General features: G+C 44.4%; 1 long non-coding RNA gene across 1 annotated transcript; it reads right to left on the reverse strand.

Moving 5' to 3' along the window:
* Positions 1 to 49790: 49790 nt before the first annotated feature.
* On the reverse strand, positions 49791 to 120141 carry LOC132250031 (uncharacterized). The gene is made up of 2 exons (XR_009461622.1): positions 120045 to 120141; positions 49791 to 50258 (listed from the first exon to the last, which is right to left on the reverse strand). It is a non-coding gene; the product is annotated as an uncharacterized LOC132250031 (long non-coding RNA).
* Between the last annotated feature and the right edge of the window lie 24038 nt (positions 120142 to 144179).

A 144179-nucleotide genomic window follows, 5' to 3' on the forward strand; every position in this document is an offset into this window, starting at 1 on the left:
ACATTGTGTTAGTGTCTTTTAAAAGTCTGAAGTCAAGCTGTAGAACTTCCAAACTGTGCTGATGGCTTTCTGTGCATTGAACTTGGGCTTCTGTTTTTGGTTTCTTTACAGTAACTAAGGGGGAAACTCTGCCCTTGCTTCCTTGGTTTAAGTTTAACCCTAACTATTATATACCACAGTGTTTTATGTTAAGCTAATGAACTGAATCCAGTTATTACTTAAAAAAAATATAATTATTTTTTTACATTAATGTCCTAAAATGGGCCTGATTCTGAATAACGAATTGCTATGCAAGTGTAACACTACAGCCTTCAAGGAAATTTCTTATTTCATTTAACTTCGGATCTTATATCACTTTTATACCAACGTGACTGCATTGCCTTTGTAATCATATGACTTCATATATGTCCACATTTTTTTCTTGTTCATTTAAAACTTGAGGTAAGCCTATATTATAATCAGTTATATCACAAGAGCATAAAATGGATGTAACTGAATACTGAACCAAATCCTGTCACTTGCAGTATGGATATAGTAGTGTCTTGTAAAATTCTTATAAATTAGTTTTGTATTGTATGGATGTCTATCAGGCTATCAAGCATATCTATATAGATGAAATGTAAAGATATGGAATCATCTACTGGACCTGTACATTAACAACACAGAAATGCAATTGCTTAACAAACAGTTGCTAAAATGCACCAAGAAAGCTTGGGTCATAAAAGTGAAATAAAGGAGGTTAACTCAATCAAAATAAAACTTGATATGTTTCATTTAGGAAGTGGCTGCAATTAGAATAGGAATGCAATCATTATGAATCTAACATTTTTCCATCATTAAGTATTTCATGTACAATAGCATCAGGAAAGACATTGTTATTAATTTTGACCAACAGAATATTATCTTAAAACCCACATTTCATAATCTGAAACATAATCATAATCTTGTTCCAATAACAGAAAGCACCACGAAGTAGCTAGTTAAATATAGTTTGGATGCAAGGAGTTTAAACTCTAGCTTTTTGTTTGTCTATGACACAAATAAGTTTGTTTCTTTCAAGAAATAAAGTGTGCCCTTTCAAAGCTTATGCCCACAGGAGTTAAACATAGAATATTTGCAAGCATAACTTGAAAAGGGATTATAAAGTGAACAAGCCCATTCAACAGCCTTGTAAACTTCGTACTTACTGTTGAAGATCCTACAAAAGATTACCTAAAGAGCTGACAAGGCCCTTGCCTATATATACCATTCTGACCTTTACACAATCACTGTGAATTGTGACTCTCATAAAGCTGTGCCTCCAGGTCAGAGCGGGCTTTTTAGTACCTCCAGGTGCTGTATCCTTCATCAAACCAAGTCATGCTTCAAAGACCTTCAAGACTCTGCAAAGCAAAAAGCTCCTCAGAGGACAGTAAAGTGCTGCAGACTTTTGTCTTTAATTTCCATCCTTGGGAAAAAGACTAAGTTGTATGTTTGGGTTAATGTATGCACTGCTTGCATTACCATTAAAGCCTATTAGGTTTTACCTTAGAGGACTGAAACAACAAATGTGTCATTTTTTCTCTCTAAATTCTTTTGTGTCTTATATGTCCTAGTATTTGGTTGAATAAGGGTCCTGCATTGCTGCATCAGGTGAGAAGCAGCACACCTTCCTCCCCATTCCTGAAACTACCTTGTTAGAGTCAGGTCACCCCTCCAAAACTTTCTGAAATTTGGTGAAATCCTTAATTGAGGGCCACTGCCTCTGCTTATTTCAGAGATTCTAAACCAGCTTGCTGCCACAGGTTCCTGCCTGTGTAAAGGTGATTTGATAAACCTAAACCAGGTAGTTGCAGTGGCATAACTAATGCATATTTTTTTCCCTGAGGAAAACTCTCTATGTCCCTGGGGGGTCACAGAGGTGGAGAAGGAGAGCTATCTTACCTGCTCTTGGTGTCACTGGGCATGTCTACAAGTTAATTTATTCCAGCTTAAATTTACTGCGCAGTAAATTACTGCACAGTCAGTGGGAATAGGCTGGCATCTACCTGTGCAGACATTAAAGCACCTTAATGTTGTGTGTGGACTGTGTGTGTGGACTGTGTGTGGACATTTTACACACACAGTGTTACTGTGCAGTAAGGCATCTACCTGTGCATTACTGTGCAGTAACTAATCAGGCATAAAGTTGATACTTGCACGATGCAGGTATCAAACTTATGCTCAAATTGGCATAAGTCACCATATTTACTGCTCATTATGGGTGTGCATGTGCAGACCCATGCCCATACTACACAGTAATTTTGGTTACTGCACAGTGAATAAGCATGTGTAGGTGTGCCCACTGCACTCAGTTCTTTCCACCAGGAGATGCAAATGGCTGCTGCAACCAAGCCAGACTCCTGTAGCCAAGCAGTGCACAGGGTGGTGGCTGGGGCATGCACTCTTTCCACAGCCCTTCCTACTACAACCCTACATGCTCCTTCTCAAAACAGGGTGGCACAGGATTGCCCACCTGTCTGGCACACCTCTGTTCCTGGGAGCAGTGTGTGGAGTTGAACTGGAAAGGACTATACAAAGAGTGTGTATGGCAGCTGCAGCTTTTTTTCTGATCTGGCTCTGCAGGAGTTGCTCAGGGGCAGTTCAACCTAGCCATGTTATCACCTGTGTCACAGCACTGCACCCCAGTTGAGAACTACTGTACTAGTGAGTGAAATCTGGCTTCCATTGAAGTCAGCGCCAGAACCCTGACTGACTTGGCTAGATCCAGAATTTCATTTAATGCTGTTTTATTCTTGAACTTCTCAATTTCTGATGTCCCTTTCTTTGGGTTAGTTAAACTGAACTGAAGATAGGGAGGTGACATTTAATATAAAATCATTTCAGTATTTTCACTCTTTTTTTCTCCCAGCTCTAACAGATCCAAATATTTTTCTTGCTTTTTCAAACTTAATTGTTCTTTTTCCTGAGACAATCCTGGCAGAAAAAGTCTATCAATATATATGAGAAATTTAGATTGTTTTGAAATATGCATTAACGTGTATTTATCAACATTAAATAATAATGCTGCCCAGTCCAGCAGTTTAATTAGAACCATCTGGAGTTTATCACTATCCCATTCTAGTGTGTATTAACCTAAATACCTATCTGTTCTCATGGGCAGATCTAGGATTTTGAAGAAGGGGGTGCACATGGTGAGATGTATCATCACAAATAACACAACACATTTCTCCAGGTAAAAAGAAACTAGAAGCCTCACTAATACACCAGGAGCCTAGGGCTGTATTATTCAGTTTAAGATTGATGCAAAAATGAATATAACATTATTGGAATGAGTTAAAAACAGTATACAAGGCTATGAAATAGGAGCTATATTATGAGGAGAAGCTAACAGACAGTAGAATTACAGAACAAAGGCTAGTTCAATTAGTTGAACATCAAGACCATTAAAAAAGAGAGATGGCCATTAACACCTATGGAATGAAGAGTTTAGAAGGAGTTAGGTAGATTTTAATGAGCTATGAAGTCAATTGATTCCTTCATGCTCTCTGAAAAGAAATGCTGCTGCCACTGCCAGGCAGTTGGTTTTAAACTTTAGGTGGCACAGGAATCAAAGGAGGGTGCAAACGGCCCACTGAACACCCCTGGATCTACCCCTGTCTGCCCTCATTTTTTTGTCCGTAATGTCCACCCCTCCTCAAGACCACTGATTCATATGTAACAGGAGTGGTCAACTTGTGGCATGAATACCACAAATGGCATGGGAAGCCTCTGTGCATGGCATGTCACAGATCAGGGAGGGGACAGGCAGCACGGCAGCTGATAGTGCAGGAAGCAAAGCAAGAGATCAGGCAGGGGGCACAGGGTAGAGTGTAGAAAGTAGAGCGGATTGGGCAAAGGAGGCGGACTACAATGGTACTTGGGGGAGGGTGCAGGGCTAGTTTATGGCACACCTATCAAAAAGGCTGGTCTCTATTGATATATAATTTATCCCTTTGGCAGCTGTGAAACAATATTTTTCTAGTGCAAGTAGCAGGTGTTTACTAGGATCATTGGTTAACTTGCTTTTAATACACAGCATAACATTTCGCCATGGATATTTATATTCCTTAAAAAAAGTCCTGCATGTGGTCTTGTCTAAAGCTCTTATGAAATTCCAAGTGTAATGCACAAAACTATATTCACTGTCTTAATTTTATCCACAGTTGCATTCTCTCCTGCAAGGAAATATATACCCTTCAGAAAGAACAGGAAGTTAAATTAATCATTTCTTGATGTTTATACTTCTGCACCTGCCTTCTCTCCCTCATCTGGCGGGCAGATGGGGGCCGGCAGCCCCAGGAGGACTAGCACAGCTCCTGCAGCCCTCCCAGGGTTGCGGGCCCCCATCTGCCTGCCGGATGAGAGGCTGTTTCAAGCTGTCATAGCATTTGGGTGAAACATTGAAACAGCATCGAAACAGCATCACTGTTTCAACTAAATGAAATGGAACAGCAGTTTTGAATCACCATGAAATTCGAAACGAAATGCTGTTTTACTGAAACCTCGAAAATCAAGTCGAAATGGAAAGGTGCCATTGCGCACAGCCCTATTATTAGCTCTGCAGTAAAGTGTCTACATCTACATGTGCAGCCCTATTAGGTCGCACTTGTGCGGGCCAGGAGCGGGCCGAGGCTTTTCGGGGGCACGCAGCGTGGGCCGTGGCCAGCAGCCCTGGCACGTGGGTCAGGGAATGCAGGCCGGAGGACTAGAATTAGGCACGGACGCGTAGCGGTTGATTAAAGATTATTTTACTTACACCGTAGATGGTCGTGGTACAGGCAGGAAAACTTGCTTGAGTTGCAGTTACAGACAGGAAAGAAGAGAAGTGGACAAGAGTTCCTTCCATGCGAACTCTAGCCCAATCCGGTTGAAGGCTCTAAAAATGTGAGCCCGTCGTGTCAGCCGAAGAAAACAACTCAGAGAAGAGCTCTGGATACACTCACACGAAGTTTGCTAGGCTCTGTGGAACTTGCGCGCAGGGAAGGGGTTCATCGAGGGATTGCGCTCGGCAACAGGGAGAGGCCAGAGGTTGATCAGACCCCTATAGCCTTCTTAAGGCACATGCTGGGTTCGATAGGCTCCGCAGCGCTTAGAGTTCTTCACGAGACGTGAAGTCCTCCTCCTCCAGATGGTTGTGGAGTCCTCCAACTTGGGCAGAAACTGCTCAAGCCTCTTATATGGCTAGCAAGCCAATTGCTAGCCGACACGTGGGAATAATTTAGAAACAGCCAATAGTGGGACACAAATTTGCATGCGGGTGGTGGGAACTCCTTTGCACCGTGCACTTCTCTTTGCAACTGAGAAATGCACCCTGCAAAGAAAGCTCCGAGTGGCAGGAAATAAATTAGCAGTGCTGAAGCGCGCGCACACAAAATGACACCCTTGGGTTGTGACAGCACTAAACTAATACATGCTGCTGTTGGTTAGTACTTATAAATACAAGTACTATTCTGCAGCAGCATTATTTATTATGCAGCAAACATATGCGTAGATGCTGACATGGCTGGCTGGGGCATGAGGGTACTTCAGTGCAGAGTCTGCCTGATGGCTAGCTCTGCAATGGAGCACCCTCTTGCCTGAGCCAGCCTTTCTGCAGCATGTTGAACCAGGTCAGAACAGTTACGGGTTAGCAGGCTGACCTGCCAGACCTCTCTGTTAGCCAAGGCAGCTCTGATCTGGTTCAACTTGCTGTGGTCCTGGGGCACATGTAAGCATGTAAGCACAGTGCACAGGAACAATAAACTCCAGCATGATATTTATTAACAGGCAGTAGAGTTTATTGCTTCACATTAATTGCACATATAGAGGCACCCAGTTAAAAATAAAGTTGTAACATATCCCTTCAGTACTTCACTGCATTGTTGATCAAATCTTATTGAAGTAGTGATAGCATCTTGTTAATGCTGATCTCATTATAGGTAAGGTATTTAATGACAAACATTATTTTTAAAATTAAAAAAAAAGAAATACTATACTTAGTATCTAATGTAATTATACCGGGAGGCATAATAGAGATCAGTACAATAAGTGACCTATCCTTAATAACACTATCACAAAATGTAATTGCAAAATTATCCACTATATTTTCAGTGTTCTGTACTCTAACTCATTATTTTCAGCAATTTGTGAAGTAACCAATTATTCTTCTAAAAAGACAAAAGGCAATTCCATTAATTTTAGTAATGTCCATCCTCCTCATGAAGTCCTCATGTCATTATATACTGCATACTTCTAAAATGCCTCTAACATGGATGAAATCATATACTATAAAAGGATGTCTTGGGTAGTAATACTATGATGTTTAGTGATAAACAGTCCTTGAAATGTTTAGGCCAAGGCTGGCAACCTATAGCCTGTAGGCTGGATCTAGTCTACGAAGTGATCAAATCCACAAAGATACAATCCCACATGCAGCAGCATAGGGCATCAGTGACATCTAGTTCAGCCTGGTGAGTCCCCTTTCTCTGCCCTGCAGCAGGCTGCTGATCTCCTTCACATCTCTCTTTGTGGCTCTCCCTCACCCCCTACACTGATGAATCTGCCCCTCTCCACTGATGTTGGGTATGGGAATCGGTAGCCTGTGGTGGTGGGGGAGGGCGAAATCAGCAGCCCATGGCATCAGCTGGGTCATAAGCAGTGACCCACTGCTCAATACAGTTGTCAATCCCTAGTTTTGAGGTCAAGTTTGGGTTAAGAACTGTTTGGGTTAAGAACTTACTCCTGGGAGGAACTCTCTGCAATACCTCACCAAGTCAGTTTATTGCCCTTCCTCAATTTCATCTCAAAATGCTTCTGCTGTCATGCTGAACAAAGCACTCAATAGACATTTAGGCCTCTGGTGTGCTGCCACTGCTCCTTGTGTGCATTTTTACACGTGCCCTCAATGCAGCACTGAACAATTTTAATTAGTGAGCCATGCTAATTAAAAGTGCCTGGTGCTGCATCAGGAACAGGTATATCAGTGGTTCAGTACACATCGGCACTGAGAAAATGATGGCAGTGTGCTTGGAACAAAAGCACATCCAACATGTTTTAGTTCGAAGTGCACCACTGCCATTTTCTCAGTGCTGACGTGCACTGCATCACTGATACACGTGACGCACGAGGCTGCCAGCATGTGTCAATTTATGTGCTTCGGAAATCCAGTGTATTGGAGCAGACTCCCCCCATGTGTGTGAGTGCTCTAACACAAAACATAATCCTTTCACATTTATCTTGATCTTGCTTCTGTTGCTCTTTTCCTCTCCACCTGTGTTCTTCTCGTCATGTTTATCTTGTAAATATGTTCTAAGAGAAGGACTTTACCTAGCACGATGGATATAAACAGTGGCTAGATATGGTGCTCCATGAAGAACAATAGGAATATTAGAGTTAGGATTTGCCATTTGATGGCAGAAGCTATGTAGTAGAAAAGAAAAGAAAAGAAAAGAAAGTTTTTTTAGTTTTAAATAGGAAGAATCTTCCTTTTTGCAGAAACCCTGCAGGCATGCCTTTCAAAAAGTTCCACTGGCTTATCTGGAAGCACAGTTAGGCAAATGTTGAGCTCTTTTAAAAATCCTTCGTATAATTATTTACTTATAATAATCATATTGCCCTTCAGTTATCTTTTCTCAAAACTGCATGGGGTCAGCTCTTTTACCAGTTCAGAGAAAAATAAAGCCTAGGAGGAACAATCTCTAATTTGCCTGTAAGGCAGTGCTACAAACTGAATGCAGTTCTCCAGCTGCCAGGGGTAGTTTCACTTCTTAAGAACTAAGAAGGAAAAGAATACCTGCATTTAATTAGCAGGGATGTTTTTACTTATAGAAATTGGGGGCCCGGTCTTGGAAACATTACTAAATGTAGCGCATGCTCTGTTCAGCAATACTGACTATTTAATGGAAATAAACACTACATTGGGTAGCATTTCTAGGCTAAGGCATCCACCTTGCCTTTACTTTCTGATGTACCAAAGACATTTGCTTTCCCAAAAGGTACCGTAGATGTGTACTTTATCCCCTCACAGTGCATGCACCTACATGTGCTGCTATGGCACCATTATTACTGTGCTGTCGTTGAGTATTTCATTTTGGAAGTACTAAAAGACGGTGCAGTAACAGCTGATACTGTGCGGTGTGCCCTGTGCCTGGTTATTTTTAGGCACTATGTCACTACAGCGATGTGCTATAATTGGGGAGTAGATCATTACAGAAACATAGCTGTGGCATCATGGGTTTTGCCTGCAGATGCTACATCACTGTAGTGCATTGCTACAGCGACGTAGTGTCGTTTAGATGTGCCCAACAATCCCTTCATACCGCCTGATGGAATAAGCCCTCTTCTTATGAACTCTTATGGTATACGTTTAAAATTTAGTTTGTCTATAAGGTGCAAATCTACTCTGCCTTCTGCCTGACTTCAGACTAACATGGCTAAATACTTTTCTTATTTCCTTCCCATGCATACTATGACACTTCTGGAATCTAAAAGAAGACATTGTACAGGAACTTGTAGTGCTCAATGCATCTGTTCCTCTAAATACTTCTAGTTGTTATTCTCAAAGCTTAAACAAGGTTACTTTTAAATTTAGAAATAGATGTACTGTTGCCCCCCTCTACAGAGTACAAGATTACTCTTCTAGTGGTGTGCTATAAAATATTTTATGTTGTTTCAATGTTTATTTATAAAAATAGTATCCTCTGGCTTTTATAATACAGGATATGATATAAAATAACATGTAATATGATGAGAATGAAGGCTGCTGTGTTGCTTCTAAAATTACATGTGATGTATTTATTGAAATGTATTGAATGATTAAACAATTTGTAAAGTTTGAGAATTGTTGTTAATTCAAAATTTTCTATATTTTTCATTATTTTATGAATGGAGTTTAGCAGACCAAACTCCATGTCCATGTGCTTTTTGTGTGTGTTTGAACTGTATAGATATTGGGCTAAATTAGTCTCTAGTGTAGTGCCATTAAATGTCAATGGAGTTACACAAGGGAGATAAACTACTTCATTTTTGGCTTTCACCAGCTGGAAATATATAATGCTACAGTAATGTTCTGCTTCCTGTGGACATACTCATCCTTTTTGTTAGAGTTAGAGAGAAAGATTAAAAATTGAAGATCACATTACCCACTTTGCACTATATCATCTTAAATTCCCTTGTAGGCTTTGTTATGCTTGGATGACAAGATGCAAATATGAATATTGTTTAAATAAGCATAAAAGTACAATAAAAAAGAGAGACAATGGGCCTCCTGAGGCAAAACAATTTCATGAATATCAACACAATACTTATTCTTTAACAGTAGGACACACACACACACACACACACACACACACACACACACCCCTACCACCCTTTTATAAATGTATAAGGGGTATACATATAGCACCCTTTTAGAAAAGAAGGTGGCCCTAGCACAGGATGCTTCTCCTCCAGAAAGATGTAGTATGAATGTACATGCCCAGTAAGGAAATCCCTGCATCCAGAATTCATCCTTCACTTTTGCTCCTTTTAATGATTGAGGAATAGTACTTTCTAAGCTACTAATCTGACAGGAAAGTTTTGGATTCAGTGGGCATGTCTACATGTTCATACTGTGCTGTAATTATGGCTCATTAAGTTTAGTACCTGGTACTAATTTAATGCACCCTAATTGGTGCTACTGCGCAGTAGTGCCAGCACACACTTTTTTGTGATGCTACTGTGCAGTACACTAATTCTACTGTGTATTAGCACAGTTTTTGCCTGCTGCACTAATGTGCAGTAGAAATAGTCTACTGTGCATTTAGCATTTCCTGTAGATGTGCCCAGTGTGAAGTGAGAAAAAAACAATAGACAGAGAGCAACAATATTATTTCCCAGTCTCATTTCAATCACAGATCATTCATAGTCCTTGCTATCACCTTACAAATGTAGGAACAAATGGAAGCTTCTTTCATTCCTTGCACACTCATAGATTCATAGATTCATAGATGTTAGGATTGGAAGGGACCTCAATAGATCATCGAGTCCGACCCCCTGCATAAGCAGGAAAGAGTGCTGGGTCTAGATGACCCCAGCTAGATGCTCATCTAACCTCCTCTTGAAGACCCCCAGGGTAGGGGAGAGCACCACCTCCCTTGGGAGCCCGTTCCAGACCCTGGCCACTCGAACTGTGAAGAAGTTCCTCCTAATGTCCAATCTAAATCTGCTCTCTGCTAGCTTGTGGCCATTATTTCTTGTAACCCCTGGGGGCGCCTTGGTGAATAAATACTCACCAATTCCCTTCTGTGCTCCCGTGATGAACTTATAGGCAGCCACAAGTTTGCTTCTCAACCTTCTCTTGCGGAGGCTGAAAAGATCCAGTTTCTCTAGTCTCTCCTCATAGGGCTTGGTCTGCAGACCCTTAACCATACAAGTGGCCCTTCTCTGGACCCTCTCCAGGTTATCCGCATCCCTCTTGAATTGCGGCGCCCAGAATTGCATGCAGTACTCCAACTGCGGTCTGACCAGCGCCCGATAGAGGGGAAGTATCACCTCCCTGGACCTATTCGTCATGCATCTGCTGATGCACGATAAAGTGCCATTGGCTTTTTTGATGGCTTCGTCACACTGCCGACTTATGTTTATCTTGGAGTCCGCTAGGACTCCAAGATCCCTTTCCACTTCCGTGCCACCCAGCAGGTCATTCCCTAGGCTGTAGGTGTGCTGGACATTTTTCCTCCCTAGGTGCAGCACTTTGTATTTCTCCTTGTTGAACTGCATCCTGTTGTTTTCTGCCCACTTGTCCAACCTGTCCAGGTCTGCCTGCAGCTGTTCCCTGCCCTCCGGCGTGTCCACATCTCCCCATAGCTTTGTGTCATTTGCAAACTTGGACAGAGTACATTTCACTCCCTCGTCCAAGTCACTGATGAAGACATTAAAGAGTATCGGTCCAAGGACCGAGCCCTGCAAGACCCCACTGCCCACACCCTTCCAGGTCGAAACCGACCCATCCACCACGACTCTCTGGGTGCGACCCTCCAGCCAATTCGCCACCCACCGGACTATGTAGTCATCCAAGTCACAGCCTCTTAACTTGTTCACCAGTATGGGGTGGGATACCGTATCGAAGGCCTTCCTGAAGTCTAAGTATACGACATCCACCCCTCCTCCTGTGTCCAGGCATTTTGTAACCTGGTCATAAAAAGAAACTAGATTGGTCAGGCACGATCTGCCTGCCATGAACCCGTGCTGATTTCCCCTCAGCATAATTTGTCCTGCCGGGCTCTCACAAATGTGAGCCTTGATAATTTTTTCAAAGACTTTGCCAAGAATGAAGGTGAGACTGACAGGTCTATAGTTGCCCGGGTCCTCCTTCCTCCCTTTTTTGAAAATGGGGACCACGTTGGCCCTTTTCCAGTCCTCCGGGACTTGGCCCATGCACCACGAGCTTTCAAATATTCCCGCCAGTGGCTCTGCAATGATGTCGGCCAGTGCCTTCAGCACCCTTGGATGGAGCTCATCCGGGCCCGCCGACTTAAAGGCATCCAGTTCTTCCAAATGACTCTGCACCATTTCAGGGTCTACGCATGGTAGTCTGGCGCCTTGCTGCTGCCTCTCTACAACCCCAGTGAGAGACTTGTCGTGCCTCTCACTTAGGAACACCGAGGCAAAGAACTCATTGAGGAGTTCAGCCTTGTCCCCCCTATCTGTCACCAATTGTTTCTACCCATTTAGCAGGGGTCCTATTCCTCTCTGGGACTTCCTTTTACTCCCTATATATCTAAAAAACAATTTCTTATTGTCTTTTACTTGGGTTGCCATCCTCAGCTCCATGGTAGCTTTGGCCCATCTAACTGCCTCCCTACAAGCACGAGCAGAGGAGGTATATTCATCTTTGGTGATCTCACCCTGTTTCCACTTTTTATGTGCTCCCCTTTTGGCCCTTAGGCTGCTCTGGATTTCTCTGGTCAGCCAGGGAAGCCTCCTGGCCCCTTTCCCTCTTTTGCCTCGTTCGGGGATCGTCTTGCTTTGTGCCCGAAGGATCGTTTCCTTAAGGCACAGCCACCCTTCTTGGGCTTCCATCTCTTCAAATCTCCTACTCTGCAGTGCGTCCTTGACTAATCACCTGAGTTCATTGAAATCAGCTTTCTTAAAGTCTAGCACTTTCACCCTACTAGTTACCTTACCCACTCGCCATCTTATGGTGAATTCTATTATTAGGTGATCACTGTCCCCCAGATGGCTACTGATCTGGAGGTCCGCTACCATGTCATCTCCCGTTGCCAATACCAGATCCAGTATGGCATTCCCCCTAGTGGGACCATGCACCTCCTGTGTCAGGTGGAGGTCCTGTACACAGGTTAGAAACCTGCATGAGCGGTGGGACTTTGCTGTCTGTGACTCCCAGCAGCTGTCCGGGTAGTTTAGGTCCCCCATGACTACCACCTCTTTAGCTTTTATGGTCTCCGAGATTTGCCTCAGGAGCCCCAAATCTCTTTCTTCCCCTTGATGTGGGGGTCTGTAGCAGACCTCTACCACCAAATCCCTTTCTCCTTGCCCCCCATGTAGCCTAACCCACAATCCTTCTACTTCCTCATCCTTGGATTCCGTCTTGATGAGGGTTGATGTATATTGCTCACTGACATAGAGCACAACCCCTCCTCCTTTCTTCCCCACCCTGTCCTTTCTGTACAATCTATAGCCCTCAATATGTACCACCCAGTCATGGGATGAATCCCACCAGGTTTCTGTTAGCCCTACTAAGTCATAGGTGTTTAGTGCAAGCAGGAGCGCTAGTTCATCCTGCTTGTTTCCCATGCTCCTAGCATTAGTATATAGGCACTTGAGCCCTGCGACTGGTGCCTTTACTCAGAGCAGCAGAGACTTCCTATGCCTGAAACTGGGTGATTGTGCCCAAAAGATTGCAAAGAACTTTTTTCCAACTACTCAATTGGTTTAATAAAAGATATCACATCTATCCAAAGAACCTTGCTGGAACAAAGTTTCTACACAAATAGTAACACTTCCACTACTAATAAAATATATTTCCACATTTAAAATCTACAGCTAACTTTTGTCTGTGGCTTTTCCCAGGCACACCTAACACTTACAAATGCAGTTAAAATGCAGGCAGATGTAAGTTGCAGCAGGTCAGTGTGTGTTAAGTGCCCTCCTGGCATTACACGGTTGTTCACTTTCAGGCAAGAGTAATCTCCAAACACATACTAACTTTAATAAGTCATTACATCCCAATAATTTGCAAGTGTTGCAAGTGAACATGTGGCAAGGCCCTAAAACTGTTCCAGACTTCCACTCCTTCACTGGTTAGAAACTTTATTATTTCATCTGGATTTTATTCTTGGCAAGTATTTTAATATGTCAACCTTCTCTTTTAACTTAAATACCCCTCCACCTCCTCCAAGAATGCTGGAGTTCTTTTTTAAAGGAATTCTAAGAATTAGACTGCCACTCAAAAGTCACTATACCCAATCTTAGCCAGCTGTCAGTGAAAAAAAAAATTAAACAGAGCTCAGGACCAAAGCTCTGGAAATGAGAAGAAGGGAGTAAGTGTGTCCCCTGTGGACTTGCTGTGTAACAGTAGAAAAAGTCATTTGAAAATAATGAAGCACTCCATTAACAGGGAAGAGGTCCAGTTTGGCAGCCTACTATGAGTAAAAATATCATTGCCATAACACATCTCAGTAATGAACCACCTAACATGGTCTTTTCCAGTCAATTTCTTGAGACTAATTCCATAATACAGAGTAGAAAAAAACTTGTAAGATGCCAAGATGAAGCAACTGAGGCTTCTACAGCTCTATGCCTTACCTCTTTTTCCCTGATATATGGCTGTTGTCTATTGCCTAGATCTACATGGGCTTTTAGGTAAGTATCGCTTACATAGCTAATGTTAGCTAGGGAGTTGCATTTTGGCCACTTGTGCGAATCTTAGATCCTATTTGGCTGGGAAATTTTCTTTGTCCTTCTGAACATGCTTGGAAGGGATCTGCTCAGACCACTTACATTCTCTTGCAATCCTTTTTGGCAGGCACTTAAATTCCTGAAACATTAGGTCACAGAAAACCCACAACTAACAATTGTTTGACACTAGAGAATGTCTTTCTACCTTTTAGCTCATATTCTAGTGGTTGGGACACTTCCTCAGGGACTGGGAAACTACAGTTATGGTCCCATTTATAGGCAAGGCCCAGAACCCAAACCTCCTTCCCACCCCTTCTAGGGCAGTGCTCATCACACATCTTCTGGCTTGCTTTCCTTCATAGTTCCCTCCTCCTTGGCTTCCTCATTGTCTAGCTGCAACAGGAAATGTGAAATGTTAGTCCATTGCCCGGTGGTTAGGACACAATGCTGGGAAGTGAAAGGTATCTTTCCATAGGTGAGGGGTGGAATTGACTTATTGACTTATTGGGCATCTAAATGGACTTAGGTGGCTAAGTGTGATTTTATTCCATCTTGTTGAAGTCCCTGAAAATCCATTAATGCATCTACTTTTGTAAGGTATCCAGGTTGTAGCCGTATTGGTCTAGAGGCAAAAGGAATCAAAACTTGTGTTTTTGGGTACTATCAAGGTGTGGGGTCCTGGGGATGGCTATGATGCCCCTAGGGCTCCGTGACCATGTCAGTTTTGCCCTATGGGCATCTTCTTTTCTCGTCTGCCTTGTCTTGTTGATATAAATAATAGGGAGGCTGCCCACAACTTTGTGCATAGTCATGGTCCTGTTGGACCCTGCTAAACCCTGTGGGTTCTTGGATCTCTTTCTGGATCCTGCTTTAAGTTGATGTTTCACAGAACACCCTGAGCCTTATGAGCTAGATGCATGGCTCCAAAATCTTCCCTTTACCATGCCCCATGCCTTGCAGGTGGTACTTAAATATTATCTTTCTAATAATGTCTTGGCCTAACTTAGCTTCCCATGGTTACTGGTCTCTGCAGCCCCTGTTAGTGCACCCTCTCTGGCACTGGGCCCTCTACACTCCTATAGCTGCACCCTCTCTGGTGCTGGGGCTCCACACAATTGTGTGCCCCAGTGAAGCCTCCTTCTCCCCTATTAGGCTCTTCCTAGTCCACCCGTATAAAAGACAACAGAAAAACAATGCTTGGGACCTGGGATATAACATAACAATAATAATGGAGACCATGCTTGGCCCATAGGTGACTGGTAGTGGGGGTACGGGAGGGCACCCCCCCCCGAACATGGCCATCCCTGCTGTTGCCACTGACAGCTTCTGTGGGTGCTTACCAGCCCTTTCCCCACTGCTGATGCTGCCGGCAGCTTCTGGGGGTGCTCACCAGCTCTGTCCCTACCGCTGATGCGACCAGTGGCTTCTGTGGGTGCTCAGCAGCCCCATCCCCATCCCCACCACCAAAGCCCCTGCCGGCTTTTGTGGGTGCTCACCAGCCCCATCCCTGCCGCCACCTCCAGTTTCTGTGGGTGCCACCCGACACTCAGGAGGAACATGACTTTACCTCTTTAAAAAGGTAAACTTCTCTCTTATTCTTGTGTGCCTTCTACCTCAGGTACCTTATGAGCTCTATAATCTTACAGGCAGCAGACCAGACCATCAAACATCTCTAAGTAGTTCTTTCCTGCAAGAGCTCCTTCCCCTGGCATCTGCCAGAGAACTAACTCCTGCTAACCCCAGCCCTGGGGTTTATATGTGCTCAGGACCCTGACTCTTTCCAGTCAGCTGACTGGGTACAGGTGCCAGCTAATTCCCTCATTAGCCTGCTGCCAAGGCAACCTGCAGCTGTGGAGCTCTGCCTAGCTCCCAGGGCTCTCTAGCTAAGTTGCCTCCGCCCTTAAAGGAGTAGGCATACCTTAGTGCCCTGCGACAGGTGCACACACCCTTCATCAAGCATAGGAGAGAGCAGAAATGGTAAAAGTTCTCCTGGGTAGAAATGAAAATTCATATCTCACAGGACAGTTGAAGGTGTGGTAAAATCTCCTGTTTGGAAACCTGGACAAAATGAACTATTCCAAACAGGAGACTTTACCACACCTTCAGCTTGCCTGTGAAATACGAATTTTCATTTCTACCTAGGAGAACTTTTACCATCTCTGCTGTCTTCTATGCCTGATGAAGGGTGTATGTGCCTGAAAGCTTGCAAATAAATAAAATAACTTGTTTTCAAATATCTAGTTAGTCTAGTAAAAGATATCACCTCTTCCACAAGTTTTGATTCCTTCTACTTTTGTAATGTCTTCATACATCATACTTTTGTATACTGGCATCTTACCCTTAAGACTGACAGAAAAGCAGTGAGAAAGTGGAGGATACACCCACCTTTTGCATTAACAGTTTTTCAGGGACATGAATAAGATGGAATAGGATTACACTCAGGTGCCCAAGTCTACTAACACATGGAATAGAGACTGGCTATGCCAGGCACTGCTTAACTACTAGGATAGTGGGCTAAAAGCAGCCAGGAACATCTTGTTGTTTTGTGTGTTACATGCTTTTCCAGAGATGGTTGGATCTGAAATGTGCATAAGTGGCTCCAAACGCTAGTTATGCATCTAAAGTTAACCATGTAAGTACAGTAACAAATTGGAGGAAAAAAAAAGATCCTGGTAGATGCTTCTCAAATAATTGCATAACAGTACTATATTAGTTTTTTACATGCATGCATAGACATGTTGGATAGCATATTGCTCTAGTCATTGGCAACATAACTTAAATGTGGCAGTATTATTTCAAATAAGCAATGCTAGTAAATCAGGCAATCAATTACATCAAATCCCATCTATGTCTAAGACTGTGGAGCTCTTCTAAGCTAAACTGGCAATGCACTAAGGAAAAAGAATCAGTCTCTGAGGTAATAAAACAACATTGATTCTCCTTCCCATGATTCATCAACTGAACCTGTCTCGGGAGATGGGGGTTCCTCATTTTGCTGCAGATATAGGCTGCAAGATCCTTTTTTCTTTTTTTTTTTTACTAGAATCACACTGGGAGGGGTACTTTGGATTCTAAATTACTGGCAATACTAATAAGTGGTGGCAGGATAAAGAGTGCAAAGGAAAAATTAATTTAGATACAATAATTATGCATGCTCTGTAGTCACTGATCATTGTATAAAAATCTAACTGTCCAGTGAACATGTAGATTGGAAAAAGAAGCTTGTATGTATAGATCTGTTGTCAATAACCAGTGATTTCTTAAGCGTGGTTCTTAAGAGAGGCAGAAAACATGCAACAATGCTTCTGGCATTTGGTTGTTGGGTTGTCGTGCTACGGGGTGGCTGATTCTATTAAGCGAGATTCAAATAGCGGGTTGGAGTAAGTGGAAGGGTGGGAATGAATGTTATCACCAAACAGTGGCAGTCCACAACACATCTTTAGGCTACTCTGGGAGTGGTACAACTTTCCCTTTTCTCCTTGTGAAGAACTGAGCCTAAAGGGCACTACTTAAGTTATAGTCATGAAACTGTAAACAAACAGTCTCTGGGAAGGTTTTTGGGGTCATATAAAACAGTAGGGAACATCCAACATGTTTTGTGTTTACCTCTCGTTAACTGATTGGCTAAAGACTGTACTGTATCATCTGGCTGCCTGGATCATCTTTTCAAGTTGAGTCCCATAGAATATTTGAATTTTTTAGTGAAAAAGTAGAGTGCTCCTAATTATTCTTATTGTAACAGAGAAGGAGTTGTCTAAATTTATACCATCATCTTTCCAAGCAGGGAAAATACCAAACATGTTTACTACTTTTTCTGTTGTTTAAAAGTTTAATTATGGGCAGTCACAGGGATTTTTTTTTATCACATTAGATGGAATTATGGAAAACAGAGACACTTAAAATTTTGCTATTGGAGGGCCTTGTCTGTGTGCAGCCAAAGCATGAAAATGTGCAAATGGACTCTCAAAAGACTTTAGATGCTGAAATAACTTACATTGCTAACATTCATTATAGCCTACAGGTTTTGTGCCATCCCTGTTCTCTAAAGAGAAATAAAACTCTGGGAGCTTTCTGAGTTCATTTTTAGGACACGAAAGGCTCTGCTAGCAGTATTGAGTCTACATCTGCAATCCTACCCAGTGCCATCTGTCACACAAAAATAGTTATTTAATACTGAACTGCCGTAAAAATTCAGGTAAAGGAGTTTTATGCATATGATTTCAACACAGGAAAGTAATTCTAGGAAATGTCTTGCTCAGGGTAGGAACCTCAGTGCAGATGCTATGACAGACCATAGGTTGCAGTAGCTTTCACACTTGTTTCCCTCCCTTGGAATGTAGTTTAGAGGATCTTTGCAATCTCTGTGGGTGACCACCAACCTAGTTAACATGCCTTGCTTGGAAAGGCCCCCAAGCCTTCTCTGCACTGTTATGCAAAGACCTAACTTGGAGCCCTGATCTGTGGCCCAAAGTGGGTCTCTATACATGGTCCATGATTTCTATAGTGGAACAACAATTGTTTGACTGTTTTAAGGGCCTGCTATGCTCATGGGGGTAGGGACTAGATTTGGCCTCAGGGCCACAATTGTATGCGTGGGTATAAAACTGTAATGATTCAGCTGTGAAACTGGCTGCAAACTGTTTGGGTCTTGAGTGAAATTGGAGAATCTTCTGGGTCTAAATACAGACATTTGCTGGGTTTAAATACATCCATTACTCAGGATTGAGCAGGTCTTTTTCTAGAGATGCTTTTTCTAGAGCATTGTATAGCCAATTCTGGAAATATTCTGCAATCTTTGAGGTATGACAATATGGTGTCTTCTGAAAGGAATTATTTGAACAAATATGATGTGGGGCAAGAATGACTCATATCACCTATACTTTAAGGTGAGGGCAAGGGACCAGTCCTTAGCTCCCTATGCTTTTGTTTCTTAGCAGCCTCTGAGCTCCTCATTCCAAGCAAATGGGCAGGCTGAGATGGGAGATGAACAGAGTCTAGGTTTTTTTCTCTTTCTAACAAGTGCATACCTGAGCTACTGTATAAGGATATAAACTGCTAATGATAGGTCCATAACATACTTCTGTGTTTTCTTTCTGCAATAGAGAGAGATACAGGGAGGGAACTGTGCCCTTTCCTTCAATGTTCATATGTATCCTCCCAAGATTTGTCATATTTGCTGCTTCAGTCTCCTACAAGTGAGAAGACTACGCAGTACCTCTGAGGCATGCTTCCCTCCCAGAACTGCTCCTGAGGCATCTCACTTATGTACCCCAACTTACATAAGGTAGGTTATAAAAGTCCATTGACTCTGACAGATTTACAATCAGATGTTAAAGGAGGGTGTGAGCAGAGAAAAGCATAATGCAACTCTCCCTCCAGTGTTAACAACAAAAGGAGACTCTTCCGCTAGATTTGATAAAAAGGACTTCCCTGGAGCTTGTGCTTTGGACTAGTGTCCTGAGAGCTCCTTTTTCTGTTTCAAAATTCTTTACCACTGATTTTACCAGAGATGAGTCCTCTAGACTTTGCCTGAATCTCTCCACCCTTCTTTACATTAATTAATTAATGGTTAACAAGTCCATAATTGGAAGCTACAAAGTGAGATCCTGTAGGTGGTTCTGAAAGAGAAATGCTAATGTCTGTCTCCTCTTTCATTTCTTTGCATGCAGTTCAGTATAGATGTATTTCCACATTTTCTTGCTTTCCATAATGTTTGAGTTTATGGACTGGAACTAGGGCCCTGTCCACATGTTACATATATCACTCAATTAATTGTGCCTTGAGATCAGCTACATGTGCAAAGTACCCATCATGTCATTAAAAGCTCCAACCAATTATACAGTTAGACCTTGAAAATGTGTACTCACGTGATAGGTGGTTGTTTAATTTGGTGTGTAGCAGGGTCTGTCCCGCAGCTGGAAGCCACTTCAACTCACAAGGCTCCCAGCCACAGAGGTGCACCATGACCAGCTGAGACTGGGAGTCCAGCAACTGAGGGGAATCTTAGCCCCAGCAGCTGCCAACTGTGGGTCTCGGTGGCACCCCGCAGCTGCCAGGAGAGTCTCGCAGCTGCAGATGCAAGTTGGATCTTGGCCGTCATGGAATATGGCTGCGATCTCCCAGGCCTGAGGCTTTCCTGCATCCCTAGGTCTGGGAGATCATGACAGCCACGAAGGGGCTCCCAGCTGTGGGCACTCGCTTCTTGCTGGTGCAGGGGAGCCTGGACGAGATTTGGCTCCCCCTGCATTGGCAATAATGCACAATGGGATCTAATGCATTATCTCACAACTGTGCATTAGATCCCAATGTACATTTCCCTGCAAGTATAGAGGGGCCCTGGAGGAGGAGGATTTTGTTCAGTTTTTTCCCTCCCCTCCCTTCTAATATGTACTTCAGCATCTGTAGCTTTGACAGAATAAAGTATCAGTGTGTCTCATTCACTATTCCCAGCTACCTCTTCAATATTCAACTAAAGAGGAGATCGCTGGGGAACAAGCTTATGTATTTTATTCATACCATACTTAATGATATGTATAGCCACATGTTCTGATAGAATTGTCCTCCACCACTTGAGCCACAGATTAAACCACAGAGAAAGGATGTCCTTCAGTCCTGCCACAACCTCCAGTAAAAAGTGAATAGGACAGAAAAAGCAGGGCAGAATATTGTTTGTTGTATCATGATATATGTGGAACAAGCTGCTTCAGTACTGTAGTAGTAAAGGTTGGGATTTTCAAAGGAGGCTGAGGGGGTCAGGTGCCCAGGTCTCAGCCAGTACTCTCCTCAGACATACTGATTTCTGGTACTGCAAATGAGAGCAGGAAGGCAGAGCTGGACCTGCAAGCATAGGGTCATCTTCTGGAACACAAAGGAGAAATGTTATGTATGAAAAGACAGTATTTGAAACAGTTCTGAGGAAATTAAGAATATTTGACATACCTCATGTAAAGTGTGGCAGAACCTTTTTTTAAAAAAAAACCCCAAACAACCCTCTCTTAACAGTTTTATTTTATACTATGAATTGACTTTGCTTTTGTATTGCTACTTGCAGTTTGTTTCAGAGGATTCATGTGACAAAGATGGGGAGTCACCTTGCATAACACACTTCAGTGGCAGTGAGCTGAGGAGATGTGACTGTCAAGTGAAAAAAAAAATAACACACAAATCAACAGCAACAGCAAAACCCATGGCATGGCTGGAGATGGAAAACTGTGGCTTGCCTGTGCCTGTGATAACTACACTGATACACAGAGCACCAACATTGTTACATTTCTGCCGTAGGCACCAAAGTGACGTCTGACAATGAGCTCCTGAAAGGTCTCACTTGAAGCCTATCCCTGACAGAAATATCCTTTGTTCTTCTCAATCACATGTATCTTAAACCTGTTTGTTGACATTATCCTGTGCGCCTGATATTAAATAAAATAATTCCATTTTGACTTGTGTTCTGAGAAAAACATATTGTCTGAGATTAGATTAACTACTTGGAGATAGGTAGGGCTTGAGATCCAGCGGGGGGGGAGTTAATTTGTTTTTTTATACACTTGACACAAATATTTTGGGCCTGATGCTCAGCTAGCATAGAACTGGTATAGCTCTGCTGATTTATGCCAGCTGAAAATCTTGAGCATCTTCAAAATGGACGGGTTCATACATTTTTTTAAACTATGCTAATTTATACCAACTAAGGACCAGGACAACATTACCATATTTTCTCACATATAACCCACACCTTTCCCCTCCCCAACCCAACTGGGGAAAGTTGGGGTGCACATTATATGTGAGGAAGAGCCTGGCTCCTCATTGGTCTGGATAGCTGGCACCTGGGAGGGTGCAGCAGTGGCAGTGTTAATTGCTGTGGCTCCTAGAGTGGCTGGTCACAGCAGTTAACACTGCCATCACTCTGCCACCTGCCCCCCCTACCCCTGCCAAATATTTGGACCCACTGAGAGCAGCACCTCCCAGACAGGACTGGCACCCCTAGTTAGCCTGAAGCTGGGCCCTACCCACTCTGAACCCATGTGCTGGGTCAGTCTCATGCAGGGGTGGACCCATTATGTAGCCCAAACCATGCTCTGGTCAGATTGGGCAGGCCCTGTTGCATGGCCCCCAGTCCCACCAGGGCCAAATTAGGCCTGACTCCCCACTGTTGCTGCAGCTGAATTGGGCTAGGCCTGTTGAGTGCGCCCCCCCCCCAACACCCTTAGTCCTGACACACAGCCTCTACACCCCCAAAACATGGTCTCTGGCCCCCCAGTTTCCCAGCCATGGCACATGGCCCCTGGTGTATAGCCCCCAAGCCCCTGGTTTATAGTTTTAGCCCCCATGCCCACAGCTCTGGCATCTGGCCCCCAGCCCTGGCACACAGCACCCAGCTCCCAAGCCCCCAGCTCTGGCCTCCAGTCCTCAGCCCTGGCATGCAGCATTCGACTCCCAAGCCCCCCAGCCCCAGCACATGGGCCTCAGCCTCCAGTCCCACCATGTGGTCTCAAGCTTGGAGACTCCAGACCTCAGGTACTTACTGTACTCCAAAGTAAGATCTTTTTTTTACTTCTTTGGGCCTTTCACAAATAGTGTCTGTGTTATATTTGGGAGAGGATTATATGGGAAAAGATACAGTATATAACAATGTTATGGACCAGACCCTCAGCTGGGATAAATCAGTATAGTTGATCAGAATCTGAATATAAGTCTTAAAATGGAACTTCTAAAAAGTCAATATCCTTTCTTGTCTCTCGTCTCCGCTCATGTTTTTTGGTTTCACAAAGTGCACGAGCAGGCCCCAGCTCAGCTGTCAGGGGAGCTTGGGAGTTAGAAAGGAAATTTCATCACAAGTATTTAGGTTTGTGAGAATTTCTTTGGTTGAACAGAAGGCAGGGCAGAGTAATACCTTAGGGTGCATTCACACATGCAGTCATGTGCACCTGCAGCAGCTCAAGTAACAGTGGCACAAATTTGTGACAGAGATTTGTGCTTTAGCACATGTGCCTGAACAGGCACTTTGGTGTGAGGCAAGTTGTGCCACTTGGGCCAAACTGACTCTGCCCAGCTCCTCCTGGATCTTCAACCAGCGGGAGCTAGAAGCTGCGGCCAGCACCTGTGCTGGTCCCAGCAATATAAAAACCTGCCTTGGTGAGCAGCTCAGGGCTACTTGCCCTCAGGAACTTCTGAGACTCAGCCAGTTAGTATGTGGGGACACTAGCCCCTTGTGCCAACTGGACTGCTGAAGCAGCCCTAACCTAGAGTGGCCCTTGTACTGTCTACCCACTGCAGCAGTCTGGAAGTGAGAGCTGCTGACTGTCTGTGACCTGCTGCCTCCTGTGACAACATTGACCCCCTTGGACCTGTGGTCCCATGACTATGCACCTGCCAGACTCAGATGGGGGCCACACGGCTACATGGGCTGTGGTATGAGAACTGCAACAGAACTGCCTGCACCTCTGGGCCAGCTGTTAGTGGGCCATGGCTTTCATTTATCGGTAAAAATTGGTAAAAACTGAAAACGCAAAACACTACATATATGCTATCACAGCACCTCACAAAGTAAGCTGTTGTGTACCAAAGGACATGCCTCTCTGAAACAATGAGTCTCTAAGGTGCCACCCTGCCTTGACTTCTGCCTAATTTCCAACTAACACAGTTAGCCACCTCTCTGGTTGAACCAGTGATCAGAAACTGGTTCAAATCTGTAACACAAAATAAGTTCAGTGCACATTAATCGCTTTCAAAATGGTTGAAACCAATTTAAAATAATCCTGGATGAATGTAGTATCAGATTTCACTGATTTAGGTTAAATCAGTTTATTGAACTTCTGTCCCAGATCCCCTCTGGATTCAAGTTAACTCACAGTCTCCCAGCATTCCAGGATGCTTTTCATCTCCCCCACAACTCCCGCCTCACAGGGTGGGAAGGTTAGCTTTGGCCCAAGCTGTCTGCTCCAACTGAGTAGAGAAGTATGCTGTAGCAGTCCCAGGCTTCTGGTCTGGGCCACTACAGGCATGTAGCTGCAATTCCCAGAAACAAAAGTGAATGTCTGTTCCCTTGTTTATCAGTTTAATCTATGCAGTTTAGACTAACCTGCAAAGATTGACTCCATCAGCTTCAGCATTTTTGACTGTCTGTATTTAGCCCTTGTAATTTAAGTGTCTACATTTTTCTTGCCTCACAAGTGCATAGTTGATTGATTTTGATCCACCTCACTGTCTTCTTTATTGAACTCTCTTATTCAAATGCCTGAAATTTGGTGTAGTCATATTTGATAGATTGCTGAAGATGGGGACTGAGCATCAACAATCACTGGCACATATTGCACGTAAGATGCAATTAACCAGGTAATCACATCTTGTTTACCTGGCCACGCATTAATGCAATTAATGGTATGATAAAACAAGGAATAAGTCACAATTAATGGTGTGATAGGTTCATTTGTGTGATAGGCTTGCTTCTATCATACCATTAATTGAACATATGGCCAGGCTGAGACTCCCAGCTATGCGGTGTATATGTTGATTCATTGTCAGTGACAGAATACAAGAAGGAAAAACAAAAGAAGTCCTTGATTATAACACTGCAATTTTACCTTTACATCAAAGGGTGCCAAAGGCTACATGGTTTTATGTAGGCCAAGCCTCAGAAGTTCCTGCGGGCATGTAGCCCTGAGCTGCTCGCCAAGGCAGGTTTTTATACTTCTGGGGCTTTCTAGTTCCCCCTGGCTGAAGATCTGGCAGGAACTGGGCAGGATCAGTTTGCCTCAAGTGGCACAACTTGCCTCACACCAAAGTGCATGTTCAGGCACAGGTGCTGAAGCACAAATACCTGCACAAATTTGTGCCGCTGCTACTTGAGCTGCTGTAGGCGCACGTGCCTGCATGTGTGGACATGCCCTAAGGTGCCCCTGCCATGCCTTCTGTTCAACTAAAAAAAATCTCACAAACCCATGGAAGCTTGCTCCTTGCTGGTCCAAGGGAAATTTGGGATGATGATCCCAGGATCCCCACCACTGGCAATAAGATGCAATGGGATTTGATGTTGTAGTCCACGATCATGATTCCTGCCATGCACCATTGCCATGGGCCAATAGTTTACTCTTTTGCTAGTGATTTGATCTCTCTATAAGTTTTACAACATTTTGAGAGATGGTGAAGGAAACTCATTCCATTTTCATCACATACTGAAAAGTCACAACAGGAGCAGCAAGGAAATGAAAAATTTATGAATAAAACATTGAAGATTAAGATGAAAGAGTCTCTTTACTGATCACGTTGCTTTCCTCAATTAAAAGATTGACATTAAATAATGTTGCAGCATTTAAAATGTCAGAGCTCACTGACAGTGAATGATTGTTTTGCATGCAAGAGACAAGAACTGTGTTTGCCCAGAGGGTGGGCAGCTACTAGCTCATGTGTGTCTGTCTATTGAGTTGTGTATAAAACCAAAGGAGACTCTGCTGCAGTTAAGGATCTGAAAGCCTGTTTAGACTCAGTAGAATCCTCCAAAATGAAAAGTGGGTTGATAACAGGGACCATCATCAGACACATGCAAACAGAGTGCAGAATGACACTTTAACTACAAAATGGTTGACACCATTGATTATGTAAATGGTGTAGCTCAATTGACTGTAAAGGAGCTACCCTTACTTAGACCAATAGAGATTTTAGCCCGTGGACTTTGAGGGACCCAAGCTGACTTACATAAAATAAAATCTGGCAGTGTCATAATCAGCCTGCATTTCACTATATTGTTTTAATAGCTGAGAGCAAGGCAATGGATACTTTGGAAACCAAAAGTACTTCAGTAATTTTAGTAACTGCAAATGAGCTTTATGGGAAGTAAGTAGCTATATTGAAATGGTTTTGCCATCATCGAATTGAACACATGAAAGAAATGGGAGAAAGTTGTATTGAGATGGATTTGCTTGCCTCCAAAACACAACAAGCCCATATCATAGTAAAGGTGAACTTTTTGAAAAGTAGGCCCTTCCCTCTTCAGCTGGCAGTAGGAAATGATTTTCAAATCAAGATCAATAGGTCTGTACTAGTGCATTGTAAGAACACTATTTCACTAATAAATCATAGTATAGTGAGTCCTTAGTTGTGGTCAGAACTATCTAATTCATTTTACCCATTTAATTATTTTGATGATATATATCTCTATATATAGATATATATAGAGATATATATCATGATAATTCAACATACCTCATGTGAATAAGACCCCCACTGGGGTAGACATTACAGGAACACTTTAGTAACACACAACCACAGCACCTATAATTTTACATTTCAAGCAACATTTCTCTCTTTTGCTTTATTCACAAATACAGGCATGTGGTTGATGATGTTTCTGGAACTAGAACAGACATAAGGCTCATCTCAGGGATGTCAATGTTCAGCTGACCAGATTTTAGACAGATTAGTTCGATAAACTCTAATATAACCAAGTGAGGCTTATCAGGCTCATTGGGATTTTAATGATGCTAAGGACATTAAACAACATGGCTGACACTCCCCCTCCACCCTCAACAAATGGTTTCTAACTAATTACTAGAATCAATCACCATTTTCTGAATATCTGAAATTTTATTGAAACCTCTATTTATTATGACTGTTTTTTTTCAGCAAAATATTTTCATAATTTTGGACCTGCTATAATAATCATCTAGAAAATAGATACATGACCTCTGCTAACTAACCTATGGCATGTGTGGAACTACAGATTCAAAGAGTAGTAACTGGATATTGGAAATCCTGACCCCAGAATCAGAGATTAGCCAATGACTTCAATGGGAGAACAGGGTGATATAACCTGAACCTGCTCTGAAGACTAACTCCTGAAAATGTTTGGTGGCACCCTTAAACTGCTGTATGATTTCCTGATCAGGTCTTTGAATTCATTATCTTCACGTGTAACACTTTGAGTATAAACAGATGTCATCGTTGGGGTGGGATCAGCTCTCCCAGAACATGTCTTGGCACAGCTGATCAACTTTATTGGTGTTCGCAGATGTTGTCCAGCGTCATTGTCCTGCAAGGTCAGGGTCCTGTTGTTTCTAGGGGTCTGATTCTGTGGGACAATGGCCAGGATGCTGGTCCCTAACCTGAGGTGTGTGCCTGCAAGTGGGGGCAGAAAGGCAACATCTGTCTGCACCCTTTGAAAAAAAATACATGGCAACAGAGACTCAAAGCTTCACTGTATGAGAATGATTATGCACTATAATTCTAGCTTTACTCAAAGGTTTGCTAATATAGTAGCTCCGTATCTCCTCCTCCTCCTTTTCTCCTCAGAGATTTGCATAATGTGCTCTTTCCCTGTTCTTACAATTTTATTTTCTGCACAGAACATTCATTTTTTTTCTAGCCTCAAATCTTAGAAGAAAATCACATTTCAGAAAGCTTTAAAGATATATTATTAGTTTCTAAAGTGAGCTTCTCACCTGGTCTCAGCTTCTACTTTTCTCTCTGTTCCTGAAGAAAACCAAAGAAGGGATATACAAAAGCTAATTACAAATGAAATGAAGATTAATCAAAGGCATGTCAGTTTGAGATTCACCAAGAGTACAGTTCACATTTGCTTGCAACAAACAGTTAAAGCAAATTGTTTTGTTTTATTAGAAGTGCAGAGGGTGGCAACGTAGTAAATAACTGGAAAGAAAAACTGTGGAGAAATACTTCACTGGTTTAAAAATCAGTGATGCTCCATTGGATTCAGTGAAAAAAATGGATGCACATCAGCTGAGGATCCAATCCAGCAGTTTAATACTGGAGGAAATGTGGAAAAAAATATCCGACAATAAATGCTTATATATCAATTAGTAGCAAACAGCTGATTAGCACTAATGAGTCAACATCAACAGCTTTTAGACATTGCAGTTGGTCACGACTCCAACAGGAGTCCAAGCTTCATTTTACTGGTGCATGCACATTATGATTTTCAAAATTAGCTCCAAAATTGACTTAGTATGTCTGCATAGTGTGGGTGAGCCGGTTGCTTGGCAATGAATTGTTCTATTCACTGCCAGTAATTATCCCTTTGAAAATGGCCCCTCTAATGAGATTGTGGAATGTTTAATTTTAATTAAGCATGAAAATTATGATCTTAGGAGTTTGAACTGAAGGAAATAATGTGACCTTTTTTCTTCACTTGCTCCATACAGCTACATTTTGATCCTTCAGATGCTCCCAAATTGGAGTCAAGATTACCTAACCAGACATATCTGTGCCCTGGGTTAGTAGGAGTTAGGCCCCCTTCTACAAATAGTATTTTGTGTAATGTGACTTCATGTCTCATTATCTGTAATAATATGATAGTAACCTTCTGGGTCAACATCAGGCATGGAAGAACTGAAACCATGAATCTTTTTGGGCTGAGCTAAAATGTCGGCTTCTCCAGCTGGGAACTGTAACAAGCTCAAATCATCTGTGAATTGGGCACAGAAAGAGATAACATACATAAAACACTCAGCCAACAGGTTTCAATAACTTCAAATGTATTAATTTTCTTAGTCTAATCAGGGTTGCAAGCTAACATTAGCTGGATGTTTTCTGACACACTAGAATGCTTTGTGAGCAAAAGACAAAGGTAGCCTTTACTTTCCCCCCACATTTTCTATGTGGGGGAGAGTCCTATGTGACAGGTTAACATGCAATCCATGCACAAAGTGCTGAAGGTCTATGATTCCTATGTTTACTATTTTTTTTTTTAAGTGGCTGGTTTCCCTGCTGCATACAAAATGTCTATGTCATTTGCCATGAAGAACCTTCCACAGACTTGTAGGAATCCTATAGAAGAGACTGCACTGGAAAATGCTGCTTGATTTGATTTTGCAGGGCAAGATTTAACCCGAAGAGTATTGTTAACTTACTTTCCTGTTCACAAATCCTACCCTATTACACACACAAAAGAGGAAATTATAAAATTTGGCAGTATTTGTAAGGTCCTCATTCTCATTTTTACTGTGACCACTTTTCACTGTTCTGGCAATCTAAAGCAATCACTTTAATGCCCCTTTACACAGAGTGTGTAAAAGGGCCCCATTGTAAATGAAAACAAGTGTCTCAGATACTTTCATACATTTATTTCTTTGGATTAAAGCTTTTGGTAATGTTGCATACAATTGAAAGGAGGCAAGATAGGGGGGAGGAAAGACCAGGAGAGAAAAAAGAAAGCAAAGCCAGAAATTCGTGACACCAGAGGGCAATGTTCTCTTGTGATATCAGTTACAGGACAGAGATAGAGGCCTGCAAATTCTACATCACATATAAGAGTTGTGCTTTTTTGTTTTTTAAATCTCACGGATTGGAAACACATAATCTATAGCAGAGCCCAGTAAGGTATAGTATTAAGTTTAATGTGTCAAAAGTTTACATGATTTATACCAAACAGTTATGCAAACTGCTTTTGTTATCCATGTTATGTTTCCGAGTAAATCACAAGTACAGTGTCAGCAGATGTGCAATATCAGACAGACAGGCTGAAAATCTCAAGTGTAGGCATACCTACTCAAGACAAACACACCCTAGTAAAACTATGTTTACCTTCTCTGTCGTTAAGTATACAAAATGTCTGTAAAACCTATCTAGACATCATGGCAAAATGCTGACAGTCTGTAAATACTGTACAGAAAAGGCAAATTTAGTATCTTACAATTAGAATGACAGCAAACCTGCCATAACTGTCATATGACAGTAGAGAACCAGTTACACCTGAACAAACAAAATTCTGATGTAGTTTCATGAACTCTTAGTATTTAGCTCATGGTTTTTTTCTTCTTTTTTTTCTACATATCATACCTTTTTTTTTAATTAGATTTAAAGCTGAATATTTTAAAGTAATAGATGAACCCACAAGAAAACAACAACTGAAAAACAAAAACCAAAATCCTACTACAGTCAAACTTAAGCATTTAGCCATGATGAAACTAGCTGAATTGTTCTGTGAGCAGAACTGAGTCTGTTTGGGCTGCACTTAGGTACCATTTGGATGACAATGTTCTATTGTAAGGATTTGCTGCAGTGCAGCACACCTTTCTGCAGCATAAGGAATATCCCACTTGCACTAGTCTTGATCTAAATTCCAAGAACTCCATGTAAACAAATGCATTCCATGGATAACCTACAATAACCCTGCTGCTTTGTAAAATATACCAGAGACTTTTCATTATGGTACACATGTGAATGTGTGTGAGGGTATGTACACATATGTGCATATGTTTTTGTTCCCATCTCTGGACAGAATGCTGAAGTACAAAGATTTAAATACTGATACTCATAAAGGAGTGCTTATAAAAAGAAACATGCTTGTAAATTTAGCCCTGTTACCTAAAGTATTTATACAGATGCCTGAAAGGTCTATAGAATTAATTGTTACTTATCCATTATCCAAGGAATAACACAGGAACAGATGGAACCATCTGGACTGCTGAGATCAGTCTTCTGCAATCACAAGCAGCCACATCAGACCTTAAGCTGAATGGGTCCACAAAAACATCCACTCCAGCCCATCCCTACACACAAAAACTTACATCCCAGCACTTTATATCAAACTTTACTGTAGTACAAAAGATGAAAAAACTTAAAAAATAATGTGCCACAGGAATAGAGCAGGTGATAAAATACACTCAGGTAAAATATGGCTAGAAAAGCACATTGAGTGACTATCCCTCCCTCCCTTTTCCCCTAGCAATCTTGTCATTCTGACTTGAAGGCCAATTCCTTCCTAAACCTGGCAATTGATATGACCTGGAGTATGTGATCAAGACCCACCTACCAGGTAACAAGAGGTTTTTCAGTTCACTAGGGCACCCACTACACCCTATCTCATATTCAGCTGTGGGCAATCATTATTTTTGTTTCACATGCAGACAACACTAATAAACAAAGAATAGATGCCAAATTATACATCAAGGAGGGGAAACCTCCTTGGTCACCCTACAAGTGACCAAAAGATGGTCTGAATCATAGAAAATTAGTACTGGAAGGGGTCATCTAGTCCAAACCACTACTCAAAGCAGGATTATTCCCAACTAGATTATCCCAACCAAGGCTTAGTCTAGCTAGGTCTTAAAAACCTCCAAGGATGGAGAGTCTTTGGGTAACCTGTTCCAGTGTTTTACTACCCTTCTACTGAGAAAATTCTTCCTCATATCTAACCTAAACTTCCCTTGCTGCAACTTGAGACCATTGCTTTTTTGTTCTGTCATCTGCTACCACTGAGAACAATCCAGCTCCATCCTTTTTTGAACCCCCCTTCAAGTAGTTGAAGGCTACTATCAAAGCCTTGCTCTGTCTTCTCTTCTCTAGACCAGTGTTTCTCAACCCGTGGGGAATTAACCAAAAGTTGGTTGCAATAATAGATGAAAAGGAGTTGTGAACAAATGTTAAAAATGGATTCTCTTTTAAAGAAGAAAAGCATGGGAAACCATGGCTTTTCCTTTGCAGGCTGGCAGAGTTCTAGCATGCAAGGGGCTGCTTTGGGCCCCCCATGTCCCCCACACAGCCCCTGTGCCCCACACACCCATCCCCTGCTGCACACACTGCGGGGCTGGAGCCTGGAGGTGGCAGGCAGCAGGTCAGGAGTGAGGGCCAGGGGACTATTATCTACTTAAAGTATTTACTGGGTTGGGATTGGTCATCAATGTTTACAAATGGGTCCTGGTACAAAAAAGGTTGAGAACCATTGCTCTAGATTAATAAGCCCAATTCCCTCAGCCTGTCTTCAAAGTCATGTTCCTCATCCTCCTCACCATTTTGTTGCCCTCTACTGGACTCCAATATGTCCACATCATTGGGGGGGGGGGGGCAGAAACTGAACACAGTACTCTAGATGTGGCCTCACTAGTGCTGAATAGAGGGGGTTGAAGCTGAAGCATGGGGTTAATTAATTAAAGACAATATAAATACCCTGAGCTTTCAAATAATTTTAGAATGTAAAATGTAAACATCTTGGAAGCTGAAGGGAAGAGGATGAACAATAAATGGGAACTTAACTTAGAAAGGACTGTTACTCTTAGGCTTTTCAGCTATTTTTACTTTATATCTTCATTTTTGGAATCTGAGAGATGGGTCTCCTTCTTGATCAACTCTGTATTTCTTTCCTTTTAAGTTTCCTACTTACTCTTAGAATTTGAGTCACTTGTTTATTTAGATGGGTAGCCCTTGGCCTACAATTTTTCCCCATCTGTTAGGATGAAATATTTGCACTTTTGACATAAAAAGTGCCACTTCTTCCTCATTCACCTTCTTGAGTTGCCCAGTCTCAACCTTAGCAACTAGTTTCCTTAACTTCTCAATATTTGCCTTTTGTGAAACCCATAAACATCAGTCCATAACTTGAAGTATCTATACAGCAATCTAAAACACAGTGAAGACTCTCTTTTATATTAGAAGAATAGATCTTTTACAAAAGAACATTTTTTGGTGTAGAAAATGAAAGTAAATGGATAACATTTTATAAAGAAACCATGGGTGCCTCCCCACATGCAGAAGCATGCACTTGCAGGGGCCAATAAAACAGTAGCACAAATCTGTACGCTACTTTTTGCTGCTGCGCATGCCCCTGCATGTGGCCTTTGGTGTGGGGCCAAATGCCCCGCTTTGAGGAAACTGCCATTTGCCCAGTCCTCCTGGCTCCCAGCTCCCAGCTCCCATCATGCTGTAGGAGCAGCAGCCAGAGCATTTCCTTGAATAACTGAACCTCCATGTCTGCTCCTGTGATGTGGACCCCGCTGCTTTTTTCATGGTTTTTTTCTTTACTAGGATTTCCCAGTAGCAAATATTGTTCCCATGCTGCAAATTTGCAGCACGGGGCATGCTTTAATGTGCTGGGTGTACAGTTTGTGGTGCTGCAAAGAGGTTTGCAGTACCACAAACCACACATACCTGTGTGTCTGGATCCAAACCATGTGTCTAGGGCTTTCAGAAAGCAAGCCAAAGTTCAAAGTAGGTACCTTGACTTAGACATTGCCTTGGCTTTCTTTTAAGCACTCTCCCTCAGGAGAGCCATTCAAAATTACCTGGTTTGGCATCAAGGATCCCCACACAATTAATAGACAGCCTTGTGGCATATCTAAGAGTGATTCAGATGTAGGTGCCTATGTGCTTTACAGAGAGTAAGGAGCAACAGGCACCTCTAAAGGGTGATTCACCTCCCTCCCTCTCTTCTCAAGAGCTTAGACCCCTGACTCAAGTTTTTGTTAGATGTTCCTGTTGCTTAGCAGTTCATAATATTTAGTCCTTCAGAAGTCATGGGTTTCTGAAGAGGAGTGGCTCAGATACAGTGGTGCTGCCATCTTTTGTCCAGTAGATAAGTGGTTAGAGCATTCTCTCAGGAAGTGGGATGCTTAGATTTTTGGTTCTTGTCAGGAAGAAGGGATTTTAACCCACAATTCCCTTTCTCTGGAGAATGCACTAATGACTAAAGAGTATTTAATGGTATAGGTGAGGGCATTATCCACCCTTTGTATTGGAAAAACAAGATCAAAGAAATATGGAGAATAAGGGAAAGGAGCCTGTTGGTGTAGCCCAGTGATTGTGGTACTCGCCTAGAAGTGGGAGTCTCCAGTTCCAGTTGCTAGGCTTGTTTCTGTTTTCCAGCCAACATCTGTCTGTAATGGGCACAAAGAGTCCTAGGAGCCAATGAAATGGGGTCTGTTTATGTAGTTTAGTTGTTATATCTCTCTCTAGGGCAGAGAGACCTGAGCTTCAGTCCTTTCTCTGTCTGATGCCATGATGTTAACACATTTTGCTGCCCATTCGGTGAGCTTCAATAGGAGAGCACTTGATAGATTTTGAGTTTCTTGATGTAGGGCCATTTTAAGTCCCCATTTGCACTCCTGCCATCTGAACACTACATAAACCCTGTTTAAGTGCCCCAGGAACACATTCAAATTGGATCACGTATTTACAATGCTGTGTGTGGCAGTGTATTCATGGATATGCAAATATAGATTCTCCAGCTCCAAGTCAGAAGTCTAGACTGTCTATTTAATACATGTGGAAAGTAAGATGTCTAAGAATTTGATTCAGAAAAGCCAGCACACTAAAAGGAAAATTGCCTAAATTAGTCAACAATAAAGCCCAAAGAGAAGGGTGTCATTTAAGCCCTATTCTTCTCAAGGACTTGGGCTCTTTGGTTTACTCATGATTCATGATCCTGAATGCTCTGGCTGCTTAATGTAAAGGCTTCTTACACACTTCTTTAGACACCCACACCCTTGTCCACTATGCACCTGCATAGGGTCCAGGCTGAACCATCATCCTTCTTCCTATCTAATTCTTCTACAAGTACCTTAACAATTTTTTTCTTACTACAAGACATACTGAGATAAAAAGTGCAACTAACTCCCATGAAAAAACACAGATTGTAAAGCTAGGATTGATCACCTAGGTCAGCCAGTTTGCCCCATGGACTTTTTCCAGGGTACTTACTACATCATTTCCACATCTTATCTCATAGCATCTCATCTAATATTGACTATTTGCAGGTGTCTTAACCATGTTCACTGGGAGCCAAACTGGATTATTTATTTGCAGCAAACAATTTTTTAAACAAAACAAAACAAAAAAATACATCACCACTTTTCCTGTTTGTGAACAATCTATACACACACAGTCATGTTTTTAGATAGGTTTCCTTCATTCCAAGGAATGCTTTACATAGACATATTTTAGCTTGTGATTTGTTTGCTCAGACTTTGCCAGGAATATTGCTTTGTTGTTTTTTTCACCAGTTGATTCTGATGTATGACAAACATCATAAGTCACAAGTTGTTAGTTCTGTTCTCTGATTGGATGAATCACAACTCAAATTATTCAAGAACATCACTGAAGACATCTGGAATAAACTGCAAATATGTATTTGGAGATAGATGTGACACAAGTTCTTTTTTTGGAAGCACTTCCACAGAAGGGTGTTTGTACTGCTGTTAACAGAAAGCAAAAAATTAGTATTATGGGTCAGAGGGTGGTGTTATTGCATGGAAGCCTGTGAACATTCATTTGCTGCAATCATCCAGCTCTGTTTTATAAGAATGTCTCTTGCTGCTAAAAGTATATTCCTAATATTTAGTCAAGCATTTCATTATTAGCTTCTGGCCATTGTTTATAACCTGGTCATCATCTGGGAGTGAGAAACTTGTCCCTTCTTTCCTAGAAAGTGTTCCCTTAAACAGATTATGATCAAAATATCTTCTTACTAGATAGTGGCAAACTTCTATCGTGTGTCCATTTTCATATAATCTGAGGATCCTGATATCTGATCTTTGTTACAATGGTACGTTTTCAGTATTTAAATCTATACTGATATAACTGACTCCTTTTCTTCCAATATTATATATGTTTTTTAGTTTTTTCTGAAGATTTTTTTTGGCCTTCTAAAGCTCTGGACACTTAATAATGCGTGCACAATGGGAACATTCTTGCTTTAGTTTTTCATGTCTATTGTGGGTCTAAGAACAGTGAAAGAATTGCACTAAATGCTGTTATACTATATTTGCCCAAAGTCTTCCTTAGACTAGCATCATCAAGAAAATAAAGTCACAGATACCAAAATGGAATGCTTTTTTTTAATGAGGTATTGCCCATAGTGTTGTATATAACTTATTAAAATATATTAATGAGAGTATATCTGACATTTCTGTGATGGAAAGCAGTTCAGACTAAGTGCTCTGCGCTGAGTCCTCTGAATAATGGAATGAACATCAGTGCAGGGCATCTTCCATTTTCTGCAAGAAGAAATGTGACAGGGAAAAGCAAAGGGAAAGCAGTATAACAGAACAACCGCGGGAAACCTCCAAATAAGGATGACATGTCCTGACTGGACAGTATGTGTTTTTGGGTAGATGTCTACACATGTGAAAATTAGGGAGAAGATTTGCTCCCAGTTCCCAGGAGCTCTGCAATGCACCCCTGTGGCCACCAGAAGGAGCTGTGGTGGCTGGCAGGAAGCACTGGGCCAGGAGACAACTGTTTTCTGGCCCTGAGGGGCTGCCTGCTGCTTGGGTGGGGACAGTGTCTCCCTGCCCCAGCAGCAGGGTGCTCCTGGCCCTGGCTCTCAATCAGGGGCACAGGGCTTGAAAAGAGCTGAAGGGGAGGGCAGGTCCCAGCCTTGCAGCTCTTTTTAAGCCCTATGCTTCCATCACCCAATTGGGGCATGGGGCTGGGACCTTCCCCTGACTGCAAAAATTCCCAGCCCTGGGCTGCATGGGGAAGTCTGAATGGGCAACCCAGAGCTGCTTGGGAACTGCCTGAAACAGGACAGTACCCAGCCACCTCCGGGCTGCATGTGGTTCCCTGCACAGGCTGGGAGCTGTCCCAGTCAGGGGCAGGTCCCAGCTAACTCCAGGGTGGGCAGGAAACTGTCCCCATGCAGGGAGATCTCAGGCCCTGTGGTTGCAGGGCTCAGGCTAGAAGACCCTTATCTCAGCCCGAGCCCTGCGGTTATGGGACTCAGGTGGGAGATAAGGGTCTCCTAGCCCACACCATCTGACTGTGGGGCTCAGGTTGGGAGATAAGCATCTGCCAGCAGCAGCCCCATGGTTGCAGAACTGCTGCTGGGAGACAAGGGTCTCCCAGCCCCCCCACTCACCAATCGTGATGGAGCAGGAGCTGGGAGATAAGGATCTCCCAGCCTCTACTCCATGATCACGATTTGGGAGAAGGGAGCTTGGAGCTCCCTGCTGCCATGGAAGGGGGACACTGTCCCCACCTGGGCTCCTGTGGTGGAGCCCACCCCAGCAGCAGGCAGCTCCTGGGGACAAGGAGCAATCTCCCACCCCCTCATGGACAGCTGATCAGGAGCAGATTTGGCTCCTGGTCAGGCATCTACGTGAGCACCATTACTAATGCCAAGTAAATTTGCTACTTGCATTTTCAGTTAGCAAATTCACTCGGGATTAGGGAGATTTACTGTGAAGTAAGCGTGTACCCATATAGACCTACATGCTTACTTCACAGTAAGCTATACTACTTCACCATTAAGCATTTCATGTAGATGAGCCATCTGTTCCCCATATGACAGCAACAGCTGGAGGCACAGAGGGATGAGAACACCAACTTGTGCTATCGCTGACACAGACAAGTGTGCCTGAGACATAGACAAGTGTTTCTCAGATACAGGCTTAAGATGTCTGGCTTGCAGCTACCTTACCCTGTAGCCATGTGCACATGAACTGCCCCTGTAGTTTATTCTTGTACTAAACATTGCAGTATTAAGGAGGGAAGGTAGTTAGCCCTTCATGGAATCAGATGTATGTTTGCACTGAAGAGGGAGGAAAAACGTGGTCCTTCAGCCTTCTTAGAGAAGACTGCTTTTCCTCTGTCCCTGCAAACAATATGAAATAATCCAATTTTCATTCCAAACCTCACCCTATCTTTGGAAATGGTGTATCACCCAGTGCAGTACCTCCATTTCCCTTCTAACAAATTATGGGCAAAACAGCATGGTTGTATTGGTGGTAATTGGCAAGAGTTAATTTTAAATTCCAAGGACATGAGAACATTAGTGTGGATACATCAGCAAATGGACTTCCACAGAGTTAACCTGGACCCTCAAGCCCCCTGTAAAGTTTCTCAAATTCTGTTTACCTTGTATTTCAGTGGAAATAAGAAGGCAGTGTGTTTCCATAAACAAAGGCATTTGGATGCACTGTTTGCTCTATGCTGCTTCTCGACATTACAGGTGCATCTCAACAGTCTGAAATGGCAGAGTGCCAGATGTGGAGTGCTGTAAAGAGAAGCTACAGGGAAGCGCAGGGTGCAAGGAGAGGCATCTTTTCCCTTGTGAGGCTTTGTGTTTTGAAAAAAAATAGTAAAGTATTTTTTACTTTTTTACTTTGTTTCTGCCAGACAGAGTATCAAATCTTTGACAGGATACACTGAGGTAATATAGAAAATAATGAGAGACAGAATTCAAGACAGTGCTGCAGCCATTAATGCATTATTTTACCTGGGAGCAATATGAGAATGTTAATTTATTTCCTTTTTTCCCCTTTTGTCTTTCAGATCCTGGTTCTCTCCTTTTAGAGTCTGATTCTTTTTCTTCCTCTTTCCCTATATTATTTCATCTAACCATATTTTTTCTATGGAATTCCTCAGAACTGGGCCCTTTGTGCCTGCTGTGCCAACCTGTGACTATTTTGTCTTCTGCTCTTTCCTTGTTAGTCAGTTTGGGTTGTCTTGGGGATTAGTAAAACTATGCCAGAAAGCATCTTGTCTTTTGTAAGAATTATGTTTATAAGAAAAAAAAAAGAAGTATACCGAGGAACAAAGACACAATAATAGAAAGGAAGAGGGGAATAGCTAGCTTTGGACTAACATTAGATTGAGACCTCAGACAAGTGACTTGACCTCTGTGCTGAGGGGCTCATGTATTCAGCAAATACATTATTTAACAGTATTTACCATTTCACACTGAATCCTTTATTCCATAAATATTTCAGGCTGTATTTGATTGACTTAACACATGGTCAAATACTTTCATTCAGTAAATCATTTGACAAACAATGGCAACATTTAATCAAATGAATGATTTGATTTGAAAAAAATATTGACCAACTCTACTTTTCTGGGTCTCAAGCCAAAGCCCCTTGCTTTTCCCATGCGTGTCAAATACTTAATTTTATTGTAGAAGTCACAGAGAAGTTAACAATAAATTGACAAAGGGAAAGGGACATGCAGAGAAAGGAATGAAAGGAAAAAAAAACAGTGGTGTAAAAAATAATAACATTTTTTCTGGCATCTTATTTCATACGCAGTAAGTACTGAATTCATTACAAAGATAATAAGAAGGAAATACTAAGAGATAACCTTGTTCATTCTCTAGACTTTTATAGAGCTATAGAAAGGAATGACACCCTTAGAGCCATTTTGTGCATTTGAAAACCTCCCCATACTTCTTTACTTTTGAGCTTTCTTATTTCAGCAATAATTAGCAATTTGCTATATTTGAAGAAACATGGTAAACCAACACTACTGAACCATGCTATTCTTAGTCAGTCAGTCTGCATTAAATTAAACACGGAAAAATCAGTTATCCTCACTGTTATAATCACATCGAAAGTAGAGCAATAACAAAATAAGAATGTCATTTTATCATCATTTTCTTATGAATTCTTGTTTCTAGATATATTGGTGATACCCATGTTCAATTAAATTGTACAAAAAATAAAGGTTTTTGCAACAGTTCATGAACTTGCAGAATGCCATCACAAATCCTATGGAATGTTTACATCATAATTAACCTCTGTTACAAAGGTTTCTACAATAGATGTACATACACATACATGCAGCCACCTTGCAGAGGGGTAAATTTAATTAATCAGGATCTTTAATAGTTAAATGTATTTATTTAGTATCTGTTCCTGCTCCCTTTGAAATCAATGGAAGATTTTCACTCACTTCATTGGCAGGATTTCCCTTAAGTGCACCTGTATAGGCATGATGATACACACCTACCAAAAGTCAACTTAGAAGGCTCCCGTGGAGGGAGAATTGTTTCAGAGTTGCTCTCAACTCTGGAAGTTCTTGGTGCTGACAGATGGTGTTTAGGGAATTCCTCTTGAACTGATAATCCAAAATCTTCACACACACAATTATTCTGCTATTCAGTTGCTAAGCACCTGTCATCTAAAATTCAAATTGTCAACTCAAATACAGTATATCAGGTAATAAATTACTGAACTTCAGCAACAAACTCTCCCCCTCCCCCAAAAGGGGCCTGACCCTGACAAAGGTCTCCAAATACTTTTGTCATACACATGATAATATAAAATAACAACCAGGCCATGTCAACATTCATGGGGTTTGCATTGTACAATTACTAGGAAATTGCCATGCAGTGATAATGTGGTCAGAAGCCTGTCAGCCAATGAAAGTCAAAGCCAGACTATTCCTCTGGTGTCCAGACTTGATTCCTGTGTCCACCTAGAGAAATTTTCACTCCATGGCCAGGCATACTCCATTTGTTGGGGCCTATTGAGAAGCAGCTCCATTGACTCTCACCATTCACATAAAGTTATCACCTGCTGCATCCCCTAGAAAGGACTTCCAGAAAGTTCTATCAGCATAGTCTCATTTCCAGTGACAACCCTCTTTTCCCTCATCAGACTCTTATTTCCCCAGTTGGTACCATTTCTGTTCTGCTCTCATTCCTAAGTTTCCCCATCTTCTCATCTGCAGAAAGATATTATCTTAGTCAATCTAACACTTACCAGAGATATGGAAAGTCATTCATCAAATCAAAGCTGGGAAAACCCCCAACTATGGAAGGAAAAGTTAAATAGGAGACTTGGGCTGGTAGGTTTGTGCCCTTATTTTATTCTCTCTCACACCTCATTGGGTTACCTTTACTCCCAATATGGGCCTGGTGAGTCTGGCTCTCAACAGATAGCACACCATGGGGACATGGCCTTCACCACAAGCCCATGTAGGTGGCTTTAGGTACTAGAGCCATTCAGGTGTGCTGGACATAAAAGCAGCCTCCCACTCCTTTGTTGGCATACTGCTCCAGTGGCAGGATTTGGTTCTCTCCTGTTGGGTTCATCTTGTTAATGATTGTCTTCTTGGCAGCCACCCATATTCCTTGCTGACTCTCTGAACTCTGGACAGCTGATGGTCAAGGCCTGATCAAGGCATGGGTGTAGGTACAGCCTTGTCCAGTGGTCCTTGTCTAGTGGGCTTTCTGTTAACCACTTCAGTCAAACTGTCATGCCCCTGGCTTTGGCAAGGCTCTCTCCCTCCCCTGGGCCCCCTAGTTTACATTCTGCCTCTTCCACTAGTCTTTACCGTTCATGGTGTAAGCCTGCTATGGCTTCTGGCTCATTGTTTTGACCTTAGTCTTCCTGGCCTTGGCCTAGTTCCACCCAGCTTTCAAAGATCCCTGACCCCAGGCTGGGCTGCTTTAGCCAATTCCCTGTTTTTAGCCCTCTGAGTCCCTGCCCCCCGATTGGGCTGCCTGACACTGGCCTGAGCTCTCCCAGCTTCAGCTTAACTCATCACACCAGCCTTATTCCTCTGGGTTCCTGATCCCAGTCTAGGCTGCCTACTATGGAATGCCCTGCTAGGCACCCCTCCACAGCCTCCACACCTCCCCTGTAGCCACAACCCATCCTCCAGTTAGTCTAATCAAAACATAAACAGAAGCACAGAAAATCCTCTCCGACTGGGTCATGACTCATTAATTCCCCACAAGCCCCCCTCAGCTCTTTCTTCACAGCCTTCTGGGAAATCAATGCCAGCCAGTCCATCTCCCTGAAGTCATCCCCTTTAGTCATCCCACTACCTGCAAAACTAGACTGACTGCTTATTCTCAGGCACTGGTATTATGTGGCCCTAAGCACCACACAGGTGCTTCCTGGCAGGTGGCTCTCCAGGACAGGGGTTTCCGTTTTGTCCTAATGACCAGTCTTCCCTTCCCTGCTGTGGCTTAGCTTAGCTGGTTGCCATTCTTTGCTTCTGGGCTGGTTAGCTGCCTGTCCCTTGCCTACTTACTGCAGAGCAACTAGATCCAGGACAGTCTTTCTCCAAGTGGTAGCTCCTATCCTGTTTTCTTCTGGACTGCCTTCTTTCTGATGGCTAGACTGCTTTCTAGCAGCCCAGCTGCCAGCCCCACACAACAAGCTTGATTTGTTACTCTCTCCTTAAAGTAACTGGTTCCTTGATATTTTTGCTTTACAGTTGTCTACAATTTCTTCCCATCTGCTAACCCTCAGTGGTAACCACTTCATAGGACCTTAGCCCAATGACAGCTTGGATGGTGTGGTTGCTTGTTTTGTGTGGTTGCTAAATGGTTGAACCCAGACCAATTGCCTTATGCAGAGAAGGCTCAGCTTTCTAGCTGCTCTGTTGTAATATGCTGCTTGTCTGTCTTACTATTCTATTAGCAGCCGTGTGTTGTCTGCTTTCCCTCCATCTGGTTGCAGTAGGCTATCTCTCATGGGAAGTAGTGTCCTGGTTCTTGGCCCTATCTCGCCTACCAGTGTCTGGGCTAGGCTACTATTAAGTCCTTTGTGATGATCCAACAAAGTCAGAAAAGGATTGTACCCAGTTCCTTTTCCTCATACCATGAAACTTTTGGCTGTCTTGACAGCTGATTCTGCCTTCCCATTGCTCTGTGGACACCTTGGAGAAGAAGTCTTGTGCTCTAACCCCCATTTTGTGATAATTTCTTTTGAATTCCTTTGCTGTATATTGTGGCCTGTCTGAGAACAAAGTATCAGCTGTGCCAGGAATGGGTAAAATATGGGCCATGGGCTGCATGCAGCCCACCAGGCACTTTCATCTGGCCTGTGGGCGCCCACCAGTAAGTTGTACCCCTACCAGCTCTTCCACCCATGAGGGGGGGGGTGAGGCGCCCACATATACACTCCCCGCCAACATACCCTATTGTGCCTTGCTCCCACCCTTGTGGACGGAAGGGCTCAGCCCATCCAGTAGCACCTTCTGGGTGGGGCTGCTGCTCCCACTGCTGCAGCCATGAGGGGACCTGCTTGGTCTCCTGCTGACTCCGAGCAGCAGGTAGGGAAGTGGTGGGGGCACAGTGGGGTGTGGGCAGGGGGGAGCTGCAGCTGGGCAGGGAGTGTAGGGTTGGGGATGGTGGCAGTATGAGCCCCATGCCCAGGGGGGCATTGGTAGCATGGAGCTTAGCTGGGAAGGGTGTGGGTGTGAGGGAAGGTAGGGGGTGTGGAGACCCCCCCACATAGCGCTCAGCCCCCACTGCTGGCAGCACCAGCAGGTGGGGACACTTGGGGTGCTTGTGCCAGGTACAGGCACTGTCACCTGGTGGTGCACACCTCAGGCCAGCACTGCACATAGGGACAAGAAGCAGCCTGCCTGGCCCACTTCTATTGCAGGGACTCTATGCAGTGCATGCGCAGCTCCCGCACTCACGCGCCACTGCAGGAAGCCTTGCGCTGAAGCCGGCTGCCTTCCCTGCCCTATGTCACACAGGTCCCAGGACTCCATGGGAAACATGGGCCAAGGCTCCCCTCCACTTCTGGAGGAGTCCAGGGACCTGCATGGCAGGGGGTGGGGAAGGCAGCCGGCTCTAGCGTGGGGCTTCCCCTAGTGGTGCATGAATGTCTCTGCATCAAGCCCCTGTGACAGAGGTGGGCCAGGCAGACTTTACTTCTTGCCCCCACATGCAGTGCTGGCTGGAGCTGTGTGCCATCAGGCAGCGGAGCCTGTGTTTGCATGAGCACCCCAAGTGCCCCTGCCTGCTGGTGCTGGTAGCAACGGGGACTGCATGCCAGGAGGGGAGTGTGTGGGGGGTTCCTCCATCTTCCCTCACACCCCACAGGCTTCACACACCCACACCCTACCCCCACACTCCCCCACAAATACACATACCCATAATACCTTATGCTCCCTCACACATAGCCATACCCCCTCACAACCCCCCCACACCCCATCATGCACACACACCCCTCACACCTCACCATACACCCCTCCACACCCCACCATAAATACACCACCTCCCACACCTCACCATACACCCCCCCACTATACACCCTCCAGCATACACCCCCCACATACCCGACACCTCACCATACACATATACACATACACCCTCACCCGAACCACACCCCACATCTCCACACACAATATACAAGAGTAAGACTTTATTTCTGAGTTATTATGCAATCACCTCTATATGTTTGCAAACACAAAACATGACAAATACTTTTTGTAATAAAATTAAAAACATTTATAGTAGGGGTTTGACTTCTAGTATATGATTTTTTTTTCTGGTTCCAAGATGGCAACAGTCTCCTCCCCAAAGAAGTATTTCTTGGGGTAAAGGGAGGGACTTCCGGTGGTAAAGGTCAGAGGTTAGGGGCAGGGCTTCCAGTTCCAATATGGTGACCAGGGGGTGGGGCTACCCACACAGCCCTCAGCTTACCAAAACTCATTAAGTGGCCCTCCAGCCAAAATAATTGCGGCCCCTGAGCTATGCTATACCTGGCAAAGTATGTCTTCAGCTTCCTGATCACTGTTCTTGCTTGAGTGTCCTTTAGATAGTCCAGCCACATCCCAAAAACTGGAGTAATAATCTACTGTGGACATATAGTTCCTGTCATTAAATACAGGTCTGTCCCAACCTTTTTCCATGGTCATGAGGCTGCAGTGTCTTCTGTTGCGTGTCTCCATATCGTTTGTATACTTCAGACTGCTGCCATTTTCTTGCCTGGAAACCCAATGTGCAGGGGGTCCGAGTCCCTCCATGCTGTGTGTTCTTGCTGTGTGGGGGATGTTTTAAATCGCATTCTTTTCTGTGAGTCTCATTTGCTGCTACCATGTTTCATGCACAGAACTCTGTGGGTTGTTACATTTACATCCTTCATGTACTGTTTTGCCTCATATCCTCTCCTGGTTAATCTCTGGCTGTTCAGACACAGGAAGAAGGAGCAGATATTTTGATAATGGTTTTCTAGCTGGTATACCAAAGCGCCAGAGAACAGAACATAGTGCACAAGAAATCTGACACAGGACTTGATGCAGTATGCTTCATGGGGCTGTGCACTCTCAACTTCCACTTTAAAGTTTAAATGAAATCAACCTGAAAACAGTGCTCAGGACCTCAAGGAATTGGGTTCACATCTTGCAATTTCCTCCCCAATCCCATCTTGCCCAGTTTTTTATTTAACAAAAGTGTCCAAGATAAATTTCTATGAGAAGTGCCATAAAAACTGAATCTGAATCCAAATCCAGGTCCATATTTTTCCAGTGTCAGCAGGTGCATCTGTGTGGGGGCAGGCAGTTTGCTTTGTTCCATCCGTTATAAGGCTAGGAGCCTCTTATAAGGTTCTAGTCTGGAAGCTAACATCCATGAAGGTTCAGGTGCTTAGATTCACAGTTTTATTTTATATACAGCTTTAATCTCCCCTACCAGGGGGCATCTACATAAGTACTTTACTGCTGAGTTGAGTAATTAGCTCTGCAGTAAAGCATCACCACCTGCACACGTGGCACTAGTAGGCCAGAGTAAACTAATTAACTCTGCTAGAGGATAGTACTGCCAAACACAAGTCCTATCCTATGGTGGAGTTATTTTCTCTGCCACAACTCATATCTAGACAGTAACCAGGGCTGGCTGGGATACAAGGGTGCTACAGTGTGGGGCTGCCTGCTAGCTAGCTCTACACTGTGGTACCCTTGTGCCCCCACTAGCTTCTCTGTAGCACGTTGAGCTGGGGTGGGGCAGTTTCAGGCTGGCAGGCTGACCCCCCAGGCACCTTGCCAGCTGGGGCTGTTCCAACCCAGGGCAATGTGCTGTGGTCCTGGGCTCATGTGAAAATGTGATGCCTGTGAAAAGTAAACTCTGGCACAAACTATGCTGGAATTTATTCAGCTGTGCTAATTGCGCATGTAGATGCACCCCTAGAAACCAAATGAACACACTGAAGTGGGATGTTTTAGTCAGGAATGATCTTGCCTTTAGCAGAGGACTGGACTAGATGACCTTGTGAGATCCCATCCAGCCCTACTTTCCTATGAGCCTGTAAAATGAACCAGAGATACACAGACATGTACATTTAATCAGCTGAAGGTATGCATGTCTTTGGCTGAGTGCTACAATTCCTATGACTGACAACATAGTAGTTTATTTGATTCTTTGAAGGATTAGACAGTTCCTTCTCCAGTAAAGATCCCATCCTAGGATGGTATACATCTCTAGAGTTGACTTTAAATGACATTTTAACTGAAAACACTAGAAGAGCAGATAGTTCCTCATCTAGAGTATTATGAGAAAAAAACCTGTTCTATACATTTCATATAAACTACATTTTATTCTGCTCACTGACAGTTTGAGATAGATTCTGCTATTACTGAAAAGCAGAGACACATCTAGTTATCCTGGAATGAAGATAACTGTCAATGATAAATAATAATGTTGATTTTTTAAAACCTAGATCTGTTACAAGTTACTTACCCTGAGGGTAAAATATGTCTAGGATATAAACAATTTCTTGTCTTGAAAACAATCCTCATATCAGGATGATGTGTCAGAAATTCACCTAATTCCTTGTCAGGAACCCAACCAGTTCTGTAAATCAGCTATTTTTGTGGTATCCTCCTTTCTTTTAAATGTTGCTAGAAAGATGTATTATGTCCTGCACTTACACACTATGTCTTGGTTAGTATGAAAAAAGATAATAACAGTCTTTGGCTTACTGCTTTTTCTTTTTTTTAGGTTAATGACCTGCCATTTGTAAGGTGGATTTTTTTTCATCTTTGATGAATTCCCACAGGGAATCAAGTAAAAACAAAAATATTATCTATGTGGCATCTGTAAAAACTGGGTTTAAAGTTTCATGAAAAACACTTGTGTTCATATTATTATTCCTATTTTAAACTAGTACTCGATACCTCAGCTTTGCAACTTCATGGTAACCAGGGGTAAATCAAATACCTTAGGGACAAATAGGGCTTTCAGTAAAACAAAAGCTACCTCAGATAATCAGTCAGAAGGCATGTGTGTACCTATAAGCTTAATTTTGTAGCCATTTTGAGTAGACCTTTGGTTCTTCTACATGTGGAATTGAGGCCTGTCTATGTCACAATCCTATGAGGTTATGAGCCCTTGCAGCTCTTGGACAAAGATCAGGCCTTTATAGGGAATAGCAGCTATAGCAGATGTGATATCCCCACTTCTTCCCCTCTTACCATTTTTCCACTAACTACAAACCACAGGGGTATTTGTTAAATTTCCTGAATTGGAAGTGTGAGCAAAAATGATATGTTCTTTTACCAGCAATTTGCTAGCTAATGAGTCATGCCCCTCCTCCGCCTAGTATACACTGCATTGTACACCTAGTTACAACCTAAGGGAAAAAAAGGGACTTGCAAGAGCTATTTTTGACCACTCTCTGATTAAAAACAGCTTACCTATATTTTTACAGTACTGTATTTCATAAATTCACAGTGAGGCTGATCACCTGAAAACTAAAGTTTCAGCCCCTTGCAATTAAAAATGGCAATTTAGAAACTCCACCTGAAAAAACTTGGCATATATTTTTGAGATATTTATATAAAACTGGGTTTTATACTTGAAATTAAGACAGAAAGACACTCTTAAAAGGAAGGAAAGCTGCCCAGCATCTTTACTGGAGCGACTTGAAAAAGTCTAGAAAAGGAAGGGATTGGCTTTTGGACAGAATTTCTATTGGCTATTACAGCTATATTATAGAGTTCTAAGGCCCCTGACAGTGATTAACTAGTTAATCATATCTTAAGTCATGACCTGGCCACATGTTCAGTCAAAAGATGTATAATAATGTTCTGGCTAGTTACTATCGCATTTTTACTTGAATGTGTAGCCCTTCAAGACTCCTGTGTGCTCTAGAGGCTGGGAGTGCACTCTCAGCTGCAGGGAGCATACTGTAGCCAATGCCTATCCTCCACTCCCCATCAGCTGACTGGGGTTCCCAACCATGGGAGCACATTGAAACCATGGGCTCCATGGGAATGCAGGGGAGCATTTGGCTCTGACGCATCTCCCAGACTGGGAGCCCTGGTTAGCTGATTGGGGCTCCCAACTAGGGGAGCAGGGAGCCAAGCATGCTACTTGCCATCACAGGGGGAGCCTGGGATCATGATCCTGGCCTCCCCCTGCACCAGAAACATGGCATAATGGGATCGGTTCTCTGTCTCAACAGTCATGCCTCTTACTGTGCATGTGTGGCATGGCAAGAAATGCAATTGTTGGGATTGTGCGTCAGATCCCATCACACCTTTAATTTAACATCTGTCAGGGGCCTGATGAACACATAAGGCCAGATCCAAATGATTCTTGTAGGTGCTTTCACTTGGGCATTGCAGTGCCCTGAAATTTGGCACTATGTTGCAGGTGAGCCATCCAAATCAATAGGGATAGGTATTTGGATCCACATAAAGTCAAGGCAGAGTGATCAGAGTTCCTAGGCACTGAGCAGGGAGGCAGCAAGAAATACTAGCTAGTGAGAAGGGTGGAGTGGTGCTAAGTGGTCCTTCTTGGAACTTAGGGGCATAATTCAGGGCTGCAACTGAGATGTTGCTCATCTCAGGACCCAGAGTGTGCAGAGGAGAGGCACTTCCCTCACACTGGGCGTGTCTATATGAGACACTTTATTGTACAGTAACTACTGCATAGAAAATGTCATTGTCTTTACATGCTGACCCTTACTGCACAGTAATTTCCTCTACTTGGCAGTTAATTTGCTACCTGCAAATAAAAGTAGCAAATTAAACTGCCAAGTAATTACTACACAGTACAGCACATGTAGATGGCTGACTGGGAGCAAACTTGCCAAGAATGCAAGAGTCACAAGGCCAAAAGAACAAAAAAGAGGGATTCTCCTTGTATGGCCCTGTAATTATTGCAGTCCCTTAAAACAGGGGAAACAAGGATCCTCTCTGTTGTTACTATGGGGGTTTTAAAATGTTTTTTAACCAATTATTGTCACAAAATGAATAAAACCATCAGGGACCAGAACCCAAGTTGCCTTTCTCACAGGGGATGTGCCCTCATTACACAGCCAGGCTCCCTCTTGCTTGCTCTTCTTCTGTTCCCCTGATTTGCACTCTTGACTGCTTAATAGATCTAGTAGAATTTTTCTTCAGGCTAAGACATACATACCTTTATTCCTGAGGTACCTCTGAAGTTTTCTGCCTATTGGAACAAGATAGATTTGAACCACTTGTGACTGAAGATAGAGTCTTTAGGGGAACAGGACTAAGAGGCCATAGGGAAGAGGACTAAGAGCAATGACCTCAAGGTACAGTAGGGGGAATTTAGACTGGAGATTAGGAAGAACTTTCTGACTCTGAGGGTGTATCTGCATGTGCATTAGATCCAGGAGTAGTTTACTCGCAAGCAAACTACTAGCAAGTAAACAACCGTGGGTAGGGGGATGTCTGCATGTGCAGAGAAGCTGGAGCAGATTTGTTGCTAATGGCAGCAAATTGTTCCTGCTTCCTGAGGCCCTGCAATGGGCCCCTGCTGCCACCAGGGGGAGCATTAGGATACCCCTGGGTGCTAGCCCAGGGGCTGGCAGGCAGCACCAGGCCAGGAGACAGTTGTCCCCTGATCAGGGTTGTCCCCTACCCCTGGAGGCTGCCTGTTGCCAGGGCAGGGACAATGTCTTGCTGCCCTGGCAGCAGGGAGCTCCTGGCCCTGGCTCCCTGATTGTGGGCAGGGGACTTGGAAAGAGTTGCAGGGGAGGGGCAGGTCCCAGCCCCTGCCCTGATCCACCAGTGGGGCACCTTGGATCTTAGAACAGCATGCTTGGAGCTCCCTGCTGCCAGGGCAGAGGGGCATAGTGGCAGAGTCCGCCATTTGCTCTAAGTCAGACATCTACATGAGTGGTACTGCACAGTTACTAATAGCAAGTAAATTTGTTACTTGCTTGTGCAGGTAGCAAATTTACTTGCTATTAGCAAGGTTTACTCCACAGTAAGCATGTGTACATGTAAGATGCACATGCTTACTGTGCAGTAAACTATGCTACTGTGCTGTAAGGTATCTCGTGTATATGCACCCCTAGACTGGTCAAACATTGGAACAGGTTTTCTAGAGAAGTTGTGGAATGTCCACCCCTGGAAGTTTTCAAGAGCAGGCTAGACAGACGCTTGTGATGGTTTAGTCAGGGATGATTTTGCCTTGAGCAGGGTGCTGGACTAGATGTCTTCACAATGTACCTCCCAGACCAACTTTCCTATGATCATAAGGTGTTTCAATTCTGCCTAATTTGCACATAAGCACCTACAATGATAGTTTAGATTGGATCCTTTGTCCTGGATGTAGTGCACTTAACTACCTGAGAAAATAAAAGCTTGCCCTAGTAATTCAGGGCTCCACATTCTGGCCCCATAATTCTTTCTTGATGTAGGTATAATGACCACATATGTATAATACAGTGTATCATAAGGATGAAAAATATTTATTCAGAACATTTTAGGTTGTTTACAAGAAAGAGAAATAATTATTTCTAAATCATATTAATAGATCTTTATCCACCACTTGTCTCTGTAAATATAAATGTATAATTACATTCTCTAATGAGAGTAAACTATTTTTTCATTAATCCATTTAGTTTAGATAAATCAGCTTTCTGACAGCTATTTAGTCTTCTGTGTCTTTTCCTTAGCTTTTTGCTCATCTTCTCTATGATCCAGTTTTTCCTTTTGTCTACCAGCACTCTTCTACGCAAAGCCTGAGTCATTTCCTTTCACATAAATCAGCTTTTTTAGTAGGTGAAGGAATGACTGTTAGGCTCCAATCATATTATTTCAGTGATCTTCTCCTTACTTATCATTTTCTTCATCTCATTTTCAAATCCCATACTTTTCTTCACCTCTGATCTTCAGTGTGTCATCTTTTTCAGGCACTGTAAAATAATAATATGAAATTCACCCCATTGTATAAAACAATTACAATCCTTACGCACCCTGTATATTACACATAAATCATCTGTAAATTGGTTTGGATAAAGTGTGTGTCTGTATGGCTATGTGTGTGCACGTGTGTGCACGTTTGTGTGCACGTGTGTGCACGTGTGTGCACATGTGTGTGCATGTGTGTGTTAAAAAAATTATGGTGAGCTATGCTGTGCAAATGCATTTATTAGACTTACACCAGATAGCTCATAATATTTAAGGACTAGTGCTAATAAGTGAACTGCCCTTTTATTGGCTCTGTACACTGAAGTACTTATAAGTAAGTCCTTATTGGTAAGGACTTATAAAGGTAGAAGTATTTTTAATAAAATGTTCAGCAGCACAATGGAAAGTCTGACACTGGGAATGTTTCCTCATGAGTGAATGACTTTGTTCAAAACAAAAGAAGGTCATAAATCAGGAGCTTATACATTGAGAACTTGATCTAGAAATGTGCCAGTTGTTCTTGCTTCAAGTCATAAAGTGTAGAGGATGCTCAGTCCTTCCTAGGCGTTGAGCATCTTGTATGACTGGGACCCAACTGTATTTGCTGACATAACAGAGGAGTACAACAATGTTCATCTTTTGCACTAGAATATCATAACTTCTTAGTTTTGGTGCTCTTTTAAAGATACAATTGCCAGAGTAGAGTAACTATGCAATGTACATATTTTAGGGACATATTCATAATTAACAAAAGATGTTATCAAATACTCATCTATTTTACACATATCATTAGATAAGGTGTTGCTTCAAACCAACTATCAATCTCTCTGAAACAAAAGGTTTAGTTGATCTTTTTTTTACACACTGTCATAAGCAACATTAAAATTAAGTTGTGTGAATAAAGTACTTGCAGTTATGTTGCCAACTGTCTCAATCAAACTATTTTTTTGAACAACACAATTTTGGATCACCCCAAAACATTGAAGTCAATCAGAAATAAAATGATCCATTTCTATTTTTTAATGTAATCCCTTGATTTGTAAACAAAACAAAACAAAACAAACAAAAACACAACAGGCCCCACACTTTAAAAAAATGTAGGTCACTAGAAACAAAGATGTTGTTTGGAAATATAAAAGTAAAAAGGTTTTGCTTTGAAATATCTATCCTCCCTCATTTTCTTCAAATGGAATTATTCACAGAATTGGGCTCAAATTTCCTCTTTTTTCCCCAGCTGAAGTGTAATTTATTTCCTGAAATTTTACTACTTTAAAAATGTATTGATAACGGAAAAAACATTCATTGAGCTCAGTGGTGCCAAAGCTTTTGCCCTGTGGGTTGGATGAGCAGTGCCAGGTCCATCCACAAGCTAGATCTGGCATGTGGTGCAGGTGTAGCTGGGACCCGGTCCAGCTGCATGGAAAGAATCCAGCCAGGACCAATGCAGCTGTGTGGGGCCAGGGCCCAATTCAGCCATGCAGGAATAGCCTAGTCAGGTCTCAGTCTGATCCAGCCATGTGGGAATGGAGCATTATCCTTTTTGCTCAGGCTGGCCCAGCTGGGGCTAATCCAGCCATATGGAGCTTGGAAATTTGGTGGCAGGGGAATGGCAGCAGTGTTATGTGTAGGATCTGGCCCATAGACTGGGGCTTGAGCACCCTTATACTAGCTGTATTCAGAATGATGTGTTTTTCTTCACTTTTAATAGAAAAGAGAAAGCAAAGCTATTAAACTTTACCTTTCACATTCTTAGAGCATGGACAGGGTAAAAGGCTCAAGAATGTAACTGAATATCAGGTGATCTGCTATGACAGACTATGCATATGCTCTTATCCCATGGTAAATAGAAGCTAAATCACAGCAGCTTATCCCTCTTCCACTGAGGAATTAGTTACCATGCATTGCCATAAGCGTGAGAGGCAGTTACTATAAATCAGCTGATGTGGTAAAATCTTGTTCCCTTTCATCCTACAGTTAATTGTTTATATGTCTGTATGCTCTTTTCTTCACATTGCACTGAAAATGCATGGTTGCGTGAAGGGCTGAACACCTCCTGGCTTCAGAAGGAATTGAATATGCCTGGTGGCACTCCATAAAACCAGGCCACATGCCAGTCTTGTTGATAAATTGGAAGCATTAGCTGATGATCACAAGTTTGTGTGTAGAGACCTCTTATGCCATTTTCCCGGAGTGAAATCAATATATCACAAAAGCAGTAAGATAAGAAAACAGATGAGGGAAAGGTTGTGAAAGTTAAAGCTTTTCCTGTCCCCACAGACACCACTATGAACAATATGTTTCATCTCATCCAGATTTACTGGCATTTTGTTTGATTAAACAAAGGAAATTCTATTTCTTTCATCCTTTATTTATTTATATTCTTTAGCTGACTCAGCCTTTTCCCTCTCAGAGCATAAATGAAGCTTTTCTATGAGAGTACAGTATTCAGACAGCGATTAATCTGCAAGTGTGAAATACTGGCAGTTATTGTAGACCAAAGCATATACATAGGAGAGGCACTCTTGGGAAAAGGTTGAGAATGATTCAGATGTGCCAAGTATCTCTTCAATCCCTCTCCCACCTTCAAGAGCATCCCTTTCTTTTTGTTGACAAAGCTGTAGTAACCAACAATTTTGCCTGGGTTATTACTGGATTTAAGCACTTCTGTCTGGTAAACTTACATCACACAATACATTTAGAGGGGTCTCTATGACAAGAAGCTTCAGAACATACAATTATATGGTTATGTGAACTCCGTTAGGTCCTGAGGGTGATGGGCCATGCAGCATGATCTTTAAACCTCCTACCCACCTTGCATTACATAGAAAGAGAACATTTACATTAATTAAATATCAACCTTTAATTAAGGGAGTTGACTATTACAGTAGTCATTTAGCTCTCCATAAGTCTAGGCATAGAGAGCCTGATTCGCCGTTGTGTAGTTATTTTGGTGCTTTACAACACAGTGTGATTTCCTGAGTCACAACCCCCAAAATTAGATTCACTTTCTATATGTGTAAATTGCTAGTTCAGGGGCAGAACAATAATGAATTGGCTCAGAGAGTCCAAAGTCACACAGACAGTCACTCGCCCACAGAGGACAAGAACTCAGAAACAATGAGTCTCAAGCTTCTGCAGTAACCACTGGACAGCTAGCCCTGCTTTCTGATTGGCACCTAGAGTAGATCTTCCCTCCCCTATAAAACAAGCATTAAACACTTAGGGTGCGTGAAGCAGGCCCTATTCAATTTGGATTCAGATTCGGCCTGAATCAGGGACAGTGATTCAATTCGTTGATTCAGATCACTGTCTCTGGTTCGATTCGATTGAATCCGAATCTGAAGATTCAATGCTGATTCAGAGAATCAGCAATTCGGACATAGACACAGCTTTAAACATTTTTTCTACGTACCTTGAGGTAGCAGGCATGGCTCGTGATTGCTGTGATGCTGGGGCGGATGAAGCGTCCCACACAAGTGCAGGGAGGGCCCTCCACATGATTGGTGGTGAACACAGAAGTGGCTCCAGGTCTGCCAGGGACCAAGCTGGGCCCCCCCCCCCATACCTCCCTGGCTTGTAATTGGCCACAGGGGGACCCCGGGTGCCTCTCCTCCAGACCCAGGAGGCATCAGTCACTGAGCGGGGGGGGGGAGGGGGGAGGGGAGGGGAGGGTGGACTGTGCACTCCCCGGCAAACCTGGAAGTAGACCGGAAGTGCTTCTGGTCCATTTCTGGGTCTGCAGCCAAGCGCTCTGGGGAGCCCCGTGTGCTCCTGTGGGACACTCCATGAGCCCCAGCATCACAGTGTTCATGAGCCCTGCTACATAGAGGTATGTAGAAAAAACATTTAAAGCTGTGTCCATGTCTGAATCACTGAATCTTTCCGAATCTCTCCAAATCAATTTGGAGAGTTCTGATTTGATTCAGAGAGATTAAAGGGTCCCTGATTCAATTTGGATTTGGAGATTCAGCTGCTGAATTGGACCTCATCTCTGCCAAATTGAATCAGGGACCAAAGCTTTGCACAGCCCTATTAAACACTAACTGGATACATGATAAAACACAGTTTTAACCTTGAAGAGCTTACAATCTAAGACAAGGAACAGGAATAAAAACATTGTGATTTGTTTAAGATCATGCATTGGCTATAGGCAGAATACTACTTAGGTTTCTTGACCTATACATAAACACTCAAATCATGAGGCCAAACTCTTTTGATATAAGGAGGTGGAGAATGAAGCCTGCTAATTCTCAGGAGCATCGAGATGTCATTTTCTTTTTGATGGGGGCAGTCCATGGCTGTTTAATTCTTTTTTAAGGCAAACAACCTAAAACAGCAAAGATCCAGGTCTGACCATTTGAGATGAAATGGACAATACGCCATTCTTAAAATATATCTTCAATCAAGAATTAACCAGCCCAGCCCCGCCCAAGTGTGAGCAGCCACATTGTATAGTTGCACCTGAGTTACTGTATGTTCACTGGTGCTGCAAACCACAATACTAAGGCTTCTGGAGCATATCACACAGCTCTTTGTCCTGCAGCAAGCTCCATGCTTTTTTCCTAGTGAATTGCAGAAAAAATTGTTTTCCCTACTGAGTCTGTAGGAGGAATTGTGGGAAGACTGTCAATGCATGGATTAGCAGTTTCAGTGAAAACTGAATCTTGGTTCTAACTCACACTCCTAGGCAGGCTAGCTAGTCCTGGCTGAAAGCACCACCTAATTCTGGTGAGAGGTTTCTGCTAAATATTAGTGGTAACAAGGCAGAAGGGCCCAAGCTAAACTTTGCAGTGAAAATATACCTTTTTATATATAATATTATGCCTTTAAACTATAAGCCCTTTGAGGTAAGGAAATGTCTGGCAGTTAAAAACTTAATATTTATTTACAAGATGCAAAGCAGCTTTATTTGTTATCCGAGTAGAGATTTATTTCTGTTTTTATGTTTAACACACACTAACTGCTTCTATTGTTCTGTATGCATTCTAATAAGATAGCAAAACAGTTAAGAGTATATCTAATATCTATGTCAAGAGGGAATGAAAAGTAAAATAAAATAAAATTAACATGCACAAACAAAGCCAGAACACAGGCACTGAACCCAAGAGAATGTCAAGCTAATTAGGTGCAGGCCTAATAAGCCACAGGTGTATCATAGAGATGACAGTTGTGACATTAGAGCATCCGACAGCGTGCTCACGTGACTCTAGAAGCTATAACAAAGCAAGTGAGTATATATACTCATCTTACGACCCTGAAAATGGAAAAAAAATATTGATGCACTATACGGGTGGCTCAAGATCGAGGGGGATGAATTATAGCCATGAGATTAAAAATTACAGCTCTCTGAGAGGTACAGTAGTGAATTATGGTGACTCTTTCAAAGGTCTCTGTCACAACTACATTGATCTTTGTCTCTTTTATTCACTGACTTTAACAGATTGGCAAATATGGAGAGTTCTCTTTTGTCCCTAAGCACCCCTGATTAATTCACCTTTACTCCAGCTTTGATCATTAATTAGATGTTTGAATAATAAAAAAATAAAAAATGGATTAGAGACTAAAAGGGCTTAGTTTAGCTTTCTTTGATTGGTGAGATCATCCTGTTAGTCATTTGTGAGGATTTTGACAACTTCTGGGTAATCACAAAAAGGGTTGTGAATCCCAGATGTAACTATGAATACTTATTTGTCAGAAAATGTGTGTAGTGAGTACTTTGCAGGTTTTCTCCATCTTTAAAATATTCCAGTTACTCATTCACATAACTAAAATAAGATTAGATCTGTTTGGTTCTGATTAACCAAACACTAATACAAATATTTAGTTTAAAGCATGTTAAATAAACTCATTGATATTGGTAGGACTATTCACATTCTTAAAGCTGAACACTTGATCAGCACCAGCTTAAGTGTCTTACTGAATGCACGTTTCTAACCCCAAGAATGGAGAGTAACTAATCAAAGCAAGCTGATTTTGAATAAATCACAATCATACTTGGAGAATAATTTATTTAAATTGTTCTCCTGGTGCTTACAAATATTAAAGAAACTCAAAGAAACAAAAATCTCTGTGAATGATTTGCTATCCCAAACTCTCCTCCTTCAAAACAAAACAACCCCCCAAAACAAACAAACCCAAAACCAAACAAACCTAGCACCCTGAAAAGCCAGCTAATGCCCATTGGAACTTTTTCATTGATGTCAATGGGTATTGAATCAGGCCGTAAAAATTTGAGAAAAAATATCTGTAATTATCCCCAGCACAAAACTGGTATTGGTGCATTTACACATTCAATTAACATTGAACAAAAATCTCTGGCATGGTTTGTGCTGGAGTCAGCTGCTCCCAGGCACAGCATCTACATGTATGCCCAGGACTGCAACAGTTTGAGCTGGGGTAGAGCAGCCCTGGGCTGGCAATAGGCTCGGGTTCAGCCTGGTGGTGTCTGTTGGCAGAGGGGCTTACTGGGGCACAAGAGTGCTAGAGTGTGAAGCCATGTGGCAGGCAGCCCACACACTTTAGCCCCCCAGCCAGCACCTGTTCCTGTGTACACATGCTTTTCAGCGCACATAATTACTCTGTCATAGGATAGTACTATGCCCAATAGTACAGTCCTACAGCAAAGTTAATTAATTTACCTCACCCCTATAACAGCACACGTATAGACAGTGATGTTTTACTGTGGAGCTAATTAGTCAACTGCAATAAAGCACACGTGTAGATGCACCCACTGAGTATCTTTGATACCCACCTTGCAAGAAATGCTCATTACTTCAGAAGACTGTTGTTGGGTACTTTTCCTCTCACACAGAATTTTTTTTAAAATGCTATAAAGGCATTATAAATTCTTGCAATATAAATATTTTGGCCATATATTTGGACATGTTGTGAGTTAACACAAATACAGCTTTTGTAAAATACCTTAATTAAATGCTAAATCAATTTTTAAAAGATTTCTTGATTTCTTACAGTGGATTAGCAAGAGTGGGTCATTTCCATCACTGAAAAGTCTGTTAGAACTGATAAAAAAATGCCAATTAATTTTCAAGAGATAGTTTGAACAGTTTTGTTCTTTTCAAATGAAAAATAAAACTGTGTTTATAATAAAACAAAAGTTTTCAAAAATGTTTTAGGAGAGTGCACATAAAATTTTTACCAAGAAAATGAAAACATGGGAAATTCGTACTGAAACCTAAACATGCTTCTGGAAACAGTGTTTTTTGTTTAAACCTTTCATTTAAAAAACTAGATGATGACCAAAGTGAATAAGAACTTTGATTTAGTTTAATAGACATGTTTTCATCAAAATACTGTTTTGATCAAAAAATCTGACCATCTGTACTTTTTGCCTTAAAAATATGAGAAGGTAAAAGTAATCATAGGCCAGTCTTTAATTGAAAAAATAGACCAAGCCAACATATTTTGGAAAGAAGAGCAGCAGAGTAAGGACCCTGAACTCCAGAAAAGCAGACTAACTTACTTGGGGAACTGATGGGTAGGATCCCCTGGGAGGCCAGTCCAGTGGGGAATGGAGTCCAGGAGAGTTGGGTTGTACTTTAAGGTAATCTTACTGAGGGGGCAGGAATGAACCACCCTGATGAGCAGGAAGACCAGAAATTATGGCAGAAGACCAGCTTGGCTTAGCAGCGAACATGTCAATGAGCTAAAACAAAAAAAGGAAGCTGACAAGAAGTGGAACCTTGGACAAATTACTAGGGAGGGAGTATAAGAGTATTGTTTGGGCATACAGGGATGAAATCAGGAAGGCCAAAGTGTAATTGAAGTTGCAGCTAGCAAGGGACATGGAGGGTAACAAGTATGTCAGCAATAAGAGGAAGATCAGGGAAAGTGTTGGTTCCATACTAAATGTGGGAGGCAACCTAGACAGATGATTCGGAAAAGTCTGAAGTACTCAACACCGTTTTTACCTCACTCTTCACAGGCAGGGTCAGCTCCCAGAGTACTGCACCTGGCAGCACAGTTTGGGGAAGAGGTGAGCAGCTGACAGTGTGAAAAAACAGGTTAGGGACTGTTTAGAAAAGCTGGACATCAACTCCATGGGGCTGGTCCCTCTGTACCCAAAGTTGCAGAGCGATTTCACTGATGTGATTGCAGAGTCACTGGGCATTATCTTTGAAAACTCAGGGCAATCAGGAGAGGTCCCTGAAAATTGGAAAAGGGCAAATATAGTGCCCATCTTTAAGAAAGGCAAGAAGGAGAATCCAGAGAACTACAGACCAGTCAGCTTTGCCCTGGAAAAATCTTGGAGCAGGCCCTCAAGGAATCCATTTCTAAACACTTCAAGGAGAAGGAGGTGATTAGGAACAGTTAGCATGGATTCACCAAGGGCAAGTCATGCCTGTCCAACCCGATTGCCTTCTGTGATGAGATGACTGGTTCTGTGGATGTGGGGAGACCAGTGAATATGATATACCTTAAATTTAGCAAGGCTTTTGATATGGTCTCCTATAGCATTCTTGTAAGCAAGCTAAGGAGGTCCATATTGAATGGATGGACTATAAAGTACATTGAAAACTGGCTGGATCATCTGGGCTCAAAGGGTAGTACAATGGCTCAATGTCAAGTTTGCACCTGGTGGAATGGAGTGCCCCAGAGGTTGGTCCTTGGGGCTCATTTTGTTCAATATCTTCATCAATGATCTGGAAGATGGGATCGAGTCCACCCTTAGCAAGTTTGTGGGGAGAGGTAGATACGCTGGAGGGTAGGGCTAGGATTCAGAGAGACCCAGACAGGTTAGAGGACTGGACCAAAAGAAGTCTTCTGAAGTTCAATAAGGACAAATGCAAAGTCCTAGACTTAGGAAAAAACAATGCCATGCACTGGTACAGGCTGGGGACTGATGGGCTAAGCAGGAGCTCTGGAGAAAAGGACCTGAAGGTTACAGTGCACAATAAGCTAAATATGAGCCAAGAGTGTACCCTTGTGCAAAGAAGGCTAATAACATACTGGGTTGCATAGTTGGCGTACTGCCAGCAGAATGAAGGAAATAATTATTCCCCTCTGTTCGGCACTGATGAAACCACATCTGGAGTACTGTGTTCAGTTTTGGGCCTCCCACTACAAGAAAGAATGCGGGCAAATTGGAGAAAGTCCAGTGGCGGGAAACAAAAATGGTTATAGGGCTGGGTAACATGACTTCTGAGGAGAAGCTGAGGGAACTGGCTTATTTAGCCTGGAGAAGAGAAGTCTGAGAGTGGATTTAATAGCAGCCTCCAACTACTTGAAGGGTGGTTCCAAAGAGGATGGAACTTGACTGTTCTCAATGGTTCTCAATGATGACTTTTAGTTTTGCCCGGGGGATGGCAGGCCCTAAGGGCATTTATACACATACCTTTTCATGCTGGGACATGAGACCTTACCATGCTGAGACATGCCGGAGATCAAGCACATTGGAGCAGGCTCAATTAATTAAGTCTGCTTCGTACGTGAGCAGATGTGCCTGGCACTGTGTTGCATGCATTTGTATAAATGGCAAAATGTGCGTCAGCAATGGGAAAATGGTGGTGGTACGCTTTTGAACTAAAACACCTTTGATGTATTTTAGTTCAAAAGCAAGCCGGCACCATTTTCTCAGTCCTGATGCACATTTTGCCATTTATACAAATGTATGCAATGCTGCGCCAGGTGCTTTCAAAAGCCCCCAACGCTGTGCCACACACACATTTAAAAATGCCCAATGAGGATAGACATGTGGAAAGTTTTATGCATTTCAGGTGACAGCCCTTTCCCTGAGGGGGGCCCCCATATATTCAAGTTTCTCTGGTGGTGGCAGATAACGAAGCAAGGAGTAATGGTTTCTCAAATTGCAGCACAGGTAGTTTGGGTTAGATATTAGGAAAAACTCTCTCACTAGGAGGGAAGGAAAGCACTGGAACAGGCTGGCCAGAGAGGTTGCGAAATCTTCATCCTTGAAGATTTTTAAGACCTGCGTAGACAAAGCCTTGGCTGTAATGATATAGTTGGGGATAGTCCTGCTTTGAGCAGGGAGTTGGACTAGGTCCTGAGGTCCCTTTCCAAATTTAATTTTCTATGATTCTATGATTTTTGGCCAAATATTTACAACTAAAAAAGTTTTTTATTGCTTTCTTTTTATAACCAAAAATCAAACTTTTCTAAATGCTTCTCATTTTTAAAAACAAAACAAAACAAACACTTTTCTGTCAAAAAGCAGTTTCAAAGGATTTTTTTTCCATCTATACTTCTGACTGCTCTGCTTCTCCCATCTGAATTGATCCTGCATAGATATGAGCACTTTATTCCTTACACTATGGAAGTGTGGACCAACTAAGAAAATAACTGAGAACCACTGCTCTAGACAGACTATCCAGTAATCCCCTGACTGGCACTTACTCTATTGAATTCCTTCCTGAATGTACTTCGACTGCATTTGTACTAACAACTAAAATTTGCCTCCACTTAACCAGAAATGCAATAAATAAATAATACAGAGTGAAAATGTATTTCGCACCTCCTGGTAAGTGAATAAAAGACTGTCCATCACAACAATTGCTGAATAAAATATTCATGAATCAAAAGCTCAAGAAGCAAAAAAGCACAAAAGAATTGGGACCCAAATATGGCAAACTTTGAGCGAATGCCAAATGAGCTGCTGAAAACTGATTAGAATCAATGACTATTCAGAAAGCACACTGTGGAAGAATGAGAAGTGCTTGAAGCCAAGATAGACAGCATGATACAATCTGTGTTTATTACAGTGGAATCTAGGTGTCAAAAATGACAAAAGAAAGTAATGTGGGTTAGCAAAGAAGCAAAAAACAGTATCAAATACTAACAGTACGACATTCAAAATGTAAAATGATCCTGAAAAAAAATAGAATCACTGACTTGGTTACAATAAAAGGAAACCCCAAATGAAGCAATATGGAAAGGGCCCACTGCAGAAAGAAAATAAGTCACTAAGAGTGGATATTTTACAGTAAATTTTTCTGTAGTTTTCCAAACAAAATGCACCCAAACAACATGCACCCTTGAAGTACTAATAGGAGAGAGTAGTAGTCGCTGCAGGACCATGTGATTATATATATTATGAAAACTATTTCTGAAATACTGTTAGTAGTTTCTGGAGTTTTGCATGTACATGAGATACAAAGTTATGGAAGAAACTGGCAAGCTACAGCAGCTTTCATGTGGAAATTACATATTTGTGTGTTATTTGGCTATTTATAGTTTGCATACTTAGTGTTCAAGGGCCTGGCCATGCATTCTTTCCTTAGAAGAGAAAGTTTCATGTAGGAAGGCCTAATTCTGCAAAGTACCCTTGTCTCCTATGGAAATTCTTGCAAATTAAGAACACTGGCTACCACAAAGGGCTAGGCCCTGAAATCAGACTATTTGGGGGGAAAAAAAAACATTTCTGCCCCTGGGTAATATTCTGTTACCTTTCCTCAAATTCAGTTTGTCTGTTGCTTCACGACTAGGCCAAAATGTACCTAATTTTTCAGTTCAAGGGGCTATTTATTGTCTCAATAACATATCAGCAATTCAGCCATCAGCCCTTTAAACTTATGTAGCCTGTTGGGGAGTGTTCAACAATCTACTGAACAAAAAATGTGCTGTTTTGAAACCATGCACATGCTTCTGTATCAAAACATTACCAATGTAATGTACGATGCCATCTCTGAAGTATTTCAAATGCCTGTAAAGCCCTTCAAAGGGCAAACCATACAAATATACACACCGTTTCAAGTTCTCAGAAATGGCCAAAGTGTTCCAAAATAGCACCTGTTTGAATGAGGTACTTTCAGAAGAGCTTCACTTCTTCTTATGTCTGTACAGTGTATGAATAAGCATGATAAGGGACTCTTGGGTCCTTTAGCATCTCACAGTGATCTCTTCTCCCCAGAAAGGGATGGGGAGGGAGAGTACTATTAGTGGGCACTCTCCAGCTCCACCACCTTCCACCAGTACAGCTAGAAAGGACCCCATACCCCCTTGCTGCTGCAAGAGCTGGGTAGATCCTGCCTGGCCCTCTCAACCCCCATTGACCCCTCTGCTTCTGCCAGATTTGGTGGAGGAACATAGGGTCTCTAATCTCAGGTTTTTGCTGAGGTGCATTACAAGAAAGCAGAAGTGGAGCAGCAGGACAGGTCCCAGCAGTCTTAGTTCCAACTTCCTCTTTTTCCCTCTGGTGGAGAAACAGAGAAATAGTCCTGGAAAATGGGACCTGCAGAGAAATGCTGACAATACACTAGGCTCCCCCCACTCTGTAGGGTGGAAAAGGGGGAAGTGGATCTGCAGGTTGCCACAGCCCCCTGGATGGAGAGCACACTGCTGTGTGTGGCCACGCGACTGTAAGCATTCCACGCAGGGGCACGACAAGTATGTATGCATGGCTGAAACACCACCTTTTCCTAAATGTTTCCAACCCATTCATTTGTTTCCAATGTTGTATCCATGTGACAGCTACCCTGCAAAAGGGGTAACCTCCTGTTTTCCCTGGTCCCTTGGGGCCGGAGTCACTTGTCACAATCTTTCTCAGTCTCCTCTTAACCTTCTTTTCTCACTTGCCATGGCTTGATCTTAAAGTTTTATATTTGGGAGGTGGGTAGCAGTGCTGGGGTTAGTCTCATGTTATGAATATTCCCAAGACATGTTATGAATATACCCTATTTTGCAAATAGCCAGTCACTCGTGCATTATAAAGTCTTGTTGGGGCTCACCTTCAACCAGTCCAGGTCCCTACCATCAGCCCTTCAATGGCATTGAACCCACTGGTCCTGTGTTCAGGCGTTGCTTGGATTTCCTCCAGCCCTTTGATAGTCCTAAACCCAAACCTCCTGTTTTTTCAGTTCTTGACAAAGAAAAAATAAAACAGCTAAGTGTTTGCTTAGTAACATAAAGATTCTCTGCCTTTGATGCAGTACAGAGGTAATAAAGAAAGCAAAAGGTCCTATTCTTTCAGATGATCCCTCAATACTTCAGTCTCACCAGTCGGCTATTTTCCCTTCTTGGAAATCACCCTCTACTTTCCTGCAGCTAAAATTTTTTGCTATAGCTTCAGGGCTTCTCACTGCTGCTTCACTCGCCTTCTACATGACTCTGGCCCCTCACTCAGACTTCTCCCTCCTCTTCTGGTCCCAGGTCAGGGATTTAAGTAGCCAGGTGTCACACACATTCCAAACTCTGGGCACCTATGAATGAGCTGCTAATTATTTATAAGTAGGAGAGACCAAACAACAACTGCGCACCAGAATTAATGCACACCAGAAATCTCTCAAAAACAGGGATACCCAATCACCTGTGGGGGCACATTTCTCACTCTCTCCAATCTCTCAGTCCTGATCCTCAAAGGAAACTTACAAAACACTTCCCAGAAACGAGCCTATGAACTCCACTTTATCAACCTCCTGGATACTAGAGATCATGGACTAAATATAGACATTGGATTTATGACACAGTATAACCTGCCTGACAGCTGACTTCCCAGGTACTTCTCCACTATTCATCCCCCTTCTCTCCCCCCAGCCCAGCCTGTCTCTCACCCATTGACTCCTGAATCTACATTTTCACTGACTGCCTGTCTTGTATTTCACTGGCTCTGGTTTTTTTACTTTTCATTCCATCCAGGAAGAGCACACATCTGAAACTTCCTTAGCCTGATGAAGGGTTTTTGAACCCAAAAGCTTGCTTAAAAATTGTTCTCCAACTATTTAGTTGGTCTAATAAAAGATATCAGATTCACCCAAAGAACTTTGTCTGCTAATTATTTGATTTACAAGCCATTTTACCACCTGCTATCTTCTCCCTTAAGGCTAGGGACAGACATTACAAATAAACTGCTTTAAGTGATCAGACATAGGGCTGTGCAAAGCTTCAGTCCCTGATTCAATTCAGGGGAGATTCGGCCCGATTCAGTGGCTGAAGCTCTGAATCCAAATCGAATCAGAGCACCCTTTAATCTCTCTGAATCTAATTGGAACCCTCTGAAATGATTCAGACAGATTTGGAAATATTTGGTGATTTGGACATAGAGGCAGCTTTAATTGTTTTTTCTACATACCTCTAGGTACCAGGTGGCTCATGAATGCTACAATGCTGGTGCACATGGAGTGTCCCACAGAAGTGCAAGAGGCTCTTCAGCACGCTCGGCAGCATACCTGGAAGTGGACCAGAAGCACTTCTGATCTACTTCCAGGTCTGCCAGAGATCACTTTGCATGCCACCTGGCTTGGTGACTGGTGCCTCCTGGGTCTGGGGGGGGCACCCGGGTTCCCCCTGTGACCGATTGCTGAGCCAGGAGGATGCAGAGGGGCCCCCAGCATACTCCCTGGTGGACCCAGAAGTGGACCAGAAGTATTTCCAGTCCACTTTCAGGTTCACCGCTGAGCAGGTGGAGGGCCCCTGTGCTCCTGTGGGACACTCCATCTGCCCCACCATCGCAGCATTCATAAGCCACACCTGGTACATCAAGGTATGTAGAAAAAACATGTAAAACTGTGTCTAAGACTGAAATTGCTGATTCTTCAAATCAGCATCGAATCTTCAGGACAGTGATTTGAATCAACTAATCGAATCGCTGTCCCTGATTCGGGCTGAATCCAAATCCAAATTGAATAGGGCCGGATTTGCACACCCCTCATCAGAAACTGGTTTAAACCTGTAACAGAACAGAAGTTCAGTGCGCATAAACCAGTTTGAGAATGGCTGAAACTGGTTTGAGATAAACCTGGTTGAATGTAGTATCAGACTTAACTGATTTGGCTCAAATCGGTTTATGCAGTGTCTGTCCCAGACCCTTTGCTGGTTTAAGATAAATCAGAGTTCCCCAGCATCCCAGCAGGCTCTCTGGGCTGGGTGGGGCTCTCTGCTTCACAGCAGGATGGCCCCTCCCCTCTGATCCTTGGCTGCAGCTCCCCGCCTTATCACTCCCCACTCTGCTCTGCCTTGCTGAGGAGGTATCTGTGTATTCATCGGTGGTCCCTCAAAGTCAAGGATGTCATCCATCAGGCTTGATGGGTCCTCAGGTGACTGAGGAGCCTGATTCTGGATGCACACATTCTTCAGCAATGAGTGCATGTTGTTGCGTGGGGAATTGGAATTCCCAGCCCTGGGTTGGTCTCCTTCTCCTTCTTTCACTGACACCGTTCTGCCTCGGTATCGAGTCATTGGGCCTCGAAGTAGTGCATGCCTTGGTGGACCAGTTGGCTCCATACCGAATGATCAGCAGCTTGCTTCTCCCAGTTGTTGGTGTCAATGCCTCCATGCTTGAGGGCAACCTTAAGTGTGTCTTTGTACCATTTCCTTTAGCTGCCCTTTGAGCGTTGGCCAACGGAGAGCTGGGAGAAGAGAATCTTGTGAGGGAGGCAGTTTTTGGACATCCAAATGCAGTGGCCCATCCGTCAGAGTTGATTTCTCAAGAGCAAGGCTTTGATGCTGTTGGACCCAGCTTCATGGAGCACGCTTGCACTGGTCTGGCAGTCCTCCCATTTGATCCTCAGGATTTGCACAAACACTGCTGGTGAAAGATGTCAAGGGTCTTAATGTGGCATCAGTAGATGGTCAAGGCTTCACTGCAGTAGAGGAGGGTGGTCAGCATGACAGCCTTATAAACCAGGACCACATGCTGGCTATGGTCTGTGCTGAATCAACAGGCAGAATCAACAAGTAGCTCCTAATGTCTCTCTGTTGTTTTCTTAATTGGGTGATAAACACTGTTATCAATTCCCTGTTGGGCTAATCAGAGCTGCAGCCTCAGCTCCATGATGTGGAAGGAAGGGAGGGCTGCCCTAGTGCCCCCCAGTTTCTAGCCTGAGCCATTGCAGGCATATGCCTGCAGTTCTGGGATGTCTATCCAGTTACAAAACTGATTTAGCCAGCCAGGTTAGACTAACCTGAAATTCATTCAGGCTCAAGCTTTTTGAATGTCTGCCTGTTCCTAGCCCAGAGGGAGGATCCTCTATTCTCTCACTGATCTCCCTTTTGATAGCCTCTTATCGTTAACCCCTCTGTTCCCTGTCCCTCCATTCCTCTTTTTTCTCCATCCAGTAATATGGTAAGGGTTCCCTGTTACAATCTGTTTCAGCCACTACTTGCAGAAACCAAGAAAGCCACTAAGGCTCTTGAGTCTGATAGAGTTGGATGAAACAGAAACTAAATGTGAGGAAAAATCCATGACATTTACATTTATTTTATGCTAATATTTATCTTTCGACAAGGAATTTTCAAACAGCTACATTTTGCTCACAAAATTTTGCTCACAGTTTTGTTAGCAGAAAAGAAAGATCTAGAATAGATGATAGTGGGAAAATGTTTTGCATAAGTTTTAACATTCACTCCATTTTTAGTGCATCTACTTGAATCAATAGTGGTAGGACTATTAGTCCTAGTCACAATATGAAGGATCAGGATATGTATGTTGCTGAGAATTAATCATTATCGTTATTACTATTGCAAGTGTATTTTCCTTTGGGGTACCTATCACATAATCCCTTTACTTAGAAGTGTACTCAAAGTGCAGTGATATCAGTGTCTCTTGAAATATCCTATGTGCACTAACTGAACACAGAAAATAGTGGCTGTAAAACTGTTTTTAATCTATGATCTATGGGAGCTGCCATTTGAGTTATATAACTCTAACCTTTGCATTACCACAGTTTAACTCCCAGTGGAGCCTCACAAGAGCTGTGTGTTTCATCTACAGTACAGTTATATGGTAACTTTTCTTTGTTAGACTTTGTTTCTTTATGCTCTGTCCCTTGTATTATCATCACAATCAGTTTCATTTGCTACAACAATAATACCATCAACGTACTTCATTATGCATACTTCATAGAAAGATATCATTTTGTCTGCATCTTGCTCCAGACAATTGCACCTGTCAATCTCAAAAATCTTCTGCCTGCATCTCTAATTCTAACAGGAGTTGCCTATCAGTGCTAATGTACAGTTATAGAAACATTTTTAGATTAAATTTGTGGATAAAACATTTTTGGTGAAAAATACAGCAATACCAACATGCTATATAAATTCATTTTGGTTTCAACAATTTCTTGTATTTATGGAAGGTAGGGTATGATAGGATATGGATTTCTGGTGTACAGAGTCATCTATTTAAGGTCCCTAAGGGGCGCAAGAGTAGAAGGGATCTGGTAATCCCATAGAATCATAGAAAGTTGGGGTTGGAAGGAGGTCATCTAGTGCTACTTCCTGCTCAAAGCAGGACCATCCTCACTAGATCATCCTAACCAAAACTTTATTTAGCTGGGTTTTGAAAACCTCCAAGGATGGAGCTTCCACCACTTCTTTGGATAACCCATTCCACTGTTTTACTACCCTCCTACTGAGAAAATTCTTCCTAATATCTAACTTAAACATCTCTTGCTGCAACTTGAAACCATTGCTCCTTGTTCTGCCATCTGCCACCACTGAGAACAGTTTAGCTCCATCCTCTTTTGAACCGCCCTTCAGATAATTGAATACTGGTATTAAGTCCCCCTTCAGTCTTCTCTTCTCTAGACTAAATAATCTCAGTTTCCTCATAAATCGTGTCCCCCAGCCCCATCACCATTTTTGTTGCCTTCCTCTGGACTCTCTCCAATTTGTCCACATCCTTTCTGTAGCAGGGGACCCAAAACTGAACACAGTACTCCAGATGTGGCCTCACCAATGCTGAATAGAGGGGAATAATCACTTCCCTTGACCTACTGGCAACATCTACCAATGCAGCTCAGCATGCCTTAGGGATGTTGACGGATGCTAGTTGGGGCCAGGAAAGATTGTTTTTTTCCTCCAACATCATGAAGACTCCTGACTTCTGGTCAGGAGCAAGGTGTCACCTTCCTTTGAAGGAAAGAGATGTTAGCTGTAGCGAAGGATAGAGGGTTTTGATTGGGGTGTGCTGATGCTCCTCTTAATACTAGAAAACCCAGAAGTTCTTGGTTAAAGGGTGTTGCCCTTCCACTCAGTCACACTGATCACCACATCTGAGGTCAGGAAGGAATTTTCCCCGTAGGTCAGACTGCACAGACTGTGCGGTTTTTTCTTCCTCTGTAGTATGACCTATGGTCCTTTTTATAGAATCTTCTGAGCATATATGAACCTGCCCTTATCATCATTGCCTTTCTTATAGCATTTTATAGAGTATATTTGGTGTTTTAAATATAATTCATTGAATCTGGGTAAGGGTTTGATATGGTAAATTTGGGGATTCCTTCAAATAGCAGTTGTAGTGGATTGGGATTGGTGGCCCAGCAGATTTCTTCCATTCCTATGCTCCTATTTTCATTTGATTTTGTCAGACTAATACTAGCACCTTTCAAAATCCCCATAATCATTCATATCTCCTTATTTTTTTAATTTGACCAAAGCAAATCTTGGGGTTTGAATTTACAGCTAGATACAGATGTTACACTTATTATGCATTAAGCATGCAGAAAGCGCTTTATAGTTCATAGATTCATAGATTCATAGATGTTAGGGTCGGAAGGGACCTCAATAGATCATCGAGTCCAACCCCCTGCACAAGCAGGAAAGAGTGCTGGGTCTAGATGACCCCAGCTAGATACTCATCTAACCTCCTCTTGAAGACCCCCAGGGTAGGGGAGAGCACCACCTCCCTTGGGAGCCCGTTCCAGACCTTGGCCACTCGAACTGTGAAGAAGTTCTTCCTAATGTCGAATCTAAATCTGCTCTCTGCTAGCTTGTGGCCATTGTTTCTTGTAACCCCCGGGGGCGCCTTGGTGAATAAATCCTCACCAATTCCCTTCTGTGCCCCCGTGATGAACTTATAGGCAGCCACAAGGTCGCCTCTCAACCTTCTCTTGCGGAGGCTGAAAAGGTCCAGTTTCTCTAGTCTCTCCTCGTAGGGCTTGGTCTGCAGGCCCTTGACCATACGAGTTGCCCTTCTCTGGACCCTCTCCAGGTTATCCACATCCTTCTTGAAGTGTGGCGCCCAGAATTGCACGCAGTACTCCAACTGCGGTCTGACCAGCGCCCTATAGAGGGGAAGTATCACCTCCTTGGACCTATTCGTCATGCATCTGCTGATGCATGATAAAGTGCCATTGGCTTTTCTGATGGCTTCATCACACTGCCGGCTCATGTTCATCTTGGAGTCCACTAGGACTCCAAGATCCCTTTCCACCTCTGTGCCACCCAGCAGGGCATTCCCTAGGCTGTAGGTGTGCTGGACATTTTTCCTCCCTAGGTGCAGCACTTTGCATTTCTTCTTGTTGAACTGCATTCTGTTGTTTTCTGCCCACTTGTCCAACCTATCCAGGTCTGCTTGCAGCTGTTCCCTGCCCTCCGGCGTGTCCACTTCTCCCCATAGCTTTGTGTCATCTGCAAACTTGGACAGAGTACATTTCACTCCCTCGTCCAAGTCACTGATGAAGACATTAAAGAGTATCGGTCCAAGGACCGAGCCCTGCGGGACCCCACTGCCCACACCCTTCCAGGTCGAGACCGACCCATCCACCACGACTCTTTGGGTGCGACCCTCTAGCCAATTCGCCACCCACTGGACTGTGTAGTCATCCAAGTCACAGCCTCTTAACTTGTTCACCAGTATGGGGTGGGATACCGTAACAAAGGCCTTCCTGAAGTCTAAGTATACGACATCCACCCCTCCTCCTGTGTCCAGGCGTTTCGTAACCTGGTCATAGAAAGAAACTAGATTGGTCAGGCACGATCTGCCCGCCACAAACCCATGCTGGTTTCCCCTCAGCATAATTTGCCCTGCCGGGCTCTCACAAATGTGAGCCTTGATAATTTTTTCAAAGACTTTACCAAGGATGGAGGTGAGACTGATTGGCCTATATTTGCCCGGGTCCTCCTTCCTCCCCTTTTTGAAAATGGGGACCACGTTAGCCCTTTTCCAGTCCTCCGGGACTTGGCCCGTGCACCACGAGCGTTCGAATATTCCCGCCAGCGGCTCTGCAATGACGTCAGCCAGTGCCTTCAGCACCCTCGGATGGAGCTCATCCGGGCCTGCCGACTTAAAGGCATCCAGTTCTTCCAAGTGACTCTGCACCACCTCAGGATCTACGCATGGAAGTCTGGCGCCTTGCTGCTGCCTCTCTACAACCCCAGTGAGAGACTTGTCGTGCCCCTCACTTAGGAACACTGAGGCAAAGAACTCATTGAGGAGTTCAGCCTTGTCCCCCCTGTCTGTCACCAATTGTTTCTGCCCATTTAGCAGGGGTCCTATTCCTCCCTGGGCCTTCCTTTTACTCCCAATATATCTAAATAACGATTTCTTGTTGTCTTTTACTTGGGTTGCCATCCTGAGCTCCACAGTAGCTTTGGCCCGCCTAACTGCCTCCCTACAAGCACGAGCAGAGGAGGTATATTCATCTTTAGTTGTAATGGAACAGATATTCACAGGACATAAAATGCTTTTAAAATAGTGGACTCTGCTCTAAGTTAAGCCTGAATGGATGTGTTATCAGACTAATGTGCTTTAGGTTACAGTACTTTTTTGAACATCCATCTCACTTTAATGTAGGTCACATTCTCCCAGCATCCTAGTGGCCCCGTGCTGGGCTGCTAGCCTTGGCGGCTGCTCATCTCCTCCAGGCAAGCACCAGTCCAGCCCCACCCCCATGCTGTCATGGCATAAAAGGCTCTGTTTTCTCTCTGCACAGAGGCTGGGGGGGGGGCGGTGCAGGCTTGCTGTGTGGACCCTGCCTGGCCCCCCAAAGTTTTGAGCCAACAATCTTGGGGGGACCCACATAGCAATGTCGGCTCGCTCCCCACCACACTGCCTCCCTAGCTCCTGCTGACAGTTGCCAGCTGGTGGGGCAGAGCTTGGGAAAGGGGCCATTCTGGCGGCCTCCTGGCAGATGTGCAGAAGAGCCCCCCACCCGCTGGCCTTGGCCAATGCAGACAGGCTCTGAGCCCCTCCCAATGAACAGTGAACATCTGTTTGGTTCACTCCCGCTCTGATTTATTGTGTTTTAAATAAAGTGCAATAGAGCACTTCTGCCAGGGGCTTTTTGAATGTCTGGACTTAGCCTTAATGTCATGATTTGGCAAACCTTTTGGGACAAAAAAATATTTCAGGTCAACTAGAAACATTCTTTTCCTCAATATTTTGGATTTGACAGGAAATTGAAAAGCCAATTTTTTTTGAGTCTAATGAGATTTATTATTTAAAGTGATCTTCATCAGATGCTCTGTTCTTAGGCACCCTGATCCTCTTTGTTCTCCATTTGAAATCAGCATCTGTTGCCCTCCAATGCCATTTGATTACTTGCTTTAGTAAACAGAGAAATAGGATTGAACTTTGTGAAATATATCTTTGGAATTAAATTCTCCTCAGCCAGGCGCTCAGGTAGGCAGTGCAATTGATTCAAGTAGAATTAGGGTTTTTTACACTCGCTGAGAATAAGGTCTCAATTTGGGACCAGGCTCAATTTCTCAGGAGATCCTTTCCAGTATTACATTCATATATTCTAAAGGACATTATCCTTTGATTCCATGAACTGAAAGCGCTTTGGCATTTTTTCTTACTGGTCAGCAAGAAGGACTAAAGGGTATTGGGAAGAATAGATAGAATTATAGGATGTGTCTTGGCATAGCTAATCTGCTTCATTGGGCCAAACACACATCGCCCATTGCCCCACCTATTGATCTCAGTGGATGGGACAGTGGGTGATGTGTTCCAGAGACCCTGTATACCTCAGAGATCCTGAGGGTGCACTTCTGGAAGTGGAGGATGCCAGGCAGTGGCTAGAGGGGCTAGAGGGGCCCAGTTCTGTGTGGCAATTCCTAGGCTGAGCCCCTCCAGCTCTGGGAGCAGCTGCCTTGGAGACTGGAGAGTTCAGGCAGCTCTGGGTTTATGGCAGCACAAAAACGACAAAATGTGACATCTGTTTCCACCTTCAGTAAAATCATGTCATATGTTCTGAGGCCATGATACAAGTCTGGAACCCCTGATTGAAGACTTTACATTCATTTGAATATCTTATTGCTCACTTTTTTGGCATTTCTCTCTCCACTGCATCCGCCTTTTAAAATGGATTTTTCTAAATTTTTGTATGACATGGCAGTTACAACATACCTTATTATTTATGAGCAGAAAATTGCTGCTCTCATAGATAATGTAAATGACAGACTTTCTTGCTATTTCTTTCTTTAAGAAATAATGAATTGTTCCAATGTACGACTTCAGGTCCATGTGGGAGCACCCATAACTTAGATTTAGTTATCTCTTCTAGTCAATGTTTATCTATTTTTCATGCAACTGAAATGACCTCCATAACTTATTTGTTGTCTTTTTCACTTTCAGTGTCTTTTTGGTATTATACATAAACTTTTTCCACTCGAGGCCAACCTGATTATTATTTTAATTTCTCATCTGATTTAAATAGAGCTGTTTCAAAAAGAGTTCCAGGAGGTTTTCAAGCTTATATAGAGTTGGGCTGTTTTTTACTTAAGAGTGTTTAATGGTATAGACTCCTTTGGTATACACTTACTTTAAGCAAGAGCTGGTTTCCTGAATTTAAGCAGAGACAAGCTAAGTTAAAACTAATTTAATTATCTGTTTTTGAGTCTGAGATGTTAACATACAGGAGTCATGGCTACTGTAGAAGCAACTTGCTCTAAAATAATTTCCATGGGGAAGAACTGCCTTGGCATTCTGAATTTTTTTCTGTATTATTAATGAACTTAATCATGGAAGCCATGCTAAGGTTAGTGTCATTCTGTTCAGTGCAGAAGTAATGATTTTGGCTTATATTTTACAGTAACTGTTGCAACTCACCAAAGAATGAGACAGCATGGCAGAATGGACAGTGCTCATAGCTGATTTTTCTGATTTTTCCTGGCAATCAGAGAACTTGAATTTTCATCTGAAATAAGTCTGATGTTGAGTTCCCGTGTGCCTGACAGCAATTTATAGTTATAGGTATGCACGTTGGATATAAAACTGAATCCGAAGAGAATGAGTGTATCTCACTCATTTTTATACCTATTTTCACATGTATAAATGACAGTCCAAAGTGCAGGGCATTAGAAAGTCAGGCCCCATTTTTTTTGTGTCTGCTTGAATTTCTTCCAAATCTGTCTAGCTGTTAAAGACACTGGAGTTGACTACTGTCACTATGAGTTGAAGTTTGATTGTTATGTAGTTGATATACAAATTTACCTTGCACTTACCTTTTAAATTTATGATAGCTGAAAAGTGCATAGGAGTTGCCTTTAGAGTGTAAACTGCCCTTAATTTACCATATGAGCTGGCACTGTGCTGAAGTACTCCAAGCTGCTATGTGTGCACCGCTGCTGAAAATGTTAGTCCTATAGCCAGGTCCACACTGCAACTCCTGCTAATAATGCCTTCTGCCACAGTGCACCAAAACAAGTATATAACTTTCTGTTTGGGAGGTGGTGCACATCATGTGACATATTTCATCATGGCACCACCTTGTATGCTCATTGACAATATAGGTGTTCTCTACGTCATTTCAGCAATCAAACAAGCATCTTACCCTTTCACTACATCGTGTGCCAGGTGCTTCTACAAGACCGCTGCTATACAAAATACCTGCAGTAACAAGCCATTTTAGTTGATTTTGTTATCCCTAAACTTTAGCCATTTGAGGCTAGTTTTTCAATTGTACTCCTATGGCCAAGTCCTGCTTGCCTTTTCATAGAAATAATCCCATTAAAACCAATGGAAGGGTAGAGTAATTCCTACAGGATTTGGTCACTAGTGATTCTTTCTAGTCAGTGCTGCAGTGCCTGGGTCAAGTCCTTCAGAGAAGCGGCAAGTGGCACCTAATGCCAAGGTGAATCTGGCTGCAGGGAGGGGGGATGTGACCTGGCTACAGGTGTGGAGGTGCCTGGTGGGGAACCAGGGCTAATCATGGAGCCCAACTCACTGATACCTCCTGCTGTAGTAGCGCAGCTCAGGCAAGGGCGGCCCTAGAGGGTGGGGTTGTCACGCACTGCCTCCTACCTCCAGTACCGCATGGGGGACACAGTTTGTAGGCAGACTGCATTTGTATCAGCCCCTCCCTCTCCTGGTCACGGTGGCAGAGTAAACCATCTTGGCAGGCGGAGGTGAGGCACCTATCACTCACTGCCTGCTTGTGTTGGAGCCAGGTACTCAGGATGGGCTGCTGCAGGCCAGGGGCATGGGCAGCAGTAGGGGTAGGCAATGGATTGCTGCTGCCTGGTTTGGCCCAGCCCTGCAGCCCAGGGGCATGGGCAGGGACTAGCCCATGGCAGTCTGCCTCAAGCACCTGGTGCTGTCACGAGCAGGCAACAGGTGCCAGGTGCCTCACCTCCACTCACCATGATGGTTCGCTCTGCCACCACTGCCAGGAGAAGGAACGGGCCAGGGAGCCATGCTCCAGCTGTAGTCCACCTATAAACTGCGGTCCCCATGTGGGGTTGGAGGCAGGAGGTGGTGGGAGCTGACCCCCACCCCCTAGCGCTGGCCCCCACCCCCATGCCTGCAGCCAGGTTACATCCCCACTCCTCGCTCCCTTCCTGCAGCTGGATGTACATCAGCATTGGGTGCTGCTTGCTGCTCCTCCAAGGGACTCAGCCCAGGCACTGTGGTGCAGGTCCTGTCTGAAGGAATCTTCAGCATGGGACAGAATCAGTGTGTAAGTGCCCGTGCCACCCCCACCTGCAATGGGGGCATTAAACCTCCTCTTTACCTTAGGCTACTGGGATCTGTCCATGCTCCCACACCTGCTGCTGGAGCAGCGAGCGAGTGAGCGAGCATGGCGGGGTCTGGGGACCCCTGGCAGGGGCTGCTTCACCTCCCTCTCCCCCCTCTCCCTCCCTCTCCTGGCTGGGGAATGTGCAGGCCAGGGTGGGGGTTTAAACCCCTCTCTAGTCATACTCAGCCTGCTGGGGCTTGGTTACGCTCCACTTTCCCTCCAGCCTGAAGGGAAGGGAGGGCTCGCTTTAGTGCCCTCCAGCTTCCAATCTGAGCCACTGTAGGCATGTGCCTGCATTTCCAGAATCAAAACTAAATTTCTATTCACTTGCTTGTCGGTTCAATTTATGCAGGTTAGACTAACCTGCAAAGATTGAATCAAGTCAGGCTGATGCTTCTTCAGTGCCTGTACTTAGCCTAAGTGAGTAGCTATATAGCCAAGATATACCTAAATCATTCATTCACATAATATTGCAGGCTGAAAATGTCCTTTTCAAATATTCCTTTTCCAGCAAAAGAAAAATTCTTTCTAATAGAAGACAATACCACTGTAGTTAAATCACACATTTTGGGGCCAGAATATATAGGGGTATTCTAGCCTCTGTTACAGGTCCAAAACCCCAAGGCAAATTGTTCATAGCTTGCTTTTTGGAGGTCCCAGAACTTTAATGGGAGTTATAGTGTTTGGCACCTCTTCAAATAAGGCCCTAACCTGCTTTCTGTCTTAATTTTGTTCCACAAAATTAGGAAGAAAATAATTTGTTCACTCACAGAGTAGTTGTAAAGCTTAATATTTTTCTTGTAAAGCACTTTGGGATCTCCAGATGAAAATTTAAACTATTATTACCATATTAGTAGAGCCAGGATGTGCTCAGTTTGGTTAAGAATAACAGCTCTGTCATTTCAGAAGCAGTACATAATGACAGGTTGGCACTGTCCACACCTAACTGCTTATCTTCTGGCCCTTGTGTTTTTTCCAGTCTCCAAATCCAGTAAGCCTCTGAGTGGTGAGTTTCTTGATATACTGCTCTGAGAACAACAGGATCCTGAACAACAGGATTTAAAACAACAAATCAGTCAGCAATTTTGGCCATCTCATAAAGCACTTAAACATTCCAGGCAGTAAAACTATTTGCGATTTCATATGCCTTCATCATAGAGCTATCAATTTTCTGATTTGCAGGGAAGCAGTCAGCACTAATACCCCAAAGGGCTAGTACAGTGTTAAGTTGGTAAAATTGTTTTAGGCTTGCCCATAAATTACACTGTGTCTCGCTAACGCACATTCTTATCTAAGCGCTGGCTGCAGAAACATGGTCCCAGTATTCCTGGAATAATACTGGCTAGCAGATTATTCAGTGGCATACAATAATCTTAGTTTTATTTATGACCTAGAACAAGTACGTTTTGAATAGGCAAGTTGGATTTTTTTTGTTTGAACATGACATTTACAACAGATCTGTTACAGTGGGTTACACCTATATTGCTATTTGTTCATAATGCAGTAGTGGTATTTGCATAAAGAAAGCTTTATGCTGGAAGTATAAATTGTAACATCATATGTTATCTCAGTGAATTCCTCAGAATATCCATTCGTCACAATTACTTTATAAGTGTGGATCCATCCTATTACCTTTTCTATTACCTTTCCTGCCACAAGTAGGCAATAATTTGCTGATACACTATAACAGTAGTCTTCCACTGCTCTCATCCACTACTATACTGACTCAGTTCTCCTGTTTGTAAGGGGTGCATCAACTCTGCCTTCTGCCTGACTTCTGAGTAACAGAAATAACAACCTCTCTCCCAGCCAGAAAACTGAGGAACATCAATGATATAGTTTTACCAGTTCCTTTGCCTTTCCTGGAAGCGGAGATGAAATAACCTGGTACATATCTTCCACTTATCCTACTTACCCCTAAACACATAAAACCCAAAGTATGAGTAGGCCTGAGAAGGGTTCTCCTTCCCACTTCTGACCAGGCAAGGCTACATGCCTGAAACAAAGTCTACCCCTTGTGTACCTTCTGGTATCTTTAGAAGAGACAAACAAATGTGTCCCTCAATCACTTACTTTACTTCTTTTAAATGGGACAACTTGATGACTGGGATACTATCAATATGAGTAAGGGTGGCAAGATCAGGCCCTAAATAATTGTACACTGCTAGGCCCTTGCCAAATGTGCAGGTAAAGGCATGATAGGATCTGATGTGCGATCCACACAATTGCAGCTTCTGCCATGCCACATGTGCATGGCAGGAGGTGTGACTGTGGGATCCAGCATCAGGTCCCATCATGCCTTATTGCCAGTGCAGAGGGAGCCCAAGATCACAATCCCAGACTCCCCTTGCATTGGCAAGTAGCAAACTGCTGTGTTTGGGAACCCACAGCTGACAAAGCTCATAGCCACGAGCAGCTGGAAGTCCTGTCACCTGATGGAGCTAGCAGCTGCAGAAGCACCCCACATACTCCCAGCCACAGGGGAGCATCCGGCCAACACTAACAGCATTATAGGAATGAACCACAAAGATATTACACATTTTTGTGGAATAACTTTGTGGCTTATTCCTCATTTTATCATGCCACTAACTGATTGAACGCATGGCCAGGTCACACCTTAAGATGTGATTAACTGGTTAATGTGTAGGAGGGGCCTTAGAGTGTCATTATTTGTAATATCCAGCAAATAGGAATAAGGTATTATAGCATAATTTGTGAGGATCTTAAGGGCCAATACCATATTGTTTCTTCCTCCTCCTCATTATTTAATTGGCTTATTACCCAGGTTAGCTTAAACAATGTAATAGTTAATGTTATATTGCAAAAAGAAAATGGTGCTTTGTTTTCACCATAACAAATAGAAATAAATACTATTAATTATACTCTACAAATAAATACTATTACTTTTGGACACAGCTCAATTATACTATCCTGTTGCAAAAGTTGAAAGCTACATTGCATCACTTTAGGCCATCTCAAAACTAGGGTTGTGTGTAGATGAAATGAGAGGCACGTGTACATGACACTTTAAAGTGGCTAAATGCTTTTGCACTGCTTTAATGGTGTTGGTGTTTGTGTGCATGGGTGGCGTATTGCGCATTAATTACAGCCGCTGTAGCAAATTCGGCGGTGTAATGTGCTTAAATGACTTGAGGTATAGCAAACTAAAACTCCTCTGGGGAGTTTTAGTTTGCTGCCCCTATAGCTGTCAAGTGAAGCACTGGGCTCCGTGCAGCTCAGGGACTCTGCGGAAAGCCCTACAGACAGCCTAGCAGCAGCCCAGGAAGGCAGGCTCCACCCAAGAAAAGCGGTGAGCCTGATCTTTTTTTTTTTTTCCCTTGCAGCCTGCCTGCCTTCCTGAGTTGTGCAGGGGCCCAGTGCTTCCCTCTGTGGCTGCGGTGCCTCCCAGGATCACTTGAGCCAGGTGCCTGCAGGCTGGTGCCGCCGGGGTGGGGGGGGGGGGTCACTGCTGCCACAGAGGGAAGCACCCGCCCCCTGCCACAGCCTAGGGACTGCTCCGCCTGCCAGAAGCTTGCCCTCCCCTCCCTGCTGCCAGAGGCAGGTAAGTCAGCGGGGTGTGTGCATGACATGGGGATTTAAAGGGCCCTAAATTGAATCAGTGTTTTTAAAAATCCACTGCTTCAATTTAGGGCCCCTGTTTTGTCTACACCTGCCCTTAGATATGCAAAGGAATGTGGTATGATGCTGGCTAATACATACTAGCTAAGATATTTTAAAAGTCTAACCTAGTCATTCACACCTCCTTTGACATGCTAAGTTGGTTGATCCCACCTGAAAATGAAGGTGCACTGATATGTGCTTACACCGGCTCCCGTAAGTTCGATTCGAAGCAAGTCTGCAGGTTCTCGAGAAAGAGTGTGAAGATGGTGGTTAGACTCTGGAGCTATTAGAGTGTGAGGGAATGAGGATGAGAGCAACTCTGCGGTGCTGGCAGAACTGGGTACCAGGTGGCTTGAGTGCATTGCCTCTGTGGGCAATAGTTCTTATAGTTTCATTGGGAGTCTTCACCTTACAGTAGTAATTTACAGAGAAATGAGGTGGGACTAAAGTGCAGCTCCTCTGTCTCCCTGCTGAGCAGTGCCATCTGAGCTCCTTGTGTCACCTGCCAGGGGAAGAGCACTAATTAATTTCATTGTCCTGCTGTGGACATTTTCCTCTTTCTGTTCTCCCTCTCTCTCCTGTTATTACACAAAGGCCTAGTTTTCTAAAGTTGCCACATGAGACTGCACAAAACAACACATAGTTACCCACTGTTTATGGGCTTCTGATCTCTTTGTCCCCATTTGCTCATAGGTATGAGCCAAAGAGGAGTAAAAATGGATTTCACATTCAAGATGAAGAAACATTTTATAAATGACTTGGTTTCAATAGTGTTCAGTGCCTTCTGTCCCCATCTAAATCATGTGAACAGCAGGTACTCAGCACCTCTGAAAATCAATTCAATATTCCTTGTTATTCCCTTCCTAATGCAGTCTAACATCTCATTTGCTTTTCTGACCACAGCTACTCGTTGAGCAGATGTCTTCAGTGAGCTGTCCATGATGATACAGTCAGAGCGCTACTTTAATTTTGCCTACAAATAGACAACAGCAGATGGCATAAAGCAGGTAAGAGAATCATCTGCCATTAAGAAAAGCAGGGTACAAAAGACATGTAAACAGGCTTTTTATTTGAAGAAAAGACAGCACAGAAAGGCTTGAAAGAAATAGAACAAGAGGCAAACAAATGGGGAAATATATTGAAAGAAGGTTAACACAAAGAGTAAACAGTGATTTAGAATAAAACTGATTGCTTTTAAGTCAGGTCAAAGAGTATGTAAAAGGCAAGAAAAAAGAAACGGTTCTGCATGGAAATAAACATGGAACATAGGCCTACAAGGCAACAGCTTAAAATGTGTATGTTGTACATAAGCCAGTGATATTGTCTTCCTGATTTTGCTGACAGCCTAAAACTGTAATGCTGACTGAGCTGCCCCATTCATCTTTGTGTGGATGTAACATCAAAAACTTTTTTAACACTTATTTCATCCTTAAGGCTGAGTCACAAAAAAGTAGGAAGGAAGAGGAGGACCTACTTTTTTATAGGGAGTTGGGCAGGATTGATGAGAATTGCATTTACATGCCTAAATGCATAAATCCATTTATGCACCTAATAGAGGAATAGAATCTGGTCCCAGATAGATAGTTCTTTTTTCCAGCAGTCAAGCCAAAAAATTTGGTTCATGTTGAACCAAAAGAGATTTTTTCTTTTTTTCCCTTTAAAAAAAAAAAATATTTCCGAGACACGAGAAACACTGAAAATTGTCATGAAACACAAAACATTTGTAAAATCTGAAACAAAATGTTATTTTCTGTCTGGATTCAATTTTCTGTCATTTTTTTAAAAATGAAGTGTGCTATTTCAAAATAAAAGGTAAATAGCTTTGTTTAGGAAATGTCAAAAAAAACATTTCAGGTTTTTTTCCCCAAGGAAAACATTTAATTTAAGAATGGTTTGACCCACTTTAACAAATATTTTTTGTCAATTTTGTGAATGAAGTCCTTCCAAACTCTGTTCATTTGAAAAAAAAATGCCCTCTGATAGTGCCAAGGGCTCCACCTGTTTCCTACTCATCTACCAGGAGCTTAAGTTTCTCTTCCAGCAGTTTCTGTAATGCAGCTGCTTGCCATCAGTATACAAATTTGTAGAAATACACTAAAAATAGAAAAAATGGCCAGAGGGTTGAGAGAGCTTGAACAAATTAAATGACAGGTTTCTGTACTGACTGTATGATTCAATTTCATGTTCTATTCTATAGAGAAATCTCCATTTTAAAATTTAGAAAAATATGCCCCAGAATTAACTTGTCTGTCTCATTCAGTATTGCATAAACCTTGCTACAGAATTCAGGTTCATCTTGGAAGTACAGATTACCTGGAACATTCAGTCTTCTCTGTAGTCGTGTGTCTTCGTTGTTGAAGTAAATTCCTGAAAACAGCTCCTGATATTAGATACTGCTCGCTTGACTTTCACTGACTGTGTACTATCTCTATAGGCTTAATTCAGCAAAAGGAAACCTGGGCGAATGATTTGACATGCCTATCTCAAGCATTCTGGAACATAAGAAGCAAGTGATATGTGTTATAATTAGCTCATGTAAAATTCTATACAGCATATCAAAGAAATAATTTAAAAATGCATATATTTAAATAGCAGTCAAATACAGCCCTTTCCAGCTAGGTGATATGTGCTCTTCGCTTTTGGTTTTCTTTTAAAAACTGTCAGTCACATTCTGCACCACTTTGAGTTTATGTATAGTCTTATCAGGCAAACCAGTCAGCACTGAATTGCATTAATGCAATCTTGAGGTAATGAAAGCACAGATAACCATTCCAGGGTATGATTGAAAAAAAAAATGATGAATGCAGCTGTAAGTAGCTGAAGGCTGTATTGACCACACAATTTACATGTTTCTCATAAGAAAGGCTATGATTTAAGAAAAATCCAGGTTTTCCAGTGCTGAAACAGCAAGCGCTTCATTGCCAGCAGGCAGACATAGCAAGCAATAATAAGAAACCATAAACACATTAAGGCGAATGAAAAACAATTTGCATTTTATCAGCCGAGTTAAGAACTCAAAAAGTAGCTGGACCTTTTTTTGCAAAACACAATGATGCTAGCATTGAGACATTGGAAGGAACATAGATAAATGATATTATTATCCATATAACAATGATAACATGAATGATAACAGACCAGGAGTGTTTGCCAGTTTTCTATTAGCTATGCACTCTATACCACATATGTGGAAGAGATATTCTACTGACAAGTTGCAAGCCTACATAAAATGTTGTGATAGAGCAATACAGCCCTGTCTAGTTGATGACTCACTATGAACATGTGGAAGATGAAGGCATGGTAGATTTGCACTTGACTGACTTACCAAAGTAGATATATATATCTAGCATAAACTTTTGGGAGCTGAAGATCACTTCATCATATGGAAGATCATCATATGGAGCATCACAGAGCTGCTAGAAGAAGACAGGGCAGGGTGGCACCTTTGGGTGCCTATACATGAGCAGGGAGGTTGCCCTGATGCACTGTAATTCCAGCACATTGGAGCAGACTCAGTTAATCAAATCTGCTGGAGTGTGGCAATTACCATGCTCCAGAAGCGTCCTGTGTCTCATGTATCAGTGTCCTTGTGTTTCAAAATGGTGGTAGAGGTGCTTTATCTAGAGCTCGTTCAATGAGCTTTAGATAAAGCACCCCCATAGACATTTTGAAGCCTGGGGACGCTGATACATGAGATGCTCCAGGCATCTCCAGGCATCTAATTAGAGCTGGCAAGGGGATAGGTCTGAGGCATTCACTGCACAGCTCAGTGATCAGCTGCGGGTGGACCCTGGGTGCCCCTCCAGACCCAGAAGGCATCAATTGGCGAGCCAGGGGGTGGGTGGAGTGTCCTCCACATGCTTCTCAGCAGACCCAGCAGTGGACCGGAAGTGCTTCTGGTCCACTTCCAGGTCTGCTGCCAAGTGCATTGGGGACCCCCCTGTGCTCCCGTGGGACACTCCTTCTGTCCCTCCATGTCAGTGGTCATGAGTCTTCTGGTACCTTGAGGTATGTAGAAAAAACATTTAAAGCTGTATCTATGTCTGAATCATTGAGATCTCTCCGAATCTCTCTGAATCGATTCGGGGGGTTCCGATTTGATTCGGAGAGATTAAAGGGTCTCCTGATTCAATTCGGATTTGGAGAATTGGCCACCAAATCAGGCCAAATCTCCACCGAATAGAATTAGTGACCAAAGTTTTGCACAGCCCTACTGCACATTTTAGTACTTGTATTAGCAAATGCTAAATAAATGCTCAGTAACTGGAGTTACTGGACAGTAGCATAGGCGAACATCTTTTAGGTTATGTTACTGAGCAATAGCCTAATAATACTGCTCAGTAGTGTATTAGCATTGCCCGTGCTGTGATGCACTACTGCACATAATTTTTCAGCTACTGCACAGTGTCTCATGTAGACACCCTTCCTTCCTTCCTTCCTTCCGCTTTGGACGCTTCGGACCAGGCTCGCTTGGAGCTGCGTGGGGCGATCCCGAGCGTAAGACTCCCCGGCTTCCTATCTCTTTTCTTCCTTCACTCCCACCTCTCTAAAGGTCTCTAGCCTCTGTTTATTTCGCTTTCTGACTCTTTTCTTGCTTTTTTGCAGCTTTTACCCCCACTTTTCTCTCCTCTCTCTTCCCTCCCCCTCTGCTTCCGGTTTCTTTGTCTGTGAGACGCTTCTCGCAGCCTTCTCTTTTACTGTCTCTTTCCCTCTCTTTCTCTTTTTTCTGTCTGCTTGTTACGGGGAGTTACCTTTTCCATTAGCCTGCCTTCCAGAGGTGCTCTTAATTAACCCTCCATCCCCCCCTCACCCTTTAGTTTTCCTTTTCTTTTTTCTTTTTTTCGCTGTTTTAACCCCCCCCCTCCTTCCCCTGCCGCTTTTTCCCCCCCCCACCCTCCTCCCCCTTTGTGGGGAGCTCTCTATTATCATTTGCCGCTTGAGGGGTGCTTTTTTTCTTTCCCCCCCCTCTTTTTTTTGTTCTATCCACGCTTTTTTTTTTTTTTTTTTTTTTTTCACCCCCCAAATCCCTCCCTCCCTTTCAGTGGCTTATCTTCACTTTCTGTTTTGGCCGCATTCCCGGGAGCTTGGCCTTGAGCTCCTGTGTTTAAGTTTTCTTTTCATTCCCTTAGTTTTTTTGCTTTGCAGTTTAACCCTGTCCTAGTGAGGATGGCTGCTCCTACACCTGGCAGTTGGCATGAGGATGTCTCTCAGGACCTCCCGCTGACGCATGGCCTGAGGGTTCATGCCCCTCTCCATGTGGGGCTTGAGGTTTGCATGGAGGCTCTGGCTGCGCTCCTGGGATGGCGTACCATCCGCTATGCGGGTCGTGTGAACACGGTCCCGATGATTTATTTGAGCACGCCTGCCTTGGTTGACAGGGTGTGTGCTGAGGGCCTAGACATTGCGGGCATCCACTACCCTGTCACGCCCCTAGAGACTCAGGCAGTGAGGGTGGTGATCTCTAACATCCCACCACATGTTTCTGATCGGGAGCTGGCCAGGGGACTCGAGGCCTATGGAGTTCTTACGAGTCCTTTTCGCCGGCTGCCGATGGGAAGCAAGGACCCTCAGCGGAAGCACGTCCTGTCTTTTCGGAGGCAGGTCTTTATGCTCCTCAAGGAGGGCCCCCAGTCTCTACCTCGCTCCCTGAGCTTCACGCTCGAGGCTCGGAGGTATATTATCTATTTGTCTGTGGGAGAGACTACGTGTTTTAAGTGCGGCGGCTCCTCCCACCTGGCTGCTCAGTGCCCTCAGGGCAAGGCGGCTGGACCATCGCCACCTGCGGCAGAGCCGAGAGACGGCGTGTCGACTTCTGGGACACGCGGCAGGCCCAGGGAAGCAGGGAGCTCTTCCTCCCAGCGTCCTTCCACCCCTACTCCATCTCAGGGGACGGGGGGCTCTGGTGTGAAACCATCGTCCAGTGGAGAGGCTGGTGCTACTACCCAGGCCCCGCCGCCGCCTCCCCCGTCTGTGGCGCCCCCTGCCCTCAGTGCAGGGGCCCCGCCGGCTGGGGGGGCAGGGCAGTCTGGCCCGTCCCCAGCACAGGGGCAGCTGCCCACTACCACCAAGAAGAAGAAGAAGGAGGACAAAGAGAGGAAGATGAAGGGGGCCTCTCAGGATGCCCTACCCTCCTCGGCCAGTGCCGAGGGACCCCCCACTAGAGAGCCTGGCCCCGCTCTGGCTGCCATACCACCCACCCCGTTGGATGTAGCTGTCGGCGGGGCAGACTTAGCGGAGGGGGAGGGGGCTTCAGGGGTCCCTCTCCCCTCGCCTGTCCCCCAGCCTCCGGAGTCGGGCGGCGGCGGGGATGGTGGCGAATGCCTCTCTTCTGGTGGCCTGGCCTCGGGGGTGGCGGGAGAGTCTGCTACCCCCTTGGTCATGCCCCAGCCTGGTGGATTAGATGGAGAAGTTGACGAGATGGAGGTCCAGCTCACTGAGTCTCGCAAGAGGCGTCGTGAGCGGGATGGCCTCTCCCCCCCCAGGAAGACAGGGAATGCCCTCGTGGAGCCGGTCCTTGACTCGGACGATGAGAGGCGGCTGATGTGTCTAGACATCGAGGGTGTCGATGCTGCGGTTGCAGACGAGCTCCCGCCGGGGGTGCGGACTCGACGCTCTTCCTTAGGCAACATCCACCCCAAGCTGGCGGAGCCCCCCTGGGTCCCTCCAGACTATGGGGGACTCCTGTCCTTCTTGAAGTTAACTAAGGGGCAGAGGAACGTAGCAGGACGCATCACTCAGTGGTGCACAGACTCCAAAGTGTTTGTTAAGGGTGCCAGGGCAGCTGCCAAGCTCATGCAGCGGGATCTGGGCACACGCCAGATGGCTTACCGTTTGGAGAAGCTTGCCCAGAGGGTGAGAGTTGAGTGGGACTTGGGCGGGTCCCTCGACTAGAGTAGGGCACAGTAGGCCTTCCTTGACCTGTCTGTACTGCCTTGCTCTGCTCTTGGGTGCTCGTTCTTCCACCCGTACCTTGCTTTGCTCTTCCTCTCCCACACCCACATCCATGGCAGCCACAATCATTGGCACCTTCAACATCAACGGCTGTCGAGACTCGGTGAAGCGCGAAGCCGTCCTGGAGCTCCTGCGACAGAAGAGGCTGGCCGTCGCCTTCCTTCAAGAGACACACTCTGACAGATTCAACCAGGCGGCCTGGCGGGCTGCCTGGCGAGGACAGGTGTTCCTGAGCCATGGCACCAACCTTAGCGCTGGGGTCGCGACTCTCTTATCACCACAGCTGCAGCTTGACGCGGCGGTGCCGCGGGAGGTCATCCCCGGCCGCCTGCTGACCGTCCGCGTCACCCTCGCACAACACCGCCTGCTGCTCATCAACGTCTACGCGCCTTCCGATGGTCAGGAGAGGGTCGTTTTCTTCGAGACCTTGGCTGCCCTCCTGCGCGACGCTAGCGAGGATGATGACCTGCTCCTCCTCGGTGGGGATTTCAACTGCACCACTGCCCCGCGCCTCGACCGCACAGGGCCTGAACCCCACCTGCCCTCCGCTCGCAAGCTGCAATCTGCCTTGGAGGGGGCAGACCTCGTGGACATCTGGCGAGCCCTGCATCCTGATGCGTGCCAGTACACCTGGGCCAGGATGGGTGCCGGTGGTGTCACCATGGCTCGCCTCGACCGCCTTTATGTCACCAGGCACCACCTGCCACTCCTGCGCAGCAGCTGCATCGCTCCCTCGGGTCTGTCAGATCATGACCTAGCCTTCAGTGAACTGAGCCTGCCGGGGAGAGCCTGTGCGCGGGCACCTTATTGGTGTCTCAACGCCAGCCTGCTTCAGGACTCCTATTTCCGGGACTGCTTTGCCCACTTCTGGAGGAGGTGGGAGGCTGCGAGATCGAGCCACTCCTCCTGGAAGCTGTGGTGGGACGTGGGCAAGGTACAGATCCGAGCCTTTTGCCAGCAGTACACCCAGCTGGCCGCGAACGAGACGCGCCGACGTATCCGGGAGTTGGAGGAGGACGTGGCGGAGCTCGAGGCTGCTCTGCTGGCCGCTGGCAGCGACGCGGCACTGAGCGAGAGCCTCCGGTTCCGCAGGAGATGTCTGCGCGACCTGGCGGAGAGCGCGGCCCGCGGCGCGAGGATCCGCGCCCGTTGCCAGGAACTGGCGGAAACTGACGCCCCGACCCGCTTCTTTTTCAACCTGGAGCGGCGGAGGGCAGCGAGCAAAGTCTTGGACCATCTCAAGACTCCTGAGGGCCGGGTAATTACAGAGCCCGGTGAAATACGCGAACATGCCGTCGCCTTCTATCGTGACCTGTTTGCGGCCGAGCCGTCGTGCCCCGAGGCCACGCGGGAACTCCACGTGGGCCTACCACGTCTCGATGCCCTGGAGGCCGGAGAGCTTGAGCGGGACTTGTCCCTGGAAGAGCTGGCGGCCGCCACGGCCGGCCTCGCCTCCGGCAAAGCCCCGGGCCTCGATGGGTTGCCTGCTGAGTTTTACAAGACCTTCTGGCCTCTCCTCGGCCCCAGCCTCCTGCGCGTTTTCCAGGAGAGCCTCGCCGACAAGGTCTTGCCGATCAGCTGCCGCCGAGCGGTGCTGACCCTGCTGCCCAAGAAGGGAGACCTGGGCTACATGAAGAACTGGCGGCCGGTCTCCCTGCTGTGCGCGGACTATAAGATCCTGGCCAAAGCGTTGGCCACCCGCCTCCGCACGGTCATGGCCTCTCTCACCGGGCCCGAGCAGAGCTACTGCGTGCCGGGCAGGACCATTCAAGACAACCTGTTCCTGCTGCGGGACCTACTCACGGCTAGCGAGCTCTTTGGCCTCGACATCGGCCTCATCTCTCTAGACCAGGAGAAGGCCTTTGACCGGGTGGGCCACGCCTATCTCTTCCAGACTCTGGAGGCCTTTGGTTTTGGGCCCCTCTTCACCGGGGCCCTCCGGGTCTTGTACCGAGACATTTCCAGCCTGCTCAAGGTGAACGGTGTGCTGTGTGCTCCGTTCCCCGCATGCAGGGGCATTCGTCAGGGGTGTCCGCTGTCGGGCATGCTCTACTCCCTGGCCATCGAGCCGCTGCTGCACACGCTGCGGCGCCGCCTGAGTGGTGTGGCCCTGCCAGTGGCCACCGGCCCGTCCGCTAGGCCTCGTCTCCGGCTGTCGGCATATGCGGATGATGTCACCGTCTTCCTCAACACTCAGGAAGACGTGCGGGCCCTGGCGGATTGCCAGCGTGCCTATGAGCGCGCCTCCTCCGCCCGCATCAACTGGGCCAAGAGCGATACTTTTTTGCTTGGCGCATGGACTGGCACGCTCCCCCCGGACTTGCCGGGGGGGCTCACGTGGCGCCGCGAGGGCCTCAAGATCTTGGGCGTGTTCCTGGGGCCACCGGCCTTCATGGCGCGTAACTGGGACGACCTCGAGGAGGGGGTGGAGGCCCGCCTGCAGCGGTGGCGCTGGCGCCTGCCCAGCCTTTCCTACCGGGGGCGCGTCCTTGTCATCAACAACCTGGCGGCAGCGACCTTGTGGCACCGGTGCGCCGTGCTCGACCCCCCACCGGATCTCCTGGAGAGACTCCAGCGCAACCTGGTGGACTTCTTCTGGGATGGGCGCCACTGGCTCCCACGAGCCGTCCTTCACCTGCCTGTTGCCGAGGGGGGCCAGGGTCTGGTTGACCTGGCCAGCAGGGTGGCGGCCTTCCGCCTGCAGGCCCTTCAGCGACTGCTTTACAGCGAGGAGCAGCTGCCATGGCAACAACTGGCGTGCCGGTTCCTACAGAGGGTCGGCGCCCTTGGCTTTGACCGGGAGCTCTTTTTGTTGACACCCACGCTCCTGAACTGGGCGGTGCTTCCGGCCTTTTATCGCAGCGTGGTACGAGCCTGGCAGGTCGCCTTCCGCCTCCAGCCTCGAGCCCGGACACTGTGTTTCCCGCAGCTGCTGAGGGAGCCTCTGGTGCACAACTCAGCCCTGTGGGGCTCCGTGCCGAGCCTGGCCTCTGCCAGCCTCACGGCCACCCTCATCCAGGCGCGTGTCCTCCGCCTGCACCATCTCCTGGACCCCGCTCGGTCAGCCTGGCTCTCGCCCGAGGCGCTAGCCACACGGCTGGGCGTGCGCTCCATCCGCACCATGGGTCATCTCCTGCGTGACATCCGCGCCGCCCTCCCGCCGGTGGCGGCGGCCGCCTTGGACGAACATCTCCGTGCGCGCCAGATCCCGCGGGCCGCGGATGCCGCGAGCGAGGCTTTCCCTTCGCTGCCGGTCACCCCGGCTGTGGCCGCGGAGTTGGCCGGTGGGCCGGGCACTCTGTTGCGGCTCCCCATGCCTCCCGATAGTGACACGGGTTGTCCCTTTGCTTCTCTATCGCGTAGAAGCTTGTATGCCTGGGTGGTCTGTGTCCGCCATGCTCAGGTGCTGGCGGGACGCCCCGATACACCGTGGCGACGGCGCCTGGGGCCACCGGCTTCCCCACCGGCCCACCCGGCGTGGCGCACATTGTATAAGCCGCCGACCGCCAAGAAGACTGGCGACCTGCAGTGGCGGTTGCTGCACGGCATCCTAGCCACTGGCACGTTTGCGTCCCACTTTGACCCAGCCGCTTCGACGGCCTGCCCCTTCTGCCCTGGGGGCGTGGAGGAGGATCTCTTTCACGCCTTCCTGGACTGTCCCCGCCTGCGGCCGCTCTTTGCCACCCTCGAGCTGCCGCTGCGGGCGCTGGGCAGGAGCCTCTCAGAGACCACCTACATATGCTCCTACCCGTACCGGGCGGCCGAGCGGGGCGCCATCTGCCTGGCCAACTTTTTGCTGGGCCAGGCCAAGATGGCCGTCCTCAAGAGCCGCCGTAACCGGCTTGCCGGCACCGGCTCAGACGATGCCCCGCGGCTCTTTGGCCTCCTAGTGCGGGCGCGCCTCTCGCTGGAGTTTGAGCACGCTGTGCTCCGGCGGGGGGTGCCCGCCTTCGAGGCACTCTGGGCCCTTGAGGGAGCGCTGTGCCACGTGGAGGACGGCCGTCTCAAATACGCGCTCTGATGTTGTGACCGGTCTGGGCGACCGGGCGGGCGCGGTGGCGGACTGTGGCTTCCGGCTTGTGCCGTGCCCTGGGCCCTCACCAAGCTGCTTTTGTTCATTTTCTCGGGGTGAGAAGTCGAAGGGTTTTGTACGTGTACTATGGGACAGGGAAGGGTGGAATTGTTCGTTTCTCGAGGGCTATATACATAAATAGCATGTTAGACACGATGTGTATTACTGCGAAGGTGTTTGTCACGGTGTGATGTTCTGAACGTCCGGGAATGGTTTCTCTTTGGTGTGGTTTGATGGTTTTTTTGCTTTCTGTACCTGATCTTTTGTGAAATAAAGTTGTCAAAAGTCAAAGTCCTTCCTTTTTTGTTCTTTTCTTTTCTTCCCCCTTCTAAGTGACAGGGGTGGTTTAGGTATTTGAGGAGTGGAGCTAGGGGAGATGCAGCTTTACAAAGAGGCAGCCCCTAGCCCTAGTGAACCATGGGAGTGGTGAACAGAGGGCGGCAAACATAGAAGGAGTTTGCACAGGGAGTTCACCCAGGAGGGAGCTAGGGAGCAGGACATTCTGTGTGTACATGCTTTTGTGTGTGGGTGGGAGCATGGTCAAGGACCCTGGTGCAGGTGCTTGGTGTGCAGGTTCTTGTCGTATGTCTTCTTTCCCCCTTCTCCCACTCTTTTATTTTTTATCCTAACAGCAGAGGTGTGCTACAGAGAGCAAAGGAGGCACAAATGGAGTCTGGGTCAGGTGACCTGTGTGGGATGTGCCATCTTTGTGTTCCTTCCAGAGGGTCAGGAGCACTTCATGTTCACCAAGTGTAAGCTGGTGTCTGCCCTGGAGGAGCAGATTCACAGACTGGAAGCATGTGTATTCATGCTGCATTACATCTAGAACCAGGAAGATTACTTGGACAAGGGTTACAAGATGCTGGTACTGGAGGGGCCAAAGGACAATGAGGGGAAGTGGCAGCATGTGACTTTTTGCAGGAGGGCCCCCAGAATTGAAAAGGAGTGGATTTAAGTCAGCAACCACTTTCAAGCACTTGGTGGTGTAACTGCTGAGGAAGAGGCAGAGGACAAGCCATCTGCAAGCATGAGGAGGATGGGTGGTTCTCAACTTCATCTATTTTCCTGACCAGTTCATGGCAGGACTTATGACAGGACCCCAGATACTGTATTCAGTGAATGTTATTCAGCCAGCCAGATGCATAAAATCCATTGGAAAGCTCACATCCTAAGGGCAGATGTTTTAAGTTTGGGGGAAAAAATGAAGTTTATTGTTCTGGTAGAACAAAAATAATACTGAGGAAAAAGGATATCCAAAAAACCATAAGGGACTTGTAATTCTCAGTTACAGTGGCAGATGTGTGCTGACATTTATAACTAGATATGTATGGGGGGATGTTTTGATTCTGTTTCCTGGTTACTACTTTTTTTTTAAATGTGAGGAACCCCCCTACCTACCAGATGAGCTAGGCACTGTCATGGGGGAGTTCAAGATGGCTGTAACAACACAGAAACTCAGCTTATTGGGATGAATAAATATCCACATCCACCCTGCATCAGTCCTGTGCCGGGAAGAGCTGCAGTGAGCATACTGCATCCACTCCATTCGAAGTATCTCCTGAAGTAGAAGTAATGTAGCCATGTAAGTGCAGCACCAATGAACTCGCCTGAGAGACAGAACTAACTTCTGTCTGTACAGCTCAGTGATTTAAGCCAACCACTGTATCTTTTTTTTATGTATCAGTTTCCCTACTGATAAAATGAGGATAACAGTACTGATCTCTTTTGTAAAGTTCTTTGAAATGTAATGATGAGACTCACTATATAAAAGCTAGGTAATTTTAGGTATAGGCATTATTACCAGTTGAGAGAAAATATATGGTTCTTGCTTTCTGTATACAAGACATAGCCTTCTGCCCACCTATTGGGAATTCATATGGAAAATAGTGTAGGACAATTGCATTTTAAAATTTCCATTTCAGTAGCTGCAGGTGACTTTAGGAGACCAATAAGCTACAAATGCCTGGTACATTTCAGATGACTCTTTCCCCATGACAAAAATAAAGTTATACAGGTTTTTGCTAGTAAATACAAAAATGTCGCCAAATAGCTCAATTTTACTGAGAGTGGAACAAAATATTTTGCACACCTTTAAAGTTTGTAACAGGTATTATTATTTACCTGACAGGCTCTAATGGATCCCACTCACATATTTTATACATTAAGATAGTTTTCAAAATGGGTATTATTATCCTACTAGCAAATGATGACTCAAAAATTGTGATAACTCCTGGGGATATAATGCATAGATGTACAGCATGATAGCAATATATAGATCTGTTTTATTTATTTTATTTTTCTTATGCATGCCCATTAGTTTACAGGTCTAATTCCACAAGGTTAGGTCTAGGGCCTTGTAAACACTTGCAAATATATTTCTCTTCAAAGCCCTCTTTAAAACTCTCCTTTGCTTTGATACCATGACTATGTTTAGGTTGTTGGTTCACTGAGACCATTAGTTATCTGTCTGATCAATATTATCTTCCTTCCCTACTTTCCATTTTTTCCCTTCTCTATCTGCCTGTTGTCTCCTGTTTCAGATTTAGCATGTAAGAACATTGAGACAGGAAACAAGTTTGTTGTTCTGTTTTCATAGCACCTTGCAGAGCAGGCTTCTGGGCCGTGAGTAGTCTCCTAGGGCACCTGTACGCAAGCATGGAGGCTACTCCAAATTACAGCGTGTCAGAGCAGACTCAATTAATTGAGTCTGCTGGAATGTGGTACTTACCATACTCCAGCAGCCTCCTGCATCTTGTGTATCAGTGGCCCATGCTTAAAAATGACTGCAGGGGTTCTTGAATTATAGCTCATCAAATGAACTTTAGTTCAAGTGACCCCACCATTGTTTTTAAGCGCTGATACACAAGTCGGTGTGGCGCTTTAATAGAGCAGCTCAGAGTCACTCTAATTAAAGCTCTGGCTCCCCCTGCACCCACTGGAGCATATGTAAAAGTGCCCCTAGATGCTACAATAACAACTGCAATAGTTATAATAAATCTATGGGCATTTCTAGATCTTCCTCACTTGATCTCCAAGACACAAATATGTATTTGCTGCTGGAACTTGAGGCACACTGTTCAGATCCTTAAGGAACCAAAATAAATTCACATCAACAAAGCAAGTCCTGATAAAATCTGCTGGTAAGGTCAACCTTTTTCAGGTTATAGCTGTGTATTAGTTTATCATTCCCTTGCCTTTTGGCAATGTGGCCCTTTAGGCACCTGTCAGTTCAGGAGCCAAGTTATATACCTATTTGTGTATTTTCTGCAACTCTTTGACATAGTTTTGATGGCTAAAAGCTGAACAACCTGTACATCTGATACCAAATGTGTCATCAAGAAGAAAAAAAATGCTCAGACAACAAGAAGTAAGGAGACAATACAGTTGTACTCTTGCAAATGCAAAATAGCACATGCACATAAACGGTCTCATGTACTTGCCTCAAGCTGCCCCTTTCTGGTACTTTGATGCCAGCATATACATTGTGGTTAAATTGTTCAAATGCACTACATTTGAGATGGTATGGAGTAAGACGTGCTCAGAGATCGGTGGGAATATAGATAGATAAAGAGGTTGATTTGACTTGTCACAGCTCACCTATTAATGTAGATTTGAAATAAATTTCTTGATCACTGTGGTTTATGTAGTTTGGAAATTGCTGATCGGATATAAACTGGGAAGAAGATACTTTGTACTAACTCCTTTAAAATAGCTTCTATCTTGGCATAGCACAATAGGTATTGACCTGTGCTCAGAGGTGGAAATTTTCAGTAAGTGCCTTTTCTTCTCTTTTGGTATCTGCTCCAGTAGCAGATTTTTTTTATGTGTCTCTATGGCAGTCTTCCAGCTGCGTAAGTGATATCACTTATGCACAATTAGCATTCCTACTCCCTATGCTGTATGGGAACATAAGCATCCGCACGGCTTCTGAGCATGCACAATATGCTGTGCACGACTGGGCATGTATATAGCTCTGTATGCACATAAACTAAGTGAGTGAAAGTCATGAAGTTGCATCAGGAAAACCCCCCAAAACAGCAGTGTTTTGATGTCAGAGGAGAAGAAACTTCCCATGTTTTAGACTCAATAGCTTACTAGTTATGGTGTGCAATCAAGAAGCAGAAGATCCAGTTTCTAGGCCCTTTTCACCATGCTGAGATTTGAAGCTGTATCACTCCAAGTTCCCAGTCCAGTACTAGAGTCACAAGGTCATAGGTCAGACACTATCAAGTCCCTTCTCTATTCCTCCTTTTAAAGATGAACCCTTAGGCAGCTAAGAAAGGGAGATGTTTGGGGCTAGAGGGAAAGCAAGCAAGCTAGAGCATGTGGCTCAGTGTGATGGATGCTGCTCTGGATGGAGCCACATTTTAGCTTGGACCTTTACTACCCCACTATTCTCTCTCTATTTTTTCCAAATAGTAAATACAGGGTGCAGTGGTTCAGTTGGAAGAGAAGGGCTGGAAAGGACCCTGTGTAATTTCTGACCCGTGGCACAGTCAGGGTCATTATAGCATTATTCTAGGTCATTAGGAAGATGCAGTTTAAAACCTGCTGTGTGAGAGACCTACAGTTTGCATCTCTCACATCCTGGGTGAAGGCACTAACCACTTGGCTATTGGGACCAAAACATGGAAGGAGCCTCCCTCTGTAGAATTTGGGGATTTTTGCTCAGGTACCTGAATCCCTGCCAGGCCGAAACATAGCCTACTGCAATTATGGAAAACTGGCCTTTTGGGTGCATGCAGTGAAATAGGATTTTGCCCTAGATCTCTCAGTAATTGATGAGTTTTCAGTTTCAAGGTACTAAAGTCTGCCTATATCTTCATTGGACCTAGGGATGGTGACAGAGAAGCTTTGAAATTTATAGGCAAGATAACTATTTCTCTTGTAGATTTGTTTAGCTATATACTTGTCCAGCAGGGTCAAGGAGGGTGTGATGGTGCCAGAAATAGTCAGGTGTAAAGTGCCTTCCAAATATCAATTTTTCATTTATGTTTATTTTTAAGTATTTGACCAAATGAGTGTTTTTTATCTTTCATATACCTTTTTCCAGAGAGGCAAGATGACACACCTGATATCTGTGAATGTACAAAAAGATCTTAGTGTTCTATTCTTGGCCACTTTTTATAACAACACATTTGAGAGAGGCCCCTAGTTGTCAGAACCTAAGTGAAATTCAAGCATATTTAACACTGGAGAGATCAACCCTCAGTGATTTAGTACAAAAACTTGGCAGGAATAAAGTCTGTAAGAATCCAGATAATTGGATTTAAAAATGGCTTTGACTTCAGAGCCACATAATGCTCCTGCTGGATTCTACTGTTGATAAGCTGATATCCCTTTTGTTGGGTTCTAAAGACATCCTGTTTTCCTGAAACATTACAGGAATGAAGGTCTAAAACCCCTGAAAGTTCAGTGGGTGGATGATTCGTGTTTATTATTTTGCGCGGAAGGGAGTCTCTGACATTCACTCAGTTGAGGCCTCAAAAAAGCATAATACTATTTTCATGTCACAGTAACATAATGAATGAGACAAACAATCTACTCCACAAGGGATGAGCACCCTTGAAGTACGCAATCCATAAATCTTTTTCATTGTATTTGTCAGCAGTCATTTTTAAGGGCTTCTTTCTCAATTCACGGGTTGTGGTTATTAGTAACCCCATACTTGTGCTGCAGATGTCATTGAAGCTTATCCCTCTGAGCCATTGAATATCATCAATCATGGTTTTCACATACATATTGGAGCAGAATAATGTAAAGCTTGTTTTTCCCTTCCAGTAAGTATGACTTCGATAACTAAAATGGAAAATGTAAGATATAATCATCATGCACATGCACAAACCTCAATGACTTGGCTGCTTTAACTGATGCAAGGCAGTGACATTTTGGTATTGTTGTATAAGTTCCTTGGAGACTTGTCTTTTATGCATGAAAAATAAAGACAACCATAACACTGAGGCCCATAGAGTAATTGTGGCTGGTTGAGTTGAAATGGAAGTTCTGTAAAAATACTTCAGGTACCTTTCGCATCTCTCTCATGCTGCAGCATCATTCCCCCAAATGCCTCTCCCTTGTTAAAGGCAATCACATGCTCAGCTCTGTTAAAACCTATGTAAGAAAAGGAAGGGCACCTAGAACAGCTTTAAGTATTCTACAGGCTGTTGAGCATCTATGACTTCAAATGTTTGTCTTGGAGCTCATTAGTAGGCAATTATTCCTATGGTAGTCAGGGGGTGTTGGGATAGTGTATGCTTCAAAACAGTACTAAGGGTTCGCTGTTTTGGTGAAACAATTAATAATTTTGTAAGTACTGATGAACATATGTAAAATGTTTGGCTGAAACCTAGGTACAAACTCAAACTGGTGTGGTGTGGTTTAGGGTTCAAGTCAAATTGTCTCCAAGATATGGTCTAAATCTTGCAAGAGATATCATCTTCTCTTAGGGCCTTGTTCCATGTTGCACTTTGAACTCCTCAGAAGTTGATCAGTGTCAGTGATAGCTTGAGTTTGGAGAAGTGACACCTTGAGGTTAAAAACTAAGGACCTACTGAAATCTTGATTTTGTGATTTCCATGGAAACTGTGATTTTGGGTAGGCTCTTTGAAAATGTGTAGGCTCCGTGAAAAAGCACACACTCCATGCTTTTGGTGGGCTCCCTGAAAACAAATACCTACCAAAAATAAAACTCCCTCTAGGCCACCCAATCTACCCCCCTACCTTGCTCCTTCCCCTCCACCCACCCTAGATCTGTCCATGCCCTGCAACCTGGCTAGCTGGCATGTGTTCTGTAGGCTGTTTGCATGTACTTTTACCCCATGGTGTGAAAAGGTAACATCCTCCTTGGGAGGAAGGAGTGGCAGTTGGTTTGGTGTCAGAACCGCCTCTTGGGTAACAGAGCTCAGGGGGTGGAAATTTGGTCTGCACAGAACAGGAGAGTGGGAAAGGGGATGCTATATCCTGGGGTACTGGAATATTGCGACTTGGATGGCTGATCTGTGGGGAGTGGCTGCACATCAGTGGAACACAAGCTTGGTAACACAGAGCAGAAATAAATCTGCCCTGGAGTAGCATAACTTTAAGTCACCTAAAATGTGCTTAAAACTAGTTTCAGGTGTTAATGTGTGGACAATCCAGGGGTTAAGAGCTCCAGGAGCCACCTAAAATTTATGTGTAACAGGGCTGTTATATCATTGACTTGAAATGTGTACATGTACATGCATACATGTTTTTATATATATGTTTCCATATGCATGTGTACATATGTCCCTATATATACATTTGTACATCTCTTCAGCTTTTAATGCTGATATTTCTAGTAAAGGACATCTCATAAGTCTGTTGATAAACTTGGTAGCAATCAGGCTTGTTTCTGGAATGGGTTATACCTTTGCACTGAATCTCATAAATTTAATCAATAGGTGTACACATCAGAGTGTTGATTTATATCTTGGCTGTTGATCGATGGCGCCATAAGTATTCTGTCTACTTACAGAGTAGATGGAGTGTTTTAAATCTAGGAAGGTTCAGGCATATTGCACAGTGCTCCTTCCATTCCCCGCCAACCACTCTTTCTAAGTGTTAGCATATTTGTTTTTCATTTCAATTAATTTCAGTTAGCATTTGGGAACAAAATGCAGGTTCAAAAAGCACTTCCCCAAATATCTGCATCAGATTACTGCCTTAAAGTGGAGAACTCTTATTGGCAGTCACAACTTTAGGCCTTCCAATAATATTAAGCATAGTACTGGAGCATACGATAGTCACAAAATTCTAGATTTACAATATACTAGCTAGTTACCTGAGGGACCATCTCCCAGTTAGCAACTTCCTCAGTCTCCTTAGTTAGGGGCCATCTTTAATTACAACCTCTTTCACTATACCACCCAAATGTTTTACCTCTGTTAGTAGCCTGTTACTAAACATATCTCCACACATCAAACAATGCTTTCCTTCAACTGATGAGCCTCTAGGCAAGTCACAGATGTTCATAAAGAGCAAATCTACACAGAGATTGACCAAAGTGATATTAGCATAATCCCTAAAGAGCCTGAGGGATAAGATGCCCCTTGATAATTTTTCTTTGCCTGGAATTTGAATTAATCTTTCCTAATATCAAAATGTGCAAGTTCACTTTTATGGTCTGATATATTTCTTCAGCAAGTATGAGGGGCTTCTTCCTATTAGTCAGTAACTGTGAAAGCATGCATCATTTTCTATCTCTATTATCCTGTACAGTAATGGCATCTATTATTGAATCTAACCTTTGCATCCTTCCAGGAACTTATAATTTTCCCCTGCGGTATTATGATGCATGTAGAATTTGTTTGAAAACAGACTCCCAAGCGTAATTCTAAATATTGTACATAATGTTCAAACTGAACTACCCACCTGAATATACCTTCAAGTTCCCAACTAAAAGTGGCCTGATTTTCACAGAGCCTCAGCAGTTACAGCTGCCACCAAAATCAAAGTCAGGTCTCTTTGGCCATATCCATGTGAGATGCTGACTCTGCAGTAGCTGGTGGCTACTGTGCAGTAGTGTTGCATGGCAAGAAGTATGACATGAGGCTACTGTGCAATAGTCATGAGCTAATACACAGTCACCAGAACAAAAAAGCCGTTCCTTGGAGCAACTGTGCAGTAACTCCTGTTACTAAATACCAAGTACTAAGTTACTACACAGTAATGACTGCGCAGTCAGCTTCTTGTGTAGACATGGCCTTTAGGTGTGTACATTAAGGTACCCAGTTTCTAAAATGCTGTGAATTGAACTTAGTTAGCCTTCATCAGTATCTGCCAAACCCCACTTGAAATATAAGTGAAGCAAAAACACAGGCTTCAGCTAATTCAAGAACAATATTATATAATGTGGAAAGCATAAATGTTTTATTTATTGCCTTATCCAGGCACTTAAGGTCCATGAAGATTCCTTCTTTGTCATACTTTTTTTGCCACAGGGAAATACTGATCCATCAACTCAGAAACTTCTTTTAAAATGCTCACAGTTCTTATTCTAATTATTTCTTTCTTTGCTCAAAGAAGTCTTGAAAGGGCTCCCTAAGTGATGTAATTACACTATAGGGAAAAGAAATAGAGTCAAGTTCAGTTTCAGTTGCTTACACTTTAAAAAATGTGCTCAAAGATACTGAGATTTATATCCTGGACTCAGTACATTGAGCTGTTCAGATTATTTGTGGGTATACTCAGTGGATTCATCTACACGTGTTTTTAGCAGAGAGCAATAAACTCTGGCTTATTGCTCCTGGATGCTGTGTTTTCACATGCGGGGGGTTAGCCTGCCAGCCTGAGGCTGCTCTGACCTGCCTCAATGTGCTGTGGAGAGGCTGGCTGGGGCACAAGGGTGCTCCAGTGCAGGGCTAGCTGGAAGTTTACTGAGTCACATAATAATATCACATGTAGACGTGCCCAGTATGATGCTAAGATGATAGAAATTTGCAATAGAAAGATTCCAGATTTGCAATATTTCCAATGTCCCATGGTTTATACAAAGTACTGCACCGTAACACAAGAGACCTAATGTGGTAACCTGAAGTTTATATTTTAACACTTGCTCTGCAAACTCTCAGCTCTTCTAGTGGCAAAATAAAAAGGCTCTGAAGAAAACAAAGCTTGAGATTCTGCAAATATATTCCTATTGAGTAGCATTTGCTGGTTTGAATGGCCTCCTTTGTTTCAAGCAGAAAGCAGGAAAAAATTGCAGAATTCATTGCTAATCAAGTTGAAGGTGAGTTACATTTTTTATTCAAGACTGTTTTTTCTCAGTTTAGTGCAATGGCAAATGCAGCATTTATCTAATGGTAGCATTTCCGTGCTTCACCATACTGTGTTGCTTCAGCTTCTACCACACAGCAAATCCCGCCAAGCCGCTTAACTGTCTTTCAAGGCCTTATGGGTTACTATTGCCTTTGTTGCTTCTATTAATGCTGCATGAGAGGCATTTCCCTTATTCCTGCTGCCTGTAATGGTAAAGGGAACAGAAGTTTCCCTTTTTCCCTCTCTATACCCCAAGTTATTTTTCTAAACCTGGGGTTGTGAGTAGTGGCCTACTCTGTTGGCTCAACAGTCAATTAGATATAGGTCGAACAAAAACTTTATGACACCTGAAGAGTTTCCTCTCACCCCAAGGATGAAGCCACCAAAATATAAGTACAAGGTGTTGATGACTTAATAACAATATTTGATAAGTTTATAAGATACTTGATTTAAGACCAAGTCAGGGGTTACAACGCAGCTCCATGCCCAGGACAGCTATGACACAAGGGGCAATGCTGGGTATTGCTGTGCCAGTAGCAGTGGTGCAATCAGTTGATGATATGGTTGTTGTTATTTTTACTCCCCAGCACAAAGGTGGCACCTGGGGCCCCAGTCACCCCCCTTCACCCACCCCTGATTGTGTTACTTGGAGTAAGTTGTTAGACTACTGGCCCATTCCACAAAAGAAAGTGGAGGTATGGATATGACTGTTACATGGCCGCATTGCTCTGCACTACTCATTGCTCACTGCCTTTGTATTCTGGAAAGTGAAGAGCTGGAGCCCTGTTGGACAATGCAAATTGGTGTGGACACCCTGTAGTAATTTAGATTTGGTAGAGTGTATGCCTTGAAAAACCTTTTGGAAATGGCCTTGCTGATAAAACCAGCAAATGAATTCTAGAGTATCAGGTCCAGGATCAGAAACCAAACTTGAAACCTTCATTCAGCCCTGTTGGCAGGTGTATTTACCAGGACCCAATTTTTAACTGCCCCTCCCCACCCCACCCCGACTGTCCTATCCCCCTCCCCACAAAAAAACCCCAACAAACCCACAACTGAAAAACTAGCCATTGATTTTGGGGTTTTAAACTTGAGCTTGATTTTCAGAAATGCTGAAGACTAATGTTTAATACTGAATTGGCTGGAATTGTGGGTGCTTGACACCTCTGAAAAATGGGGTTTAGAGGATGTGTCTACATGAGCCATTTACTGTGGAGTTGTCTAATTAGGTTGGCACTAAATATCTGGCTGTCTACAAATGCGGCCCTATTAGGTCAAAGGAAACTAATAAACTCCACAGCAGAGTAGTACTTGTAAATGAAAGACATATCCTGCTGCAGTTTTTTCATGCACATGCAAATGTTAATAGGGCTGGCTAGGGCATGAAGGTGCTTCAGTGTAGGTGCTTCCTGACGGCTAGACTTGCACTGAAGCACCCTCATGCCCAAGCCAGCTCCTCTGCAGCACGTTGAACCAGGTTGGAGCAGCCTTGAGTTGGCAGGCTGAACCCCTGGTCCCCAGCTGTGGTTGCTCCAGCCTAGCTCAACTGCTATGATCCTAGGCATACATGTAAACACAGTGTCTGGGAGGAATAAACTCCAGTATGACATGCATCAGAGTTTATTGCTATGCATTAATTTGCAGGTATAGATATGCCTAGAGTATAAAGTGCCTATAAATTGAGGCATGCAAAACTAGTTGTTGCTTTTTTCAGATTTAGACCTAAGGTGTGTGCATGCATGTATGGGTGTATATATATACCAATTAAAAAGTGATTAGAGCATATTAGAAGAATATATATATATATATATATATATATATATATCAGCAGTTCTGGCTTGTTGTATCTTAACATATTAAAAATTCTTAACCTGTGTGCTGTGTGTAGTACATATTTGAATGTGTTAGAACTATTGCTAAACTGGAGAAAATCCCTATTCATAAAAATACAAATGTATCAGCTCTACAGAATTTAGATTTCAAAACATGTTTTGTGAAAAATAAAATGACCACAAACATGATAAAACTGTTTTTAACCTTAGCAGATTAAAATTTTTTTTTTCTTGTATAAGTAAAATCAGAATGCAGCACATGGAAGATTTATTAGGTCTACCTCCTGCCTGGCAAACACTATGACCAACCAGAATTTCACTTATATAAAATGATTGTTAATGAAACTACCTACTTAGGTCATCACCTCATAGCCTATGATCTAAAATTAATGGCTATAGTTCAGCAGAGCATTGTTAAGTTTTGTTGTATCCATGCTGAGGAGTGATATTGATTTAATTAATTAGACCTCATTAATGATTTGAAGTAGAACATGATGTCAATCTGAGGTTCGTTGTCTCCTACCAAAATGATTTTTTTCTAATGGTATTTCCTAATTAGTATTGAAGTATTGGTATTTAATATACAATGGGTGAAGTGTTTAAATGAAAGTGTTTAAATAATTGGATTCACATTTTGTGATTATGATTAAGTATAGTAGATATGGTTCATTCATTTTCTGGGAAGCTGTCATCTGTGGTTAGAACAGAAGTCAGAAGTTTTGGTTTAATTCCTTCTCAGGATTTCAGTTGAGACACCAAATGTATTCTAGGTGGGATGTACGGTTTCCTATTATATAGGGAGATGAACAGGCCAATCATTAAAAAGTGGGAAAGTGAGTAGTGTGTCTAGGGCCATGGGCGGGGTTACATTTCAATAAGAAATATGCCCTTTTAGTACAACAAAAAGTGAGCATACAACCTTTTAAGTGTGTTTTCTTGGAAACAATATAGCAGGTCTGCAAACTAATTATTTCTTTACAATAGCAACTTCTCAGCAGTGTGATGATTTCCAGTGCCACATGTAACTCCTACCCAGTTACATGGAGCACTGCTGGGTGTGCCTTGGCTCTCCAGCATCCCAAGGGGCTGTGCTCCTGCACTACCTCCCCACGCCTTTGTTACTCACTGTCCCAGGGACAACGGGACTAGAGGGAGCCCCCGGCCCAGGGCCAGGGGAAACACTCACTTATGCTCCGCAGGAGAGGGGAGCAGCGGCGGCGTGCAGGCAGAGAAACCACCCGCGCGACTCGTTAGCCGCGCTTTCATATGGCTGGGGCGGAGCGACGTCAGCGAGAGGCGCCGCTCAGGGGAAATAAAACGCGGCCCCGAAGACAGAGGCGGCGCACGGCGGGAGCACGTGGAGCCCGGGAGCCCGGGAGGAAGCCCGGGAGTGAAACCGGGCCCCCGCAAGGGGCCTTGGCCATGGGCCGAACAGGCTGTAGCTGCGCCGGGAGCAACGGAGGCTGGGAGAGCCACGCCGCTGGGGAAGAGCGGCGAAACTGACGAGGGAGCCGGCAGAAACTCCGAGGAGGAGCCCAGAGAGAGGGCCAGCTGGAACCACCGGTGAGGTAACTGGGGACGAGCTGGCAGAGGCTCCGGGGAGCCGGCGGAAGCTCCGGTGAGGGAACCGGACTGGAGCCGGTGGAAACCCCAGTGAGGGAACCAGGATAGAGCCGGTGGGAATCCCGGTGAGGGAACCAGGGAAGACCAGGCAGAGACACCGGCGGGGCATCGGGGAAAAAGAGCCGCAAGGGGCAGAGAGGGCCCTCAACGCCCAGTCCTCATTCGGGGACAAGGGACAGAAGGTCCACGACCAAAGGTGGCGTTGGCTGGGGTGTAGGGGAGGTCGGAGCCCCGTGTGAGCCCGCCCAGGGGCGCTTCGGTGCTGGAGGCCGCAGTGAGGGGGACCCCCCTGTTGCGGGCCCAGCCGCGACTGCGGTCGGCGAGTTCCGGGGACTCCCCAGCGAGAGCGGGGCAGGCCCGGTTAGCCACCCGCACAAGAGTTGCCCGGGAGCACCTTCTGGAGCAGAGGTGGGCACAACGTGGTGGCAGTGGTGGGATCATGGAGAACCCCGATCTGGCGACTTATGCCGACATACAGGCCCCGGCTATGGGCCCCGTTGATATTCTCAGGCAGAACCTGCAACTGCTGACCCAGATTCTGGGCTCCCAGCAACAGATGTTGGACCAGCAACAAGAATGGTGCCAGCACAGCCTGGCATCCTTTAAGATGCCTAAGATGACTAAAGAGGATGACCCGGAGGCGTATATTGAGGCCTTTGAATGGCATGCCCTCGTGGTAGGGTTGAATAAGAGATACTGGGCCAGCCAGCTGGGGGCCTTAGTAGTGGGCAAGGCCCAAGCTGCGTATCGGGCCCTGTCGAGGGAGGATGCCCTGGACTACGAGTCCGTAAAGGAAGCCATCTTATATCGCTTAGAGATCAACCCCGAGCACTACCGGTGCCAATTCCGAGCTAAGAAGGGCCACAAGATAAGACAGCCGAGAGTACTGTTACAACAGTTGTGTGACTTGCTGGATAAGTGGGTGAGCCCAGCGGGGCATGACCGGGAGGCACTAGCCGACCAGATCATCCTGGAGCAGTTCCAGAATGACTTAGAGGAGTGGACGCAACAATGGGTCCGGCAGCATACCCCACAGAATTGTGAGGAAGCTCTGAGGTTGGCTGAAGCTTTCTCTGCCTCGGAGGCGTACTACCCCAGGGAGAGAAGGAGCCAGGGACCCTCGGTGGCAGCCCCATGAGAACCAGAGCACAGGCGTCTGCCCGACTGAGGGACTCCCAGGGATACGGTATGTTTCCGGTGTGGGCAGAAGGGCCATTTTTCCAGAGAATGCCCGCGGCAGGCCATGGAACGGTGGGCCCTGGATAACCGAACAAGAGCCCCAGCAGAGCGGTGGCGAGGTCAAAACCTCGGCGAGCCTATGGACTGCAGTTATGCGGTCGGCGGAGGGAACGTGGCTTGGAAGCGCCCGGTTGTCACAGCGTGGGTGGAAGGCCGCCCCGTGCAAGCTACCTTGGATTCGGGATGTGCTCAATCCCTCATCAGAGAAGATTTGATACCACCGCACGGCCGGAGGACAGCTTCCCCCGTGAGAATTGCCTGCCTCCATGGGGATGCGAAGCAGACCGAGCGCCAATGGGTCCGCCTACAGGCATCAGGGAGAACTCCTGGTGGGCGCGGTGCCCCAGTTAGCCTGTGAAATGCTCCTGGGGCGCGACTGGGCACTGATATACGACATCCTAGACAGGGTAAGGGATGCAGAAGGGGCCCGGAAAAGGATCCAGAGCCGAGAGGGCTGGTTGGGCGAGCTGGAAGAAGACGAGGGGCCAACCAATGAGGTGAATATGTTGGACCTCGACAACCTCACGAGTAGTCTCCTGTTCCGTGACGCCCAGGAGAAGGATCCGGAGATTGGGGCGCTTCGAGAACAGGCCCAAGGTACCCAGAGGGCCTCTACATCGACACCGGAAGGACGAGCCCACTTTGAGGTAAGGGATTGACTCCTGTACCGCCTACAGGGGGACAGGGGGGAGGAGGTCGAGGGTCCGTAGCTAGTGGTGCCTGCCCAATTCCGCCAGGCTATTTGGCAGTTGGCGCATGCGAGCCCCGTAGGGGGGCATCTGGGCTGAGACAAAACCCTCGCGAAGGTGAACAGATGGTTTTTTTTGGCCTGGGATGAGGGAGGAAGTAGCCCGCCGGTGTGCGGCCTGCCCCATTTGTCCAAAGACAAGAACCGAACGCCCTCCTCGGGCCCCCCTCCAATCCATGCCTGTTATTACCACCCCGTTCGCGAGGATCGCATTAGACGTTGTGGGCCCTGTGCCCCGCAGTAGCTTGGGTCACCGATATATTCTAGTTATCGTGGACTATGCCACCCGATACCCAGAGGCAATCCCCCTGCGAACAGTGACAGCACCGCGTATCGCGGAGGAACTAATAAATTGGATAGCCCGAGTAGGGATCCCACAAGAAATCCTGACAGACCAAGGGAAAAATTTCATGTCTGGGGTTTTAAGATCGGTATGCCGGACCCTTCAGATAAAGCAGCTCCGCACCTCGGTCTACCATCCCCAGACCAACGGGCTGGTAGAATGCCTTAACGGAACCATAAAACGGGCATTGCGCCAGTGCATACAGGGGGATCCCCGGAAATGGAACCTCCTCCTCCCCCTAATACTATTCACTCTCAGGGACACCCCCCAAGAATCCACAAAGTTCTCACTGTTCGAGCTGGTATTGGGGCATCGCCCGCGGAGCCTATTACAGGTCCTAAGAGAAGAATGGGAGCGAGGAGAAGGACCCTCCCAGGAGCCGAAGACACACCAGCAGACGTTCCAACAGAGGATCAGATTGGCCCAGGATCTGGCCCACGAGAACCTCAGGGAAGCCCAAGCCCGCCAAAAGGGCCAGTATGATCGCCAGGCCAAGGAGCAAGAATTCGAACCGGGGCAGAGGGTCCTGGTATTGCTCCCTACGTCCACCAGTAAGCTCCTAACACAGTGGCAAGGGCCGTTCAAGATCCTCCGCCGGGTGGGGCCTGTAGATTATGAGGTTCACAGACCTGGACACCTCCAGGAGAAGCAGATCTATCACGTGAACCTCCTGCGGGAATGGCGGGATCCCAAGGGATGGGCAGCCTTTTCCAAGGCTGAGGACGAAGAACTAGGACCCCAAGAGCCGGAGAGAGGGATGGAGCCCGCTCCAGAAAATACCCCAGCCAGGCTGGAGGAGGATTTAACTCTGGCACAACAGCGAGAGGCCCGAACCCTGATAGATGAATTCAGAGGGGTCTTTCGTGAAGAGCCCGGCTAGGTTCGGAATGCGTGCCACGCCATAAAAACACCCCCTGGGGCAATAGTGAGGGAGAGATGGCAACCCATTCCCCACCATCTCCTGGAAACGATCCGTAAAGAGGTTGAGTCCATGTTGCAGCTAGGAGTTATCCAGCCTTCCAGAAGTCCCTGGAGAAGCCCATTGGTACCTGTGCGTAAGCCGGACGGATCATTAAGACTGCGCGTGGACTACCGGCGCTTGAATGCCATGGCAGTCTTTGATGCATTCCCCATGCCCCACGTAGCAGAGCTGGTAGAAAGGATAGGAGATGCATGGTATATATCGACCCTTGACATGGCCAAGGGATATTGGCAGATTCCGGTAGCCAAGAGAGACCGGCAGAAAACAGCATTCGGCACCCCGTGGGGGCTGTACCAATTTGTTAGGATGCCTTTTGGATTGCACGGCGTTGCCGCAACATTCCAACATTTGATGGATCAAATCCTGGCGCCCCACACCGAATATGCAGCAGCGTATATAGATGACATCATCATATACACCCGGATGTGGGAACAACACATGGGAGCCCTTCGGGCTGTCCTCGCAGAGTTGAGACGCGTTGGCCTAACCGCAAATCCTCAGAAGTGCGCTTTTGCACAGAAAGAAACAAAATATTTGGGATTCTTGGTCGGCAGGGGCAGAATTAAACCTTTGGCCAACAAAGTAGAAATTATCCGAAACTTTACGGCCCCACAAGATTGTCGCCAGTTACGGTCCTTCCTGGGACTAACCAACTATTATAGGCGATTCGTACCCCATTTCGTAGAATTAGCAGCACCCCTGTCGAGGGCCCTCAAAGGGCGGAAAACGGGAGTAGTCAGGTGGTCGGAGAAGATGATACAAAGTTTTGAAAAGTTGAAGAGGGCATTATGCGAAGACGTCATAATTCATACCCCTGACTTCCAAAAACCCTTTATCTTGCAGATAGACTCCTCGGAGACAGCGGTGGGCGCAGTCCTCACCCAAGAAGGGGGGGGGGGCGAAAGACCTGTGGCATATGCGAGCCGCAAGCTACTACCGGCAGAAAAAAGGTACGCCACTATTGGGCGCGAGTGCCTGGCAATTCGGTGGGCGGTGGATTACTTCAGGTACTACCTGATGGGCCGAGAATTTACACTAGTGACGGACCACGCCCCACTGAAGTGGCTAAGTACGGCCAAGTCCGATAATGCTCGGATCACCCGGTGGGTGTTAGCGCTCCAACCGTATAAGTTCCGCGTCACATACCGACCCGGGAGAACCAACACCGTGGCGGACTTCTTGTCTAGGTGTGGAAATGAAGACCAGGCCGGGGACCAAAAGGATCCAGGGAAAGGGTGGACCGACCCTGCAGGTACGACCCGCAGGGGAAACAAAGCAGCGCCCCAAGGCATCTTAAGGCGGGGGTTATGTCCCAGGGACAACGGGACTAGAGGGAGCCCCCGGCCCAGGGCCAGAGGAAACGCTCACTTATGCTCCTCAGGAGAGGGGAGCAGCGGCGGCAGGCTGGGGAACCACCTGCGCGGCTCGTTAGCCGCGCTTTCATACGGCTGGGGCGGAGCGACGTCAGTGAGTGGTGCCGCTCAGGGGAAATAAAATGCGGCCCCGAAGACAGAGGCGGCATGCGGTGGGAGGACGTGGAGCCTGGGAGGAAGCCCGGGAGTGGAACCAGGCCCCCGCAAGGGGCCTTGGCCGTGGGCCGAACAGGCTGCAGCCGCGCCGGGAGCAACAGAGGCTGGGAGAGCCACGCCGCCGGGGAAGAGCGGCAAAACTGACGAGGGAGCTGGCAGAAGCTCTGAGGAGGAGCCCAGAGAGAGGGCCAGCTGGAACCACCGGTGAGGTAACTGGGGATGAGCTGGCAGAGGCTCTGGGGAGCCGGCGGAAACCCCGGTGAGGGAACCGGATTGGAGCCGGCGGAAACCCCGGTGAGGGAACCGGATTGGAGCCGGCGGAAACCCCGGTGAGGGAACCGGATTGGAGCCGGCGGAAACCCCGGTGAGGGAACCGGATTGGAGCCGGCGGAAGCTCCAGTGAGGGAACCGGACTGGAGCCGGCAGAAACCCCGGTGAGGGAACCGGGATAGAGCCGGTGGGAATCCCGGTGAGGGAACCAGGGAAGACCAGGCAGAGACACCGGCGGGGCATCGGGGAAAAAGAGCCGCAAGGGGCAGAGAGGGCCCTCAACGCCCAGTCCTTGTTCGGGGACAAGGGACAGAAGGTCCACGACCAAAGGTGGCGTTGGCCGGGGTGTAGGGGAGGTCGGAGCCCCATGTGAGCCCGCCCAGGGGCGCTTCGGTGCTGGAGGCCGCAGTGAGGGGGACCCCCCCTGCTGCGGGCCCAGCCGCGACTGCGGTCGGCGAGTTCCGGGGACTCCCCAGCGAGAGCGGGGCAGGCCCGGTTAGCCACCTGCACAAGAGTTGCCCGGGAGCACCTTCTGGAGCAGAGGCGGGCACACTCACACTGAACTCAACTTTTCCAGGAAGGCAGATTTTTGCAGGGTTGTACTCCTTTGCACTGCTCATATCGTCTGTCTTTCTCGACAAGATAAAGTCCTTCCTATTGTAGGTTCATGGAAAAGTCCTCTTGAGAGTGCTTGATTGTCTAACCCATGACAGGAATACAACAAGAATGAGGTAAAGGCCCTGGGTGGATAGGGAGGTGTCAAAGTCATAAGTAGTTAAGAATGACTGTAAATAACCTCTCATCTCAATCAAGGAGCAACACCTTGAATGATTGAGAAGTCAGACAGATAGTCAAGGAATGCAGAAGGTAGACTTAAATGGTAATACACTGAGGGCCCTGCCTGGAGGGCAGATCAGGGGTCTGTACCCCTGGGAAGGCTGCGGGGTTCTGCTGGACTCCTCCCGGGAGCATGGGGGTGGTTCCAGTCTGCCTGCTGGATCATAGGAGGCTGCTCCTGCTGTCTGAGACTGGTGCTGGGCACAGCCTGCACTCAGCACTGGGAAGATTGATGCTGCCACTGGCCCAGCTGGCAGCAGTAGCCTCCTGTCATCCAGAAGGCAGATCGGGGGCCGCACCCTCGGGAGGAGTCTGGTGCAGCCCTGCAGCCCTCCTGGGGGTGCAGGCCCCTGGATTTGCTGACTGGATTTGCCCTGGATTTGCCGACTGGATGACAGGAGGCTGCCGCTGCTGGCAAGTGACAGTTTTGCTTGTCAGCACCTTGCGGTGAAGTTTCCCAGAAACCTCTGCACCTATCTGCTTGAAACTGGGGCTTCATGCCTTCAGAAGGGGATACCATCCCTGCAAGTTTTATCTTAATCAGGCTATAAATGACAAAGTTATAGGCAGTTTTGTGCTTCCCCATTATAGCCTCTGGGTGAAACATCCAAACAGCTTCAAAACAGTGAAACAGGTTTGACAAAATGAAATGGAACAGCGCTTTCAAAACGAAATGAAACTCAAAATGAAACGTTGTTCTGTTGAAATGTCAAAATGGAAGTCAAAGAGGAGCAGTGCTGTTTGGCACAACCCGATTGTCCATCTCCTCCTGTAGCTCCCTCACCTGGCCCTCCCGAGTCTCCAGCAGTGAGTGCATCCCACAAGTGGGAGCACTCCCAGCAACCAGCAGGAGTGCCAGGCAGGCCTTCAGCCTGGAGTCAAGGGTTCCATCTGCATGGAGGCTGGGACCATAGGCTTCATCTGGGTGAAGGCCTCCGAGGTACCAGGGGTGGTGGTCCATCCAGACCAGGAAGCCTGGGGGTGCAGGGCATACCCATGACCATATTGCAGGGTGACCCTGGTCACATGGCTGCATAGGTGATTGTATAAGCAGAAGACCAGGTGGGTGTTATTGCCCCCACATGGTCCTCACCAGCTGGTGCTGGTGCTGCAGCTTAACAGGTAGGCTTGAGCGGCTGTCTGTAGGGGGATCCCCTGGCTTCCCAAGAAGCTGGGGGATTCCCAGGGTCCCTAGGTCCCTCCCTGGAGGCGGGGGGAGGGTTAGTCCCACCTCCCCTTTACCTGATGTCCAACACCAGGGGAATTTACTCATGTGGAGGGGCTTTGGTTCCCCGAAGGGTGCCCTACCATGTGTGAGACAACTAGGGGGCAACTCAGGACAGAGTGCCCACTGGTAGCCCTCCCACGCACCCTCCTGCATGAACTCCTACACTAACTCACGCGCCAGGGCCAGAGTGTGCCTGTTCGCATGCTCTGTTTGTGCAGCTTCCTGGGGGCTGGACTAAGTAGGAGCTGGGGGGTGGGTTGACCCTCCTTGGCTCCACTCAGCTGCCTCCCACCACTGCTCCTCACTACCTGCCACAGTCCCTGCTTACCTCCTGGCTCCGCATTGGATAGTTGAACTTGTGTATTGGTCCTTCCTTTTATATGAGGCAAATGTGATGGCTAGAGTGAAGGGAAAACTCCTCAATTCCTCTCATGAAGCACTGGTAGTGTCAGAGCCCTGCATGAGGGTAGCACAACCAGGAGGTCTGTGTGTTCTTGCTGCAAAGACTGGCTATTTTAACTCATAAAAGGTATGGCTGCAATGAAGGGGAGTCCCTGAAGCCTTTACTGCCAAGCGAAGCTAGCCTCCCCCAATCCCTTTCCTTCTGTGGACTTTCATATTCCAAACTGGATGGTGAACTGGAGACCCTGGTCATGTCTGTGTGGCAGTATATCACACAATGCAGCAGTCCACACAGGACCCGGATGAACACTCTGAAGAAGTGGTGGCAGGTTTCGACTCTGTGCTGTTAAAGTACGGCACATAGTAGACAGAAAGAAAGTCCTGGTCTTCTCTGCATTTACATCCCTGAATTCCTTTTTCCACATGACTTCAGTAACTAATTCCACTGTTTGTCAGAATTCATCTTCTGGAAGTAAGAAAAAGACAAACAAAACCCTTAATTATAGACCTACATTTTTGTTCCTCCATTTATTTGAAAGTGAATCAACCATGACTAAGGTTATTTTGTATTGTCTCCTCATAACTTTATAAAACCAATGCAAAATAGAATCATCTGGATTAGAAGCCATAGGGTACATGGGTGGTAGGATGGGATAGGCTAGAAATGAAATTAATAAGCCTTTATGGCAGTTGTGAATAGATGCACTGTGGTTTTGCATTTCCAGCATGAGCAGAGGGCAGAATCCCTGGTGCATGTGGTCCCCTGGGTAGCCAGCCAGTTGATACTTTCCTCTTTAGTTAGCTGTCCTTGCAAACCTCAGAGATGGGGGTCCCAAAAAGACCACTGGGATCTTTGCGCACCACCACATGGCTGAAGAATACTAGCCGTACAGGCTCTTGCCACACTCTGTGTTTTTCTGGATTACCAGGCCCTTGGTCACCTATATGCACATTTCTCACTGGGTTTTCATGGTGCTGCAAATTACCCACAGGTACTACATTAGTGCTGCCAATGAATTCCTGTCCATAGCCCAAGACTTTCCCCCATCTCCTCCAGTTAAACAACATATATACATTCCCTGCTGCACCCAGTTAAACATTTATGTTACTTCAGAATTCAAAAACATAACCCTCTGCCTAGGCTTAATGGCATAAAGCCATTTTCTTATTTAGTCAAGAGCAGGCAGAGAAACAACTTTGTGCCCAGTAGCTTAGTGGTTAGGGCTCTTGCCCTAGAAGTGGAGTATGGCTATAGCATGCACACACCTTCTAGCTACTCAGCCTTAGCCTGGGCATAGGCAAAATCCCCACCCCAACACACTGCCAAAACACACTAGCCCATATCAGAACAGACCCAGTTTGTTCCAGCTCATGGCTTGGAAAGGTTGCCAGCCACTGACCTAATGCAGAAGGTGAGCATATTTTTGTTGACATTGGTATCACAAATTCCTATTGAAAGTTAAGTAATTTTGATATTAGTTTTGAATTCTGAACCTACATGAGGAAAAGATCAGGAAGGAGAGGAACAACACTGCTTTTCTTTGGAAATGTCTGAAAAATACATACAATTCTAGAGTACTTCAAACCTGAAAGGGATAGGAAATCTTTCTACCTCTTTAGTCTCTCTCTCCATTGTTTCTTTTTATTCTAGTGTTTTTGTCTCCATGCTTTTCCCCATGCCATGTCCCATCATACAGGAAGATAAGCATGAATGATGCATGCCTCTGGTGGCTGGTGGGGCATGGCAGTGGGGAGTGTGGTGGTGTGAGTGTGGTGGCGGTAAGCAAGGAACTCCCACAGATACCGATGGTGCTATCGGTGGCAGGGGGGAGGAGGTGGCAAGTGCTGACCAAGGGTCGGCGACCACCTGCAGCCACGTTGGCAGCGATGGCAGCGGCCACTGGGGATCACGGACTGTCTGCAGGCGCTGCCAACAGTGTCAGCAGTGCCTTTTTGTAGGGGGTGCACAACTATGCTCAGGGGCACCTGCATGCACCGCCTTCACATCACCCCTGAATATAACGAATCCGACCATATGTTGTCTATTCTCAGGATGATTCTACTTTTGTTGTGAAACCGTAATATTAAAATATGAGAGTTTACCCCATAGTCAGCTGAAGAATGTCAAATGGAAAAAAGGAGTAATAGAAAGCACTTAACATCAGCTGTCTCTACAGAAGGAAAAGGTAGTATGTGAGTGAACTAAAACACTTTTGTGCTCTCTCAAGTGAGGAAGCAGTTTACCTCAGAGTCTTTAGCTTTGTCCATTACACTGGTGTTATCATCCTGTTGGGCTCACAGCCTCCAATTTAGCCTGTCTGTGGTGTAATCCATTTAACAGATACTTTTTAACAGCTTAACTAGCCCAGTGCTAGTAGCCCTACATTTATGGATCACCCTTCATTCAAAGAAAGTGGACCCTATTACACTTTACAAAATTGACTTCAGCAAGAGAAAGAGAAAATAAAAGGTACCGTAGTATAGTAGTTTTTTTCAGTATGATTTTGCTATGGCTACAGTACTTGTGAGTGTGAGAGGCCACTTATTTTTCATGTAGATCATCCAAAAAATAAAAATAAAAATGCACTGAACCCTTACATCAGCATGCCATGCATTACTCTATGCATTCCACATATACCACACATTTAAAAGAAAAAGTATTAAGGAACTATTTTAGAGAGTTTCATATTATAAGGATTATTTTTGCAGCCTCAACCCATCAATTGGCTATGTTCTTATCAATCAAACTGCATAGATCTCTGAGGGAAAAAAATATATAATGATTTTTTTATAAACCAATAGAAATGACCTAAAATAGCTTTTATAAACATAGAAATGTCAAGAAATTGACATCTTAAGCTATTCTAGGGCTATAAAAATTATTCACCACCATTCATTTGAAACAATGTCTCATTATCTTGGCAGTTTAGCTTTAAATATTTGTAAATTGAAAAATATTAAATTGATCTGCCACAGATTTGATTTGTTTTCTTGTATGGAGGCCTAGTCTTTCCTTTCACATTAGTTGTTTTAAACCACTGTGCTGTGATAAAACACCTTCTAAAACTTGTGTTGACAGCTGTGGGAAGATCATTGCATGGTAGAATCCTCTGTCTGTTAATAGTGCAATAACTCCTATGTTGCTTCTCCCTTTCTGCAGCTCTTGAAATGGTTAAGCTGATTGGAAGTGTTTTTCTTTGTATCTTTTGCCTTCAGCAGGTGTCATAGTTGCCCCTGATTCTCACAGGCAGCCTGTATAGTTCAGAGTAACAAAGCTGCTGGTCAGATGGCCGAGTGCACAGCTTGGTGGCAGTGTAAAGACTGCGTGTAAGCTTCTTTGCACTCCAAAGCTCTCCTCAAACTAGTCTGTGTTCTCCTCAATCCTGCTGAGTTTCAGAAGCAACATATACTAATGTCTAGACTGTGAGGTGATATTACATTGTATTATATTATGTGACAACTCTTTGCTTATATAAAGTCTCAAGTCATTAACGAAAAAGGATAAAGTTTAGGTTGAACCTTCAGCATTAATTGTATGTTCCTGGATGTCTGAAAGCATTAGTCACCTTTCCCCAATGAATTTGATTTCTAATTAAGGATTTTAGTTTTTATTATTACTCATTTAAACCATGTATTATCTGCTACTTCAGGTCTACATTTTGAAAAGTAATCAGTGATCTGGGGTGATTCAGTGTGGCAGTGTCTAAACTGATCCACCTTAATTGGACTTCATCTCAGAGGTCAGGTGCTCAGAACAGTCTGAAAATTCAGACTCTTTTAAAGCATCTCAAATTAGATAACCCAAAAATGAAGAACCAAGTGTCACTAGTAGCTTTCAGTGTGATTGTAATAATAATAATAACAATGTTTTATTATTTATCCCTTAAATGGGTGGGAAATAACATCCTTAATGTTGGTCTAACTTAAACTAAAGCATCACTGAGTTCACAATGTTCCCCATCTTCCTCATTAATTTAGTGGTGTCCATCAACTTTGCTTTCTCATGGCCTTAAAATAAAACCTGTTTCCAATTTTCAGAGTGCTCTTTTGAGCCCCTCATCATGAGTCCTGAGTACACCACAAAAATAAGAATTAGGCTTATATTTTTCATGCCTCAATTTTTTTTTTTATTATCATGGTGATTAAGGCTTCCTTACAATTCATAGTTACTGCAGTGTTCCAGTGTACAACAGTGTGAAACATTAATTAATTGACCCCTGATCTGAGTAGGAACTATGTTGCAGATGGTCAGTGTCTCAGAAATGTACCTTTTTTTCAGTGTATTTCCTAAGAAATTGTAATGTCACTGAAGTCTTGATTGAATCACACTGTAGGTGGGAGGAGGTTTCAAAAAGGACATAGATCATTAACATTCAAACACAGCAACTCAAAGACTTCTGTGGAAAAGAGGTGATCATTATGTAATTATGATGTGGTGAAGAACTGATCTTTTGAGCAGGAGAAGAATGTGAAAATATGTCCATGTGGATTAGTTTGTAAGTTAAAATGTTTTTGTTTTGTTCCCTTTTTTACAATACAGCATCTTCAAAGAGTTTTTTAAAGTGAGCATCTAATAAGCTAAGGAGAAATAAATTCTTAATGAATGTATCATAAAGAAGCTTATAATGCTGTATACAGCCTGTGTGCTTGGCAGATGTTCCACTTTGTGGAGAGGTCAAGGGTAACTCACAGATCCACCAAGAGAAAAGTGTTATAGTTGGGGTGTGAACATATCTTTGTGTGTGTGGTGTAGAGACACCAAGGAGTCTTCTTACATGTTTCTGAGTTTATAAACTTTCCCTAACCGTGCTAAAAGCCTTTTACAACAGAAAGTCAAGACAGCTTTTTTTTAGTTTGACCGTATATAAAATGTTAGTATTAATAATACCCACATTGCTGTAGTGTTGTGAGGCTTCATGCCTTCATATTAAAAGAATGCTTTGAAAAACTCAAATGAAAGAAGCTACTCTATGCAATTTTACACACTACCATTATTAAAAGTAGGCAAATAAAAGTATCCATCACCCCATCATCCTCTGTGCTTTAGCTTAAAGCATACACCAAACACTGCAAGCAGATTTTTGTCCGTACTTTTGCACTAATATAATTTGTGGAGTGAATCATAATAACCACATTGCCCAGCTGTTTCACTGGGGGTTCATCAGTGTTCTACTTTAAAAAGCATTTACAGTCACATTTCTGTTTTGAAGAGACCTCTGGGAACTGAATAAAAAAAATTAAATAGCTTTCCACATCTTAACATAAGAGAGTTGGTAAATATAAGTTGCAGAGATTACTTTCAAACATTATTAAACTTACATACAGGTCTTCATAGTCTCCCTTTGCTGCTATGTTGTTTTTGCAGTCAGGTAAAACATTAGGTAAAGCAAGTTTCCAAAGCTTTGTTGGCTGCCCTATCAAGTGCTTGTGCTAGCTTGTCAGATCTAATCAAAAATCCTTGATGCTGTACCTTCTGGATGAGTGATTTGATTTTAGGTAAATTGGGCATTCATATTTATGCTTTAAACTAGATGTGGCATCTAATGTTCATGTTTTGATCATTGCTCCAGTAAACATCAGGATTTTTTTCCCTTTATGAGTAAGACATAGAGTTGCAAGATTGCACTTGACTTGCAAAACAACAAAATAAATCTTACAAAAATGATGGTGCTCAATAAATTGTGCACTTCACGTCAAGCCACTCAGTGATACCCCAAATGAAATATAGTTTAAAGTAAAAGTGTTAAGAGGGGAAATTAGATATATACTATACTATGTGTATATGTATGTGTATATATAGTACAGTATATATCTAATATATATATATATATGCACACTGTACGCATGTATACATAGTAATCCTTTTCATTTTATTACTTAGCCCTATTCCATCATTATTATGACCATTTGCTCTTTCACATGTTTTCTGCATATTGGACTAAATCATCTGCACTGCAACAAAAATTTCTATGCTGTGAATAATGCCAGAGAAATGTAAAGCAAGACAAAATCCCCATGAGTTCAATGAGCCACATATATATCTGACTTTTCTTTTCAAAACTAGGAAGTTTTTCTTAAACTGCAGCTGTTTTCATTAAATTGCTAAGATTATGTATATATTTATATTTACAGTTCTGACAAAGACAATGCTTCCAGGCTGCTTTAGTTTCTATTGCTCATTTTCACTTTATTGAACTTTTGTTCCTTTTGCCCCATTGGAGAATATCCACTGTACCATGCTGAAACTGTAAGATGCTAAATATATCAGCTTTTGAACTTCACCAGTAGGTTATCAGTTTGAAAAGTTGTTTTGTGTTTTTAAGGAGGAAGTTCATGTACTAAGTATGCAAGAGGAAATACCTATGAAGAGAAAACTTCAAAAAGTTCAGAGTTTGAGTTTGCTTTGGATAAGAATACATTTTGCATCCTTTTTCCATCTTCTCTGTGTTATGTGCAAAGCTAATCTGTTTCATTAGTTTTTGACATCTCACGTATCTTCTGGTATTTCCTCATTCCATCTGGAGTGGGATCAGGAAGGGTAGCTATGCATGAAAATGTTTATATAATAATTACAAAAGTTTCATAATTATCTTCCAAACAACAAAAGTCAGGAAATTCAAAGTTTCCAAAAACAACTTCTGCTCTGATTCCATGTTTCCAGCTGTTATCAGTCTGTTTATGGTACAGGATCTGAGTCATTTCAGGAGCTTACAAATGTTTAAACTATTCCAATCTACATATGATATTCAGCATGAATGATTTGGGGATTGCTTTCTTTTGACTCAGGGTTGAATGAATCCTTAGGGTGCTTGTACATGAGCAGGGAGGCTGCTCTGACACGTTGTAATTACAGTGCATTGGAGCAGGCTCAGTTAATCGAGTTTGCTGGAGTGTGGTAATTACTGTGCTCCAGCAACCTCCAGTGCCTTGTGTATCAGCATCCCCACACTTCAAAATGGTGACTGGGGCACTTTATCTAAAGTTAATTTGGCAAGCATTAGATAAAGCACCCCCAATGACATTTTGAAGTGCACAGATGCTGATACAAGAGATGCTCCGGCCACTGTAATTGGAGTGGCTGTTAGAGCCACTTTAATTAAAGCGCCTCCCCCCTCCATGTGTATAAATGCATGTAGGGATTAAAGAAAGCAAAAGAGAAATTAGAAGAATGGGTGCATCTACGTGTGCATTTTACTTCACAGTACACTAATTAGCTCTGCAATAAAGCATTACACAATCTATCCATGCTCTGGTATTAGGCTGCAGTAAACTAACTGCACTGTAAGATAGTACAGTTGGGGACAGTACTATCTTATGACGGAGTAATTAACTGAGCTGAAATGCATGTGTAGATACTGACCATGGGTATACATTGTACCCGGTCAGCTCAGACTAGTGGGCACCTATCTGCCACAGATAAAAATGCTGGTGTCTTGGGCGCACATGTAGAAGCTGTGTTTGGGAACAGTTTATTCCAGCTTGAAGTGCTCCAGAGTTTATTGTGTTGCATTAATTGCACATGTAGATGCACCTAATGTTTCTTGCACTAGTGAGTGATTGCAGTGAAGAATGTTTCTAGTTTGTGTTGGTAACTTTAATGATGTTTATTAACAGAAAGAGATCTATATCCATACTGCCGTAGCAGATAGTATTACTACTACAAATCAGAGATAAAATCATGTAGCTCCTATTCTGTTCTATTCATAAAAGCTCCTTTTAGCTATATGTTTACTAAATTGTCAGTATGCTAGTTGTGGGACTGAAGTCAATATTCAGGTGTGGGTAAAATATTGAAGTAGGTATGTGGGAATTTTTATTGAGTAGATAAAGGCTGGATAATAATATGGAATTGGAATAAAAGTTCTTGGAAACCTTAGTTATGAATAGTCTGACCTCAAAGCATGTATATATGTATACATGTATGTGTGTGTGTATGATTACACATATACATATGTGATAAGATGATGTGGTTACTCTAGTGGAAAAATGCAATATATGTATACACACACATGCTCAGAAATATAAACACAAATATGTGTGTGCGCTTGTGTGTGTGTGTGTGTGTATGCATATATATCTATTGCATTTTTGTCTACTAAAGTAACAATATCATGTTCTATTTAAAAAGGTAGTATAAAGAATGTATCCTGTAATAAAACACAAGCCAGTAACAATGATATTTTAATCAAATATTCTATCAGCAGATTTTGCAATAACATGGTTCGTTTGACAAATATTGCACGTTCCACTATCTCCTACTGTTTGCTGGCATTGCTTTGAGGACCTATTCAAATTTACAGAAATACTTTCATTGTCATAAATAGACATCTGATTTTGCCCTACGAGGGTATCAGATTTTTCATGAAGTTGATAAACTTTCTAGAGACCTTACAGAGCTCTTAAAGGTCCTGATATTTTTAGCAAAATAACTCAAAATTAATCACTGGAAATTATACTCAGAGATAATTAAATAACATGACAGCAGGGAGAAAAATGCCTATGAAGAAATATTTTAAATGACTCATCCTCATCAGTTAAAATTCCTGCATACATTTTCAAACATTTAACTCTGTTCTTAAAATCTTCTAATAAAAGAGAATTGCTTTTTATGTTTTTGACTGATTGAGATGTAGCTCCAAAATGATACAATTATCAGTAAGCATTAGTGGCAATGCTAATTTATTGCTTCTTTTGAAGTTTTAAGTATTGTCCATATAGTATCCTCCAAATCTAATGACATGCTTCATTAAAAAGGAAAAAATACTTTTAATAGTTTTCCTTTCAAAGGTACTTCATAAATAATGCAGAATGGAGTTTCCTATTTCACAAAACTGATACCCATTTCAGGAATAAGGACCTCCCAAAAATTAATTAGGATTTGGGAACCCCCCAAATATATATTGGTTCATGAGACCCTGTTTTGCAGCAAATTAAATGCTGCTCAGTTTGTAGTTATAATAATAGTTTTCAAAGACTGTCTTCTGAGGTATGGAGTGCACATTTTCCTTGTGAAGGAAGGGTGCCCTTGATCTTTCAAGTGGATGTTTTTAAAATGCATGCTGAATATCAAATGTGAATAATGAAAGTATAATGTAGTACTGCATGTATTTCAGAGATGCTGAGGGAAGCATCCCCACAACCCCCCTCCACATTCTGGTCACTAGAGCTGGTTAAAATATGGAATTTTTTGTTGTGGAAAATGATGACTTTTTACCAAAATATTTAAGACAAATCTGAAATAGTTTGATTAGGAAATGCTTCACAGGAGTTTTGTTTGAGAGACCTTCTTCTCCCATGTTCCCCTACAAACTGGGTTGACTGGTCAGACTACCATAGTTTCCCCTGCAGGTGAGACCATAATGTGAAGTTTTCTTCTCATTCACATTCTGCATATCTGGACCCTCTTTCATTGCTTGTGGTCACACACCAAACCGGTGGATTTCTAAATGCTTACATCTTTTGCTTTCTGGTGTGGAAAGAAAAGGTGGACAACTCATACTTTGTCTCCGGGCGGTAGCCCTCTAGCTTCTGTTTCCTGATGCTGGGTTGTAATGGTCTTGTACTGTGGCCTTGTGCTTTCCTTTGGCAATTTGTACATGATTTTAGTCTCAGTCATTATTTAATGCTTTTTTTTTGGACCTATCCATACTTTGGCTCTGCCCTCCTTCTCCTTTATTCCTTACTTACCCTAAAAGATGCATCGCTTTGATGTCTCTGCATATCCCTCTTCCTGCATGCTTCTGGATCAAGACTGTAAGATAATCCAAATGAGATTTCTCCCAGATAATTGACAGTGGAATTTACACTGAGCATACTGCATTCCAAGACAGGAATTTGGGAGTTAATAAGTGTACAGCTGAGTTTCTTTGCTGTGATTTATAGAGCTCTGAGGACAGCACAAGATACAATAGCTTGTATAGAATAGCTCTGACTTCTTGATAAATGATGATATTAGATGAATTTGAGTGAGTTTATGTTATACAGCCCTTATCGAGTTTGGTTTCAACCAGCCACCTGCCCAAAGAAAAAACATTTGCTGAAAAGCAGGCACCCCTCCTGTACTTTATTAAGAAGGTATGGCTGTGTTTTCATCTTAAACGAACTGAGCAGAAAATCTATGTGAATGATGCATAAAACTTTTTTTTTAGAATTATTGCTTTAGCAAGAAAAACAAAGTGACATGCTGAATTGAGGATACACTGAATTCAATTGCTGATTTAAAGGCAAAATACCAATTTGAGAGGGAAACAGAGCATGGGGCAGAAGAAGAGAATAAGTGTTGAGTGGCTATACAAACTGCAGCACTACTGTTTCTTTCATAGTAATCTTGCTAAAATTATATTGATTTGACAGAAGGAAATTGCCTTCTCATGAAAACTGGGTGGTTCTGCCAGGCTGAGTGGGAAACAGTGACTTGGGTGTAACCCACAGACCTTTTCTGCATATATAATAGAGACTTGGCAGACTCAATGGATGCTCCGCCAATATGAGGGGACTGCATTTATTCGCACCTGGTCTGAATTTGTCCAGTTGTGTCTGGGCTAATAAAAATAGACTATAACAGGAGCATGACCTTTCCCCCTCTGAGCTGGCTCTCTGTGCATGATGGTTGGAGGCTCCTTTGTTCCCTGCCTTCTGAGAAGAGGCTAGCAGCATTTCTTCCACCACTCCTCTCACACAGTACTAGAAACAAAGTAGAGAGAGGAAAGAAGGTAGATAATATACAAAAATTCTAACACTTCAGACTGCTGTGTCCAGCTTTTACCTGAGATGGTGTCAAAATGCTGAGTTCTCACAATTATTCTCTTCTGGAGTAATTACCAGGTATAGTATCAGTGCACATGAAGAGTGGTTGGCATTATATAAGATAGAGCTGTTATGATGGTAATGAGCAAGGCTGCAGTGAAATCAATTATATTAAAGTGTGGGAGTGCTTAAGCTCAATTTATTAGTATTCCTTTAACCTCTAGATCACCATTTCAAATCTAGCCTTTGTCAATACTAATCAAGGTATTTGACACATGGCCTTCTATTATTGTCATTTAAGACAAAATCTTTCATTTACTCCTTTAAACTATGTATGAATGGTCAGCAAAAATAGAACTGGCTATGCAGCAGGCCTGTTCGAACAAGGAAACTCAGAGGGGCTGGGGAGGAATATGTCCTGCAGTTCCTCTCACCAGACCTTTGTAATATTGTCTGTGTCCTCCTAGAACCTGCTGCCAGGAAAACCAGACACACTGGGAAGCTAGGGCACTAAGCATACAAACAAGCCAGTGGTTAATTAATTACTTCCTTTAAGTAGTGTGCAAAGAAGAGCTAGGCAAAAATAGGGCATGTCTTTCCCTAAGGTAGGGAGGGAGGGAGGCTGGTTCTGGGTTGGAAGAGGCTCTTTTAGTTCAGGAACAGCAAGCAGAGGATCTTGTTCTAGATGTTTTCCAAATGAAGTAAAAGACATTTTACCTTTCAGTCCTCCAGGCTCCTGCTGGTCTGAATGTGTGACTGCTCTACACTTGAGCTAGCACTAACACCTAGCAACATTTGTGCAGCTCACAGTGTAATGTGTAACAAGGCCCTTAAGGATAGGGAAGTGGGGGGGAATCAAGCAGCAGGTTCTATTGAGAGAACAAGGTGGATAGAAGGGAGGGAAAAACAAAGCAGTTAACCCATTCAAGGGTTATGAAAACTAATCCAGATAATGGGATACAAATCCATAGTCTTGATTTAGACAATTTCATCTGTGGAAGATTTCTTGTTCTGCAGTTTCTCACTCAAACTGGTTTTTTTTTAAATTGTGTTGTCCAAGAACTGGTACTTTGAGGTCAATAATGAAACATCCAGGGACTTTGACATATTTTGCTACAGGCTTGTATGATCTTTTGGAATTGATGTAAAGTTGGTGTTCATTAATTCTTTCACATAGGGATCACTGTCTGTCCAATGTGGAGAGCAGAGGGGAACTATATGCAGGTGATGACATATATGATGCTGGTTGAGGAGTAAGTGAATGAACCTCTGACGTTATAATCTGTGTTATTTGACCCAGCGATGATGTGGTCTGTGTTGATGAGGGGGGCACAACTGGCATCTGGGTCCAGAGTAATCTCTGCTGCCTTGGTAAGAATAGGAGTTAGGTAGTTTGTTGCTTAAGAGACTCTGTTCGGGGGGAGGGGGGGTGTGAAGGCAGGGTGCTGTCCATAAACCAGGACAGATTTTTCTCTCTGGCTACCTTGAAAGCCATGGGGAACCAACCATAGTCATTTTCCATGGGGGATTTGGAGGTTATTAATATGTCTAAGGTGTTTAAGATGGGTGTTATAGTTGACAACCAAAGGTATTATGTTGTCCTTGTCATGGGACTGGTATTGTAGCAGGTTGGAGTGGGATCTATGTCTGGCTTTGTTAATTTGAGCAGCTACAGTTTTAGGAAATGTAGAAAGCATAAGTGTAGGAATCCATGCTCCTGATCTTAAGGTCTGCATCCCAGTCAGTGGGATCAGAGCAGATATGGTTGTGACATAGAGCTTGGCTCTAGACAATGGATTTAGCTTATAGTGAATTTTCAACTTAAGGGAAAAAGTTAGTATTTGAGGGCTAGTATTCCAAAACTGGGGTTGTAGTGGTGTGGGCATTAAGGGTGACAGATGACAGCCAAGAGGTTGGAAGTTTTAGATCACAGCAGAAATGCTCATGGCATGGCCTGTAAGTTTCCAACAAACCTGTAAATTTTGGTAAATACCTTGTCACAAGGATGCAAGAAGGGAGACATTTTGAAAACATTTGTTCCACATTCTAGGCACGTTCCAGGGTGAAACTTACAGTCCTTCATGCCAAGCTCCCTGTGAAAACCTTCCTGATTCAAAGGGAGTTTTGAAAACTTTGAGTTTTCTTGTTTAGTGCTAACAGGCTTGCTGCACAGCCAATTATACTCTTCTCCCCTGCATGCATAGCTTGAGGGAGTAAGGACCAACTGAAAACTGCATGATTTGAACAAAAGCCATCAATCTATATTAGGGCCATTAAACACCCTGTCCTTCAGGCTCGATCCAGATTGTGGAATGACTCATAGGCTGGATTGAGATGCAGCAGTAGTGGGGTGAGCAGCTGTGGCAGCAGTGCGGGGATTGGCAGCAGCAATTGTTTCCCTTCTGCCACCAATAAGCATTGCAAATGGAGCTCTGTGGCCCAGATTTTGATGGAAGGCCCTCCTCCTAAATTTCCAACTCCTTCATCAGCCCCGTGGGCCACATGACGTGGCTCTATGAATCAGGTGTTTGACATCACTAATTTATGTTCTTGAAATTATATTTGCAGTGTTCTGAAATGGAATCAGAATGACAATGCAAAAAAAAAAAAAAAAAAAAAATTAAGCCATGGAGCTGAAAGGAAGGTTTAGTGGAAGAATTAAAGCCAAGAGAGAATAGTTTAGGAAATGAGAAAATAGAAAGACCAAAAAAAATTCTACAACCACTGTTACAACCATAATAAAAAGAAGGGGAAAAGCAAAATTAAATTATGTTAGAAAGAATTCTCAATTTTAAATGAACTGTGGAAATCAAATGATCGCTAAAAAGAGATCAATGCATATGCTATGTGCCATTAAGAAGGGAGAACCAGCAGACTGCCAAAGAAGAATGTAAGAATACTTAAGTATATAATAAAAGAGTCAATACAATCATGATCTGAACCCCACTTGATGAATTTTCTGTTGATACCAGTGGGTTTTGAAACAGGCTGTATATCAATAATTACAGTAAGACTGTACTTTTGAAATAATATAAAATACAGTTTTTGTAATAGAAGGTCATGCTTTGTGAAACATATAATAATACACAGAGGCAGTAATAGTTGCCTTTGATATATTTAGTAGATAGAATGCAGAGGTGTATTACCATACATTTGGAATTAAGTAATTCATATGCTATAGTACCATATTATTTATTAATAAAGAAGTTGAAACACCCAGTGTCAAATAATGGCTTAGAAATACTTTGACAAACAAGGAGCTAGGAATAACACAGTCAACAATTTTTGAACCTATATTATTTAATATTTTTATGACTTGTAAAAGAAAGTTTACATTTGATGTTTATCTTTCTTATTTGTTAACGACACCAAAGTAAAAATATTAGTAAAATGATCTAAATAACAAAGTGAATTAAAGAGATTATAACAGCGGAGTGTAAGAAGATGAAATTCAGTTATGAAAGATATTAAGAAAGAATAAATAGCACAGAAAACTAGAAGACATCTACCTAGAGAACAGCAGGTTCAGGAAGCACCTGGAGGTCATAATAGATGTCAGATGTACTGGATCATGTGTTAAGCTAAGGAGCATATAATGCTGTTTTACATAGCACTGGTAAGAATAGTATCTGGAATAAATCATTAACTAGTAGTTCCATCATGTAGGAAAATGGGGAAAACTGGAAAAAATAGAAAAGAGAGCAAGGCAAATGATATGATAATACACAAGAAAGACATCCATTGTAAAATAATCAGCAGCACTTTGGAAGCCTAAGTCCTACTGATTCACAGCTCCAAAGGTGCAGACTTTGAAAAGTATATTGGTAGCTGGGGATGTGGGTAGCCACCTGTTGGAATGTGTGCAAAGAATGGGGTGAAGTAAGTGCCTTCCAAAGGGCAATTTGGATAAATAGCTGATAGGAAACACCAAGCAAAGGACCACGTCTGAACTTCTGCTCCTCTCAGGAGCTTATATACCTGATTCGGGCTGAACATGATATATCTCCACTTACTTGCCATTCACAGCATTTAGTATCATTTCTGAAGGATATACCAAGCATTTTGATTCACTTTGGGCATGTCTGCACATGCCCCTGACTGCACATTTGGTACTGTGCTGTCATTTAGTACTTGCTGAATGACTGTGCAAGGTTATTTTTAGATGCTATGTCACAATAGTGATGAGCTACAGCAATGTACCTCGTCACTACAGTGACGTAGCAGCAGTGTCATGGTTACTGCCTGCCAATGCTATGTTGCCATAGCAATGAGTTATATCACCATAGCTCACTACTACAGTGCACCTTTTAATTTCAGAGATAGTGCTGCTACCCACCTTTTGCCCGGTAGCACAGACATTACAGCATTCACCCTAGAAGTAGGAGTGGTTTTAAGCACTCTTCAGCCTAAGGAGATTTGAACCCATCTCTTCTACTTCTCAGGAGAATACCCTGGCCACCAAGCTCTCAAATAGGTCAGGATAGTGCTGGAGTGCTGTCCAGTTATTCTACTGAAGGTGGGTCACAGGCATCCAAGAATTCAAGTCATAGACATAGGAAAGTAAGTAAATGGGCCTGGTGAGTATGGTATTTCCCTGAGACAGGGAGATCTGTGTTCTGGCATCCTTTACTTGCTTTTTTTAACCAATAATTATGTAATCTATGTGGTGTGCCAGTAGGGGGTGCTCCTGTGCTGAGCCACCCACTTCACTGTGCCTGACCACCTTCCAGGCTCTGAGTCCCTCCCTGGGGGTGCCTCACATCTGACCGGGCCCCTTTCTGAAGCACACCCACAAGCCTGGGGGTAACTCCGCCAGCACCCAAGGTCTGGACTGTTCTTGGCCCCCCCCCGGGAAACACAGGCCTAGTAGTTCTTGAGGGTACTTGACCCACTGCAAGAACTTGGGGTGCTTCTCTCAGTCTGAAGTACAAATAGTGGTCTCCGTTAGTTAGCTGGACCAAGGGGACTCCAAGGCATAATCTAGACCCTCTTCCAATAAGCCTCCCATGCTAGGTACAGAGGAGAAATGTATTGATTACAAGGAGTAGGTTTGGAGTAGGGTAGAACAATATCAGAGAAATACCTTAGAGCAAACAGGGTGGCTGGGTAGTCTTTGATCATGCATCTGAATTACTGAAAACTATATACCTAGTTAGATCTCAAGTAGCTAACTCACAAGTAGCATCCAAAGGCTGGTAGAGCTTCTGTCTAGAGGCAGGCAGTTCATAGTGTGTCCATGCATTTCAAGAGAGACAGATAGAGAGCTTAGCTGCTTTTTGTGCCTTCATTATGGCTGCCACCCCTCCTCCTGGGCAGTCTTTCACACTGAGGTCCAATGGAGACTAGCTGAAGTTGGCTGCAAGCCAATCAATTGAAAATGCATCACTGGTTGCCGGGTACACTGGCAGGGGCTCCAGCCCCTCTCCCAGTCATGAGGTCCTTGCTTAGAACAATAGGGAGTTTAAGCCTCCACCCAAGTGTGTGAGGCCAGTCACACAGGCAAAGAGGCCTCTCACTTACTTCAATGGGCTGTTTAGCCACAAAAGAGATAGACAAGTGAGGAAGGAGAGAGAGGAAAAACAACAAAAACTAGTGAAGGAGACCTGGATGAGGCTGGGATAGAAATCCTCCACAATCTACATGTCATAAAAAGGTCTGGAAGCAAGAAAGAAGGAGCATGTCTCTGTAGTATAGTGCTAACAGAACTCTCCTGGGAGGAGGCTTGGGTTCTATATCCTATTTCTGGGACTGTTTATTCATTACACCAGGGGTTTTCAAACTTTTAGAGTCATTGTAGCTCCCGGTAGCGGGACGCAGAGCAGTATACCCCCAGACACTAAGTGTGTGCATGTGTGTGTGTGTGGGGGGGATGCATGGCCAGGTGCAGAGCAGTGGCAGCTGCTGCATGCAAACTTCCCCCAAACCCTGTGTCTGACTGGATGGCTGGTGCCTGCAGAGCAGCACATGGTAGTGTGTGGAGGCATTCCGTCCCCACCTGCCCGGGTGTGTGTACCCCCTAGGACCTTCTCAAGTACCCCTGGGGGCATGTGAACCCTAGGTTGACAACCCCTTCATTAGACTGTTGCCCTGTGGGGTGAGGCCAATGCTCAGGATCTCAATATTGCACTGTTAGACAGGAGGGCGTGGTGTACAATTGCACATGCACACCCTCAAAATCAATTAGGTGCATATACGCACTAGGCACATACACCCACACGCTACCAACTCAGGCACACACACACACACATCCAAAATTACCAGCCCAGGCACATACACACCTATTACCAATTCAAGTTCATGCACAGTATACACACCAAAAATTAGACAACAATCAGTTGTCAATACCCAGACACTCAGTTCACATACACGGATCACTAATTTGTATATCATGCACACAATGACACACACATATATATATATTCACCAGTTCACAGACATACCATCCACCTATACATACACACAGGTCAGTTCCTGACTTGGATGGTATGGTGTGTCTATGTGTGTGCTTGGGGTACTTGAGATACCTGGGGGAAGGTTAAGGTGAGAGAGAGAGAGAGAAAGTGTAGGGAGTGAAAGTTGCCGGAACCGGGATTAGAACCGGTAGACTAGACAGAAGCTGGCTGAGGAACTGAGGCTTGGGGTTAACTTTAGGTTAATTGACCTTAATTGATTAAAGGACAATACCCAAAGCCTGCAGAACAGGCAAGTGATGCTGGGGAGAAGCTGGCACAGAGGATGAGACCAAAGCCAGAGCTACGGGGGAGCCAAAAGGTAGGCAGGGAGAGGGAAACTGGGACTGGGGCTGTAGGGGAGCTAGAGAGGGTGCAGACGGAACTGGGAGCTGGCATGGGGAACCAGGGGTGCTGGAGAGGGACTGCTGGGGAGCTCAGGAAGCTATGGGGAGGAGGGGCTGCTGGTGCCGGGAGCTGGAGAAGGGTTCCAGCTGCTGGGAAATCTGTGGGGCAGCCCAGAGGAGCTACAGGGAAGTCGATGGCAGGCCAGAGGAGGGGAAGAGGGGGCAGCTAGAGAGAGAACAAAAGGGTGGGCAGGAAAGGTTGGGATGAGAAGGCAGAGAGAGATAGGGAGTGGGGAGAGGTGACAGCAGGAAGGAAGGAGTGGGACTGGGAGTCTGAAAGCGGCAGAAGTGGTGGGAAGGAGGCAGTGGATGGCAGGAGTGGGGCTAGGAGGCTAAAAGTGGCAGAAATGGTGGGAAGGGCTGAAAGGTGGCAGAAAAGGGGAGGCAGAAGTGAGAGGAGATCAGGAAATGAGGGCGGGGTGGGGCTAAAGCCGAGAGAAAGAGAGAGAGAGAGAGAGAGCAGATTTTAAGATAGGGAAGCGACCAGAGATCAGTTAGACTCGGGGTTGCAAATAACAGGGGTTTTATTGAGCAGAGGAGATGGTGACATGATATCTTATTGGTTCCTTTGCACCCACCCACGCACAGGCATACACAATGGCAGTAGGTGTTAAAGAGGCTTGGTGCAGGGGCTGAAGTCCAGGAGGAGACAGAAAGATTGTGTCCAAATTGTAGGAGGAAATGTGCGGGTGATATCTACCTATCCCAGACGTAAGGTTGATCCTCGATAGCCAGTCGGGATATCCTTCAGCTCGGTGTTGTCCAGAGTGGGTTGCCAGCAGGGCCTCTGGGGTGGATAGGTGGTGTGATGTGGAGCTGGTCTGGTCTGGATGGAAAATGGCGTTCCCACTGGGTCTGTCTTCACTGCCCCCTTTTACAGGGGCAGACCTCTTATTGCCCTAGTGGCAGGCGTCCTGCCCAGGCAAGGGCCAGCCCCTGGTGCATGTACATTCCAGGTCAGGACATGCAGTTTCAGGTGTCTGTAATGGTGGGTTGGGTGACTTCTGCAAGTCTTTGTCTTCCAAATCTTGAGCTAGGGAGGGTCAATGCAGGGTGATGGTTGAGTCATTGAGTTGATGTTCAGTCATTCAGAGGGAGCTATTTTTAGACATACTGCCATTGCCTCTCAAGCACCCTCATTCATCCCCATTCATTCAGGAACCAATTTATATAGGAGGGGTAAGTATGCGTCATGCAGTTACGACAGAATTACAATAGAGTATGCCTGGGCAGGCGACACAAGATGGAGACTTGACAAACAAAATGGAAACTTGACATGACTTAAACTAGCTTACATATGTAGGCCTAAATCATATAGTATCAATAACACAGTAATGTGGAACAGTAAAAATCAATAAAAACATAATAATTATACAATATAAAGAAGGAGAAAAAACAAAACAAATACAACTTGCTACCAAAATAAAATGCTGAAGCTTATCCTATGTCTTAGCTCACATATATTTATCTGTAGGGAACAGAGAGGGAGAGAAAAAGTCAGAAATAGTTGGGGAAGGGAAGGGAATGCATATATATATATAACCGATAGACTAGAGAGAAGCTGGCTGAGGAACTGAGGCTATATATATATAAATATCTATCTATCTATCTCTAGATAGCTAGCTAGATAGATAGATAGATATGCATTTCCTTCCCTTTTATATATATATATATATATATATATATATATATATATATATATATATAAGAATAAATAGCATAGAAAACTAGAAAGAAGACTAGAAAAAAGAAAGAAGAAAAACTTGGGGTTATGTTACATTTGGAGGTTATGTTACAAGACAGTCATTGGTTAGAAAACAGAAGTGACCCTAGAAGCAGACACTGGAACTCAGGACTCTAAATGCATAATACCCATTGGAAATCTGTCTAAAATCTTATTCAACTCCTTATGTACAAACATACTTTTAGAAGTTTAGCCTTAAATGTCTTAATCAATTAAATGCCCAAAAAACTTAAACTTTAAAAAATATATATTATTCCAGCACTAATTGTTCCATTTCATAGACAGAAAAAAGCCAGAACTAATATTGGGTTCAGTTACCCCATTAATATTCTTTAAAAAACAAGTACCAGTAGTTGAAATGCATCAACAATTACAGGTGTTAACCACACTATATTACAGGTAGTCTTGGCATTGCTTTCTTTGTCTGCTACTTATTAAAAAAACCCTGGCATAAGCAACAGTTGTAGGAAACCAAGATAGCAATAAACTGAACCTTAGAGAAACAAGTCACAGAATAGAAACTCACTAGTGGACACATCTACACAAGATGCTTAACTTTACATGAGCATAATTTACTGCGAAGTAAGCATGCGCATCTATATGTACACATACTTACTATATAGTAAACCTTGCTAATCCTGAGTAAATTTGCTACCTGCAAATCCAAGTAGCAAATTTACTCAAGATTAGTAATGGCACCATAGCACTAGTTTAGACACCTGCCCACCAGGGGGCAGGAGATTGCTCCCTGCCCCTGGGAGCTGCCTGCTGCTGGGGTGGGCTCCACCACAGGAGCCTGGGTAGCCCATGCCCCAGCAGCAGGGAGGTCCAAGCCCTCTGTTCTGATATCTCAATCAGGGAGTGAGGGCTGGGAGATAGGCCCCTATTCTGCCATTGTGATTGGAGAGTGGGAGCCTGGGAGACCTTTATCTCCCAGGTAAGGGAGCCCCATGGTCCCGGAGCCAGCTCTGAGAGCTCCCTGCTGGCAGGGGCTGGGGAGTCTGTTCCCTAGCTGGTTCCCTGACCCCCACTCCATGCAACTATCTTGCTGCCCCATTGGCAGATCAGGGCAGGGAGCTGGGACCTGCCCCTCCCCTGCAGCTCTTTCCAAGTCCTTACCCCTAATCAGGGAGCCAGGGCCAGGAGGTCCCAGTCCTGGAAGTGAGCAGCACCTCCAAGGCCAAGAGACAGTTGTTTCCTGGCCCTGTGCTCCCTGCCAGCCACTAGATTAGCACCCAGGGAGAGCCTGGAGCTGCCCCAAGTGAGCGAAAAGCATCCTAGCAAAGAGCAGCAAATCCTCTCCCTAATCTCTGCATGTGTAGGTACCTGCCCAAATATGCTTATTCCGGAGTATTTTACATCAGAGTAAATTTAGGCCAGAGTAAATGCATGTGTAGATTTGCCCACTGTGTAATGGAGTGGTTCCAGTAGTCAAACACTTCCTGCACTATGAAAGATTGGTAGATGTGATCCCCTAAGGACAGATACAGGTGTGGAAGAAGAAGAAATACAAATGTGAAAAAGAGCTGCATTGATCCAACAGGCAAGCTCCTTGTATGTATTTGTCATGTTATGTTATGCTCTACTACTTTAGGTTGACTTGAACTGCAAGAATCAAGCAGAAAATGGTACCTGCAGAAGTTATTGAGAAATAAAACGCATTAGGATAGAGTTACAGACTGTCAGATTACAACTCCCTCTCTGTTTCTGTACTAGTAATTTCTGAATACAACAGTGCTAGTGGAATGAGATGCTACAGAAGGGCACTTGGGGTGACATCAGGAAAGACAGGAAGACATTATGTCAAATTAGTTAATGGTGTTTTTCCCCCAGACATCTGGCCAATGTCATGTCCATCAAGGGTGTACATTACTGCATTTGAGGATAGCTTAGCATCTCACAGCATTCTCCCAATTAGATTATTGCAGTTTTCAAGGTCATGTCCATATTTGTGGTCCCTAGTTATTATTGTTTCCTTGGGACAAAGCTATGAGTGAGTTTGACGGGACGCATGTCCCATGCTTAGGGATGAAACTGCAGGCATAACAGTTCAGCTCAAGTGATGTTCCTGCCCAGATGAAGAAGACACTTATACCTAATTGCAAAGTAAATGAAATGAAATGAAAAAAGGAAATGAAAACATTAATATGGGCATTAATTCAAAAATACTTAGAATGGAAACATACTGAAAACAACAACACCTGATTTACTGTGTAAAAATGCAAATTAATACATGCAGGGAACTATAATTCAAAACAGTGGGAAGGAGAAACCTGCAAAGCAGTTCTACCAAAACAGACTTATATGACAGTGGAAAGCAAATGATAAAGCCAATAACAATACCAATGTAGTTTTCAGTTTCATAGTCAGAAGTACCATGTCAGAGGCTACTGGATATCATCCCTTTCTGTATGTTTCCAATGCAACAGAATCTATTGAGAAACTGGCAGGTAGAATGAAAGCAGCATCCAAATTACTGGGCTGTAAAGACTGACCTCTTATGTAGCTTGCCTATGTGACAAGGGTAGGATTCTGTGATAACTGTCAACACACATTTGAAGTATGCATAAATGATTCAGGGAAGCACAGTATTATTGGATATAGCAGGATGAAATAGAGACTCTGATTAATCAAGGAACCTAACTGCTTAACTTTAACCGTGCTTTTTCAAGTTGAACTATTGACTACCTCGAAGAGAATTAGTACATTCAGTTTCTCCTAGGAGAGTTGCTGCTCTCCCGAGAGAAACCATGAGCGTACAGATGTTCAGACTTTTTGTGTTAGAGTAAAAATGCCCACTTCAGGATAAAAGTAACCTGGGAACAATCTAGAGTTTGTCCTAGGAGTGTGAATGTCTGCATGTTCCATGTCTTTTCTCAAAAAAGAACTTGGTCCTCCAAGATCCAACACCCCTCTCAAGGAGATAGTGTCAGTCACCGGAGTCTACAGCTGCAGCAGGGAGCAGAACATTCCCCCTTACCATGTCCACATTAAGACAGGCTGACCATGGATAGTGTGGACCAGTCAATCTGGCCTGCCTTATGCCTGTTGCCAAATGGACTAAGGGAGCCTGGAGAACATGCATAATCCCCATTCATCCTCTGCCCCCATCCACCTGGCCTCGCTGTACCATGTCAGCACTGAAAGCTCTCTCTTCTTCAGGGCTTCATCATTTGAATATCTGTACATGTTGTGGCTCTTGGTAACTTTCTTTATCAGGAGAACAAATCTGAGAGATTTATCCCAGATTATTTAAATGTGTGTATGCAGCCTTTATCAATGCATAAGTGTTTTCCAAACCTATGTAGGATAAACATCAAGAAAACTCCCTGGCAGTGAGCTATATTTGTTTGTGGAGTAGTTTCCAAGTAGGAAGAAATGGAAATCCTGTTGGCTTTGTTTTGTTCAGTAAATAACAATATAAGAGTCCTGCTAACTCAATTTTAAATGCATTGCAGTAGTTTTCTGACCTGTGGAGGTAAAATTTCCCAGTTCAAACATAGACAGAGAAAAGAAAGATATTCTATCCTTGATCCTGCTTCCATCCTCACATCTACAACTACATCTGCATCTATCTCTACACCTGACTCAATAATAGTGTCCAATTAAAAAAGCATTTTGCTCTTGAATTTTTTTAAATGATAAGACTGGTCTCATTCTTAAACTTCAGTTACTACTACTAATGAGTAGAGTAAGGAGTTGGAATACTCTGCCATGCAAAATAGAATTATGAGATGCAATTGCTAGCTAGCTATGCAGACAGACACCCTCTTATTCAGGAACAAAAATGTCTTAGAACTCTGCTGCTGTGTTTGTGTAAGCCTGAGGGCTATCTGACAGGAAGGAAAATGTAGCTTGCACAATCAAAATAATGTAAGATTTTTCCACTTTCAGATGGAATCAGCAACTGTAGAAATTTTGCTAAGGGTAGATAAATAAATAAAAAACACTCATGCACTGTTCAAACTTACGAATATCGAATATTAGTGCATAGAGGTAAAATTTTGAAAATGGAATGAAAGAGCCCAATTAAACAGAGCTTAAGATCCTCATACACAGCTGTGCAGTGCACAGTACAGCTCAGTTGGAAATGGCAAAAATAACTTTAAATCATCTTTGTATACCCTAATTCTGCTCTGACTGCATGAAATATTGGTTGATAAGTATGCTCAGGGCACAGCTACATGAGACATTATACTGCAAAGTAGCATAGTTTACTGTGCATGTCTACACATGCACATACTTACTGTTCAGCAAACCCTGCTAATCGCAATTAAATTTGCTACCTGCAAATGCAAGTAGCAAATTTACTCATGAGTAGTTACTGCGCAGTAATGCTCATGTAGACACCTGAGCAGGAGTAAATCTGCTCCAGTCACCTGGCTACCAGGAGGTGGGAGATTGCTCCCTGTTCCTGGGAATTGCCTGCTGCCAGTGCAGGCTTCTCCACTCGAGCCTGGGCAGGGACTATGTCCACTTGCCCTGCAGCAGAGAACTCCCATGATCTTGGAGTGGGAGAACTCCCACTCCGAGATCATGATTGGGGAGTGGGGACTGGAAGATCGTTATCTCCCACCACCAGCCCTGCAGTCACAGCAGGTACTGGGAGATCCTTGCTGGTGGAGGCTGGGGATCCTATTCCTCCCCAGCCTGTTCCCCACCTAGCTCCATGCTTGCAGGCTCTCCAGCCCCCGCCCTGAAAACATACAGCAGACACTGGGAACTGTCTTGGTCAGGGGCAGGTCCCAGCCCTCTGCTTCAATTAGGTGATCAAGATGTGGGGATTCGAAAAAGCTGCAGGGATGGGGCAGGTCTCAGCCCCCTGGTCTCATCTGCTGGTGGGGCAGCTAGTAGCAAGCCCCTGGCTGGACAGGGAATCTCTGCCCTGCTGGGGGCTTGCTGATAGTGGCCCCATAAGAGGATTGGGGCAGGGGGATGGGACCTGCCCCTCCCCTGCAGCTCTTTCTAAGTCCCCTGCCCCAATCAGGGAGATGGGGCTGGGAGCAGCCTGCTGCCAAGACAGGAGGACATTGTCTCTGTTCCAGCAGCAGGCAGCTCCTCAGGGGCAGGGAACAATGACCCAGCCCTGGCCAGGAGATAGTTGTCTCCTGGCCTAGTGCTCCCTGCCAGCCCCTGGGCTAGCATGTAGGGGGTGTCTCAAACTCCCCCTGGTGGCAACAGGGCCCCATTGCAGAGCTGCAGGAAGTGGGAACAGTTTGCTGCTAGGAGCAGCAAATTTTCTCCCACATCCCTATATGTACAGACGTCTGCCCGGAGCATTTATTCGCAAGTAGTTTATTTGCAAGTAAACTGATCTCAGATCAAATGCATGTGTAGTCTCATCCTCAGTGTAGGTGAGAGATACCTGAAGGCTTCTCTAACTTGTGTTGATTTCTCACCTCCCTGAGGGGCATCTTTAATCTGGCAGGTTCCTCCATGTACCCGTCCCCCAGTTGCTGGTTGGATGAGGGGCCCTGGTGGCCCTGTTTCTTGTTGCTGACCAGCCATAAGGCAAAAACAGCTCCATATTTAAAACCATGGAATTTGCTTTCCTGCCAATCAGGAGCAAGTGGTGGCGCCACTCCGCCAATAGGCAGGGGGAGCATGTGGGGGAACCTGCAAGATTAAAGGAGCTGCCACATAGCCCACTTCCACCAGGAATTTGATAGGGCTGTACTCATAGTCAGAAAGTTCTGCCTAATCTTCAACCACATGTTCCCTGCTGCAGCTTGAGGCCATTGCTTCCACTCTTTTCCCCTGTGGTTATGGATAGGAACCCATCTCTGCAGTTGCCCTTCAGGTATTTGAAGACTGTTATCAATTTCCACCTCAGTTTTCTCTTCTCTAGACTAAATAACCCTAGCTCTTTCACCCTTTTCTAACAAGTCTTGCCTCTGAGGCCCCTACTCAACTTTTTTCGTTTTGTGCTGGATTCTTTCCAAACTGCCCACATCCTTCTTGAAGTGTTGAGCCTCACCCTGGACACACTATTTCAGGCCTCACCAAATCCCCCAATATATTTAAGTTTCTTACTCTTATTGAAACCAGTGGAAGCTGTGAACCTGATGCATATGGGACTTAGATGGTTTAGTCCCATTTGCAAAAGTGACAGGTGTTTAGAACCCAAATTCTCTTGACTTTCCATGACACTTCCCCTCTTAAGTCACCTAATCACTTTTGACATTTGTTTATATTAGATCAACAGGAAGTTCTGAAATCTGAATATTTTTAATAAGGAAAAATAGATATATTGATATAATTTAGGGTATGGTGCATTATGAAGCCTGCAGAACATATTACAAGTCTGACTTTTCTACCATTTCCCATTGGCAATTACTTTTTGCCTGCATTTAGTATATTTAGGAAAAAAAAATTCTTCTGTGGGCCATTTTGTAAGCATTAGTTTGAAGAGGCGCACCAAAAATATTTTACTATTGCTGAAAACAAATTTCCCAAAATAGTAATATGGCAATTAGAAGTAATTACACAGCTTTCTGAAAAGTTTCAGTTCTATTTATGTTTGTTTTCCTTTCTCTTTTAGGCACTCAGTAATAATTTAACTCAATCAAATTATTTTGTAAAACATAACAACATTAAATATGCATCTATGCCATCTGGGAACTGCTATGCATTGAACACATAAACAAGGAGTTTCACTATGTATGTATAGTACTGGTTATGCCTCCCTCTCACTCTCAGTTTTTACGTTTAGGAGAGGTTCTCAAACTTAAACTATGTAGTTCAAGCTACTTACATGTCCTCTAGGTCATCTAAATACTTAAGCATACACAAATGATACAGGAAGGTGCCTAATGGTGCTTTTGAAAATCTATCTACATATTTTGGTACCTATGCAAATTTGGCTTTAAGCTCTTTCCTGAATTGGGGCCGTCATACTTATTCTCTTCTTTATTTTCAATGTTGATATATATTAAAAGGCAGTTAAAAACACATTACATACTTTCTTAATATTTTTATGTAAGCCATGTAGGTATTTCAGTGGTCCAAAGCGATTGTGAATGAAAGATAGGTCCTCTCGATACTGAATCTAAGCAGAGGCACTGTCCATGAAAGACTCTCCATACTAAAAGGTGATGCATGCTCTGAAGAGATAAAAAATAAAAGTCTGACAACGTATGGTCAAGTACTACTGACCCTTACATACTATTCTGGAAATATAACATTACTCTTGAATGTAGTATTTATGTTGAAGAAGATCATCTTTTCCACTAAAACAACAACAAAAAATATAACCCAGGGACCCACTGTGCCAGGTGCTATGTTGAAGACAGTTCCTGCTCCAGGCAGAAGGAAAACCTAGAGCTCAAAAGGTAAATTTGTGGACAGAAAAATAAAAGGCAACAACAAAATACAAAACAAACTCTACACAGGTTTACACTGCAGCTTGCTGACAGGAATATCTTTATCAAGTATCCATTTGGTTTCAATGTGTGCATCTACACATGCAATTAATGTGCAGGAATAAACTGTGGAGCAATTTGCTCTGCAGTTTTTTGCTCCTGGGTACACTGTTTGAATGTGTACCTAGGAAATCTGGAGCAAATTGCTTCACAGTTTATTCTTGCTCACCACATAGAGCTTGGTCAGAACAGTCCAAGCTGACAGGGGATCCAGGGGGTCAGCCTGCCAACCCAGGGCTCTCTGATCATGTGCTGGGGGAGGGAGGGAGGGGAGGGGCTGGCTGGGGCACAGGGTGTCTGAGTGTGGGACTAGCCAGGAGGCAGCCCCTGTGCTGAGGCATCCTGTGACTCAACCAGCTGGGGAGTGGCACATGGAGACAGGGAAGCACACAGGGCTGCAGACAGGGGAGCACACAAGGCTGCTGTCCCATCTCTGCAGGCTGCAGAACCACCGCCCCCCCCCCCCGACACACGCTAAGGCTTAATTGAGGCACACTGTGGAGCAGCTGGCTGGGGAATAGTGTGACTTGAGACAGGGGAACAGGCAGTCCTGGGCTGCTCCCCTGTTTCCATGTGCTTCAGCTCCACTGCAGAGCCCCTGAACTGAGGCATATGGAAATGGGAGAGCAAGCAATCCACGGCTGCCTGCTCCCCTGTCTCCATGCACTGCAGAGCCCCACACAGAGTGCCCCCAGCCAGCCACTGTGCAGTCTGCCTCAGTGCACCTAGGTGTGTCTCAGCATGGGGGCTCCGCAACATGCAAAGATGAGGGAGCAGCCCTGGGCCTGCTTAAGCTAACTTAAGTAAAACAACATTGGAGCATATACATGTACCTTGATATAGTGGCAGCTATCATGTGAGCTAAATTGACTTAACTAATGTGACTCAAGATAATAGATCTCAGAGGTGTATTATCTTGTGCTCTGCATACGTGTATATGCTCTAACAGTTAAATCAACTTAAAAAAAGTTAACTGTTAGAAAGTTAGTAAATGTTTATGTGCGCAATGATAAAAGAAATAGTTACATAGACTAGCTGTGCACACAGCCAGATTATTTTGAGTCTAACTCTGCCATCCTTTGGTTCAGCAAAAATGCTGTTAATAAGGTCAGTGTTTAAAAAAAAAAAAAAAAGATTAAGTTCTGAATGCAAATCAGTGCACAGTATCCAGTTGTTTACTTATAGAAATTGAATGTCTTTCAGCTTTTTCTTGAAGCCCAGAGAACTGTATGATTGACTAATTTCAGTGTATGTGTGAAACACTTGGTTTTAGAAGTTTCAGAATTAAGTTTTCTCCTGATTCTTCAGTGTTAAGTGCACAAATTCTACCCTGGTTGGTTTTGGGCCTATTAAACTAGAATAGGTGAATGCTGGGGCTTGCAACTATCACTGTATATTGAAAATTGATATTAAATAATGATTTACATTTCCATAAAATGGAGATTAGCAGTGATTGTAAAACCTGTGTTCTTTCCATTTCCTCTCTTATGTTGAGTGGCTAAATAGACTGATATGGACAAAAGGATAGAGTAAGATGACTTGAAGTTGTGGTTCTGGGCCTATGATGTTCATATTTTCTTCATCAGTCTTTCTCATTCTTGTTTTAAAGTAAAAAGATAAGGTCATCCTAAAAAAAAGTCCTGTCAGCAGAAAAGATACCTATATTTCTTAACAAGCCTAGAAAGGCTCTCTTGCTAGATTAAGAAAGCTGATTTATTTAAGCTTTTCATCTGGCCAGATCCAGACATTTAAAACAAAAAAGTTAGTAAGCTAATTTTAGTTTAATTTTCCAAATGGTTTGATCGAAATCAATGAAAATTTTGCCATTCACTTTAATGAAAGCAAGAGTTGCTTCTCAGTGCACATTCAAAATATAGGGATTCTCTATAAATTTGGCTATGGAGAGAGTGATTGTAAAGCTACATGACATAAAGGTAAGCGTGTGTTTTCTTCTAGGTTGGCGGATCTCCTCCAGCGGGCTTTAAACTAGGCTCGTCGGGGGGAGGGGAAGATGAAGGCGGGGGAAGCTGTGGACCACCAAACCATGTGGCACCCACAAGGACAGCCCAGCCTGAAGAAGGAGAACATTGGGAACCTGCAAGCCATGGGGCAGCCAGCACTACAGCACAGGTAAGCAACGAGAAGGTAAGAAATAAGGGGCCCCTTGGGATTCGGAGCGGGGGGGCAGCAAAGGCACCAGTCGCAGGGCTCAAGTGCCTATATACTAATGCTAGGAGCATGGGGAACAAGCAGGATGAACTAGCGCTCCTGCTTGCAGAAAACACCTATGACTTAGTAGGGCTAACAGAAACCTGGTGGGATTTGTCCCACGACTGGGCGGTACATATTGAGGGTTATAGACTGTACAGAAAGGACAGGGTGGGGAAGAAAGGGGGAGGGGTTGCGCTCTATGTCAATGAGCAATATACATCGACCCTCATCAAGACGGAATTGAAGGACGAGGAAGTAGAAGGATTGTGGGTTAGGTTACATGGGGGTCAAGGAGAAAGGGATTTGGTGGTAGGGGTCTGCTACAGACCCCCACACCAAGGGGAAGAACTAGATTCGGGGCTCCTGAGGCAGCTCTCGGAGACCGTAAAAGCTAAAGAGGCGGTAGTCATGGGGGACCTAAACTACCCAGACATCTGCTGGGAGACGCAGACGGCAAAGTCCCACCGTTCACGCAGGTTTCTAACCTGTGTACAGGACCTCCACCTGACACAGGAGGTACACGGTCCCACTAGGGGGAATGCCTTACTGGATTATTGGCAACAGGGGATGACATGGTAGGGGACCTACAGATCGGTAGCCATCTGGGGGACAGTGATCACCTAATAATAGAATTCTTCATAAGACGTCGAGTGGGTAAGGTAACTAGTAGGGTGAAAGTGCTAGACTTTAGGAAAGCTGATTTCAATGAACTCAGGCGATTAGTCAAGGATGCACTGCAGAGTAGGAGATTTGAAGTGATGGGAGCTCAAGAAGGGTGGCTGTGCCTTAAGGAAATGATCCTTCAGGCACAAAGGGAGATGATCCCAATGCGAGGAAAAGGAGGGAAAGGGGCCAGAAGGCTTCCTTGGCTGACCAGAGAAATCCAGGGCAACCCAAGGGCCAAAAGGGGAGCACATAAAAAGTGGAAACAAGGAGAGATCACCAAAGACGAATATACCTCCTCTGCTCGCGCTTGTAGGAAGGCAGTTAGACGGGCCAAAGCTACCATGGAGCTGAGGATGGCATCCCAAGTAAAGGATAACAAGAAATTGTTTTTTGGATATATAGGGAGTAAAAGGAAGGCCCAGGGAGGAATAGGACCCCTGCTAAATGGGCAGAAGAAATTGGTGATGGACAGGGGGGACAAGGCTGAACTCCTCAACGAGTTCTTTGCTTCAGTGTTCCTAAGCGAGGGGCACAACAAGTCTCTCACTGGGGTTGTAGAGAGGCAGCAGCAAGGCGCCAGACTTCCATGCGTAGACCCTGAGATGGTGAAGAGTCACTTGGAAGAACTGGATGCCTTTAAGTCGGCAGGCCCGGATGAGCTCGATCTGAGGGTGCTGAAGGCACTGGCTGACATCATTGCACACCCACTGGCGGGAATATTTGAACGCTCGTGGTGCATGGGCCAAGTCCCGGAGGACTGGAAAAGGGCCAATGTGGTCCCCATTTTCAAGAAGGGGAGGAAGGAGGACCCGGGCAACTATAGGCCAGTCAGTCTCACCTCCATCCTTGGCAAAATCTTTGAAAAAATTATCAAGGCTCACATTTGTGAGAGCCTGGCAGGACAAATTATGCTGAGGGGAAACCAGCACGGGTTTGTAGCAGGTAGATCATGCCTGACCAATCTAGTCTCTTTTTATGACCAGGTTACGAAACGCCTGGACACAGGAGTAGGGGTGGATGTCGTATACTTAGATTTCAGGAAGGCCTTCGATACAGTATCCCACCCCATACTGGTGAACAAGTTAAGAGGCTGTGACTTGGATGACTACACAGTCTGGTGGGTGGTGAATTGGCTGGAGGGTCGCACCCAGAGAGTCGTGGTGGATGGGTCGGTTTCAACCTGGAAGGGTGTGGGCAGTTGGGTCCCACAGGGCTCGGTCCTTGGACCGATACTCTTTAATGTCTTCATCAGCGACTTGGACGAGGGAGTGAAATGTACTCTGTCCATGTTTGCGGATGACACAAAGCTATGGGGAGAAGGGGACATGCTGGAGGGCAGGGAACAGCTGCAAGCAGACCTGGACAGGTTGGACAAGTGGGCAGAAAACAACAGAATGCAGTTCAACAAAGAGAAATGCAAAGTGCTGCACCTAGGGAGGAAAAATGTCCACCACAACTACTGCCTAGGGAATGACCTGCTGGGTGGCACGGAATTGGAAAGGGATCTTGGAGTCCTAGTGGACTCCAAGATGAACATGAGCCGGCAGTGTGACGAAACCATCAGAAAAGCCAATGGCACTTTATCGTGCATCAGCAGATGCATGATGAATAGATCGAAAGAGGTGATACTTCCCCTCTATCGGGCGCTGGTCAGACCACAGTTGGAATACTGCGTGCAATTCTGGGCACCGCACTTCGAGAGGGATGCGGATAACCTGGAGAGGGTCCAGAGAAGGGCCACTTGTATGGTTAAGGGCTTGCAGACCAAGCCCTACGAGGAGAGACTAGAGAACCTGGACCTCTTCAGCCTCCGCAAGAGAAGGTTGAGAGGCGACCTTGTGGCTGCCTATAAGTTCATCACGGGGGCACAGAAGGGAATTGGTGAGGTTTTATTCACCAAGGCACCCCCGGGGGTTACAAGAAACAATGGCCACAGGCTAGCAGAGAGCAGATTTAGATTGGACATTAGGAAGAACTTCTTCACAGTTCGAGTGGCCAAGGTCTGGAACGGGCTCCCAAGGGAGGTGGTGCTCTCCCCTACCCTGGGGGTCTTCAAGAGGAGGTTGGATATGCATCTAGCTGGGGTCATCTAGACCCAGCACTCTTTCTTGCCTATGCAGGGGGTCGGACTTGATGATCTATTGAGGTCCCTTCTGACCCTAACATCTATGAATCTATGAATCTATGAATCTATGAATGACCAGTGTTAAATATAGAAAAATGTTTCTTAATTTCTTAAGTGATATTAAGTAGGAAGAGAATCACCAGAAACATGATAAAATAATTAGCAGAACCATTCTATGTTGGATCATCCAAACAATGGATATAAGTAAATCAAATGGAGAAGCAGTACATTTCCCATTGCATTATGTTTAGCTGTCACCAAGAATCAAAGCTTCAGGAGAAGTCTTAGCTATTAGATCCTTTTCTGCAATTTGTCACACGTTAAGAATGTGAAAGACATGCCTGAGCTAGTAATGACATGCCTCGGCTGAAAAAAATAGTAAGATACTTATGCTTTGCTGTACCAATGTGTACTAAATATGCATCAGAACACTGTTCAGTAGAAGTAATTTCCTTCCTGTAGTGTTCTCTCATGTGCGGGGCATGATTCTGACCTGTACCACTCCACTTGCAGTTAACACATATGCAAGTGCCCATAGAATCTGGCCCATTGTGTTCTGAAACTAGTATAAGATGAAAAATATTTTCATTTCATAAGACTAACTAGCATGGAAAATTATACTGGGATCAATTATTCAATGAGGATGATTATTAAATATTTAAAAAGTTATTATACATAATGCATTTGTCATACATTAAAAATCCACATTCACATATTATCCATCTGTGCTAGATTCTGTAGTCAGGTTTCAGGTACATCAGACACCTATAGGAAAACTAAAGATGTGTGACCTTTTTTTTTTTTTTAACTTTTACCTTTGGGGTTCTTGTCCTGGAGAGATCACACAGGGAAGAACAAGGGAAGTATTTTTGTCAATAACAAATAATAATTCCCTAACATTATATGATAAAGCAGAACAGCAACACAAGATAATGCAGTTAGGGCAGCACTCCCCTACTGATAGCAAGGAGAACGTACATACAGCTACTCAATGCACAATGCCTCTCTCCTCTAGATCAGTGGTTTTCAACCTTTTTAAATTTGCGGACCCCAAAACAATTTTGAATGGAGGTGCAGAAAGTTTCAAATGGAGATGCAGAACCCTTTGAATTGTTAATGTGAGTATTCACATACTTTTGATTGACAACAGTCATCTTTTGCAGACCCCTTAGGTATGTTCTGTCGGCCCCCAGGGGTCCTTGGACAATAGGTTGAAAACCACTGCCATAGATAATGTAATGCTCTTAAGTATTTGGGCCAGACAGTGACCCATCTCATGCAGCCCACTTTGGGGGGTAACAGATGTTTCACTGGCAACAGCAGTAGGCTCCTTTGGCTTTTCTAGAGTAGGTTCAGCAACTGGAAGTCTTGCTGGTCATCATATGGTTGCTGATGGACTCATTAGAACCAGTTCCATTAGCACAGCAACACCTTCTGGTGCTGTGGAGTTCACATTATCTGAGACTTGACACTGCATCTGGTCAATATGCCTGTGAAGTGTCTTTCTGTCTCGAGTCTGACTTTCATATGATACTGGCCCTGTAGTTCCAAGGACAGATGCAGGCACCAACAGTGGCCTAGACATGTAGTTTTGGGTATACACAGGTTCACCTGGTTCAAAGATTTCTTGGAGAATTGGATTTCTTGCCTTATCTGGTATTAAGATACCATATCTGGGTGATGCTGATTCAAAAAAATGTTCAGCTGGTGGTTCATCAGAAGTTCTGTAGGACTGAGACCTGTAGCAGTGCATGGAGTACCATGATGTAGTAAGAAATTAGCTAATTGCTGGTTCCAGTCACCATCAACGATTCACTTCAATGCATCTTTAGTACTTTGGACTATCTGCTTCATTTTGCAATTTGATGACAGGTGGAGTAGTGCAGATGTGGTGTGGCAGATAAGATTCCTCCCCATAAACTTGTTATATTCTTCAAAAGTGAATTGTTCAACACTGTCAGAAACAATGGTATCTGGAAGACCATGAGTTGCAAACAGCTGCTGTAAAACTTGGATTATAGTACATGAAGTCAGTGATGCAATGAAAACAACT

The sequence above is a fragment of the Alligator mississippiensis genome, chromosome 1 (genome assembly GCF_030867095.1).
Source record: "Alligator mississippiensis isolate rAllMis1 chromosome 1, rAllMis1, whole genome shotgun sequence".
In the NCBI taxonomy this organism is placed as follows: domain Eukaryota; kingdom Metazoa; phylum Chordata; order Crocodylia; family Alligatoridae; genus Alligator; species Alligator mississippiensis.